Source organism: Melanostigma gelatinosum, assembly GCF_949748355.1.
Source record: "Melanostigma gelatinosum genome assembly, chromosome: 2".
NCBI lineage: Eukaryota > Metazoa > Chordata > Actinopteri > Perciformes > Zoarcidae > Melanostigma > Melanostigma gelatinosum.
In genome coordinates this window covers 17514904-17659082 of record NC_136635.1, presented here as the reverse complement: position 1 = coordinate 17659082, position 144179 = coordinate 17514904, and the positions used below count along the sequence as shown (strand labels likewise).

At 40.8% G+C, this 144179-nt stretch overlaps 5 protein-coding genes across 7 annotated transcripts; 1 reads left to right on the top strand and 4 right to left on the bottom strand.

Moving 5' to 3' along the window:
* Positions 1–19469: 19469 nt before the first annotated feature.
* On the top strand, positions 19470–45163 carry lmo7b (LIM domain 7b; the record flags this gene model as incomplete). 2 transcript variants are annotated; one of them, XM_079284801.1, is made up of 28 exons in its annotated part: positions 19470–19538; positions 22428–22498; positions 23063–23132; positions 24537–24643; positions 25103–25133; positions 28073–28186; positions 28269–28419; positions 29129–29282; positions 32046–32105; positions 32774–32942; positions 33434–33579; positions 33807–34173; positions 34285–34554; positions 35456–35764; positions 36678–36792; positions 37552–37713; positions 37812–37984; positions 38099–38162; positions 39571–39596; positions 39711–39818; positions 39927–40016; positions 41025–41203; positions 41468–41524; positions 41838–41890; positions 41976–42147; positions 42282–42467; positions 44362–44458; positions 44679–45163. In XM_079284801.1, the coding sequence occupies 28 exons, from the start codon at positions 19470–19472 to the stop codon at positions 44718–44720; spliced, it is 3612 nt and encodes a 1203-aa protein (XP_079140927.1). In that variant the 3' UTR covers positions 44721–45163. The 2 variants fall into 2 exon arrangements, with proteins under 2 accessions (XP_079140927.1, XP_079140926.1); XM_079284800.1 differs by lacking the exons at positions 19470–19538; positions 22428–22498; positions 23063–23132; ... (2 more) ...; positions 28073–28186; positions 28269–28419 and adding an exon at positions 30274–30609 and having other exon boundaries at positions 29018–29282.
* Positions 45164–68170: 23007 nt separating this feature from the next.
* On the bottom strand, positions 68171–69822 carry kctd12.2 (potassium channel tetramerisation domain containing 12.2). The gene has a single exon (XM_079293931.1). The coding sequence runs from the start codon at positions 69739–69741 to the stop codon at positions 68938–68940; it is 804 nt and encodes a 267-aa protein (XP_079150057.1). The 5' UTR covers positions 69742–69822; the 3' UTR covers positions 68171–68937.
* Positions 69823–82180: 12358 nt separating this feature from the next.
* slc5a7a (solute carrier family 5 member 7a) lies at positions 82181–86386 on the bottom strand (the record flags this gene model as incomplete). The annotated part of the gene is made up of 8 exons (XM_079290409.1): positions 82181–82852; positions 82956–83173; positions 83883–84036; positions 84413–84556; positions 84884–85032; positions 85146–85301; positions 85664–85777; positions 86203–86386. The coding sequence occupies 8 exons, from the start codon at positions 86384–86386 to the stop codon at positions 82181–82183; spliced, it is 1791 nt and encodes a 596-aa protein (XP_079146535.1).
* A 2805-nt stretch (positions 86387–89191) lies between these two features.
* arl6 (ARF like GTPase 6) lies at positions 89192–94109 on the bottom strand. Of its 2 annotated transcripts, XM_079294507.1 has the most exons (8): positions 93985–94109; positions 93034–93169; positions 92643–92704; positions 92396–92464; positions 92210–92304; positions 91861–91990; positions 91712–91767; positions 89192–90844 (listed from the first exon to the last, which is right to left on the bottom strand). In XM_079294507.1, exons 2-8 carry the CDS (start codon positions 93151–93153, stop codon positions 90819–90821), a joined length of 558 nt encoding a protein of 185 aa, XP_079150633.1. In that variant the 5' UTR covers positions 93154–93169; positions 93985–94109; the 3' UTR covers positions 89192–90818. The 2 variants fall into 2 exon arrangements, with proteins under 2 accessions (XP_079150633.1, XP_079150632.1); XM_079294506.1 differs by lacking the exon at positions 89192–90844 and having other exon boundaries at positions 91502–91767.
* A 1324-nt stretch (positions 94110–95433) lies between these two features.
* epha6 (eph receptor A6) lies at positions 95434–143902 on the bottom strand (the record flags this gene model as incomplete). The annotated part of the gene is made up of 20 exons (XM_079289575.1): positions 95434–95548; positions 95895–96044; positions 96497–96690; positions 96790–96939; positions 97025–97234; positions 97511–97572; positions 97702–97887; positions 98576–98701; positions 100635–100705; positions 104395–104500; positions 105340–105502; positions 106268–106392; positions 115214–115564; positions 116523–116678; positions 125472–125700; positions 125807–125968; positions 126074–126223; positions 126881–127009; positions 137554–137618; positions 143824–143902. The coding sequence occupies 20 exons, from the start codon at positions 143900–143902 to the stop codon at positions 95434–95436; spliced, it is 2979 nt and encodes a 992-aa protein (XP_079145701.1).
* Between the last annotated feature and the right edge of the window lie 277 nt (positions 143903–144179).

The following is a 144179-nucleotide window of genomic DNA, read 5'->3' as shown; positions in this document are numbered from 1 at the left end:
GATCTCCAGCATTAGGGTTACTCAGTGGCATTTTGAGTCAGAACTTCTCAGAGCAGTTGCCCGACCCTCAGCTGGGGGTGGGGGTGGTAGTTCAAGTCCACTCCCTCAACCGGAGCCGATGCATATTGGCCGGTCTCGTCTCTGTTGCACAGAACGTCTTAGAGCAGGGGAGAGCCTGTACTGTGACCAGACAGATCACTTCCTTGCCTCCTGTTCTCTACGGCCAAAGGATTGGGCTCACCAGTAAGAGTGGGGGTACTGGTAAGTCAGACCACTTCTCCACCCTTTCGTGTATCCAACTTGTGTAACTCTTAAGAGCAAACCTCACAGAAAAAAAGTTAACTAGATTTAGGATGATGTTCTTGGTTTGGCCACATTGCTTATTCTGGTATATTTCTTGTTAATTTGTTTGCCAACAAAATGAATAGTGAGACCACTGTATCACCTATTGCTTAAGGATTGATCTGTAATTAATCATAGTGATTTTTTAATTACACTGATGTGTAATTACAAAGGGTAACTGTAAGATTATTTCTCTCTCTCTTTACATACAAGGGCAAAGAGAAGTAAGAAAAATTCGGTGTCAATAATTGATGCACCACCAGGCTTTTAGGAGTTCTGACCTCAATAGAGTCCTGCCAGAGAGGCTGATAGGAACCATAAAGCACTGCAGCACCCAATATATGGATCCGTCCGTCTGTGTGTCTGTCCACGTCTGTCAAGCCTACCAGCTCTCCATCCAAATGTCCCTCCGTATCTCTGGTCTCATTATTGATGGTGAAGCCACCTGAATGTGCACACCGTATTAAGGCTGAAGCTACAACTTCAGAGTGTACATCTTTCACAGCAATATAAAAACGCCAAATCCAACCAAAACAGTCATTTTAGTATTAGTCAACAACAACATACCTGCAGGGCAACACATTTTTCACACAGAAATCAGATGAACCGGAATATTCTTTAACCTCAAGAGTCCTCATTAACATAGGCTTTAAACTCTAGCAAGCAAAGAAGAGTTGGGCTTACAACATCTATATGATGTTCCTAAACCTCATGCTCAACTAATTATTAGGACAACTGAAGAATAACAGTTATCTAATACCATAATCAATTTCAAATTCAACCTCTTATCAAGTGTCATCGTTGTCTGTGTGAATATGCAGACCATGAACCGTAAAGATAGACGAAAGACAGCTCCCAAAAAGTGAGGCCAAAACATGTAAATCATCTGCTGGTGGCTGGCTGCAGTACAGGCCATAATCCCTGCCCCCTCCATGCCAGCACATGGGACATGGGCCAAACTAAATAAATCTTGGTAGACATCTATTCCCATAGATGGATTCTGTCATTGTCGGTCGTTCTTATCATGCTGAGGTGTGTTCAAGTGTTAATTATAATGATACGTTTGCTTTCAGATAGTTGATACTTTAAAAATACTGCGGCTGCACCCCCCGACCGCTGCTGCGCAGACTTTCAAACGACGGCAAAAGCACAACATGGTAGCTCGCGTATCCAGGATACCTTTGCTTCACTTCACTTCTATAGTCAAGCTTAATGGGAAGCTAATTCTCGCCTAAGAACCTATACCATACAATTTAACCCCTGGAATTCTTCTGCAGTCTGTATGCATGCAATATACATCTCTTGCAACTTGACTTTATATGCTTTAAAATAGAAATGTGGCACACCTTGAAGAGAACTCATGTCATAATGATGCAAATACAACTGAATTAATGATACAATAACAGTCAATAAAGACAGTAAAGCAGAAGAAATACAAGCTTGTTTCACCTGCATTAATCCAAAACATCAGACTGGAAAATTGTATGGATGACAGAACGAGAGAGAGAAAGAGACAAAGTGTCAGACGATGTGAGAATGTTTTCATTCCTCAGGGAAAACTTGAGGCAATTTGTCTCATTAGACAGGTCTGGATTTAAACGAGTTGAAAGAAAGTTGCAGTGGCTGTCTCACAGAGATTACTTATATGGGGACGTGTTGACTGAAGGCTTGTTTAGTTTTTTTCCACTGTTTGGTACCATAAATGTTTCAACATAAGCCTCTTTTTCCTTGTGAGAGGGGTTTTTTTGTGCTTGAGAGCCATGTGCTGTCCTTGATGAGTTGTGATACTGTGCCCATTTAAACAGATCGTATTACATCATAATAAGATATTTTCTTATTTAAAATACTGCATTTTAATGTACGCGTTATTCATGCAATTAATATGAGGTTGTCATCACTGTCTACATTGTAAATATTGGACAATTAAATGGCAGTTTCCTCTTTATGCAACAGGGGTGCAGCTTCACCATCCTTTTGTAGAGTCGCTATATATGCTATAAAATCTTCACAAACGCAACAAGCTTGCTGTCTTTGCTTTAGGCAACCAGAGTCTGGAAGGAGCGTTGCCACCGTTTAGCAGTCCACTGTAATTGGTTATTGGTCTTTCGAAAGCGCAGTTGGTGGCAATGAAGGCTCTGCTGATGGTTTTGCTACCTACCTATTGCAATGGAGTTGAACAAAGACTCAGAGACGACGTGGAACAGCTCAAAGGTAGACCACTTCTCTTTATCTTGTTCTTTATAGAAAGCACCATTTAACTCACTGCATATGTATACAGCTAATAGTGTTTACTACTTCAGCAATGAACCAACATGGACATTCATCTCCATCAATTTCCTCCAAGCATGATTTGGGGAGTGGAAGTGTATTTCTATGAGAAACACTGGGACCCAATCAAAATCAAACAGGTTTTCACAAGCGTTGTCCCTTCTCACCAATCCTGTTTGTGATTTTCATGGACGGGATGTTCAAGCGCAGCTTGGGGAAGGAAGGTTTTTACTTGGATATGTTTTTCTGTTTGATTTCATCAGCTAAACTAAACTTCGTAATGTGGCAGAGTTCTGCCTCTAAAGCACCTTCTGCACAGCCTGTTCAAAGCAGGACACTGTTGTTCTGCCTCGCTGTGTTGTATAAAAAGGTACAGACACAGATTGAGTGTCATTGTTGCTCTGCCGATAAGCCGCCAGCAGAGGTAGTCACAAATCTCAATTAACAACTTTGTTAAAGGGACAGCCAGCCTGGCGGGACTAAACGCACACACTAGATGCTGTCGTGTTACACTTCACATCTACCTAGCTATAGCTAGGTAGATGTGAAGTATAGGGTTGGTCATCTTAAGATTGCGCTAGATTGAGAAAATGATCCCACCGAAGACCCAACCCAGTGTTGCCAACTCTTTTCCCATTAACTCCAACTAGCAAGCAGCACAACCTACAAAAATTGTTAAATTTAGCGAGAAAGTCCACAAGTCTGCAACTCTGACAGCCCAGGTTGCTTCTAAGACTGGATGACCATTCGCTTGCCAGTGCTACGATCATCAGCAGGCTAAACCTCAGCCTCTGTTTGCAGTATTTCCTCAGCAGTGTATACATAAATCTATTTTATCTCTGACAAGCTGCAAATACAGTACAGTAGCAGACTGAGCTGTACAGTACAGTACATGTCCCCTGGCAAGGAGAGGGAAACAAAACTAACTCAACGGATGGTGGCAGAAAAAGAGGTTGCTGTAGCTACGTACAGCTGGCTTTTATATTCTTCCTTTGAATTTCCTGCTCAATAGAATATATGTCTAAGTTGTATTACTATTTGAAATGCCATCATCTAAGTTCTCACATGTCTTGCTACAATCATTTCTTTCTTCTTTGATCTCAAGGCAGGATTCAAAATTATTTCATGGTTTGCAAATGCTGAAATATATGAAAAAATAAATCATTCCCACTAGGATGTCAGAGCTTCACGATAACTTAAAAGATAAACCAATTGTTATGCTCTCAGGCTAGTTATTATCACATGTCACACAGCCACAGTTGGATAATTCCACATACATTGTTTACGGTATATGTAATGGAGTGTAGAGAAATTAACAATTAAACATGGAAGTAGTTGTTACTGATATTTACTCCCCTTCCACTAAAAAACAAGGTGCAGCAGGGGGAGGAGAGTTTCCAGTTTGGGAACCTCAGAACTTGACCTTTCACCACACATCGGGGCGGTTTGCAGCAGAGTGTGAAGCGGTCGGGATGAGAATCAATACCTCCAAGTCTGAGTCCACGGTTCTCTGTTGGAAAACAACGGATGCACCCTCCGTGTTGGGAGTGAGTCACTGCTGAGGCTAAGGAGTTGAAGTATTGTTCACGAGTGAGGGTAAAATGGAGTGTGAGATGGACAGGCGGTTTGGTGAGCCAGCAAACAGCCAGCGGTGTTGTACCGCACCGTTCTGGTGAAGAGGGAGATGAGCCTGAAGGCAAAGCTCTAAATGTACCAGCCCATCTATATTCCGACCTTCACCTCGTAGGATATCTGAGTTCAGCCTTACAGATAGAGTGAAAAGCTCAGACATCCGGAGGAAACCCAGAGTAAAGCCGCTGCTCCTTCTTGTCGAAACAGGTCAGCTGAGATAGTTAAGGCATCTGATCACTTTGGTACTTTTCCAGGCATGTCAAACTGGTAAGAGGCCCTGGGGTAGACCCAGGACATGCTGAAGGAATTATATCTATCTTTTGGCCTGGGAATGCCTCGGGGTTCCCCAGGAAGAGCTGGAGAGCATTGCTGGGGAAAGGGACATCTAGAATACCCTCCTAGCCTGCTGGCCCCAGATAAGCGGGGCCAGCAGTTTTTTGTCTTTTTAACAAAGTGATACACACAGGACAGTCTGGGTGGTCCAATCCTACATACTAAATCCATCTGCCACAGGCCAATCATGCTCACAGACAAGGCTTTACACAGTATAATTCCCTGTATCAATCAAATAGAGAGCCATCATTTCACCCTTCAAACAATAACGCTGACAACAACTCACAGTAAGGAACTCAACACAACGGAGAAGGGTGGTAGATGCAGTTCCATGCTGCAGTCATGGTGTGCTTCACTTTGCAACCAGAGGTGTGGTGTCATCCACAAAGTACTGTGTGTGTGTGTGTGTGTGTGTGTGTGTGTGGTTGCAACTGCACCAAAAACTGTTTGAAATCTGATTTGCATGGCCAGAGCGTCCAGACTGAGACACATCTGTACAAATCCCATGGGTATCGCATTTTTAAACCACCTCTAAATGTGGTTTGGATCTGATTTGCAAAAACTGCTTTCATGTGTTTTTTTGGTGTCCATACTTTCTAAAATGAATCTGGATACAATCTGTTTATGCCAAAAACAGATTTGGGTCAAACATGTCAAATGTTGTACAATTTAAAGTTATATGCATCACTCGGATGCACTTTGAGAGCAAAATTAAGATCTAAGAATGCAGTGCTCTTGTAAACAAGTACAGTACTAGTTTACTTGAGTATTTCTATTTTATGTAACGTCCAGTTCATTACATCTCAGAGCAACAATATTACTTACTAGTTAGGCTACTTTGCAGATTCAGATTTCTTTGTACAAAATATGTAACTAATGAACTATGATATATTATTAAGTATTAAACAGCATAATTATTAGGTATATAAAGCAGTTAATGCAGTTAGGTTCACACATTGCAAAACGTTTGTAAATGTAGGTTCAACAGTTTGTATATAAATGCAACATCAAAATGTGTTTTTGATGAAAATGTTTCTTTTAAATAAATATATTTGTGGATTTCTACTACATTTATTTAAAACCAGAAATGTCTGTCTGTCCATCAGAAATATATGTGTGAATCTTTTTTTACATCTGTCTGCATTTTTAGACAATACTATTTTGTGTCCATTTAAAAATATTATTGTGGAGAGAGTCATTTATATGAATCACAAAATACATTTGTGAATCCTCTTGTGTGCATTCATTCATATTGAGACAGAACTGACCCGATAGCTCTCTCCTTGTAAACATGTATTATTGGATAGACCATCAATTCTCCCGAATCGATCACACCGTCCTTTTGGTAACTGATCTGCTGATAAGACATAACAGGATACTGAGCTTACATCTTGAATCTAAACTGTGACAAAGGATTCAAGTCTCAACCAGCAAATTCCAGCAAGCCCAGATAGCTCAGACAGATTCCAAATCTGGATTTTTTCTCGAACAAGTCAAGCACTTTGGGGGCACGTGAAAACTAATGAGTTCTGGGAGTACCTCTTCACCTTTGGTCACCATTTTATTTTCAATTATTACTTGAGTCAGACTGAATACTATATGCTTCAGACTAGCTTTCAACATACAATGTAAATGTTCTTCCCGTTTACTTTAGATTCAAAACTTGTAACACATTTTTGGTACTTTCATCTGTGCTCCTACTTTGGATTGCCCTTTGTGCTGCAGCATCAATATTCTTGCTAATTAAGATTTAGGTCTGTGTTGTCCCCAGTTGAGTCTTTTGTCACCACAGTGTAAGTGATCTGCATTGATTTTATTTTCTCATTTCTTTTTAATTGCATGGATTGTGTCCCAGTGTAACTGAACCTCTTCACAACCACCCGGTTCAGAGAATTTCTCCTCACACTCACAGATGGGTTTTAAACATCAAACAGCTCATTTAGGCTTAGCTTTTCTCTTACTTAATGACAGCTCACATATACACAAATGTAAAGCAGTCTATCTATACCCAGCACTTACAGATGTGTGTAATGTGAACCATCCTGCGATCAATGCCATCGATTCAACAGTACATTACCAGAGACTGAATGCGCTCAGTGCTGGTCTTGCTCATTTTTGTCAAATTATAAATAATTGTTGCCCCTGATCCCAATTCTACAGATCAGCATTGTCCTTTAAAACTGCAGTTTTCATAAAGCCGATTAAAATAATTGAGGATAAAGAATATTATATAATTTTCCAGTGGGATGTATGGTGTTGCAAAGTTATGATATTTTATAACTTAATAGCTTTAGCTACCTTTACTGAAGATTGATGCTTTCTTTCATTTCATTTATTCAAAAGATTACACAGTGGTCTCGTTGAAATGAATGACGGCTGCCTTTTTGAAACACAATGCTGAAGTTTGAATGTGACCTCAGTCCTTAGACCTTAGTCTGATTGCAACAGCAGATCCAACACCTCAAAATAAAGCCTCCAAACAGAACACTTCTTATTGTTGTGCTATTTAAATGTCCATTTTAAGCAAAAAAAACATCTACTTTGGGTGCTATTAGTGGAGCACACAAAGTGGCCTGTAAAAAGTCTTGTTTCATTCAGATGTTGTTTGACTTCCAAAAAGAACTCTCTTAAATATTTAAGGCATGTTTCAGCACCAAAGCACTGCATTTTTCCTATTTATCCAATTCTAGATCAATAAGGTTGTCAAAGTCAGGGTCTATGCTGAATTTGCTGCAAAACTCAAATAATAAAATAAATCTTAGTTCAGGAGGTCACGGTTGATATGTCACCTTTTCGGATCATTTTCCGACAGGAAAACCCCCGTAGTGAGCACCATGTCTGGCTACATTAGACAAAAGTAAAACTAAGGATGGGTGAAAGATTGAAATGTAAAAGAGGGAAATACACTTTTATGGTTTCTGTAGGCTTTGTAACAGCTGGCAGTAGGATGAGGGGGGAGACAACCCCACATCTTCTCCAGATGTAATCCCCACCAACAGAGCTGGGGATACATTTTGGAACAGGTTTGAGACAAGTCGGGACGGGGAACATGGATGTTCATGACTTTATTACCAGGACAGATGCAGGCCCCTGCTAGGAGGGACACATGTCTGTTAAGTGCATTTTACTTTTTCTAAGATGCAAATAGTGTATAGTTACTTTGTAAAACAACTTTTAAAAAGTCACTGTTAGGTTTGTAGATTACTGAAGAGTTAAGTTCTGAGGGAGACAAGAAGTACAAGAAAACTGCATTACAGAAATCCTCGAGTTTTTTGAGGATGACAAGAACGTTTGGCCACTGGTGTTCAAGGATCAACTGGTCAACTTCCCAAAACGCATTTCCTGAATAAAGTGTTGGAATGGTTATGTGTTTTAGTCTTTTTTTTTGCCAAAGAGAGAAAAAAGTGTGACCTTCCTAAAAGAACAGAAAAAAGTTGCACAAAATAGGTTGGAGTAAGGCAGGCAAGGCAAGTTTATTTGTATAGCACATTTCAACAACAAGGTAATTCAAAGTGCTTCACATAAAACCATTAAAAGCATCAAAACATAAGGCAAAAGAAAAGGAGATTTAAAAACAATTAAGAACATTCATTAAAACATTCAAAAACAGTGCAAGAAATAAAATGCAGTTGTAAAATGCAGAAATGCAGGAAATTAATTAATATATGAATTGAATGTGGTTCAATTAAAGGCAGCAGCAAACAGAAAAGTCTTTAATCTTGATTTAAATGAGCTGAGGGTCTCAGCAGACCTGCAGCTTTCTGGGACTTTGTTCCAGATATGTGGAGCAGAAAAACTGAAGTAGATGGCTGACTGTATAAATAATTTAACCTGAAATACTAGGATTCACGTGCCGACTGCTCAACAGTCAACATTGGTTTCTTTTCTAAATCCCAATAAAGTATATGAAGTTTCCTAAAGACGGACATATTTTAACCACCATGGGGGTCATTTTAAAAACCACTGACAACACATTTTATGGTTTGTAGGACGACTTGCTGTCGTAGAAGATAATGCATATTTTCCTTTCTGCGTCAGATCATAAAATGAAGCCTGTCAGAGCTTAGGTAATCCTTTGTTTTCCACCTGTCTCAACGGAAGTAGTGAATGTAGCACTCCTCCGAGAGTGATCTCTTCTCTGAGCCCTGTTCATTACCCTGCTACACTGCAGGGAGCTGTCTGGTAAATCACTTTATAATGGCTCTTTGCTTCCATTGTGATCTCCCTGCCCATTTTTCTGAATTCTGATGCTCCTTGGTGCAAAGAACCGTGTGACTCAAAACTACTATTAGTCTGCCAATAACACACAAACTTTTATTCTAACATCAAAATCTTTTGCTCGATTTAAATGCAACTATATTCAGTGCAGTGAATATTCACACTCATTTGTTGCACTGGTATTAGAAGCCGATTGTCACAGCTGGTTTTTATTCTGCAAAAGTAACCAAACAGAGAGCGGGCTTGCATGAAGCAACTCAATTTTAACAGGATATACTGATCATTTTGTCCTTGCCTCATTTCATTTTACACACACATGGGCGTACTATTCCGACTGCAGCAGCATCATTCTCTCTGTCTACCGCCAACCCTCCACCGTCTCCTCATCCGCCCACACAGGTGAGTCACTGACCATCACCTTATTTCATGTCAAGGATCTACACTCAGCCAGCTGATTATTGCTGGCTATTCCTGAAGCTTTTTTTATAAGCGTGTTGCATAGGAAATATGCGACACACTTAGTTGTCATGAAGAGTTCAAAATGATGCATCTTGAGCATTTGAATTGCTCACATAAAATAAAACAGGCAATTCAGTATTTCTGGGTTTAAACAGGCACGCTGCTCTATGATAATACAACTCTAAGAACATAGCTTTGAGTATATCTATAATATATTTTGTCCTGATTGCCATTTTAGGACTTCAACATTTCCTTTGCACTCTCTTGTATTCCAACCCAGAACTACACAGGTTAGTGTCGCAGGTCACAAAAAACTATCCATTGTTGTCTCCTACAACTAGTGCGATGCACATTTGCACCTAAAAGAGATGTGAGCCTTTAAACTCAATTAAATATACATTTTTGCTCATTAAAGTAAGAGTTTCATGGGTTTCATTATTCACAGTGATCCTTATGAAGGTGCACTGGATTTAAGACCAGCAATAGCTTCAAACTTCCAAACCAAAGTAAGCTGTTTTTTTAAGCTTTGAAGACTTTGAAGTAAGCGATGGCGCCTTCCTTTGTCCAGCTCTGTCAAAAACATAGCAAAGTTGTTCCTATGACTTGCCAATCACCTTCCCTGCAATACGACTAAAGAACATTATGAACAATCTTAAGTGTGAGCTTTTTTTGCTCTTTGCACTCAAGTTGTCATACCATGCTGTGATGTTGAATGCTCCAATGATTTCAACCAGGCTTCTGTATCATAAGTGTTGGCTAATGCAAAGCAGCTTCCTGATTAAAGTTACTCTCTGAAGTATCATTGAAAGTTGGGGTCTGATTAATGACTGTGCCAAAGTACTCCAAGATAGTTTACTTTTCCTACAGGCTTGTTATTTATGTGACAGGTAAATGGTAATGTTAAATGGACTGTACTTGTACAGCACTTTTCTAGTCTTTCCGACCACTCAAAGCACTTTCACACTACTTGTCACCATTGACCCAATCACACACTGATGACAGGGGCTAGGTGCCACCTGCCTATCAGGCTATTCACATTCATACACCGTATAGGCACAGCTACGGGAGTGTCTTGGTTAAATGTCTTGCTCAAGGACACACGACATGCGACTAGCGAACCGCCGACCCTCTGATTGAAGGACGACCCTGCTCTCCACTTAGCCACAGTCGCCCGAGGTAGGATGTACTGGTTTGTATTATACGGTCTTTTGTTTTGGCCACATTCATTTCCAGTTCACTTGCCTGACACCAGTCCTGAAGAACAGGGAGCCTGGTAAAGTAAACCTCTTCATGTTGTCTCTCAGGTGATGACCAACAAGTGTTTTTGAACCATCTCAAAATTAAATCATGTACTGTAGCTGGAACAGAAAACTCAAGATCCACCTTAACTAAACTCTGCTTCCCCCTCCATCTGCAGGACAGACACAAAGGTGCTGACGCATCTCAATGCCTCCTCTGCTCTTCTTTTCAGGTCAGTCATTATCATATCGAATTTGAATCAACTCCTCGCTGTCCCGGAGCAGGAGCAGCACCTTTCTTACCATTCCACGCATGTTCTCTCACCAGCAAATCCTTGCATTAATCTCTGCCCACTAACTCAGATGTGTCGCCACTCTCTGCCTTTGTAGGTGGAAGTCACGTCATTCCCGAGTTGTATTGTCCATATCAGACAGAATTCTTTCTTGGTAAGATCTATAAACATTAATAAAACATAATAGTTACAGTAAATTGTGTATGTGTGTGTTGATCCAATATGGTCCACATATATTTTGATTCAGTGTGATGTGTGGTTCCCGAGTATATCATTATTTCAGAGAATAAACGTCCATAAATCCACTAGAAATGAAATAGACAATGCTCCTTTTAAACTCCAGAATGTGCATGAGAAGCATTATGTTTTAAAGTTTTCTTCACAATCAGGAACAGTTGTGTGTACATCCATGGGTACATTGCAAACAGGAACTGCTAACACAGGGCTTCCATTTTAAGGATTACCCCTGCCATTCATATTTACTGCTACTCGTTTTCTTACAATTTAGAAAGCTGCTGACATATATGTAAATGTATGCATATATGTCATTTTATGATTGTTGTTATTATCATTATTACTAATATTATAACAACCCCGAATAAACACATGATATCAACCGTAGTTGGAGAAATGTGTCCAACTGTAGTCAAAATCCAACAACGATACGATTTAATAACAAGAGAAAGAGTCTACAGTCATAAGAGCTCTGTGATATTCCTGATTTACATAACTTATTCTACTGACGCTTTTGAGGTTTTCATACCCTTGTACATTATACACTCACTTTATGATTTTCTTCATAGTTTGTCCCTGCTTGTCTCACTGCCGTCTAGATTAACACACATTTCTACAGAAGAACGTTTCAAAAATATCTACAGCTAAAGCCATTAACATTATCAACCATACTGCTTTAGTTTCAACTTTCCTTTTACTGTAATGAAGTCGGATCATGGTGTTTTATATCCCAAAGCCATAAGAGAGCCCATTTCCAAGGCCTTGATTTATTCTACTGCTGTTTTCGGTCTTTCCCAGACAATCAATAGACGCTATCAGGTAAACAGATATTACTGGCATGTGTCGAAACTAAATTATAAGGGTATTGCAGCTCATTGATTTCAGACAAATGGCATTTTGAATAATGTTGAGGAAATCACAACAATTCTTTTACCCTCCTCAACCAATAGTGTATTGTAAAATGTTTGGTTACGGAACATAACATTCTATTTCACTTTGGTATGAATTAGCCTTTTACCGCCTCACTATATCAAGTAATGCACAACTTGATCACTTGGCTTGAGGAGTTTGTCGCATTTATTCACCAACAAAGCATAAACTGTACACAGCTACGTTTACAGCTATACAGTTATTGCCAACTTTACACCCACCGTGACACGTGCTCTCTCCATCTCCCTCTCTCTCCTCAACCGCACACACGTTGCTGTTATGGGCCGCCAGGCTGGCGGAAACACTTCTGAAAAAGACACAGAATTTAAACAAACACAAAGTGTGCCATGCACCTCTTCCCCCCCTTCCATTTCTGCTGAAATTTGATCTCCTTTATATGGATGCCCTCGGCTCCGCAGGAAACTGCGAGTGGCAATTGCGACGCACGAGTGTCTCTTTGGTCCGTTTATAAATCAACATAATATTAAATTATTCACTCGTTGTCATATGCAATACAAGCTGGATTCAGTGCTTTGACACCGTCTGCGCAGGTTACTGGTGCGTTCATTTTGAATTTGCCAGAATGACAAATGCCAGTTCAGAGGCTTTGCATAAAACCAAACCTGTGTAAACTCGTGAGTCAGACCGGACTGGCAAAACCGTAAATCGACCCAACTCTAAACTACAGTGGTATTGCTTTATGTAACCCTTGTATATGTGTCACATTTCTGGGCACATGCAAAATACAACCCATTCTTAACTGAATGATGTATTGGCTGTGAAGCATCATGAAATTGGCAAGTTATTGATGCACTACTTTTACTTTTCAGTAAACATTCTATATTCTGGTGGCACTGTACAATTGTCGTTACTTGGTGTGCTGCATGGCTTTACCTCCGCCTCATTTTTGGATTTGATGTGCAAGCTCATAGGCATCATTGGCTTTAATGAAGTATAGGCCTGAGTTCTTCTTGTATGCAGTGGAAGATCTTTTCCAATTTATAACGATTCCACACTGATGCATATTTCCTCATAATATAGTCAGACAAAAAAGTACAGAGAGAGAGAAGTGACAGCAAAAGATAACATAGCTGCGGCTTTATTTGAGGGTGAATGCACGCAAACACTGTTTACCCGCCTCTCAAAACTTTGAATGCACGCATCATCACACCCAAAGCATTTATGCATATTTTACTGGGGTTAGTATGCTCTCTTGCACCCTGTCTTGTATTAACTCTCAGATTGCTTGCTTTTATTTTTATATTTGTATCTTTTCCACTGGATCATGGTATTCTCAGCGAGCACGGAGCAGCCGCCCACATGCTGTGGAGAAAAAACAAACACTCCTCTGCACTTAAGCCAGCATCAGGCCACGTAAGACATTTAATTGTCAGCTAGAAATTAGATTTTTTTGTTTCATTTAGACAGCTTATTTCAGATGCTTTATTGTAACAATACATATTATGAATGTTAATTTGAATAAATATTTTGCTTGCTTATTTTGCAAACAACAATTAATCTAAACGTCTACATTTGTCATTTTTGATAAGCAGTTAGGAGCTGGTACAGGAGCTTCGTGGTAATTATCAGTAATTAAATCCCCTCGAGTCTCTCGACCAATAACACATTTTCACCAGTATTACCTGTACCATGACATTCTGTCTATGATCAGTAAATGATCCTCCCACACACAGAATAATCCTCAACTATGCCAAAAAAGACACAATGTCTCAGTGTCAATGCAAGCATGTAGAATAGATTCCCATAATAAGGCTTTGAATGACCAACACTGAAAATAAATACAACAACTATAAATGACTGTGTGGTGGTCAGTTTAATGATTTGACAAAGACACAATTATGACTCATTATTTTCAAGAAACAAAGTGTAGAGATTATGGTATATGCTCTTCAACCCGGTAAGTGATGAGTAAACCAAAAACTTTGGTAAGCAATGTTCACAGGAGTCTTGATGAATAGTTTAATTTAAAGTTGAATACAAGAGACACAGACAGGATTTTCTGTCAAGGTATCCCAGCAGCAATCATTTTATCTTTCAACATAGAGGGGTAAGTTAACAGTGTACGGCATTTACTTTACAAATCACCCTGAATGCATTGTGGCAAAAGTGGAGCCTTAAGGAAGTAAGCAAGAAAAGAAGGAAGGATGGATGGATAGATGGATAATGTATACCAGTAAGTGCAGAACAGTATTAGCTACAGACAAATATGACAAATCAGAGATATATACGACATTAAAAATAGTTAAAAGCACATTAAAGCTGTAGTTGTGGTTGTTTCCTTGAAGTATTTTTTTGCATTTCTGAAAGGCTCAAAAGCTTGTTTTTTTCCAAAGGTCTCTCAAGGTAAACGCCTCCCAAAAGACACTTGAATTGCTCCTGCGGTCAAATACCTGATTCCAATGTGTCATGCATCAGAGGGGATGCTGTTCTCGAGATAGGGGTACCATTTCTCCTTCTGAACAGACATTGCCATAAAAAGTTTAATTTGCAATAAAACCATAAACAAACGATGTGGGCATCCACAAAAGAAGTCATACAATCAGTTCAGCTTCAGAGAGAGCAGTTTTGGGGCTAATATTGCACTATCATGTGGCCACTTGACAACTTGGAATGTCTAATTTAATCTTTTACTTTGTATTTTCTTAATTGTTTGCATGGAAGCTGCCTGAAAAGTGAAACGTAAAATTTGAACGTAATGAATAGTAATCAGTAAATCGAACTGCCAAGTGCTATGTACATGTATCGTGTATTCATGCATTAGCAGAGAGTGCTATTCCTTACATTTGAACAAACAATACAACAAAACCACTTTGAAAGCAATCAGCAGGCAAACCACGATCAATTCAGCTTTTTTCTCCACAAGTCTGATGCCCATGTTGCCACCCGCTCAGACTCAGAAGTTACATTAAAATTCAATAATTGAAGAATCTCCCAGGTGACTGGCACTGCAGTGGAAGCACTCTCAGTGTTCTCCCAGCCCACATCCTGTTGTGATAATGTTTCAGACCTTGGCAGGGACAACACACACCAGCCACTGGGGAGGGGACGGGAGGGCAGTTGAGGTGAAGAAGCTGAACTACAAACCTGAGCTTTAAGGCTGGGACAATTAAGGCAATTGTATCATCTTTTCTGTTTTTTCATTTTATGATCTGACTGTCTGTAACACACTGCATCCTTTGCTTCAATTTGTAAACTCATTGATGGTAATGTACTGGTGGCATGCTGGCCCAAAGTCCCTGAAAGATGAGTAGCCAATTTAAACCTGTTGTGTTGATTTGATATACTATCCGTATAAGGACAACAGCAGGAAAGCAGTTCTTAACAGCCGGAGAGCCTCAGTTGTTGCTACAGTGTATGGTTTCAATTTAAAATGAAATATTTTGTCCACGTCAAGCATACAATTCATTCATAAATATGGTCCTAATCCCTAATGACAAGATGATAACATTTTAGCTGTTTGGATCAGATCGCTTCTCCATTCTCTCTAATACAAAGAAAGTATTGGACTCACTCGCTTCAATGGCACATTATACGAGTATAACATTATGATTCTTATCTTTCTCTGCTTTTTCAGGCAACAGGTAAGTAAGAGTGCACATACCTGTAGGCTACACAAATAAATAAATACATTGGTGAAATTGTATGAAAATGTCTGTTTTTATCATGCATGATTATCTGGATAAAATATGCAAAACAATGACAATAGCTACTTTTAGAGCAGCTATGGTCTCTCAGAGGAGCACTGTAGGCAAGCCCTTCAGCTAATGATCTTAGATTTGAGAAGCGTGACCCTAATGATTCACTAATGCAGTCTCTGCACCAAGTATTGCATTACTACAGAGCTCTCACTCATTGTGTAAAATAGCTAATATAATACTGTACAGAGAGTACTTTGGCTATGCAGACAGACATATCAGGTTGATGCCACAGTGAAGGGGGTTGCAGTGAGACTGAAGCTAATGGTCCATTACTCTGTATGGTACCATGTTGTAGTGTTCTGTCCAAAATGCAGGAACATACATGTAATGAATTAACAGATGCTTAGAAATTAAAACTGGCTGAACATTAAGTTAATGTGATGATATGTACTTATATTTCAAAGTCTTGTTCGCATTTTCTACGTATCGGTGTTCTTTGGGGTCAATTTGACATCAGGCTGAACATTTACACACATTTGTGACGGCAGTTTTGGCTGATATTGAGGCCACTGTCACGTGCAATTTTATAATATTAAGTGCCCTAAATTACAATTATTTTCTGGAGGTTTAAATTACTTGGTTCAAATTGACCTCCAGAATGGGAAATATTATTAACTTTGAGGGTTATAAGTGTTTAGAATTTTTTAACAGCAGAATTCATACATAGGTTAGATATACAATAAACAAGTACAAATAATAAGAGATAACTTGATGTCATAATTATGCTTGAATACCTTTATATTGACCATTTTCTAATGCAAAGACTGTGTGAAAATATTCTAAATGTATCTTGCATATAGTGTTATTAGAGTTTAAGTCTAAAGCTCTTTGTTTTCAATTCAAATTCCCTCTGGAAATTAATGGAAAGGAGATTAGCCGCTGATGTTGCCGCTGTTGATGACAGTAATGATACTGAGTGTAATTGAAAACTGTGTATTCCAAGCAACATCACATCACTCTTCTCACACTGGACTAGACCCAGGGGAACAGGCAAATGGGAAATATGGGAAACAACTGCTTCATGTGAAGGCAAATCTGATTGTCGTCATTGTCCATTTCACTCAGTCTACCAACCCCAGTCTCCCAAACCAATACCAAGCCATCAACCCCCCCCCCCCCCCCCTCCAAATGATGCATGAACATGCAGAGTTACAGCAACACCTACTGGTAGTCATGAATAAATGTAACAGATAATCTCCTTAGCTCTGATGAAATGATGAATTCATAGGAAAACTCACCAAAAATGAAACCAAATGCATTTCATCTCTGTCCTGTTGTGTTTCCTGTTCCATCCCTCCTTTTAATGCTGTTCATGCTCATTGATAGACTTGTTCCCTCTCTGAGATAAAGATAAAGCAATCTTTGATGGCTTCTTGGAAATATATCACACAAGCCAATGAGCAAAGTCAATGTAATGCAAAAAGCAAGGCTCTATAAAAACAATCTGTCTGTCTGTCTATCTATACACATATATACATATATATATATATATATATATATATATATATATATATACATATATATACATATATATACATATATATATATATGCATATACGTCTATCTATACATCAATCTATCTTCTTGAAAATACATAATAAACCCATCAGATCATATTATGTACAGAATTAAAATGAATCTTCATGGTGCCAGTGATAGTGTTTGCATCATTGTAGTGTATGAGCTTGATACTGACTAATCTCACTCCTCATCTAATCAGCGGCAGATCAGTATGTGCAACAAACCCTCGTCCTTGTAATAAAGATGATGAGCATCAATCTGTTTTCTCAAGTGTGCCACTCTTCAGTTTCAAGATCAATTAGCATCACATGTGCAGGGACGGTGGAGTGTTATTTCCTGCAGTTTGGAAAGAGCACATCGCTGTCACAGGAGACTGAGCTGCGGTCACGCTCCCACATGAGGATATGGATGTGAATATACCAGGGGATCTAACAAGCCAAGGTAATTCAAGCAAATACCAAGCACTAGGGTGAACAGAGCCTTTTGCAACTTTGATAACACAGTTAACTCAGGAGTGCAGAAACAGAGCAAGGCTGATTTTGTGAAAAATGTTTCAAATCGCAGCCTGCTGCGTCTAAGTGTCCACCTGTTGTTTTCATAACTTAATGGAAAAAGGTTAAAGAGTGTCCTTGGATGCTTCTTATTTATTTTTTTTTAAGATGTTTTGTACAGCTTGGCGAACCGCTTTAATACAATTTCAGAACATTGAGGACACTCTCACTCTAAATACTTAGAAAAGTGAGAGGGTTCAGGATTAAAGACAAAAAAGTTAATCCCTCCTATTCTGTCGGAGTAATAACACTACCAGATGGTGCGGAAAATGTATTTTTAATTTCCCCACTTAAGATCATAAATTCAAAGTCTGTGAAGATTATTGATTCACACAATGTTCTCTGCGCGCTTAATAGGCATGTCATTAAATTTTCCACAGTGTCCGACACCTCTGCACCTTATTTTACTTTTAAATATTGTGATTCCATCATCGACCTTGTTCCCCATATCGCGCACCTCTTTGGGCATTTGGCAGGAAATTGGATTGGAGTGAGCATGTGCTGTAATACAAGATGAGGCCTACGTACCAGATTCTTATTATGCCCTGACTTCAATTGTGTAAAAATAATACAAAAGAACAACGGCTTTCTATTCATAGACATATGCAGTGACCTATGTGAAAATTAAATTATCAGAGGCCATCCTTCATCACTTCAACACATAAGAAGAGAGTGAAGAGACCTACCCTTGAAACACACTGTCATATTCTGCATACGTTATCGGGCTGCTGCTATCTCTGCAGCGAAGGACAGAGGATGTGGGCATGAAAGAAAGAAAGAAGAGACAGAAGCAGATTGTTTCTGTATATCTGTATGTGAACATTTTTCATTCACACATTTGCCATTTGAATGCTCGCCATCCTCTCCGAAGGTCATGGGTGATTGTACATGAGGCTTCTTACGTTTCACCTGCCGCAATGGTAGCTGTGAGGTCGGACGTCTGAATCAACCAGAAGAGAGGAAAGTAGAAGCTCGGCAGGGGCCACTGCATGTTCACCAAACAACAACGGGATGCAGGCTGTTTGTATTCATTATCTAAGATGCAGAAGGCACAATAGAAGCAGGCTGTTTGGTTTTATTGGTGATGTGCGGACAGGGCTATCTACTGAGGACCCTCTCTCCTCTGTTATTCTTCCAGTTACATTTTGCAATAATCATTATATCATCAAGTATTTTATGGGATAATTCCATCTTTAATTTATTCAAAGTTGACTTTAAGGCCAAGACAGCAAGAGTAACGAAAGTACCTAACTAATTAAGTTTCTCTCTTTCACCAGCGAGCACCGTGACACACACCGGCAGGCCACCAGAGGGGTCGACGAGACTCTGCAGGTCTTCCTCTGGGGTTTCTCTTCAGATCCAAAACGTTGCTTGTAGTTTTGAAGTGGGCGGAGACCTTCCTCTTCACTTCAACCAATAAGCCAAAAGTTGCCAGTGATGAGAAAAGTCGGTGGCAGAAGTGCGGCGCGATAAACTGGGTGTCAATCAGCGGAGAGCGTTCACCGGTGAGCAGCTACGCACGGCGACTGAACAAGCAGCGTTATTTTCTCCATGTTTTTCAAAACAATTTGCATGATTTCTCCTCATGTTTGATGACATTAATTGGAACTTATTTGATACGCTCTGTTGCGGTTCAACGTGGCTCCTTAATTAATTGGTGTTTAACTAAGTCTGGCCTCTATTGCCTTTTCATCAGAGTTGTGCCGTTTTGCTTGTTCCGGAGATACAACGATGGAGTGGCGCCAGCAGACCAGTGTCAGCTGTGAAGACGCGTTCAACGAGGCGCAACGCTGGATTGAGGTACACTGTTCACTTTCGCCTTCCGTTTCATTCGTGTGTTTGTGCTCCTCTTCACTTATCAACGCGCAAAACAGCCATGAAGATCAAGTGGTAACCCCTCGTGGAGAGGGGAATTGTTTTTTGTGCGTCAGTTGCAGACATTTCAGCCATTTAAACGAAAGAACAAACAAAACACGTGTATCGTGATAATTTAAACTAAACGTTCTAAACGGCTCTGACTCATTACTCACAAACTTACATTTACAGACTTGTCTTGAGTTCAAATTCGAAATATACCTCGATCAGACTCAGGTAGGAGTTTGCCTCCTGACACAGTGAGCCCTTTGTGAGACTCTTCTGTGGTTTCACAGATAAGTGATTTGACTGCAGCACTCACAGAGCCTCAGGCAAATGCACATTGAATTGAAGCAAGGCCGATAATAAAGTAATGTGAGGTTTGTTCTTTACTGTCACGGCCTCAATCTCCTAGTGTCATAAAAGCTCTTCCAGGGACAGGTGTTGCAAATTAGCATCCGCTAAAAACACTGATACTTTCATCTGAAAGCTGTTTTCGGCTTGTCAATTTATATTGTATCTCACCCGAACTGATAAACCATGAATATAAAAATAAATAGATGGTGTTAGTTAGTCTGAGATGTGGTGCAGGCAGGTTACTCCATGCACACATTGTGGGGACTGTGGGTTTTATGGCAATGCATTTTCTGGGTTGTTACAGGCTGCTGCTGCCAAAACATTGCTGAAGTTGTAATTCTCAAATCATAACTACCGGTAATGAATACAACTTGTAGACTGTGGGCACTGAATGTTGACCAACTCTAAATGGGACCATTAATGTCAATTGTGTCTGAGTGGATCATTATGAGAATCCTGTCCAGCGCGCTGTTGGCAGAAAGCCCATGCTAATTTTACCCCTATTCTCCTGCACCGACGGATGAGGTGTGTGAGTGAAGCAAAGCATGCTGCTTTCAAGGAAATGGCAAATGGTTTCATGAACTCTCCCTCGTGCAAAACAACATCAGGAACGTGTTGGCACCAATGTTCAGTGTAACAGATTGGAGGACAATAAGCTTCCATGCATTCAAGTGTCCAGAAATGGTTTTGGTTAATCATTGGCGCAGTACCAGCGGCAATTGCACGTAAATGTTTGCTCAATCCCTACTGGACCTGAGGATGGATTGAGGATGGATTGTCCTCTTCCACATTCTGTAAACGGATAATTTAGTCTCTCCTGGAACATGATTAGCACAGTGCCTACACTACCGAACCAGAGGAATTCATCCCTAAATGTAGTGCAGTTTACCTTTTTTAATACCTATAGGACTACAACTTACAATTCTTTACATTATTGATTTATTTGCTCAATTAATTGTTTTGTCAGGAATCCAAAGATATACACTTTAATTTCCCGTGTGACATATAGTCACATTTGAGAAGCTGGAACGAACAAATGTTTGTGATGTTCAAAAATAATTATTCAGTTATCAAAATAGTTGCAGATTTATCGACTGCAGCTCCAAATGTTACATTGCTCTGTAGGCATCATGTCTTGGAACTGGAGTGCATGGATTTAGTAACGATACCTGTATTTACATCCCAGTGGAGAGAATTGCTTTCTTTGATCCTTGTGAAATTTGGGAAATGCCCTTTTTAGCAAAAAACAAAGTTTGCAAGTCACACATATGGTTGAAATTCATTGAATAAAATGACCAATTAAAGTTGTGGTGCCATAGAACAGACAGTATCTTGACCAAGTGATTGTGTTAACCTGGCACTGCTTTGTTTGTCTGATTCCACTGAGAAGCCTCCGCCCGGTGCCCAGTTCTACCCAAAATGGATTGTGATTGTGGATTCCCGGGGGGACTAATTAGTGAGAAGAATAGCCTTTTGGGGGCCTCTGTTAGTTATGGAGCTGAACCTTAATAGCCTCATTTTTATGTCCTCATTACAAAGCCCACTTTGCAGTATGCTTGCTTCTGCCATGTAAAATCATTTCCTTTACATTTTTTTTCTTTGTTTTGATGGAAAACATATTTGCTGCTTTTTGTTTTAATGTTTGTTGAGCCCACTGTTTTGTTCTGTATATATTTTGTGACTATGTATAGAGCCTTGCTTTTGTGCAGTAGTTGGAAGGTTTTTCAGCTGAATCTTAACTCTATCCAGCTCACTTAATTTACTTTATTTTACTGTTGAACTACAAAACAGGGGGTGTGTTTTCACTGTGGGCTGAAGAATGACTTTAACTTCCACCAGGACCTTGTTTTCCTAATTTTTGCCATAGTTATGTTTTTTTCCCCACTAACAGCCAATGAACAGCTTTGTGCATAAAGGACCAAGTCATTCTTCAACAGTGAACCAAGCCCTTTAATTAAAATACTTTTAACACACGTAGAAACCTCACTGCACATTGTTTTTCTACAGTTCAATACTGCTATGTAACTTCATACCTGCAAACTTGTCGCTTTTTGGTGAAATTCGCCGGTTTGAATCAAAATATATCATCCACGTGAATCGTGTAGATCCGTAGAGATTTACTTTTTTTGGGGGGGGTCAACTGGCCAGCCAGCGTTTCTCAGATTGGAGTGAGACGAGGAGAAAAGGTGATCTTGTGATCTTCACAATAGAACATCTTTGATGTGTCGAGTCTTGGTCAATCAGCGTTAAGATGTTAAGATGATTTCTGCAACCATATCTGTCATTTTTGTGATTACGTTTCTTGATGCCTATCAACGTATGTGCCAATACCAGTATGCTTTTAGATATTTGCCAATAATAAAGGTGAATGTAGAGTATGAAATCCTATTGATCCACTTGAATGTGTCATTACAGCATTGACTATGGTCAAACATAAATGCAACAATCAATGGATGAATTGATCATTTCCTTTTTTAGGAAGTGACTGGAAAATCGTTTGGCTGCAACGACTTCCGTGCTGCCCTGGAGAATGGAGTCCTGCTTTGCGAGTGAGTAAACCTTTTTAGGATGTCACGTGTTACTTTCAGTAAATGTGACATGACTGAGGGAACCTCTGGTTAGAGAGCGTAGTTGCGCTCTGCTGTAGCCTCCGTGTCGGTAAACCTAACAAGACATATCCAAAGAATGAAATTACATGTTGTATAAACCATCCGATACGATTTTTTTCCACACCAACTTTCTATTTTTGTACCATCTTCTGTGGAGTGTAAGAATGAGCCCTTCTCTTCTAAGTAGCCATTGCACTTCATGACATCAGCCTGTAGCTGCAAAAAAAACAATGAGTCCAACGAATGCAGGTTAGCCCAGATGTCTAGTTAGCTTAAAGCTCATGGATATTTGTCTAACATACAATCAAACTGGTTTATGAACTAGTTTTTGTTGCATTTCCCTTTTTAATGAAATGTTATTGTTGGAATCTAATGTCTCTATTAACTAGCCCTGCTCTATTTAGCTTATTTTGTGAAATGGGACCCTGATGGTTCCACTATATATTGTTTCTAAATATGTGCAGCATCAAACTGGAATGTTCAAAAACTGTCTGCTTCTTATAGCTTGATCAACCGGTTGAAACCTGGCATCATTAAGAAAGTAAACCGGCTTTCTACTCCCATCGCTGGCCTGGTGAGTGTTTGGTTTTACAGTTATAGTGTGTGTCTGTGTGAGTAATGGGTAGCTTGGTGGAGTGGCGCAGGCAGCCTTGAGTGTCAAGCAAGTACATAAGAAAATAAAAAGGCACCTGCTAGCCAGGAAGTTTTGTGCATTTTGTGGTTTCCTGTTCAAGGCGCTGAGACAGTGTTGCCACAGTCTGAACTGATCCTGAAACTGCACTTCAGTGCGACAGCCCAACTGCTGATGTTTTTTTAATGTATTTGGCATAAATACAGATTTTTTTTTTTATTTGGGCTTCAGGCTGGGTTTTTGATGGCAAGTTTAATTGCCAGAACTGCCCAAAGCAAAGGGAGAAAGGCATGAAAGATGCATTTCCACCTCCCATCAGGGGCCAACAAACAGAATGAGCACAACAGTGGATGCTGGACTGAAGGTAGTGGGTGTGAGGTGCCGATGCAGCAGAGAGTCTGCAGTTACTTTGAAATCCTAAAGCACCCCACTTGTAGTTTTGCATGTTTTACCCAGCAACTAGAAAGTAAATACAGGCTACTTTACATTACCGCTGACATACCATAACATTGGCTACTATATATATTTTTTTGTGATTCATGTTATCAAAAAGGTTATTAGAACTAAGAGTATTATATTATATTATATTATATTATATTATATATATATATGTGTGTGTTTGTGTGTGTGTGTGTGTATATATATGTATGTTACATGTTGGACTCAGTTTTTCTATTTGCCACTAGAGGCTGCCTAAGCTTTATCTAACTAACTATCTAAGTGATGGAAGGGCTTACATTTATGGTGTAGAATAAGTAGAAACTGCCATTGTTAAGATAAATCATGCTTTTCTCACCTCAATTTTTAATGACTGAAAGTATTAATTGATTTCTTTGCTGAGATTGTGGCTGCTGCTTCCTAGTGTTGTCATGTAACTGAGGAAGCCTGTCTTTAAGTGAGCATAATGTTACAGGCAGCCCCAAACAGCGCAAATAAAACCTGCTTGTATTTTTTTATTTCAGCCAAGGGTCACTCACCACCTACAAATTAGAAGATTTATCTTTTTTTGGTTGCATTAAATACAGTAAAAACGAGAATCTGGTTACATAGTTAGTTTAACAAATGTTAATGAAAATGAACGTTCAATGAAAGTAAACCTGTAGGTCATCATGACATTCATTGAAAGCTTTAACATTACATTTAAAATCAGCGGTGGCTTTGACTTAACCTGCCATTCACCAATGTCTGATTTCAATGTGCAAAAGTATCTACAAGTAATTTAATTATTGCAGGCTAATTCATAATAATAATCAATGAATGAATTCAAACCGCATTGACGCGCTGTTCTGATTCTCTACCAGTTTTCTACCTGCACACATTTTTGCTGTCTGTCATTTTAATCTCCAGGATAATGTGAATGTATTCCTGAAAGCCTGCGGGAAAGTAGGACTGAATGTGTCTCAGCTGTTTCATCCAGGAGACCTGCAGGACCTGTCCACTCGTGCAACACTCAGGTACAGATGACTCACAGAAGCAGTGTCTCGTCAGGTTAAGTGAATGTGTACAACTGCCTCAAGCTGCAGGAGCTCATGCAGCACAGAGATGCACACCTCTTACTCTGAAGGTCAACCCACTTGACTAGTATGACTGCTTGATTCCATTGTTTGGCTGCGTGGAGCACATTGAACACTGAGGTGGTTTTAACTGCAATGCCTGTGCTGGAAAAAGTTTATAGTCCGAGTCTCACAGCTGCTTTGCATTTTTTAAAGGTATGAGTTGTGGTTGACGACAAGCTGCTGCTTTGTAGGAGTTGATAGCCTGTCTGCCTCTCTGTACATGCTGATAAGTAGCTTAGTTGCAAATGAGATGTCACTGTACATTCCCCCCCCCCCCCCCCCCCCTTAACAGCAGTATGCTTTAAATGGCGTTAGGAGCATCACTCTTCTGTATGAATATCTTTCTTTTTTTTTTAGGCGAGATGAAAGCGACCGGCGACTCAAAAATGTAAGTTTGACCAGAATGACTGCTCCAACATAAGTATAAAAAATGTTTTTCTATCATTCATATATTTTCCTGATTCCCTCTCTTGCCTATTGAGTTTTAAAACCTGAAAGGCAGCTCAGTCTTACGCTACTTTATGGAGTTAGTTGTCGACATGGTATTTTTACCAATAATCTGGCATTAAACCTCAGTCTGTGCCAAAATGTAGTTTTATGTTTCACCGCTATGGGTTAAACTGTGTGTTTGTGTGAGAGAGACTCATGCGAGTACTGCATGTGTCCACGCTTGTGTGCACGGCTGGTATTTTACATGTTTCGCAGTTTATGAGGTTGTTTGGTTATCTGGGAAGCCTCATTTGAATCACACAATAGCTGACAACACAGTAATGAGGCTGTTTGTCAGAGCACTCTTTCTTTGAAATGGGTGTCGCATTTTTCTTTGAATTAACCAATTAGGGTCAATTTGCATCCATTGAAATCCCCAGTTTTTGAAGTTGCAATACAGAGCTGAGCTTCACTGTTTTTACATATAGCAGTGATGCATTGTGGATTAATGTAGATGTGTACTGTTGCGCCCTAAACATTTACAATAAGTAAGGATAGTTTTCTGTACTTGGAGAAGCCTGTTTGATATTGCAAATATTGATTTTCGTCATTCTTACAGTTGCGTCATGTTCTATAGCACATGTGTCAAACTCAAGGCCCCCGGGCCGCCACATAATTTTATGTGGCCCACGAATCCGGCAGCAAAAAAAAGACTACTTTAAACGTCGCTTTAAAACTGAAATACTTCTTGCAGTTTCTCATGGGATTGGACTGAGCAAACGCGCCCTTAAAGGGATTTTCAGCAAGAAGCGGCTCTGGTGTAGAAAGAACCTTCGTTGAACAGCAACTGGAAAAATTGAGGCAGAGGGAAGAAAATGTAATGAAAGATGGGAAAGCGAATACATGTTTGTGCTTCAAAGAGAAAAAACGGTCTGTTCTGTGATTAGGCAGTGTCTATGATTAAGGAATACAATTCACGTCAGCACTTGTCTTCTTCATTAGCTGTTGATGAAAGCACAGACAAAACAGATACAGCGCATCTATCAATGTTTATAAGAGGCTGAAGGCAGACTTTACTGTCAGTGAGGAGCTCTTGGATGTAGCTGCCATGCACGGGATGACGGGGATTTCCTTTAAAAGTTTGATCTTTGATGGAGTAATGTGGGTTTCTTAACTCTAAATTAAAAGGATTCATGTTGTAACAGAAATGTGCTTAAATATATTTTTACATTTATATAACTGCAAGTACAATATTTTTACACTTTAATAAACAATCTAATGCAGAGTTATTTAACAATATGTTAGGGAGTAGTTACATTTATACGGTCTTACAGTTACAACCGGCCCTTTGAGGGCGACCGTGATGCTGATGTGGCCCAGAGTGAAGATGAGTTTGACACCCCTGCACTAGATGCTGTCGTGTAACACTTCACATCTACCTAGCTATAATGTCTTGCTACAATCATTTCTTTCTTCTTTGATCTCAAGGCAGGATTAAAAATTATTTCATGGTTTGCAAATGCTGAAATATATGAAAAAATAAATCATTCCCACTAGGATGTCAGAGCGTCACGATAACTTAAAAGATAAACCAATTGTTATGCTCTCAGGCTAGTTATTATCACATGTCACACAGCCACAGTGGGATAATTCCACATACATTGTTTACGGTATATGTACTCTATAGTGTCTGCTAATTGCCGTACACTGATTTGAATTAGGGCCAACGTTAACGGGGCCCGATGACAGATTTAAGGGTGCCTAAATAACTAACTGTCAATAAAATCACATGTGGCAAATAACACCATTAAATAGGATTAACCTTCTTGTTGTGTCCAGTGTAATGATTTGCTTTGCATGAGGTTGGTGGCAGGCCGTTAACGAATAATGAACACAACCTGTAGCTGTGCTTCAGACTTGCATGAGCCCATAATGCTTGTTTACGCTGAGGTATACAAATGAGGGAAAACTAAACAATTGTAGCTTCAATGATTTAAACGGGAGTATATGACCAACAGATGCTATTGCTTATTACAGTGACTCTCATTTGTGCTGAAAAACATGAAAGTAACCTTTCATTAGGTTGTATTGGTACACTACTGCGATGGCTAGAGCTGAGATAATGTCTGTGTTCATGCCTTCAATGGACCGGTAAGGTAGCAGCTACAGACACTAATCAAGCATAATGGGAAATCCATAGAGGTATTTATTACCACTCATAATCCTCGTCTTTTTCATCGAGCACTGTGCTATAAAATATTCATTCAATGATTCAAATCTCTCAAGGCCCTATGTGGATATTTTCAATCTGCTGACTGCTCTATGATGACTTTGTTAAGATACAAACAGAAAAATTCTGCCATGTAGTGTTGTGGATGATCCCTTTGCAACACGGACTGCTGCTCTGCCCTGAAGAAAGGCCGTCCGTCAAATAATGCCCTTCGCCTCAAGGCAAATGGGATACAAACCGTGTCCAAAGCGTTTTGCTAGCTCAAATAATACAGATATTCATGGTTCCCAGAGAAGAATCTACAGTTTATACATTTACCACATCTGTGTTTTCGTATCGTCATTGTAACTTTCCATTGATTTGTCGGGTCATATCTCTTGACTACACCAGTTGGAAATAGTTTTTGTCTACGTTGGCCTGGATCCTAAACTGCCAAACTGTAAATATACAAGTACGTTATTCTCAGCGGTGTGAGCTTTTCAGCTGGAGATGAGTTAGATCAGGGTGGGTGTTTCATTTTGTGCCATGGCCATATATGGGGTATAATAAGTGAGTAAAATAGACAGGCTGCTAAAAACCCTACACTTTCCTTTTTAGCAGGGAAGGGGAAAGAAGTTGTGTGTGTGTGTGTGTGTGTGGTCGGTGACGTTGTCCATTTACTCTCACAGGTTCTCGTCACAATCTACTGGTTGGGTCGCAAGGCTCACCTTGACGCATTCTACAGTGGTCCTGAGCTGAACTTCAAGGCCTTCGAAGGGCTCTTAGGGTTGGCCTTGTCCAAGGTGAACTGCTCTTCTAGGCTTTTAACGTAGTTGTAGTCCTTTATTTATTATTATTGACTTTAACTCTGCCTTCTAAATCCAGGCACTTGATGAGGGCAGCAATGTGTTTGTGAAAGAGTGCTGGTACCCAGAGAGGGAGGAATGTCGTCTCATGAGACCGAGCTACAAGACCCAGAGCTCTGTGGACAACATCGACTCTCTGGATTACAGAGCCCTCCACCGTAACAGTGAAGGTGTGTTTATCATTCTAGTCAGTGACCTGTGCACTCCACACCACCGGAATGAAGTGTGACTCCCTTTTTTGTTTGACTGTAAAGTGTATATAATTTGCTGAAATCACTTTGTAATCAAACACTGTGGCCAATAGTGACACGTTCTTTCCCTTTTGCTTTGAACTTTATTTTGGTGCAGTGAGTTTGACGGGGCTCTTTATTTTTTATTTTTTTGCAATCTGTCCTCTCTAAACAAACTGCTGATGCAACTTTTGCTAGAGGCGAAGACATCACATCCAATCCACAAACATTTTTTTCCTATGAGAACACCTACCTGCTACTGTCAGTCTGCGAAAGAAGAAATGCATTCATCATAACTCGTGAATTACAATAAGTTGATTGTTTCACATGCAACCAAGTTTTCGTTGGATGAACATTCTGATCGTCTTACTCAATGTGTCGTTTGTCTTCTCACGAATGTGCTTGGTCTCTGTGCACGTCAGCGATAGATTGTGGCAAGTTCCACACTGTGGTGATGAAAGTTTGTGTGATGAGACAGGGCAAAGTACTTAGCCGTGTGAAGACTCAGGCACTCACTAGAACGTTCTTCTAAGGGACACTCTTTATGCATTCTTGCCCTAGTCGGTTTTCTTTTTATTTTAGCTTGCGTTTCCCCTCGCTGTTCTCCAGACTTATATCCTTTTTTGTTTCTCATTTGTGCGGTCTCAAGGTTGTGGAAGTGACGCTGAAGCTGAGGAGGTGTTCAAGATGGAGACCACACAGCCCTCAACCCAGCAAAACAAAGGTTTCATCCCACCGCTGCCCCTCCGGAGAAAACAAGGACGGGAGGATATTGGAAGGGGCTGCGCTAGTCCACTCTCCAGGTACTGCAAATGTTTCGGCTACTGAGAGTTCACTGACTGCCACTAACTCACTTATCCATAGCTGCTTAAGAACTGTTTACACTTAAGAACTGTTTACACTTGATATGTATGTATGTATGTATGTACCCCTAGACAAGATAATTTTATTCCAACCGAATAAAACCGAAACGTACAGTATTTGGGAAACGGCTGTCATTCTAATATTGTATCTGGCAAAAAATGGTGTGAGGAGAGAATTGTGTTTAATAATATCTATCAATAGTACAATGACATGGATTGTTTTTGGTCAAAAACTCTGTATCAAATTTCAAGATTTTCAAATTAGTTGAGCACTGATCTGCTTTTTTCTATCGACTTATTTTTCTTCGCACAAAGCCCAAATCAGTGATGTGGAGAGACGTGCGTTCATGAACACAGCCGTCACAAGTAGACTCGGTCACTTTTACCCGGTGGGGGTTCTTTCCATATGATATCTATACCTTGTATTTCATCTTTCATGCGAGAATTACATCAGAACTACTTTGTCAATCTAGACTGAGTGATGTGCTTTTGTTTTTACCACTAGTTTGCAGCAGCCGGTCCATGATCTAGTTATCAACATGACAAGTGGACTTTTTTTTTAAAGTGCTTTTTTAGGTGGGTGAATTTTTGGCTCGGAATTTATTATGTGATTTTATATTATGGCTCTAGTTTAAAAACAGATATTCATTAAAGTGTTGCTCAACAATATAAGCGATGATCATGTACAATATTTGATTTGGCAGGCCAGTGTGTTGTCGGTGCTCTGCTTCGCTGTATTTCTCAACCACGCTACCTACCACTCCACTGCTTGGACCGTAACCGTCTCCTCAAAAAGCAGTGAATTTGCCTCCATGCATTAATCATCAGCCACACTTCCACCTTTTAACATTTTGGAGCAGCTCAGCGATCATTTCTGTGATACTCTGTGTAACTATTTTATCAAAAGTGATGTCTGTGTGATACGACATAGACGTGGGTATACCGCTCTTTGCCGCAGCATTGAAGATGCCCGTCTCTCCCCTCAACCCCGCCACACCGCGAGTCCTTCAGAGTGTGCCATTGATGAAGAGCTTTTCCTGAGAGCTCAGAGTGAGGACGACTCTGAGGATGATTATACTGACGCAGACCCGGTCCTTGATGACTTGTATTTCCGGCGAGTGCAGCAGACCCTTCATCAGACATCCAACAACCCAAACTACGACCGCTTCTTACCCCGTTATTGGACACCCGAAGAAGACACTCGTGTGCGCACGATCTACCTCGGCTCTCGGAGAAGACCCTGGTATCGTAAAATGCAAGGCTTAAGGTCTGTTGGCTGATTTTACTGCTCTTTTAAGCAAAGCTGCGTTGATGCGTTAGGATTTACAAATGCTTTATTTACTAATACAAGGCAAAGCTGAAGCTGCAGTTTTGTACTGTTTGTTTTAATTTGCACATTACACAGAAAACATTACATGGCTAGAGTGACGTTGACTGTACCTCGTTCAATGAAATCTAACATGAAACATTTTGTGTGTGTGGTGCTAAAATAACCTGCTGTGTGACATGGTTGCATGTGGTCCGATGTTTTCTGTCAACTATTGTTTTCGGCTATAGCGTTAGAAAAGTTACTAAATCCAGCTTAACTACAGCAGCAACCTAAATCCTAGTTTGCTAGGCACATGGGAATAGCTAGCACGACTTTGCAAGCAAGATGACGTAAGTTAACCGCCAAACCCAACATCTTTCAAATTTGTATCGAATTTCTTCTTTCGAAGACTTTCTGTGTTATTTTACAAGTTGTTAATGATGTACTCATTTCATGTATCTTCTATTCCTTTTCTTTGACAGTAGCCGTAAAGCTTTGGGCTCCTCCGTGGAAGTATTTGACTTCATTTGCCGGCTTTCGACATCTGCTACTGTGCAAAACATCTCTGCTACATCTGGAGAGCGTCAAACCATCTCTAAGAAGCTTTCTCCCGAACCTGAACATTCACTACTGTCCTAATGATCCACAGCTAATGACACAAGCTCTAAAACACTAACCTACTTGTTCTCTTCTCGTCATGTTGCAAAGTGCATTTGCAAATCTCTAATCCATCAGCAAACTATTTATTTGTGATATGCAAATTTTGCCCCGTTTATCACATAGATGTTTCATGAAGTTATCAGGAAAATTAAACATGCTTTGAATTCGTACTGCTACTGATTGTTTTCCTAGCTACTGCACTGTGTAATATCTGGCATTTATTCTGGCACCTTTTTTTTTATAGTGCTGATGTGAGGACTTTAACAGCATCATGCAAAGTGACTCATTAGTTCATAATGGTTAAACAGATGACTCGTGTGCCTTGTCGTACTTTGATAGCCATAACAGAGTCATGTAATTTATCACACCTTTTCTGCCAGCGTTGTGTTCCAGGTCACTCTCTGTGTGAGTCTGGCGTGTGGATAAATTGAGTGGATAAATAAACTAAAATATTGTGCATTCTTTGCACATTATTTCTGCCAAGATCTTTGTGTTACGTTTTATATTACAGCTGTGGGACTGAGGGCATATGTGTTGTATCTGTCAAATAATGTTGCCTGCTCGTAATCTATACGATGCCTCTTCTCTATGTAATGTGTTTTTACTTCACTTTAGCCCCTTGTCATTCCTGGCTTTTATTGTGTGTTACTATGCTGTTTTATCAAACCAGGTGCCTTATATTTAGATAATGGCGTTCATCACACTCTGCGTGTCTGTTTTCTTTGGTTATGTAGAGCATATCAAATCCAGGTCAGACCTGAGAGACCAGTTCAGGTCAACCCTGGCTGGATTTGGTGAGTCCCTCCGTTTTAAGCAAAGGTGTCTTGAGACCGCTCGCGCCATAACTGCTTTGTTGCTGCGTCATCAGTGTGCTTTTGTTTGTATTCAGCTTACCCACCTACCTAAATTGTGCTGTAAACATAATTTGCCTTTTCATAAGGATGAAGCACTCTGTATACCTCCCACTATCAATTTTCCTGACCGTAGAACTTATGACAAACTACAGGATTGTTTGTAATCAGTCTTCGTTCCGCCCATTTAAATCATGTCAGTTTTGATATACCACCTGCTTGCTAAATGCGGCTGTAAGTTATTTGAATGTCATCTGACACCCTCTGTTGCCCACAGCAGTGCTATTACGTGTTGCAAGTCATGGCTGTTGTGTTATCCAGACAGCAACATCTGCTGCGTTACTTGAATTGCATGCGACTCTCCTGCTTGCACTTTGCTATTCGGGTGCAGAATGTGTTGTGCCGCAGCTGTGAATACTGTGGCGCTCTGGCCTGCGATGTTCGGTGTGCTCTGTGTGTGATTGAGCTGACATGGAGCATGTACAGAAAGCAGCTGTTTGTGTGCGTTGCAATGCTACTATTCGTCATCGTTGTTCTGCTACACGGTGTTTGTTTGCTCTGTAGCTCTGTTATTCATTCCCATGTCCTGCCTCTTTGTCCGTCTGAACCAGGAGCAAATCACTCAGTGACATTCCGATGGTGTACCCTGTGCGTAAAGTTCCTGGTGGGAACACCATCTATGATTTGGACCACGACACGGACGTGGCAAGGGAGTGCAACCAAGAAAACAAACTGAAGTGTAGCGTTGCTGCCAAGGACAGTGAAGCTCAATGGCATGATGTAAGTCTAGAAAAGCCTTGCACCAAAATAATCTATGAGGTCCATTTAGCAGGAGTTGGTGAGATGTGCTCAAAAGCTCCCCATTTTCTTCAGCAGATGAAGGATGAAGTTTGCTCACTTGTCATCGAATTTTATATATATATGTTGGAATTTCTGTTTTTCTAAACACTTTTCTTCCATGTTGATTTAAAAATTGGGATTGATAGTTTAATCTTAATGTAGCAATTTGATCTGCTGAGGAAGATGTGTGATCGGAATGAGCGGAGCAAGACTTAGCATTACTATATCTGAGTGTGATCATGCCAGTAAATCTTGTTAAACTTGAGATTGTTTTGTCAACCAACCTAATGAGTCAAAAAGGAACTTTCAATCTCAACAAAATGTTTTTCCAAAATATGATCAGATGAAAGAGTTTTGAGCCTTCAAATAATTGTAACATTGCATTGAAGGTCTATGCAACAGGGTTTATCGGGTTGTGCATTTTGTTTCAGGACTTGACAAAGTGGAAGAATCGTCGCAGGAGCACCAAGTTTGACCCCCGCAGCAAATCACAAGATGGAGAGCATGTCGTTGACCAGATGGCCAATGGGGCCGTGATTCAATTTGAGAAGAAAGAAGCACAAGGCAGACTGCTAAGGTACGCTCCTGCAACAAATCTTAAGTTCAAGCTTCCAAACACTGTTGCTCCCAACAATTTATTTAAAGTGTATCTAAAGCTGCCGACCTTGCCTGATATCGGTTGAGTGAGTTCACTGTGGCGTACTCATGTAATATGACACATCCTCCCCCCCCCCCCCCCCCCGGCCATCTTTTTTGCTTCCTTTATTACATCTGCTTCTCCTTCCCCGTGTGACAAATCCCCAGAGACCAGCAGTCACCACGCAGGCACTACGCTGCCCCTCGTCCTTACTCCACCTCCTCTCCATCAAAATCATGGAGCTCTAATCTCCGGCCACATACTCGGGCTCTGCAGGCCCGCAGCTACTCCACAGAGGTATCATCAGATGGAGCCATGCTGGCCTCTGATGGGAACACCCTGGGAGAGGAGACCCACTCAGCCTCCTTGGCTTCAGATGGCGCAGTTACCACCCCTTCTCGAGACTATCCTTTCAGCTCCCAGACGCAAGTCAAAGCGCAGTGCAGCCCAGCTCCTCCCCAGCCCACAACTGAATTGGCACAACCAGAAAATGTTTTCACAAAGCAAATCTCCACTCTGAACACATCTTTACAGGTAAATTTGACGATTAAGTCGACCAACACCAGGGATCCTACTGAATCCATGTCGAGTCACCAGGAACCTCCATTCTGCGTTCCCACTTTGTGCCCCGCTGCTGTTTATCAGGCAGGAGTTGGTGCTCTGGAGGACTTGAACCACAAGTCCCAGGAGGAGGGCCAGAAGACATCTTGGGAAGCAGCCGTGGCGCAACGCAGAGGCCAGCGGGTTGCAGGCACCTACAACTACTTGTCCAGCACAGGATCGTGGTCCGGCTCAGCCAGCCTTCCTCGTGGCTACCGGAGGTCCGAGGGCTCAACTCGTCTCTCTTCTGCAATCACAGCCAGACCCTTTGGAACCAAGCAGTCTAGGCTGTCCTCGCTGCCGAGACTGTGCAACGTGAGTTCATTGGTTCTCACTGTTGCTCTTTGAATGTATTGGAGGTTAGTCAAATAGTCTCCGCACAGTAAGTCACCATTATGTGCTTGTTTCCTGTATTGGTTTAAAGAATACGTCTGGTTTTATTCTACTTTTTTCTTTTTGTCAAAAAAGCCATTTGACAACCAAAACTATCTTTTAATAAATTATTTTATGAATTTAAAATAAACAGCTGGGCACTGTACTTTTAATCAAACATTACTCAAATGGGGGTTTTGGTGCATTTGTCTGGGACTAGTTTCAGCCGGCACGTTTGTGCCCTAACACGGATTTAAGTCAACAGGACAGGAAGTGGGATAAACTCAAAATAACCTACAACTCCCATGGTCATCATAAACGAGGAAGATGTCACCTGGTGCAGCAGTGGGGCTTGATGTGTTTTTAATAGTGTAGCTTTCTATGTTGGGATAAACCATAGATAGTGTTTGTCTTGCTCTGTGAAAATGAATGTGTCAAAGATTTTAAACTAGAAGAACTTGCCACCTGCTGATTTTATGTTAGTCTGGATGGTTATAATCCAGTCTTGATGGAAGGTTAGTGCTCAGGAGGGACTTGTTTAGTAAGCCAAGAAGGCTCAAGCTAGTTAATGTAATGAGAGCATTTCTTGTGTGTGTTGGGGGGGCGTGTGTGTGTGTGTGTGTGTGTGTGTACTATATGTAAGTGAGCTTGTGTTACCGGTACCTTTGTTTTCTTGGATCGCCCTCATTAATATTAGAAATGCTGGTGCACCATTGTGAACGGTGTCGACTCAGTACAATAGTCCACATTTCTATTTTCACATTCAGTACCAGCTGGCTTAACGTCAGTACAGTCTCATGTCAAATGCTGCAGAGTACATCTTGTTGTTGTTGTTAATCTCCAGGTAGACAAAAACGAAGGTCGGCTTTTGAAAAGTGAAAAAGAAGAGTCTTTTTCTCCAACCACCAAATCGTCACTCAAAAGGCAGAATGCGACCGCCCATCTGAAAGGTCAGCACCAGGCCTCAGTCAGACAGAAGGAAGCTAACCAGGTGAAGCAGAGTGGCACAGAGCAGAGGGAGGCGGTGAAAGGTGTCACATTCTCCAGCCAGACCAAAGGCTACAACTATCAGCCCTGCTCCCAAACCAAGATGGTACCGCGGCCGTATTCAAACCCGCAGACCCGCCATAACAAAAGCTCGACCCTCCCAAAGGTATGCTGGATTCAGCATGCAGCATTTGTACTGTGTATATATCGATGCAACTTGGTGAAACATGTAATGTTTTATTCTCTGATTTTTTTTTATTTATCAAACCGTACTTCGATAATCAGGGTTTATCAATTTCAATTATCGGTCAGTGATGGGGCCCGTTGATCAATAGGAAAAACTAAATGAGCCAAGTTTGGATTAGAAGATCCGAGCAAATTGATGGAAAAATAATCACTTTTCCAAGTAGTCTTCAGCAATTTTTACTATGAGGCAGCAATCTGTTGATTAAGGCAAATAAATAAACAGGCCTCATTGTTGTCACTGCCTGAGATGTCATGATCAGAGGCATGCAGAGCAGAAGGTGCAATCAAGAATTTCCATGTTGTAAATATTTAAACATGTCTTACTCTTTATGTAATGAGCAGCTTTTAGTGTAGACCAAAACATTCATATTTTTGGAAAAGCAAGTCAAACTTGGAAAACTGAGGTAAATAGACACGGTGCAAACATTTATATTCTTCGTGTCTTCCTTCACCCACACAGGTGAATCAGCCTCTAATCAGCAAAGTGAAAACACCTGTGTGGGTGTGCAGGGCCGTCAACGATATTAGCCCTAAAATGCCCAAAGCTAATAATGACCTTAATGTTTGAGGTGGTTTTTAATATTCTGCCTTCCTTATTTGAGTAAATGAGGGTTGAAAAAACGATTTTTGATATAATACTGAACCAAAACCTGAACGTTATAAACTTCCCAAAGACGGCATTTGTTGCAGGGCTGCCGTGATTGCGCTGCATTACACATAATAAACTGGTCTCTCGGTGTGTATTTCTTACTATATGGATCTAGTTTCCACCAGGAAGCACCGGACATTGGATCACAGGGTGTCACCTTTACGTGTGTGTGTGTGTGTTTCAGGTGGATCACAGTGACATGAGAGTGAGCCTGACTCTTAAACCCAACAGTAGACCAGACTTCGGTCTCCAGACTCATTGGGACTCCACAGGCGTGAGAGTTAAATTCATTCAACCTGGTAAGAATCTTGCTATATTTATCTGTGGATTGCTGAAATGTTGGCTCACTGACATCCCATTTATAGTTAGTCTGACAAAGTGATGACTCTTTAAACCTCTTATTGTAGAACAAGACAGACCTCTTTGTTTCGGTGGTGGCAGTGCCACATTGTGCTCTCAAGTTGTTGTTGTTTTTTGCTTCCTCAAGAGAACGTTTGTTCTAACATCCTGCACCTACAAAAAGAACAGTAGTTCAAGACCGTAACAGATTTCAGAATAGACTGCGCTTAGACAATTGTCACTATTGAAACAAATTGTGTCTGGGGCAGTTTGTTGAGAGCGAAGATGAGCAGCTTCTCATGTGCCTGGAAAAGGAGCAAAAATACTATTTTTTTTTATTTTTTTTTAATGCCAAAAAAGAAAAGTCTTTATATAATTTGGTTAATGGCATGTTTATGTTTAATTTGTGTGCATTTACTTTACATGCATAAAGCTACAAATTGTAGCAAGTGATTTAAAAGTCAACTATGAATATTTCATTAGAAGTGAGAGGTGTCACTTCCTCACTGCGGCTTACTGGCCTACTTTTCAACTTGGAACAGCAACCTTGTCCTCAATACTGCGTCTCAGTTTGTGCTAAACAAATCATTTCTGAAGTCTCTCTCTCTATCTATCGCTCTATCGCTCTATCTATAGATATCTACTACGACGGCATGCTTATATATATATTTATTTAATGTTTCGCTGTCTTCATATGCCCGCCCGTCCCCCCTCCTCAGGCAGTCCAGCAGAGCTTTGTCAGCTGTGTGTGGACGATGAGATTGTTGCTGTTAATGGAATTGCAGTGGCACACATGAACCACAACCAGTGGAAGGATAAAATGACATCGTCCATGCAAGCCGGCAATCTGACGATGGCCATTCGGCGCTATGGCAACAAGGGTAAGATAATGAGCCAAAGAAGATAGTCTTGATTATTACCACCTTGGTTATGGTCAAACGGTGTGGCCTTGGTGTTGATGGCTGGTTGTTCCCGTTAGATTGGCGCACCAGTGAAGGGAGTCATCACAAGCCAGGCCAGAGCAGGATGACCCTCAATCTGACTGCCGCAGCGCCTGTTCTGATGGGTTCCCCCGATCTCCATGCAAACAGTGGTGCCTCGACAGACACCGCAGTCAGGAAAGTGTCCAAATTGAATGGGCAGGCCGACAATGTGAGCAATGTTTTAGCCAGTTATCAGTTCAAAAAGGATACACAGAACTTCTGTTAGTGCAGCTTAATAAGTGGTGCTCATCGGATGAATCTTGGTGTTCTTTCACCTGCCCAGGTTTTACAAGGTAAAGTCATGCATGGCGAGCTCGCTGACAACCACAGGACAGTCAGAAGTAAAGGTAATAAGAATAAAGTCTGCACAATATCACATGACTAACTTATTTTGCCAATAACTCCTTGTAAACGGTATGAATTGATGTAGTTTCTCACCTAATCAATCCTTCCTCTTCATATAGATTATAATAATATTAGCAGGACAAATCAGAAAAGGAGGGCAGAATTTTTCAAACTGAAAGGTAAAATTCCAGTTTGAACTTGCACTCCTTGTGTAGCAGCTTTGGTGGCTGGTGCTTTGCTGAGTTAATTGTTGGGTATTCATTTAACGCTAATTTTTAGAAGGGAGCCGCTGATTTCAAAACGAATCGTAAGATGCACAGTGATTAGATGAGTTTTTGCTTTAGTACCATCATAATTAAATTAGTACTTTTAACAGGGTTTTAATCAAAGCACACTAAGTACTAGCTAAGTATTCAAGATGTAGCATTTCTATAAATAATTGCTTTTGCAAACTGGGGCCGTCTTTGCTCAACTTTGCCTAGCAACCACAGAGCTGACGGCACGGACCATGTCTCTAACGTACCATTTATGGTGCGCAACAGATGCTTCATTTACTGCTCGGCCTTCTGCTCAATGAGTGATTTGTGATGCTGTCTGTGGTTGTTAATGAATCTGATGTGTGTCCTGTAACAATGGCGTCTCTCTTTTGGCTCGGCAGGATTCAGCTCATGGGTTTACTTGTGTGGTAAATGTTTGCACTGCGTGTCGTGAACATCAACATATGAACAAAAGCAGATTTGTGTTGCCATGCAGTGTGTGAATACTCGTTCTTTGAATTTACGACGGCATGCTTAAATCTTCTGCTCGGCTGGTTCTTTTTCAGTAGCTCTGTGCAGTGTCTTTAGGCTGGGGATGCGTGAGCAGATAGGTGAGCTGATCCTTGGTCAAGTATGTGAGGAGATGACTGTAGTTGAGATCGAATCCACAGCTGTCGTTTGATGTTTAATGACCAAATATTTTAGCCAGTCCTGCAGGTCAAGCTCTACACAAGAGGATAAACAATAACTGTTAATTTTGTCGACATGTTTGTGTTTTGGTCGACAGTGAACATTGTTTTGCAGTCACTTAGGCATCTAGCACGGCTGCACACGTAACTCTTGTTTACTATGAAGTGGCCTGCTAACCCTCCAGCTCTGGAGTCAATGCAATCTGTACGGTTCATGTTGATACTGTTTCTGGCTACGGCTACGGCCAAAGGTTTTGTGCCACATAGGAGGATGCTGCAAAAATGGATAATCCATCGGGTCATCCACTGCATTTTCAAAATGCTTTGGATTCTCAGTCTTCTAATGTGTCCCCAGCCTTTGTGTGGCGTGTGATTGTAGTCTTCATGTCATTACACACAACTTGATCATCTGTAGGAGCTGCTGTATTGCGTTCTCTCTGCTGACTTGTTGTTTTCCCACACAGGAGGTTCAGAATCTGCAATATCTGATGTAAGTTCCCACGCCGCTTGATCAAAGGATGTTTGCATGCATGTTCAAACATAAGTTATGCATGTGTGTTGAAAGAGTTTGTGCTGCAGTGTGATCGTGTTTGTGCATCACCAGCTCCAGGTGCCATCCCTCAGCCGCTCCTGCTCCAGCTGGTCGTGGGACCCTGAGGAGGATCGAAGGCGTCAGGAGAAGTGGCAGGAAGAGCAGGAGCGCCTCCTACAGGTGAAGACTTTTATTTTTTTCCAGACAGAACTACAGCACACTCCTTGATAACCTTAATCATCTTAAATTGAAATCAACATGCAAATATGTTGGTGCTTGTTTTTTCAGGAGCAATATCAGCGGGATCAGGAGAGGCTTGAATCACAGTGGCAGAGGGCACAACAAGATGCAAAGGGGGAGTTATGCAGGAAGTCAGGGGTAATGTCCAGTGGTCCTCTGAGCCTTTTCCAACCTGCACAACATTTTTAGTTATAACTGGGTGATCATGAAATATATTATATCAGCTTTTCGCAATAGAAAAAGTTTACCCCACAAATGTATAACGATAACTGTAGACTGTATTGCAGTCAGAAACCCGTATTGTCAATATGCTGAGGAATACCTGTGTCTCTAGTTTGTGGTTGTAAAGTTTCATGAGGCGGTGATTATCCCAAAGGTCATTTTATACGGACGCGTCACGTTTCAAAAAGTAGTCTCAGTATGTGAAATGGCTTCTATGGGGGACTAAGGTCACCACACATGAATCCAACTGGCTCATTGAATCCGAAAGTCTCGGCTTTCCAGTCAAACCCAATTGATGTAATTCCAAGACTGTTTAGGGAGCCCAATATGCAGACATTTGAATATTGTATTCTGATATCTTGAGGTGAGAGGCCAAGGGACCCCTTTGAAAAATTGCCATGCCCATTTTCCCTGACCAACATTTGGCCTAACTTTGGAGCGTTGTTCATCCTTTCCAGACAAGCTAGCAGCCAACAGTATCTTCACTCTGGCTGTCAGACTATGCCCACTGCAGCCTGCTAAAGATGGTAATTGTCTCGCAGGGTTAGGAGAAAGCTACATGCATAACTAGAATAATTGCTTATGCATTTTTCCCGTGCCGTCCAGAAGGTGTTATCTCTCCGCCATGATGCCCGATTCCATGTGAATGCAGCATAATCTGTTTCCTTCAACATTGTTAGGTTCAAGTAAGAGTTGGTTTTAATCAGCAGCTCTGACACTCGTGCTGACAGTAACAAGTACAACCTGCTAAACTTCACCTTTACTGCTTATTACACGTTTTCTGGTTTCCTTCAAATTCCTTTTTCCGGAATATCACAGGATTCGTGTTAGAGCCCCCTGACTCACATCAAATATCAGTGCTTTACATTGTTGCTATAGCGCCTCATTTCTTTTCTCGGCTTTCTTTGAATGCATTTGAAGCAGAACACCTTTGAGATGACTGATGGTGGTGAGAGCCCTGCCAGCACCCAGCTCTATGTGAATGGATTGACAAACAAAACCAGAGAAGAAGAGCAGAGCCGAGATGAGCTGAAAGAAGCGGGATCGAAACCTCAAAGTAATGCACAAGTAGAGCAGCATGACAAGAATTCTGAACACCCCTGGTAAATCTATTTTTTTTCTCCCCAACATTGTCGGCTCTTTTCCATCCTTGCTGAGTGTAACAGTGTTATGTGTGTGTGTGTGTGTGTGTGTGTGTAATCACTGTGCTGACTATTGAATGAAAGATTGAGAATTTTTATTTAGAAATTCTTTAACATGACCTGTTGTTTTTCCCTCCCTGACTTGTCGTGATCTCTTCTACATTGCTGCGGTTGCTGAACCTGCTGGGCTTTCTTCTGCTTTCGCTGGGCCTTAATGCTTCTCAGGCTGTCCCTCGGGGCTAAAGACTCCTGTGGTTTTGCTCAGCTGTCTCTTGCACACAGGTCAGGACTAGTTATCATCAAATAGTTTTTTATGTTTAGCTTTGGGCATAAATGTCCCTGTGTAGTATATCGGTCTGGTTGTCTGCAAGCCGAGCACAGTATCGTTTGCTCAAAGACAATTAATATGACACAAGGTGATTAGTCATTTTTGTGAAGTGGGTATTATTTACAACTATCTTTACCTCTTGTGAAAAGAAACCACCTGGAAGCTAACGTCAGCATGCAACCAGCGTGATGCTGAAAGCCCAATTATTAAAAACCAAGAAATGAAAATCATATTCAAGTCATTTTCTTTCTTTGTTTCCTTCCACAGGGCAAAGTCCATGTCTACCCCAGCATTAGCCGGCCCCCACAAACTGGCCACAGGTTAGTCTACCCTCTCTGTCATGATATTCCCCCGTCTGAGGTGATGTAACATTACTGGGCTAACCCGCCAAGCTTTGTGGTTCAGGTGATGAGAGGAAAAGAAGAGGACAGTCTGTGTCTAACGCTGAGAAAGACAGGCAGCAGATATTGGAGGAGATGAAGAAAAGGACTCAGCTTCTGACTGACAACAGCTGGATACGTCAGCGCAGCACCGGCTTTTACAAGGAGCCAGTCTATGTTGGGGTTCCTATGAAGAGGTGGGTGTATTGGGACTCCACCGCACCTTTTTTAGGCAGCTGTTTCAAATCTTTCGGTTATGACATTTCTTCACTGTTTTTTTCCCCCTTAAGCCTCTTTACTAACGTTTGCTGAACTGACGTCTGCTCTGCAGGTATGAGTCTCTGGACGACCTGGATACTTTGCGTCGGTACCCTCTCTCAACCGCTACATTCAGTTACCCTCGTCCACAATCTGCTGCTGCAGGTTACTGTGCTCCGAGTAGGAACTCCTCCTCCCGCTACAGCACTGGAGCAATATTATCCCAGAGAAATGCATTTGACTCCTCTCATCATGGCAGGTACGCAGTTCATTTGAACGTAGAGCCTTTCTCTGTTTTCTTTATGCTGTCATTCATTTTGGCCTCACATGTGCTGCCCCAGGATGTCCAGTGGCAGGAGGACTTGCTGTGTGTGTGAGCGTGTCCTGGGTATTGGGGCAGTGATGGTCATAGAGAGCCTTAGTCTCTGCTTCCACCTCGCCTGTTTCCAGGTGAGAAGTCATGACCAGGTTAAGGTGCAGTCACAGTAGCTCCAATCCTTGCAAATAATTACTCCATCCCTCATTTATCAAGTGTTTTTGTTACGAGCTCAGTCAATCTCGCAGGTCTTTGTTCACCGTTGTTCTGTAAGTTCACACAGTGTAGTCTGACGTCACCTTAACACAGTATTACACTGAGACTAAAAACACAGCGTCTCCTTTCACCCGTTATGCACATTCTGACTTTGTGGATAAAAATAGTGGGTGGAAGCACCAGAAAAAAAAAGTCCAGATATCGCAGAAAGGTTTATCACATTTTGTTTTTATCGATATGCCAACTTTTTCACGTCAGTAAAGTGCAATGAAACAACAAATATATCATGACGTACTGTGTACAAATCATGTGACCTCAAACAAATAGTCAGGTCAAGCTCAGTCAAATGTATTTATAAAGCTCATTTAAAAGTGCATTTCCTCAATTGGCCACTTAAGGCTGGCTCCAAAATTCATGACAACTGTACGGGGATGAATAAATATATAACTGACCCGTTTAAATTATATTAAGGCTTAAAGTTGGGAAAGTTGAGTGACGGGTAGGTGCTGTCTCAAGTTGCTGGCGGCTAACTGTCTCCTCTGCTGCGTCACCTTGGCCCGCCTCGGCTCCACCAACAATCCACGTCTTTGCCTGTTTTTGGATTAGCCTGGAAGTTAGGCTGTGTCCTCATTGCCAAGATGGCGACAGCAGAAGACACTCGTTTAACGGAGACTCAACCATGTTTTATTGAGTCTATGGTGGAGACCAAAGTGCTTTACACAGATATTTTAAATACAATTGATGCGTTAGAATAAATAAATAGACAAAATATGCTCTTACTAAATAATGGCTAAATGCATGAAGCGTATGGCCATATGAATGAAGTTTTCCACATTCTTTTTATTGGCTCCACCAGCTGTGGATGCACCCAACTCCTAATATTCACATAACGGTGGTGAATGGTAACACGCGTTCATTTGCATTTTCTCTTGCTGATTATTTTGAAATTCATTAAAAAATGATTGTTGCTACACTTGGATGGAAACTTGACGAGAGAATGCTTTACACCCACGATCATGCTACCCAATATGTATTGCGTACGGCAGAACCGTGACGGTCTTTCTTATTGTGGGGTAAAATTCATTCGACTGAAGACTAATGTGACTGCACCTTAACGGGGTCATTAGGAGTCTCGTATCTGTAGTTGGAATCAAATCCACCTAATGGGCATCTGCTAGCAGGAGCATTTCAGACAGCTTTCTATACTTTCATCTTTCCTAAACGTGCGTTTCCTGATCGGTGTACGACATCTGGCCTGGTGGTTATGTCTGGTGTCGTAGTCCTGTGTGCTTTTTCTTTGTTGCTCTCTAGTTTTCTGCATTTGGCTGGTTTAGCGGGAGAAGCCAGCCTGCTGTCCTGCTTACTGTGAAAATCTCTGGCAGAGGACCCCCGCATTTAGTCACCTACGTTCATTAGCATGTAGATGTGAAAATCACTTCTACATCGCTCTGCTCCACATGAGCTACAGACGCACATAACACCCATAGAATATTTATATACTATGTGCAAACTGAGCTTAGTTCTTTGTTTGGGTGGCGGACAATGTGGTGAAATTATTTAGACGTGAAAAGCCCACATTACAGGTCAGCTGGAATTCTCTTTTTCTCCCGCTTCCCCTCAGTGTGTGGGCTGCCACCGACATCTCGGAGGAACTGAGACTGGAGTCCAGGTTCGAAACCGGAAGCCCCACTGTGATCCCTGCTATTTCCAACTCAAGTGTGAGTGTTGGTCTCACTTTGTTTTGTTTTTTCTGAATCAATATAATTGTTCTTTTATGGCCGATTTCCTTGCCGTGAAAAATAGGAATGACTCCTAATCATGTACTTTGAACCAAATGTACTTGGACGGCGCTGAACAGCTGTCAAGGAAACTTGAATTTAATTAGCTTGTCAAGTAAAAATCAAACTGTATTCTTAATAAAGCTTATTACCATTTTAGCCGCTGCTGTCCCCTCCGTGTGACCAACATGCTGTACTCTAGATCATAGAGGGAGCAGCCGGATCACTGGGAACTTCTGTTGGATAAAACTACGAAAACAGTGGAAACATCGTCCACACAGCCAAGCTATGCCTTTTGTCTACAACAATAACTGCTGGTAAAACCATAAACGCTCTGATGTGACATAAAATGTTAACAATCTGTGGATCCACATGCAAAGTAGAGATTTAATTGCAGTTTTTAAATCAAGTTTGGTAAATGTGGTACTTAGTTTTTGTTCTTTTCTGCTAATGTTTCCAATAAAATGTAGGTTTAATGTCTAAAATAAAGTAATTATGGGAATTATTGTTTGATGAATGCTTTTAGTTTAATGTTTTTGTTAGTTGTCATTTCCTTGTCATAATTGATATTTGTCAAATAGTACATTAAAGATATTTCATGTTTATGTTTTAACTTGTACTGAAGCACTTTCTGTTCTATTGTAATCTCACCAAGTGCCCTTTGGGGTGAATCAGGGGTATCTATAATGCATGTATTTCTCATGTAAAAGTAAGAATCTAACTGAAACACTTGTCAATAAAGTGCACTGAACATAATCTGAGGGTTTTTATTTATTTCTTTGTGTACCACATGGGGGCATCATTGGTCTCACGGTAAAACATAAATGTTTGTCTCATACCGTTTGTAGAAATGTAATTTGCATATGCCAAAATGATAAAGTACCAGTTAGGTCTGTAGTGTACAATATGACTATTTTAATGTTCCGAAATATTACATGACTGTACAGTTACTGGCCAGCGTGTAAGTTTCTGATGCTACTTCCTTTCATACATGAAATAGTTTACTGAGTTTACTGTATGTTTGCTTGGTGTTTTTTTTGTTTGCTTTAATATGACCCTAGCTGACGACAATGAGCCGACAGTAATAAGTATCTAAGAATTAACATCAATGACTGTGTATTGTTGATAAAATTAGCATATATATACAGTTTTAATCAGCAATTAGCTCATATACAGCTTAATCAGCAGCTAGTTTATATGCAGCTTTAAGTAGCAACTAGCTTATATACAGTTTATTCAACAGCTAGCTTATATACAGCTTAATCAGTAACTAGCTTATATATACAGTTTAATTAATCACTAGTATATTTGTAGTTTTAATAACCATTATCTTATGCAGCACTATTAACCACTTATACAGTGCTCACAACACAGCAAGGCCAGAGAGAAGCAGGTGAGAGGTTACTTATTTAACTGCGTCACATAAGAACAGGCAGCCATCTTTAGAGAAGATAAGGAAGACACAATAGACAGTGAGATTCAAGCGAGGGCCAACGCCCAGCTGAGCCCGGCTTTCTCCACACACTCTTTCCCAGGTCCTCTCGCCTCAAACTCTCACTCACACTGACGGAAACCAACGCCTATTGGGAGGGGCCAAAGGTGAATGGACATTCACGGCCTCCACCCAGGTGTCATAACGTACAAACGTGCCACGCCTGCATCTTTGACTTTGGCCAATGTGTAGCAAGGGGCGGACCCCATATATTAAGGATGATGCTGATGTGTTTAAGCGTGTCTTATGGTGGACCTCTGAGAGGGAAATCATTAGAGCCCATGCATGTTTAATTGTGTTGGCTGAATAACTTTGTTCGATAAATAAACCTATTGCTTTTGATTTAAACTATACGCCTCTGAGAGCTTCTGTTTCATTCTTAAACCTGCTCTAAGTGTGAAAAACAGCTACAGCACATTTTTTCACAACAAAGTGGTGACCCCGACGTGATCTGATACGATACAGAGCTTCAGGTTAGAATGTTAACAGGCCTCTCCTTTTGATTCCAGATAACGGCGCATCACTCCCTTCGAGGCTGGGAACCCGATAATTGCCATCGGAGCGAAATTGCAGTCGGGGAGTCTGAGACAGCACCGGTGCACATCTCAAGGTGAGGCAGAGACCTATTTAACTGAATTCTGCAACATTGTATTCATAGAAATATTCTAAATTGTGCTCAGACTGTCCGAACTGTAAGTATTTGCTTAGTATAGAATATGGTAAAGATTAAACACACAGCAACAGAGTTGTTATACAGCCATTTGGGGGTTTGTGAATATGTATGAATGTGCCCATCAGAAAACGTCAAATAACGGCGAGAAATGACGCATTTGTGATAGCGTAGAGGTGAGGTGTTGTAAGCCGTGTAACGCATTTGCTCGCAGACACGCGCTTCACGCTGAGCACTCGAATTCATGTCACAAAAGGCGTAATCTCTAACGTACTTATGGGATGTTTTGGGCTACGAAGAAATTGCATAACATGACGGGGATATATGTATATGTCATTGATGTCATTGATAAACTGTAAATTGTATTGAGAGAATTGACCGTGAAATATTCGTATCAAGTCATCGAGTGTGTTACGTGTGGTGTAAAAACCAAGTTTACTCTGCTTAGAGTAACTCTTATAAAGTTTCTGCATGGGAGCACAAGTTTTAAGTTAGCCGATGTATCATTGATAGCGGACCAAGAGAAAATTACCTTATTGAGATCATCAAATCTCCGGATCTAGATTTGTGTGCGGCGTTTAGTGGAAAACCATGATATCTCTGCTTAGAGAATCCTCGACGGAGTTTCTGGGCGAGAGCACAAAATCTACGTTAATTGATGTGTCGTTAATAATGGACGTTGTGTAATAAAGTAACTAAGAGAAAAGGACCCGCAGAGTCCTATGTTACTTAAGGTGTTTAAATTGTGTTGTTTGATGTATTGCGTTGGTGGTGTGGTTGGTAGCACCGCGGACTTCCACGCGGAAGGGCCGTGATCACGGCCCAGCCAAAGCAGATATTGTGATGCATAAAAATAGCGCTGTTTTCTTTGATATGTGTACGATAGGGACAGAATTGATTATAATTTGACTGATTGTTTGCTGAAAAAGCATTTGTTTTTCATTTGTATCGTGGTCGAGAGATCAGCGGTACACAGTCGGTTTGCTGAGATTGAGGAAAAAGACAAATTGCGGTTAAAATGCATTGCTGATGAAAGTGTGTCCAAAAGGAAAAAGAATCAGCTCATCCGCAGGCCGTGCTTCTGACTGATTTATATTTAAAGAGACAGCCGTGTATGTTCTAATGTGTGTTCATTGTTTCACTGCATTTGTAAAGGTATTAATTACATGCTAGACCGTATTTGTGAATTGTGCGCTTTTCAAATTTGGTTTTAATTGGTGTTTACTGTGTTTGTTTGCTGAGAAGCAGTTGTCATTTGTGCAGGCGTCCAAGAGGTGTCTGTTTGTTTAGTTTGATAAAGTGGATTAACTGTCAAGGAATAGGAAAAATCCTTTATAATCTGACTGTTTTTTGGTTGCTAAAAAGCTGTTTGTCATTTGTGTTGTGATCGAACGATCAGTAGCGCGCTGGTCTGTTTGATGAGGTTGAGAAAAAAAAAAAAAAGAGCTTGCTGATGGAATGTGATGAGTGTGTAAAAAGAGCTGTACATCTCTTCTACAACTCCGTGGTTGTGACTGATTTATGCTTAAAGACACGGCAGCGTGTGTTTTGATTATCTAGTATGAATGCGGTTGACTCCGTGCTTGTGACTGATTTATGCTTAAAGACACGGCAGCATGTGTTGTGATTATCTAGTATGAATGCGGTTGACTATTTGCTGAGCTGTACGTTTTAACTTTTGTTTATTTGTTTGTCTGTATTACTAAAGATATTCCTTTGCCGTGTAGGTGATCTCTGTGCATTTAAAAAAAAAAAAAAGGCAGTGTGTTGCAATTTTGTTTGAATGAAAGTGCATGTTTGAAGCGTACATAACCACGGCTGTGTATGGATTCGATTTCGTTTAAATGAGTGCGATTATTAGGAGCATATATGTAAGCGCTGAGACCTGGTTCAGAGTTTATGCTGTTTCTGAGTTTCTTTGTGCGTTAGAGACAGCCAGCTGAGGCCGTGCTTGGTGTTTGAAAATGTTGGTGTGTTGTTTCAAAGGTTGGTGTCCAGAGTAGGAAAAACACACATTATACACGACTGTTACATTCACACACACACATAAATCACTAGAATATGCTGAGAGACAGCTGAGGGCTAATATAAGTGTCAGTTTTACTGGCATAGTTAAATTTATTGGAAAATTGTGTTCCTTAGGGATCGTTAGCAAAGTGTAATGCGGAAACACAGCAGTCCAGGAATGCTACCAGGAAGAAGAAAAAAAAAAAAAAAAAAAAGTTTTAAAGCTAATACACAGCTTCTATTGTTCCAGCCAGACAGTCGCTAAAAGTATGAATATACAAGGTTAACAGCTGCTACAAATCTTCTATTCATTTAGTCAAGACTGGCGGTGGGAATATTAGGGAGGATTTGACTACTCCTGATAAAAAAATACAGACGCGGCCTTGATTTGTGTCTACTTACAAAGACAAAGACAGTTACAAAGACAGTTAGCGGAAGATATTTAAAAAGGTGGGGGCAAGGTTAACACTCTCTCTCTGCCTTATAAAATATTTAGTTACAAGTGTTGTGAAAAAATGTGCTGTAGCTGTTTTTCACACTTAGAGCAGGTTTAAGAATGAAACAGAAGCTCTCAGAGGCGTATAGTTTAAATCAAAAGCAATAGGTTTATTTATCGAACAAAGTTATTCAGCCAACACAATTAAACATGCATGGGCTCTAATGATTTCCCTCTCAGAGGTCCACCATAAGACACGCTTAAACACATCAGCATCATCCTTAATATATGGGGTCCGCCCCTTGCTACACATTGGCCAAAGTCAAAGATGCAGGCGTGGCACGTTTGTACGTTATGACACCTGGGTGGAGGCCGTGAATGTCCATTCACCTTTGGCCCCTCCCAATAGGCGTTGGTTTCCGTCAGTGTGAGTGAGAGTTTGAGGCGAGAGGACCTGGGAAAGAGTGTGTGGAGAAAGCCGGGCTCAGCTGGGCGTTGGCCCTCGCTTGAATCTCACTGTCTATTGTGTCTTCCTTATCTTCTCTAAAGATGGCTGCCTGTTCTTATGTGACGCAGTTAAATAAGTAACCTCTCACCTGCTTCTCTCTGGCCTTGCTGTGTTGTGAGCACTGTATAAGTGGTTAATAGTGCTGCATAAGATAATGGTTATTAAAACTACAAATATACTAGTGATTAATTAAACTGTATATATAAGCTAGTTACTGATTAAGCTGTATATAAGCTAGCTGTTGAATAAACTGTATATAAGCTAGTTGCTACTTAAAGCTGCATATAAACTAGCTGCTGATTAAGCTGTATATGAGCTAATTGCTGATTAAAACTGTATATATATGCTAATTTTATCAACACAAGCCATTGCTTGAGTAATTAAAACATAGCATTTCACACCTAGCAGGGATATATAGGCAGATTTGTAAATAATATATATTCATACACTGTTAAATAATATGCGTTATACTTGTAATGCTTATATGCGGAGTTGTGAGGTCACTGTATGAAGGTTTAAAACGCCGAGAGAAGCACTCCGTCATTCTCTCGTACAACAGAATAAAGATCAGTGACCTCTGCACGGTAATGCTTGCTAAAACCATAAGATTATGGCTGAAAATTGCCACATTAGTATAATGGACGAGCTTTTGTGTCCGTTCACACAGAGACTTCGAAATAACTCTATAACTGTACTGTTTTCGTCCTCTTCACCATAAAGTGTTAATAATAAAATAGATCATCATTTCACACACACACATATTACAGAGAAAAGCAGGTTTTAAGACATGCAGCAGTGTGAATGACATTGATTTGAGTTTAACCAGACACCAGGAAACTTGGGAGGAGCGTTGGCTCCCTCTGCTGGTGCTTTTGAAAAAAAAAAAAAAAAAAAAACATTTGTCCTGCATGTTGGCTTTTCTGTGGCCTATTCAAGAACTGCAACAGGAACAATGGACAGGAGTTTTGGCTCCATCGTGTGGACATTTGGGAATACTGATTTCAGACTCTCATTGCATGTTACAGAAACACCCATCATGGCGGAGAAATTCTCCTCTTATCTGAGCATCTTGGAGAATGCAGTCCAGGAACAGAGCAGGATTAATGGACGAAGCAAACTTTGGCCAGTGGAACAACACGCCTACCAACGATTGATAAAAAGATGGAAAGATAAAGCCATTTGGGATGGAGAACGGCTGAATTGTTCCCCTTCAGAAGAGATGGTACAACAGATGAACAGGGAAGTGATGAGACATTGTGAAGAGAAGAAGAACGAATGGCAGGACAGAAATCCAAGATATCTAAACATGGGAAAAAGAACAGCAAGAAACAACGCAGCTGCAGAAAAAGGCGTCTGGCCTTATCTTAAAAGATGCTTCGATTTTGATAACAACAGGATGGGCAGCAAGCTGATTCTCACTGGAATCGAGAAGAGATGGATGGAGCGGGCTGGCAAAGAGCCATGGAACGCAATGGAGCTGGATGCTGAAGCAGCACGTTCACCACTAGAGGCCGCCAAACACAGCGGAGGCATGTTCCCGGCCCTAACACCCTCATCCACTGCCCCTCCCTCATATGCCGACAACCCATTCACCCCTATCGACAATGACAAGCCCAAGCATGAACAAAGCAACCTGTATCCTGACCTGCCACCGCAACACAAAGACATGCATGAACATGAACAAAGCCAACTGCACCCTGATCTCCCACCTCCCCCTCCTGATTATGTGCCCACAAACCCTTTCATTCAGGCTCCAGTAAGACCAGTATCAAAGGGGTTCCTGAAAGGCATCTTCGCAGTAGATGAAGGAGAGCTGCAGATACCTGTCTCAGTAGAGGAAAAAGAGAGAAGAAAAAGAGCGAAGCAAGTTGAGAAGACTGTGGGATACCTGATGACTCAACTGAGCGCCCTAGGGCTGCGAAACACACCCGGACCTGAAACTACACCTACACTAATTGTCGACGCACACAATGAGCCACGCTTCGATGCTTTCGAATCGACTGCCCCACTCGAAACTCGGCACAGAGTGAGCAACTCAATCAGAGACCGTTACCAACACAGACAAGAAGACGAAACACAAGAGGATATTCAAATCCTGGAACAACAACTGGAGGAGCTCGAACAGCTGGAAAAAGCCCATGCAGCAACAGGCTATACGCCTTACATGGAGGCTAGTGGATATGCTATACCACAAGCGGACCTGTGGGTTCCTGGTACAGAGGAAGAGAAGGAGCTGATCGAACTAGCTGCACAGCCAGCCAACGAACACAAATGGCCACAAACACATGAAGTACAGAGGCTAACGCTAAATGGAAATTTCACAGGATATGCCACAGCCCCATCAACAACGCGCAGTGGACAACAATATGGGCCTAACTCATGTCAGATGCCACTCAGACCAGCTCCAACAGCTGCAGCCCCTCACCAGATGGCATTTATTCCCTTCTCCTTCATGGACATGTCAACACTGCTGGCTGCACTTCCTTCACTGTCTTCAGGAGCAGAGCCATGGCTAGAAGAGCTAGATAAATATACAAAGTCCCACAAACTGGCACTTGGTGACTACAGAGGCCTGCTGGCCAGAGCATCTGACCCACACACACTGAAAAAGCTTGAAGCCGTAGCAGGAACCACAAACGCGCCTGACCCCACGCCCATAGGCGGTGTCAGGCTGGTACTACATCAGGCCTTAAGGAGAGAGTACCCCACCCCAACAGACCACAGCCAAATGTCAACCTTCATGGCCAAGCCTGGGGAGCCTGCTGCAGATCTCCTAGCTCGCGCTGAGCAAGTATGGAGAACAACATTTAGAGAATCCCCAGATGCATCTCAGACATCAATGGCACTCTGGAGAAGCATGGTGACCAAAGGATTGCCTGCAAAGGTAAGAGAGGCGATTGAAAACACTGTGGCCATCGCCTCCTTCACTCAATCGTCATGGAGAGAACATGTACTGCATCACTATGATAAACACAGAACAGCTGCAGAAGCATCAGATGTGGAGCTCAAGGCACTGCAAGTGGCACTGATGAAGAGACAGCTGTCTGACCTGGACTCGGCCCAAAAGATTGCAAAGGACAAAAAGAAGCAGATGGCTCAACTGGAACCACTAGCAGAACAAGTGGTCCCTGTAATGGTGCAGCAACCATGGCAACAAAACCAGGGAGGAGGACAAAGAGGAGGTGCCCAAGGGGGTGATCAAGGAGGCACTTTCTACTGCTACAACTGTGGAAAACCTGGTCACTATTCACGTGACTGCCGCTCACGTAGTCAGCCGCAACAACAAGGCCCAACACGTGGAAGAGGAAGAGGACACAGAGGAAGAGGAAATTATCAGAGAGGAAGAGGAGGCTTTCAGGATCCACGAAACCAGAATCAAGCTGGACAGCCATACCAGGCGCCACTAGGAGGCACTGAGCAATGGCCGCAAAATGATCCTAGCTCCGGAGAAAATGTCAACCAGGCACTACAAGCTCAGTGGGCGAATAACTATTATCCCTACTAGGACACCCCACAACCACCTGGCACCGGCATCATGAAATTTGGACTAGCAAGTGAGCCAACTCTCACTTGCACAATAAACGGACAGGCACACACATTTTTGGTGGACACAGGGGCAACATATTCCAGCCTCACGTCTCCACAGGTCCTGTCATCTAAATATGTGTCAGTGGTTGGGGTCTCAGGCGCGCCAGAACGCCAGTGGTGCACTACACCTTTAAATGTCCAAATTGGAAGTCAACAATGGTCACACAGCTTCCTATCAGCGCCAAACTGCCCAGTAAACCTACTGGGCCGCGATCTGATGACTAAATTCGGTCTAACAATATGGCTAAACAACGAAGGGGTCCAAGTCTCACTGGACCCTCCCCCTGCAAGCACACTATCAATGCCTGTGCGAATACTATCTATGCCACAAACGTCCATTAATGTGGAATCATTGGATGAAGAAGTGTACTGGCTGAGATGTCTAGCCACAGGACCAAGCACACCAACAATTCAATTCTGGTTCAACATACACAGAGAACAGATCCAAAGACTGCATCCATATAAAACTCCTCTACCATATGTGCACTGCACTATGAATGTCACGGACGATCCGGACTGCCCATATGCTGAAGATTGGGACATCAATATGGCACACCTAACTCCACAAATAATATGTCATGATGTGTATTGTGGAAAAGAAGGCGTGGCAGCAGCAGTGATATTGGATGATTATCAGACCAAGTGGTATGGTCTCAGCAAAGAATCTGCTCCACACGTCACCCTAGCGGTTGGATTTGGACAAGAGGCCAGAGGACTCGGCCCCATGATAAAAAGAGCACATACTCTGTCATGGACACACACAGATACAGCAGGACTGCTGAAGGCAACAGAAGAAGATATGTGGCGATGGATCATCTCTACCAAAGAACACACACTACCTGAACATTTACCACTGCCACGCCATCATGGTAAACCATGCACTGACCATCCTGCAACTCAAGCTCTATTGGACGGCGTGCCTGCGACACTATGGACGACTGGCCCTTATGATGTGGGAAAATTGGCAACGGTCAAACCTGTGAAGGTGACGCTGTTGGATCCATTTGCACCTCCTATCTGGCATCCACAGTACAAACTAAAGCCAGAACAAATCGCAGGCATCGCTCCGACCATTGCAGGTCTGCTACAAGCTGGAGTGTTGGTGAAAACTCGATCACCATACAATACAGCGATATTGCCAGTGCAGAAGGCCGGAAACAACACAGGCTGGCGGATGGTACAAGATTTTCGACCAATCAATGATGCCACACAACCGGCGTCATATCCAGTTCCAGATCCACATATTGCCTTAACAAATCTCAGCCCACAGCACTCATATTTCACAGTAATTGACCTTGCTAACGCCTTCTTCAGCATCCCTCTGGACAAAGACTCACAGACACTGTTTGCTTTCACATTCAACGACCAGCAATACACCTACTCTCGCCTGCCACAAGGCTTTCGTTGTTCTCCAGGTTTGTTCAACCATCATCTCAGACTACACTTGTCTGATATAGAGGTGCCGGATGGTGTCGTCCTCATACAATATGTGGATGACCTCCTGATTGCTGCCCCATCTTCTGCCACCTGCCTGGAGGCCACTGAGACTCTGCTGCTGCTGTTAGCCTCAAAAGGCTACAAAGTTAAGAAGACCAAGGTCCAAACATGTAGGAGACAAGTCACATTCCTGGGTCGCACTCTCTCATCTAGCGGCCTGGCTGTAAGCACAGCCCACAGAGACAGCATTCTCCATCATGACAGACCTATCACCGTGGGACATATGCTGTCATTCCTGGGTCTAACAGGCTACTCTCGTAGTCACATTCCAGACTACACTGACCTCACCACCTGTCTCAGAAGCCTGCTCAAGGAACCAGGAACTAGAAACACCTCTGCCCCACTGGTGTGGACACAAGACGCTGAAGACGCGTTCACCAAACTCAAACAGACTTTGTCACATGCCTCGGCTCTTCAAGCTCCAGACTATTTACTCCCTTTTCACCTAGATGTTTCTGAACAAAAAGGAGGGATGGTAAATGCAGTTTTGTATCAGAAAAAAGGGGGAGAAAGAGTGGTACTCATGTATCACTCATCAAAACTGGACCCAGTTGAAGTTGGCCAATCCACCTGTACAAGACACATGGCGGCAATTGCAAAGGCGATCGAGAAAACATCCCACATTGTCATGTGCCACCCTCTGAAAATCCACACACATCATGGTGTGGCTGCATTCCTCCTCAGCAAAGAATTCACGTTCGGAGCTGCAAGAAAATCGAAAATTCAAAGAGAATGCACAAGACCACATATTGTCTATGAAACAGGAGGAATCAATATGGCGTCATCACTACAACAAGGACAAGAAGATCAACCACACAGCTGCGAAGCAAGAGCAATCATTGAAAACAAACTAAGGCCAGACCTGGGAAATACACCAATCCCAGGAGCAGAAATGTGGTTATACACGGATGGATGTTGCTACAAAGGAGAGGACGGAAACACAGCATCCTATGCTGTGGTGAGACAATTCGAAGACATGGAACACTCAATAGTAGCATCAGGTATCCTACCTCAACCAGCATCTGCGCAGCTAGCGGAAGTCGAAGCGCTCATACAAGCCTTGAAAATAGCAGAAGGACAATCTGTAAACATCTTCACAGATTCTGCTTACGCACATGGAGCAGCTCACGTTGATGGGCCCATGTGGCGAAGAAGAGGATACACAACATCAATGGACGCACCCATCAAACACAAGAAGGAAATCATGGCACTGGTGGAAGCTATGAAGCTACCAAAAAGAGTGGCAATCATGAAATGCAAAGGACATGATGGCAAGGCAAAGACCAGAATAAGTGTGGGAAACGACAAGGCAGATGAAGCTGCTAAAGAAGTAGGAGGATACAGACCAAAACAGATGGTTCTGAAAATAGCCATACAAGAACCCGAAATCACTGAAGAAACACTGATTGAGATACAGAAGAAGGCTGGACCATACGAATGGTCTGAATGGCAAAGGAAAGGAGCAACAAAAGGAGAAAATGGACTTTGGAGAGCCCATGATGGCAGAGTGGTGGCACCAGCAGAATTGTGTGTCTCACTGATACCAGAGGCACATGGACCAACGCACGAAGGAAAGAAAGGAACATTACAAAGGGTGGGAGCACTGTGGTGGCACCCACGCATGGAAAGCATGGTGTCCCTCTTCTGCGACGAATGCACCACCTGTGGGGATCACAATGTGAAGAAACCGTACAAGACACCTATGGGCTCTTATCCTGTACCATCAGCCTGCTTCCAAGACATCAGCATAGACTTTACTGACATGGGACATGATAACAGAGTACAAGGAAAAAGATACATTTTGGTAATGGTTGACAGATTCTCAAAGTGGGTAGAGGCAATCCCAACTAAAAAAGAAGACGCACAGACAGTAATAAAGTGGCTGCAAACAGAACTAATACCTCGCTATGGTGTTCCTAGATGCATAAGGTCCGATAATGGTTCACATTTCAGTAATAAGCATTTGCAGGAAGTGGAAGCCAGACTAGGAATCAGACATAGATATGGATCAGTGTATCATCCACAGTCACAAGGACTGGTAGAGAGGGCAAATCAGACGCTAAAATCAAAAATAGCAAAGACATGTGCGGCATCAAAGCTGACATGGGTTGAAGCCTTACCATTAGCTCTAATGGCAATGAGGAGCGCACAAGGAAATGAGACGCATCTTTCACCACATGAGTTAATGACAGGGAGGCAAATGCCTGGTCCTCCAAGAGACAGTAGTCATATACCAGCTTTAGATGTGCAGCAAGTTGAAATGAAGGCATATATGACTGCGTTAATCACTCTCACGGAGGCTCTCTCCAAACAGGTCCTGCGGACCAGTGCAGCTGACCAGGAGGAAGTAAAAAATCTCATCCGAGTGGGTGACTGGGTCAGGGTCAAAGTTCACAAGAGAAAGTGGACTGACCCCAGGTGGACAGGGCCGTACGAAGTGAAGGAGGTTACTTCACACTCGGTCCAGGTCATAGGTAAATCAGGAGCACCTTGGCACCACCTGTCACATTGTGCCCCAGCATCTGAGCGTTCCAGACCCTTAGCAGAGGTCCGAGGTGATCTGGCGCAAAATGGAGTGTGAGTGTAATCTGTTGGGGGAAACAGACATCCAGCCACAGGGGATTCATCCCACTCCAGGTACCTGGAAAGACATGGGGATAGGTAAAAGAACTGGGTGGGTCCTATTGGGTTTGGGTGTGGCATTTGTGATATTCTTGACTTTGGGATTGAAAATGGGGGACAAAACAGTGAACAAACCAACTAGCGGAAACTATGACTGTCTGCCAGAGGCAATGCCAAATCTGACAGGGTTTGAGAGTCATCCAAGCTGCAATCTGACAACAAGTGGCAAGGATGTGAAAATGCCAAATCTGACAAGGTTTGAGAGTCATCCAAGCTTCAATCTGACAACAAGCGGCGAGGATGTGAACAAAACTCAAAACGACCTCGAGAGAGGGAAGGTTAGGCAAAAAAGAGATGCCTCAGAACCGGCATACAAGCCACCACCAAAAGCGTGTCGTGCATATCTGACCTTAAACTACACCCAGGGGAGCAAAACCGTTTTTACTTTTGATTTGTGTGATGTGATTAACTGTGGAAGAAGACCAAGAGCATGGAGAGGTCGTGCTGTGTATTTGTGTGCTGACAATGCCATAGTCAACAGATGTGAGAATTACGTGAACGTCCCGTCCATAGCGTTTTGTCATTCCTGGGGGGCGGTAACTAAGTACACAGGGCGGTGGAAGCCAACAATGCGAGGGGAAAGTCCGAGAAGGACCTTATGGGACAAAATAGACTTCCAACGAGACTTTTCAGCAACAGCCAATCCCTTATCTCTGTCCCTAAACAACGTCACCAAAAGCAGCACAGGAAAAAACATAATATGGTTCGCCCTATTAGTGGACGTCCCAGGCAAAGACCCGAGAGTAGGAATTCAAATAAACATAATTCCGCACAGACAACCGCTACCACCAGACCCACCTACTGTCTTATCAGAAGACTTTTCTAAATGGACTCCCCAACAGGTGATCCAATTAGCTACAGGACAAGGAAGCGACAATGTATGGTTAAATTGGATTGTTGATAATGCTATAAAAAACAAAATGAGTGGCTGTGTAGCTTGTGCTGCAGCTAGACCAGCTATGTTCACCGAACCAGCACCACTATATCCTGAATCTGACCCAACAGGATACGCGTGCATGACAAAAATGACTAAAATGGCTACTCCACCACATTGCACTACTCTGGCATCCATATTCCCACCGATTGACAACCAAACTGCAGTAGGTTATTTCAAAGCTTACAAAGGACTAGGATCCAGATATGTCTGTTACCATTTCACCAACGATAGAGCTCAAATCCACCTAGGTAGTGTGCCAGAAGACTGGTGCAACATGACACGACCAGGCTCAGAGATAGGTTCTTGGGCTAGGGGAGGGCTATTCTACTACTGTGGGGGTCTGCGCTTATTCACTAACATACCACCATCTACAATAGGAGTCTGTGCTATGGTGAGGCTGGCAATGCCACTTACCTTAGTGGGAGACAAAATAATACAGGACCAAAACAAAGTACAAAGCCTGACCCAACGCAGACGCAGACATATCTTAGCTAAAAGAGCAGCTGAAGCTGAGTTCAGCCTGGACAGAGGTCCAACTTACATAGATGCTATCGGAGTGCCCAGAGGAGTGCCTAATGAATACAAATTGGTAGACCAAATTGCAGCAGGTTTTGAGAGTGTCGCAAGTATTATTCCATGGATAACTGTGAATAAAAATGTTGATCGTATCAATTATGTGCATTACAATGTTCTTCGTTTGGCTAATCATACTAGGGATGCAATAGAGGGTCTGGCTGAGCAGCTGGCCCCTACTTCTTTGATTACTGTACAAAACAGAATGGCTTTGGACATGTTGCTTGCTGAAAAAGGAGGTGTTTGCTCAATGTTTGGAGACCTGTGTTGCACTGTCATCCCCAACAATACTGCGCCGGACGGTTCAGTCACAAAAGCACTGAATAGTCTGAGGGCACTGTCAAACGAAATGCAGGAAGCATCAGGTGTGAACAATCCATTTGGAGATTGGATGGAAAACATGTTTGGAAAATGGAAGCACCTGATCTTGTCAATAGCAGTGTCAGTGGGTGTGTTCATTGCAATATTGGTCTCATGTGGATGTTGTATAATACCCTGTATTCGTTCTTTGGTTGGCCGTCTCATCACCACTGCCCTCTCCAAGGAACCATTACCACCCCCTCCTTATGGCGCTTACCCAGTATGGGAAGAGCAGAACAGCCTGGTAGGGTCAGGAGAGGCAGAGGAAGACACCAGCGTGTGAACAGGGTAGGAAAGTAAAGAAAGTGACGTCCTTCAGACGTCAAGAGAGGGATTTGTTGATAAAATTAGCATATATATACAGTTTTAATCAGCAATTAGCTCATATACAGCTTAATCAGCAGCTAGTTTATATGCAGCTTTAAGTAGCAACTAGCTTATATACAGTTTATTCAACAGCTAGCTTATATACAGCTTAATCAGTAACTAGCTTATATATACAGTTTAATTAATCACTAGTATATTTGTAGTTTTAATAACCATTATCTTATGCAGCACTATTAACCACTTATACAGTGCTCACAACACAGCAAGGCCAGAGAGAAGCAGGTGAGAGGTTACTTATTTAACTGCGTCACATAAGAACAGGCAGCCATCTTTAGAGAAGATAAGGAAGACACAATAGACAGTGAGATTCAAGCGAGGGCCAACGCCCAGCTGAGCCCGGCTTTCTCCACACACTCTTTCCCAGGTCCTCTCGCCTCAAACTCTCACTCACACTGACGGAAACCAACGCCTATTGGGAGGGGCCAAAGGTGAATGGACATTCACGGCCTCCACCCAGGTGTCATAACGTACAAACGTGCCACGCCTGCATCTTTGACTTTGGCCAATGTGTAGCAAGGGGCGGACCCCATATATTAAGGATGATGCTGATGTGTTTAAGCGTGTCTTATGGTGGACCTCTGAGAGGGAAATCATTAGAGCCCATGCATGTTTAATTGTGTTGGCTGAATAACTTTGTTCGATAAATAAACCTATTGCTTTTGATTTAAACTATACGCCTCTGAGAGCTTCTGTTTCATTCTTAAACCTGCTCTAAGTGTGAAAAACAGCTACAGCACATTTTTTCACAACAGTATCCATAGACATGAATAACAGGTGGCGTTGTTGCTGGTAGCAGATTTATTAAATATCAATTTATGAAACTGTTGGTAATTCAATTATGGTTCATTAACTCATAAATTGGAATAAAATAATGATGGTACTTAGCTTATGCCATAAACTACTATTTAACAAGATTCAATTCTGGCTGTCACCCAATTTTGGAAAATGTTAATCAATGAAATCTTAATCTCAGGGTTGCTAAGGAGTTCTCAATGTCTATTTTATATATATATACATATATGTACACCAACTTATCATGTATATGCATATCCAATTGTTAGAAAACTTCAAGAAACTTTTCCATGATCTTAGTAATAGCTGTATTTTATATATACAGTATATATATGTATATATTTGTATGTACATATACATGCATTTTATATTTATGTGTATATATATGTATACATACAAATATATACATACATATACTGTGTGTGTATATGTATATATATGTATATGTATATGTATATATATATATATATATATAAATACAGGGAGTTAGGACTAGCATATCACGGAAAAGTTTCTTTTAGTTTATCAACAATTGGATGCATCGCTACAAAGATGGGGTCATAAAATATGGTAGACTCTGCGTTTAACAATTTGAGTGTTGAGTTGTATCTGCTCCGAGAATGTCCAGACACATGGTAAATGAAGTGTTCAACCATTAAGTGACATAGGTTGGGAGAGCAGGTCCTGAAAGAAGTTTATTAGTTGAGTTTCCTTTTTATAGTCTCTTGCTGGATGTCGTCTACGTGTATGAGGGTGGACATGCTCAAACTGGATACTCTGGAAACGATCATGAACAGTTTATGCATGCCCATGTAAACACTCAAAGATGAGCGCATCATACATGAGGCGTTTGATGCTGTCAAAAGAAACTGGACAGAAAGAATAAACAGATCTTCTGCCAAACCTTTAGTTAATCTGCCAATCTGTTGTGTAATGCATCAACATCTCAAATGTACTAAATCCTGTTTGTTTTTGTTGCTCTTATGCAGTAAGGTTTAAGAGTGAGGAACTGCAAGTGAACCTGTGAATTTAAAAAGTACTTTTCCAATTGAAATATTCATCATTTGTTGTGTGTGTGTGTATTTATACACTGCTTCTCCATTTTAGCAACAATGGGTAAAAGTATCTGTTTAACAAATAGCTGAAGCAGTGCACTGCTTAACAATGAAGGAACTACCTGTGCTTTTCAAAATGTCTAAAAGGTTTTTAAACACTTAATTTAGTTCTCCATTTTTAGATATACCAATTCCCATGAAAAGGGGGAAACAACTCTCCCAAACCTCCATTGTGTGGGGTGAGTAAGAAAGTGCTTTGTGTTATTTTGGTAAACTGACCTTTTACGGAAAGTTGATGAAGCAAGTTTATGTGACAAGGGGAAGAGAAGGTTGTCTGTCCTCTGGCCTTTCAATAGGGAAGTGCTATGATTTAAACAGTGGATTGAGACTCTGAAGTACAGAATTAAAGAAGAGTTTGTGGTTTTGTGCCCACTGTGGTAAAAAAAAAATAAGTTGGTTCTGAGTTCTAGTCTGTTCTGAGATGTATCACAACGAAGGTCACACTGCAGGAAGTAAACTACTGGAACAGCACAAAGCAGTATTTCATCCATATAAGGAAGTTGTGTGGCAATGCAAATTACACATTTGCAACAGCTCACGCACATCTGACAGTTCTGTCTTTATGCCCCCTATTAACTCCGACGAGTGAGAAGAGGAAGCTGCAAGGATATTACAAAGACGTTAATGTGGCAGTGACCACATTGGAAGAAATAATTGACTGTATAATACATTTAGAATAATACATTTGTCGATTGCTTCTTGGAACACTGAGCTCTCTTTGGACCAGAGACATCAGCCTGATGGATGGAAATGTATTTGCGGTTTACTGTGATGTGGTCTTTTGGAAGGTTGAGTTCAGTTCCCTTGAGGCTCAAGTAGAGATATTTTTCTAAGTTTCTCACATGCTCCATCTGTTTCGGATGACTCTTATGTGACTGCAGCCTGAGCCATTTAAATATCACAAGTTAAGTGAGCCAGAAACAGCAGAGGGTCAAACTGAACGGGCAGGCTAAACACGGAGTGATATTAGTTACTGTACATCTTGAGATTTGAAAGATTAGCCAGATTGATTGAATGCTTTTATTCTTTTTTTGTGCTAAATGTTTGCACCTCCAATCAAAACCAGTACGTTTCTTAATGTGTAACTGACGAGTGTAAATGGGAATACATTACCATGACGCACATAATGGGAGAGAGAGATCGGCCTTGAGCATCACTGGGACAGTTTTTAAAGGCTTCTTGTGCGTTTATTCTGGGTTTTGATTGCAGAGCAGCCAAGTGGAAAATCATAACCTTGGTCTTTGTCTGTCTGCTGCCTTAGGGTACAGGAATGGTACTTTTTTTTTTTTTACTTTTGCTTTAAAGGAAACCGTTTTTCATGCAAAATTCTTCCCACAAAGTTTCCATGGGAGGTTTTCTGTTAAGTGGGCCACATGTTTTATCAATGTTTCAAAGTTCCCTGATTAATGGTTCTGTCCCGGTCTTTCTCTTGGTGGTTTGCTCAAATGAACACAAGTATATTTGTGCAACTGTAATGATGTAACAGTATTTTATGTGCTGTTGACACCGGGAGGGGGGGGGGGGGGGGGGGGGGGGTTTGACAACTCTGGGCTGTACAGAAAACCCGCAACGCAGGTGTGGGCAATCCACTGGGGACTACAAGGGAGTAGTGTGTGTTTGCCCCGAACCACACTGCCCACAGCAAACCCACACTTACCCACAGTGACCTCTCAGGGCTATTGGCATTTGTGTTCGACCAATACTGCAAACAGAGGGAGCGTCTGTAACACAGTTTGACTTTAAAACGCTGGCAAACTGACACAGGAAGCAGTGAAGAGGAAGAGGGCATGTCTGTGCCTCGCTGATATCTGTGTCCTCCCAGTGCAACAACAGTGCTGTAACGTTGTCCAGATCCCTAACAGACAGAGACAGACAGGCGGTATGACCTGGAATCTGCTTTCACAATCCTCACTTGAACTGTTATGAAAGATAAAATGTTATGTTTTGGGCCATAATTCATGAACAAAGCTAAACAAGGTCAACACTTAAGAAGACGTACTTCATCACGCTCACAAACATTGCTTTATACAGGGGGGGGGGGGGGGTCTGCTAACATGCTCACAGTCATAAAGCCCTGCTGATGTATAATGTTTACCGTGTTCACCATCTTAGTTTTGTGTGTTGCACATTTGCTAATTTGCACTTAACAAAAAGTCATTATTTTTGGTCATAAACAAAAAGCCATAAAGTATTGGACATCATTTTGAAATAATGATCGGACAAGATGAAAACTCAGGATCATCAATTATTACAATTCATCCTCAGGGGGATATGAATGTTGTGTGTAAATACATCCAGTAGATCTTGAGGTATGTCACTCAAAAACTACAAGCGTCAACCTGCTGGTGGCGTTACAGGAAAGGTCATTCGGATTCATCCTCTGGGGACCACAAATCCTTTTGCCGTCCTCCCTAAAAAATGGCCAATTAGGCTAATTGGATCCAAGTTGCGGGTGCGGAAATGTTTTTGAATATTACGTTAAGGGGAACAGTCTTTAAAACCAAGACTAGCTGCAAAGGCAAAGAAAGGTGTAAATTAAAAAGGTGTAAAAGCGACTTCCTCCAGAATAATGCGGCATCTTATTATTCATGAAATGGCATTGCAGCTCAAATTAAAATGACCTTAGTAACAGTGTCACAGACAGACTTTTCTCCACATCTTGCCCTTTCAGACAGCCCTGAGAGGAGGGAGGGGGGTTGCACTTCTTGTGAAAGGAAGCCTGCTGCAGCCACAGCAGGGGAGGAGGATGCTCCCGCTCTTCCTCTCCGTTCCCTGCAGCTGATTGATGCTGGCAGCCTTTTACCTTTTAGTTTACCGGCACAGTGCTAGGCTCAGCTTTGTCACTGGGAGCTGCACCAATCTCCGGTCTGCTGCTGGGCGCTGAGAGCAGCTCAGCGGAGACTGCCGACATTTACACCCTCCCTCTACCCAACAAAACTACACAGAGCAGACAGGGAGACAGAACTTTATGGTCAGAGGCACAGAGGCTGAGTCCTTGAAGGAGACAGATAACATGGCCACTGAGGATCACAGATTTGAGTCTGTCTGCAGCTGTTTTATCCCCCCCGTCTGATAGCGTGACATGCAACTATATAATGTTTAAAAAGCATGAAAGTTGAATGCAAAAGCAATTTGATTTCTAGAGAATTGTAAGTATTTTAAGTACCACAATCTACTGAAGTGCTCAATGTAATTCCATGCATTCTTATGTGTGAATTGAAAGTGCCTTGTTTACGAAGAAATGCTTTGCTTGTTTTGACTGAAACCCATAAGAACTCAAATCAAAAGCGTGACATTAAAAAATGTGTTTATAATTACCATCTTGCACAAAGCTGGTTGTGTTCTGTACTATAAATAATACTGTAAATAAAAGTAATTTGCGGTTGCAAAAGTGCAGGACTACAGCTTGATTGTATCAAGGTTTTGCGTAATGCTGTCGTTGTGACCAGATTTGTGGTTTTTATTAATTTCTTATTTTGTGTTGCATTGCTGAGCTATCAGATACAAGAGACAGGATGGCAGAAGAACAATAGTTGTGTGCAGGTTTGAATGTCTTATTGCTAGCATTTCACTTTATAAGATGAAACAGTCTTATGTCAGACTGGCCTTAATGGAGTCCTATAGAAGTTCTGATGAGTTTATTATTGCTTTCCTTTCCCGATTCTTACCTTTTTTTCCGGTGCAGCCAGGGTTTGACTTCATGCTGTACTTGAACACAAACCTGCACACACAAAATAATTAAACATTAACCATGGAATGCACTGACCTGACAATGTGTCACTTCCTTTAACTGAAGAGAAAATGAGGCAATCTAAAGCTGCAATCCCTTAAAACAATAACAAAACAGTCCGATTATAACTTGAACTATTCTACAGAATGAAAGATATCTGCATCAAATTGCTATGGATTAGAGTGTCAAAATTCAAGAGCATAGCCTGGCTTTCAAATGATGGATTGTGGCTTTAAACAGCGTTTTAGTGGCTCTGCCAGACTTCCGCTGCAGCAGAGGATTTGTGAAAGGGGAAGTTTGTCTTCTTGTGAAATGGTGACTTATAATTGCACGCAACATGTTTTAAGTTAAACACAATTTTGAGAACTGTTAATGATTCAAGGAATGTTTGAACACTTAATGGTTTCACTGCTTTTTAACACTTCACTGGGCTAACTGTATATGTTCAGGTTGATAACACACACTAACAGTCTGAGTCGGCAGTAATGTAAGCCTGTGATCCGTTACAATATGTGTACTTTTCATGAGCTGTCAATGGCTGCAGATTTCCTCAGAGTTTATTGAAACAGCAAAGTGTTTGCTTTAATAAGGAGCCATGAAAAAGCTCCAGAACAAGCGAGTAGGTGGACCTTGAGCTGAGGTTGTTTTGTCAATTTACCTTTCTCTAAGCCCTGTTAATCTATTGATCTATACTCGCAAAGTCTTACAGTACACAGTGTTTATGAATGCAAATGTAATGCAACAGCCACTGCTGTGAAGGAGCATTACAGTAAATGGGACATTTCAGAAAACAAGGGAAAAAAGGGAGGATGTTGTTATGTTTAGCTATGCATGCCATCTCTTTTTGTTTTCTACTCTCACACCTTAACAAAGAGAAATACATCTTGTTAAATAATTATGCATGTGTTGTTCTCTGTGAACAGTGTGATGTGTCTATGTCAAAGAGTTGGAAAACAAACACGCACAAACACGCACACATTATTAAAGAAATGCAGGTCGCAGTGAGCTAGAGGCAGAACATGTGAGCAAATGTGAAAGATTTAGCACATAGGCTGATATGAAGAAAAGCTGTTATCTCCAACTCTGCAAATTAGCTAATTTGGCTCTCTTTATCTGTTTCCCTCCCGCGCTCAGCATGTTCAATTATGTGTGTGAGTGTGTGTAGGTGTGTGTGTATATGTGTGTGTGTGTGTGTGTGTACATGTTTTCATCGTTTGGCTCAGTTTTCTTACAGAAAAAAAAGCATAACCGAGTGAAATGTGTTTTGGAGGTGTTTCTATCAAGGAGACAGAACACTGTATTAGAAATAGCCCCTTATCAGAGGAATTCATTCTCATCTCAGAGGGAAATGTATGCATCTTTTGACGAACATTTGGTCTCAGTCTAATACAGAAGATATAATATTGGAGTTCATCCGTGCCTCTTAGAGCAGCTTGAGGCATTCCCCCATTATTATAACAATACGAGAAATGAGAGACACACAATGAGGACAAATGTGTCCGATTTCGCCGTTGCTGTGTTTTGGCTGACGACAGCGGAGCACGACGTCCTGTTTCTGGAGATTGCACGAGTGGAAGAGTCTCGGTCTATCCTTCCCTTTTCCTGTCCAGATGGCAGCATCAGCTGACAGCAGATACCAGGTCTCTTTTGCAGAAATGTGTATCTTTGAAGCTCTTAAGAAGCTCATTGGTGGCAGAAGCGTGTGTGTGCGTGGGTGGTTGGGTTGTTGGGTTGTTGGAAGGGTGTTGCATGTCTGTGCATCTTTCTTTGTGCGTATCGTCTTATGATTTTCTTTGCATAAATCTATCACAATGTATTGTACAGCTTCAGTGCTTCTGGACATCTGACAAATAAATTAATCAGGGTTTTTTGTTGAAATTTGTTCAACTCAGACACAGCCCACACAAAGCCTTTATTTGATTAGACTCCTGGGATAGTTTGGATTTCTGACCCAGTAACCCACAAGGGAACAGACATTTGATTACTGTACTTTTCAGCCAAGAGAAATCCCTCCTCCTCCTCCTCCTTCCCATCCTTCCCACGGGAGATAACAAAGCTCTTCTGTGCTGCAGAAAAGGACACTCCTCTATGCTCTGCTAGACCGGCTACCAAGTTCTGCTTTTGGCTATAATTTGTTGGCATAATTTGTTGAAGCAAAAGGAGAGGTACTTCCGTTGAAACTATTGGGAACATGTGTGAAATTCAGAGTGATTTACATGGATATGATAAACCTCTACGAGGAGAAATGATAATGAAAAGCGTTACTCTTCCGAAATTTGATTTAAATTGTTTAATATGCAGAATTCAGCAAATTTGCACAGTTTTGAATTAAGACAACCATTTGTGTTTTTTAGTGCTATGACTGATGCTAGCCTTTAATAAAGACACACATGACTTGACATCAGCACAATTGTGTCTGATAAATATGTAATTGTTGAGTATAGGTTCATGCTGCACTTCAACTCAAACTAAATGTATACAACACCATGTCTCTCCTCTTGATTCCGTGACCTTTGAATGTGATAAATGTCACATTTAATGCTTCAACAAACAAGATGTGACTTAATTCAGGTCAACTTCTGGTCAAACCCTATTTGGTGACAGTCTATTGAGGTCATCTCTCATTCACTAGGGGGGGTGGATATTGATCTCTGATACTCTGATCCATAAGTGAGGTCATACATAAACTTTTCTATGAAAGAGCCCATAAGATGGTTTTGTGAACTTCTAAAATGCCTCCAGAGGAAACACCAAGAACACTCGGCGACCTGAGAAGAAATCAAATGTTTGTGCTTACTTGCAAGAAACGAAGCATCAGCGTATTATCACATACAACTTAAATACGTTTTCACAGTGAACTCACAGGGACGACGGGGTGTATAGTGTTGCAATGTCTCACTTTATTTGCTGTGGCTTCATATCTAAAGAGCAAACAATGACATCAGCTCATGAATGGCACATGACAATGAAGCATTGTGACGTCCCAATGTGTAATCTTGCAAGCAGTGATACTGTAGTTGATATAATCAAATTAAGCAACAAAAAAAGTTCATTCAAAAATATAAAATGATCATACCGCAGAAGCAACTTAATGTCTTATCAAGCAATCCCCAAAATGAAAGACTTAAGAGGCTATTTGAACAGTATTTACAGTGTCTAGTTGATGTGTTCGGATCATACCCTCTCCACAATAACGTGATGCAAGCACAGCTCGGTAAGGATCAAAAGAAAACCAGAGTCTAACATTTCTGAGAGTATCCACTCATTTAATCAAGAGCAAAGCAGTCTCTGTAAAAGCTATAAAGAATCACAAGGCCACACACATAACACAGAGCTAAGGACCCAGTGACATACAAATAAGCCATGTGTCTTCAAACCTTACGAACCAATGACATTCATGTTTGGGTGAGGAGGAAGTCTTCTGCTTTGCAGAACTGAGGAGAAAATGGCAGAAAAATGTCAACTCTGGCTGCTGCCACTGCACAGAGCGCGAGAGTGCGGACAAACACAAGACACTGAAACTAGACACGTTTAGAGAGTTCATCAAATGTAAGCACTAATGGAGCAGAGGCGCGCTCCAAGTGTTGGTTAATACGTCGTATGCATGAATGCACTCTTGCACACAGAGAGCAGTTTCCAGTTCGTTCATCGGGAGAAAACATACTCGGTGTAACTGGTCCACAGTTTGTCCTCACCCGGGTCATTGCTACCGTATGAGCAGGTCCCGGTGGAGTTGCAGGCCACCATGTGGAAACCAGCCTCGGCCAGCCGGTCAAACGCCTGCTCCAGAAAGTTATACTTAAGGTAATACCGGGCGGTGTATTTGTCGGGCGGGCGGTCTGGGTCGCGGCTCTCGTTCAAGGTTTCCCCGAAGACCTCTTTGGCCAGAGAGATCTTGCTGCACACGGTGATTCTGGCGACCCTGCGGAATTTGGCGTCCGCCTGGATGTCCCTCCCGATGGTGTAGCTGCCTCTGTACCCGATGGTGATGTAGCCGGCGTTGGCCCCGGGAGAGCGCGGGGTCCTGTCCGAGCAGGAGGAGGAGGAGGTGACCGGGCTGGTGAGCTCGGCGTCCTCCGGCTCCCCGCTGTCCTCCGTGTACGAGCCGTCTTTGCTGACCGTCGCCAGGCGCCTCGACAGCTCCGGCAGTCGGAAGAAGTCGGCTTCTTTCTGCAGTCTCCTCCTCTCTTTGAAATACTCGGGCAGGAAGAGCTCGGAGTCCCGCAAATAATCCAAAATGTAGCGGAACAGAAAGCCGTCCCGGTCGAAGAAGAAACGGCCCTTTCCGTCTTTCGGCAGGTCGCCCGGGGAGCTCTGGGTGAACTTGGTCCACAGGAGCGAGTTGGGTGCCGCCGTGAGAGTTTCGAGTCGGGTCACATACACCTGCCCACCCACGTTTAGCTCCACAATCTCGGGGAAAGTTGAACTTTGGCTGTCGGTTTGTGCCATCTCTCTCTCTCTCTCTCTCTCTGTTTTTCTCAGTTGCTTTTGTCCCGGTAGTGTCCCTGTAGGTGCCCTAACACAGGACGGATAGTTTGAGAGTGTCCGTGCTGTAGATACAGCAATGTTTGTATTGGTTTGGCTGTGTGGGAGGAGAAGGAAGAGGACGGCCAACAGAGACATTAACTGTTCACTGGAACGCTCTGACAAAACACAATGATGCATTCAAGGGCGAGACGTAAGCCTCAACATCCCACTTGTAAACACACATGCAGAGAAAGTGACAAATAGGCCACATATACTGTAGGACTACTAAACACAATGCATTTAGATGAGAAGATTGATGGGAAGCGTCGAGTCTGGCTCTGTCGAAAGGTAATAAAACCTGCCGCGCCTCTAAAGATCACTAATTCATCATTATGTGTCATCTTTACGCACCAGTTTTTGTACGGGTTAAACAAACGAGATGAAGTACATTTGTGTAGGTACTTGAGCTTTGAGTTTCCTTTGCTTGATGATACCTACTTCCTTCTTCTGCTACTTCATCCTGCACTACGTTTAGTGGGAAATATTGTGCTGTGTGTTTGAAAGATGGAGTGGTTTTTTGAATGAAAATCACTTATGTGATGCAGAGTGCATTATAAGACTCACGATAAGCCTTCATAATACACATATTAGACTGGGTCACGTAAAACAATTGCTTTACTTTTTTACTTATTTTTCACGACATGTGGTAAAGATATGGGAAGCTATTTGTTACCATAATGGATGCTGAATGTCTGTATTGCTTGCCCTAATGCATTCATGACAGGTCACGTCAGGATCTTTATATCTGTAACAGGATGTTTGTGTCTTTCTGCAGCACAGTACAACAGTAAAAAAGGTCACGACCATGTAGCATGTTCCTTTAGGCTGCAGAAACAGATACAGTGCAGTGTGGTCCGACTCTGTTCACATGCTGTTATTAATAACCCACGAGAAGCAGACACGCTGTTGTTATGAAGAATAAGTTATTGTGGCAACCTAAACAACTCTCTCCTCGTCATGTTCACATAAAGCTCCATGATGTTCCAGGAAAAGCTTTGGTACAACCACTAAATACACCTTGAGGTGAATTAGATTAAGTGTGTCTTGGGTCTTTATATGTACGTCTGCAGTAACAGGCAAAGGTCAGTCCACAAAATGTACCAAAACCTGAAACAACTTTGCCTGAAATCCACATAAGTCTGAACCCAATATTGGTTTCAGCTTTCCACCATGGAGCTCTGTGATAGTCTCGAAGTGCAGTGTTAGCCGTTTCATATTTCAGTCCACACATCAGCATTTCTGCCACTGATATCTCTCATGTGACTGCTTCGTGAACTCAGATGTTGAATTTAGTTTGATGCATAAAAAGCTTCAGCTATTTGTTGGAGAAACAGTTTTGTGTTGTACAGCTGCAGCCTGAAGACACGATACGGAACGAAGATAAACAATCAGAATGGTGTTGCAATACCGTTCCTGTTGATGCAGTTGTACAATGGGATTACAGAACACATCTTGCCGATATTTATCCAATCTGATAGGAAAGTAAAGCAAGCTTTCATTCAAAGATGACAGAAATATTATGCAACAGCAGAAATGTGGATATAGATTTTGATGAAGCATAAAGCATTAAAAACGTGTGTAGATATTCGGTTCATATCCGGGATTAATGGTGGTTTACATAAACCCTCTAAATACAAACAAACATCATGTCCAGCTTTTGCAGCTGAAAGCTCGTAAACTTGCTTTCCTGACACTAAATATTGTTTTGGAGCACACATTAATGTGACAGCATTTCCTACTGGAGACATTTCATTCTTTGGATTAGAGCGACATCTAGTGGACATTAAACAGAGAAGCAGGTTGATGTTCTTGTGTTTAATAGAGATACTAGGAGTTACTGCTAAGACACATTGTGTACAACTTTTGAATGACCCAGTGTTTTCTGTCCACTGTATAAAATAGAGGCAATATGTTTGTTTGTTGGAGATGTGTGACACTGAAAAACAAGTGTATCACAAACACTTGATCATAAAATAAATGAAGTCTCTCTCCCTGCACTCCACAAGGGCCAACACATCGAGACATCCAGCCTCGACCTCATGTCTGTGTTATCGCCGTTAAAGGTTACCAATTTTCTCAAAGTCTGGCAGAAGATAATTTGATAAAGGGACTTGTTCAGTTTATCTCTCCAGCCATTTCCTATAACATAAAGGTCAAGAGATATGGCAGCTCGATCACTCAACAGATGGTTCCCCTCAGAGGCAGTGTATGTATGTATCTGTAGTTTTTGGTTCATATTTCTAAAGCCATGCATCACGTTGTGTTGAGCGTTGCTGACCCTGACAGAAGAAATTGCAAGCTTCAGGTTGATGTAACATTTCGGGGTTGGCCTTTGAATGTTTCGGTCGTTTAGAGGGAGAAAGAAGAAAGAGAGGTATGGTGGAATGTGGTGAGTATTGAGGTGTAAGAATGGGCAACAACTACTTTTCACAGACGCAAAGCCAGAAAGTTGCGTAATTTCACATACAGTTGAGCATGTGATCATTTGACTGAGCATCCTGCTGTTCTCCTCAATGTGCTGTTTTACTTCTGTTTCCAGTTCGTATGTGTGTATGTGTGCATGATTAGTCGACTAGTCGATCAAAAGTTGCTACCCTTACTGGTCGGCACCAGAAATACTGGTCGGTTCAAGGTATTAGAATTGTATTAATGTACACATTGAAATTGCATATTGACGAATGCTGTCTCCGCTGTTGCTGTGCAGAGCTGCTCCTCCTGCAGCAGCAGCGGTGTCTCTCTGCTCTGATCTGAATTCAGCAGCCACTCATGACTCACTTCCACTCCGCTGAGTTCTACCGAACCCCCGTCTGCCCTCGCCTCCTCAATGAGCGGCAGTTAGTCTGGTTCTCTCCTGATTGGCCAGCAGATAAAGCAGTGGCACATGTCTTCATATTCAAAGCTTCCATTGAGGTTTGATAATGAAGCTTTGAATGTCTGTCATCGTTTTGCATTGTGTTATAAGCCTAAAAGAAATGGGGAAAAACACAATTTTGTGTTAACGTGGGTAGGCTAAATGTAGTATATGTAATGATAGACCGCCCAATTAATACAGGTGCTTTCGGGAGAGTAAACTGTTTTTATACCGCTGTGAAAAAGTCGTTTTTGAAAGGTTAAACGCCAACAAATATGGATTGAAGATAAAAACCTGTTGTGAATTTTGGAAATTATTACATTTATCTTTGTTCAATCAATTTTGACTTTTGGACTGAGACAATTACCATTAGAGGGACGAGGGCTGGGGGCCACGCCACCAACTGTGTGTGTGTGTGTGTGTGTGTGTGTGTGTGTGTGTGTGTGTGTTTGTGTGTTTGAGAGAGTGGAAGAGAAAGTGGAAGGCAATAAAACTTAAATCCAAATGAATATAAAAGCGATGACAAACAATGACTTTACTGAGACCACTGGCGTTTCATCAAAATGTAACACCACACACCAGTTAACCGGAGGCTACACTGGGTCCAGCTTTATTTAAAATGTGGTTGTTAAAAAAATGTGATCAATGATTTTAAATGGCTCTTATACACAATGTTTAACCTGATAGATTACATTGTGCTAAATGTTGACTGTTTTCTGATTGTTTTCTTACTTGGCTGCTCGGCGAGTGTAAGTTTAAACTATAAGCTTTTACGTGCAGGGGGAATTCATTTGGAACATCCCTAATGCGCTGAAACTGATGACAGGTTACTTGGCAACATACAGACAACCAGCCCCACGTAGCATCACAACTGTGCCATCTGCTCCCATTGACAAAGGCTGTGGGCATTTACTTCACATTAACAGTGTGGGGCCACATAGCGGCCTCCCGAGTGCATTTAAAACACATTTTAAAACTATTATATTAGACACTGATCTTAAACTGTAGAATGATGGTTAAATAACAGCAGTTCTTGGAAGTAGTTTGTCGAGGTTTATGGGGGAGTGACATCATTTTGTTCACCTAAAAGCATTGTATGTGTCCCCTGCATGTGGTTCCCACATTCCAGTTGGTTTAGTACCACCACTGCGCAGAAAAATTAAAAACTACAGTACCTTAAGTGCAAGTAGGCTACCTCAAAATCTTATATAAGTACAGTGTTTGAGTAATTTAGATATCATTTTCTCTGTACAAGGAACTATACCGTCTATGGAAGGAACCCTGTTCTCAGTCCACCTGGCTCCACCTAGTGGTCAGAAGATAGACAACGTATTTCCATTTCGAAACATCTTACAGCGTATCCACAGAAAATCAATGGAGTCAAGATATAACAGCATCACATATTCACACTCTGCTTTTGTTTGTTTGTAATACTGAGAACCTTGATTGGAAAGAGTTGTATTTCAGAACAGCTGTAAATGTGTCTAAACTGAGCAACCCTCTGAATACAAGGCAAAGTTGAAAATATTTCATTGTATTTTCAAGTGCTGTGACTTTGCTTTTCAGTACTTATCCAGGTGTATTTGCACATGTTTTTAGTGATGTGTGTGTGTGTGTGTGTGTGTGCAGCGCCGGGTTACGACTCTGAACAGTCATGTCTCCTGCATTTGACATAAGGCAGCCTCTTGATGCGACAGCCAGCCAAGCACTGTCACTCTGCAGTGTGCCGGAGTGTGACCTCCTCACCCCTGTCTCTGTGCTCTCTCTCTACAGCACCCCGGTGTGGTGTCTCCCCTCTCTCGCCCTCACTCAGCTCCTCCCCAGTGATCCTCTCCATGCTCCTGTCTGGCACAACGGCAGAGACCTTCTCTTCTTCTCTGTCAACAGAGACACACTTCTTATTTCTTGACCCCCGGTAAACACACACATTGAGACATCACCGTATCTCATAAACATCTTGTCTGCTTCTTTGTTCTGTACTTTATTGTCTTCCCTTCCTCTGAATAAGGTTGTTTGATCGTACCATACCATAACTGAAGCGTACAGTTTACACGACATATTTATATAACCTTTAACGAACATAAACACATGATAAAAGAAACGTTGCACTTCTCGTTCATCTGCGTGCTAATGCAGGAGGAGCCTGGGGAGATGAAGGGACTTAAATATTTGAAGCAGATCTCAGTGTTATTGTTAACTGACTGAGCACCAAACCTTCATATGTGATTGGAGGATATGGAACACGTGACTGCATGAATTACAGCAAGGCTTCATACGTTTATATGTGTGCTATGTTGCACAGACAGCCCAGCTTTGCAGGGCTGTCTGTAGTGTTAAGTTTAAGTTCTTTTTCTTTTTTTTTAAGAAAATAATTCTCATAAACCTCATAATTGTCCACAAATACCTCATTGAAGATCGTACAGCACATTTCATTTTATAGAACAATTCAAGTAAAGACAAGCAACCTTTTTCACTGAAGACATTTTAACATGTCACAGTAGGAAAAGCACAGGTGCAAATATTGGGACACTTAAATATAACAGAGACACCGTTGATGTCATTAGCAACACCTGGGCTTCACTTACCATAACAAGTCAAAATGTGAATTTGCTGTGATCATTTGGAGTGTGTTTGGAGTCCAAAAGATCCATTTCATTATTTCTCTCATACAAAACCTCTCGTTAAAGAATGACAATTTATATGTGCACGTGTAATATAAGAGGTCAATAATAAATGGTAATAAATCAATCTTTTAGACTCCAAATTGATATTTTACACAGCATTTCGTGCATCTTTGTGCATGTTTAAATGCATTCACATGGTGCGTATAGTCTTCATTGTAGCCATCTTCTGCTCACGTGTGAGTCTTCATAGGCCTGTGATATACAGTAGTTGCTCGTAGCTCTAGTTTTACTCATGTTCTGTGACTGGACTGTGTGTGTGTTCTCGTCACCTTCTCTCAGGGTTACGTCTGCACCCTTGTGCTCCTCAATCAGCTCTAATGGATCCTCTGGCTCAGACTCAGCCGGGGTACTGATTGTGATACTAAAGACGCTCACACACACAGACACACACACCCACACAGGACAGGGCGGGGCTGGATGTGCGTCGTGATGAGCTAAGAGATACGACGACCCTCCTAACATTTCCTCCCCGTCTATGTCTTTTCTTTCCTCTCCTGTTCTTCGCCATTTTTGTCCCTTAATGCTGCACCTCCCGTAGTCAATCCAATGTAAGGCAAGGCAAGGCAAGTTTATTTGTATAGCACATTTCAACAACAAGGTAATTCAAAGTGCTTCACATGAAACCATTAAAAGCATAAAGGCAAAAGTATAGGAGATTTAAAACATACATTGAAACAATAATCGATGTCTCCCTGAGACATTACGCTGCACGCAATCAACCATACACTGCCGCAATTCTGCAATTACTCGCACAGGCTGAAGGGGAATGTAGCACTGTTGTAACCAATATAATTGAATTAGGGCTAATTTAACAAAATCTGTAATGTGTTGTGGCCTTAAAATAAGAAAAATAAACAAAATCCTAAAAATCTCTCGTCTAAAATCTTAAGGCTATATTTATTGACTCATACAAACTCAAATGTCACATCTTTCCTTCTGTGTCTTTGTGTCACCCCCCCCCCCCCCCCCCCACCACCAACCGTCACCACCACCGGTGCCCTTGTGTGTTCATGCCAATAGTTCACATGGGCCCCATCCACCCTCCCTCCCTCAGCGTCTTCATTCGGAGAGTGACCAGGTCCCCCGGGGCCATTGTGAGCTTTTGTATCTATGTGTGTGTGTGTGTGTGTGTGACCACTACATTATTCTCCCCACTGACTCTCTATGGGATGAAAAAAAAGAACGTACATCCAGTGTGTCCCTTCCTCTTTAGAAAAGAGACGGGCTGAAGGGGAACATGTTGTATAGCAGGGCAGCCCTCACATGAGAATATAGATGGATACTACTCTTGCATTTCACAACTTCCCTAAATCTGTCCTTAAAAATCTCACATAGCAGACAAACTGAAAACATCTGTATCAAATTGGTTAATACATCAGCCAGTACATTTAAAAACAAAACATTCACAGAATTTTTGTTACGAAATTGTCATTGATTAATGCCTAATTCACAAAGAAAGCTGATCTTGCAAGAGTTCTTTCAGAGATCATTATACAAATGAGAAAAAATGCAAATAATGCATGCAGAAGTCAGGATTTAAAATAATGCAGAGTAAGAACGACTTTCATTCTGTACATTGAATATGATGTATTACTGAAGATATCAGTCTGGTTTGCACCACAATGAATCCTACATTCATTAAGCAAAGATGAGGATTGTGATTAGTTTGACTGTTTCAGTTTATTTTTCTCTTACACGTTTTTTCATCTGAAACGCAGTAAGCTACAGTGCAGTACTATTGTAAGGCTACTATTGTAATGTGACAATAAACAATTCACACACTTGTTGTACTCACTACACATTCACAGCAATAGACTCTGCAACATTTTGACAGGAATCAAAAGGCAAGAAATTGCATTTATTATAATTTTCCACTTCTCACATCTGAAATGTGGGTAATAAAACGAGTCCTTTTTTATTATGTTTGCAACCCTCGCCAGGGTAACGTGTGATTTAGCACAGCATTTTGTATTTAAAGGTGAGAATTTTTGCTTTTTTGCTCAAAGAAGTTTGCATATTCAAACTCTTTTTATGTTGCTAATGCACTTAGATTTTCTCTTTTTTGTTTTTCTTTCACATTCTCTGCACTACTGACTTCCCCATACATGCAGGTCCAACGGCACGATTAGATTCCTATTGATCGACTGGAGCTGACGGCTCTCCACCACTTGTAAAAACTCTCGTCTCGGAAGATCTGAGTAACTGTTTGACTCACAGCTCTAATTCCGCATCAGTGAAGCTGATTCATGGCTCTGACTCATTAAGAATCAGAATTTGCTGATTGCGGAGCAGTCATCCCACTGCTATGTTGAGCACCAGGCGGTTCTACCTGCAGTCGGCCCGAGTGGAACAAAGCTGGTTCTATAATTAGGTTCTCCTGGCTGATTCGATTAGAGCAGCCGCTTCATTCATTTCGCTAAAGATGCTCCTCAGCTGCTTGGAGGGACTAATGGCGGAGATGGAGAGATATATGGGAAACAATTAGACATGATTTTATGTTTGTGCATGCGTCTGTACGTTTGTATTAACAAAAGCTTCATGTTTGTGCCAGTAAGTTGAAAACTGTTTTCCCTCCACATTTACGTTGATGCACAACACACAATATTTACTTTGTTCTCAAACATACATCACTTCTTTTTCTCCTCCATCCCTCACCCTCTTCCAATGTTTCAATTAGCTGCCTTGCAATGAGATTACAGGAGACATTACTTAAGAGGGACATGAATCGTGTCCTGCCTCAGCCACAGATGAGATATGAGCTGCCCGGTGCCACGCTATCTGGACAAGAGACAGTCTGATCCAGAAACCATGTCTTACGCTCTACATCATGTTCAAATGACACAATTATTATAATAAACTCAACATGTGTTTCCATAATATTACCTCACTTTGGATGTTTGACCTTCTCTGTGCAGAATGGCTGTATGGAGCTGCAGTTAAACCCTTGAAATGAATAACACATTTTGGTGGAAAAACTGAAAAAAACATACTTTATTCAAAGATAAAACATAATATATGTATTATGTCAAGTGTTGTTGGCAATAAGAAATATGAACCCTGCTTTCCAGCCTGCGTTTCAGTGTTTTTCACACTGCAACAGTTCTGACAGGATGGTGGTTGCGAGCAGAGGCTGTTTAGAGCTTCTGTCAGATAAAAGCTTTCTGAGGTTGGAGGCACTGCCCCGACTCAAGTGCAGGTTTGTTTTGCACAAAGTTGGGCAACCTGTGAGAGACGGATTCAAAAAAGAAAATCGAAGCAGCAGAAGTTGATAAATCTTTTTATTTGCCGGTATGAGCCAAGCACCAAAACATTCCTATGCATCTCAGTAATCTTTCATTGGACCATCCCTGTCAGACACATACCTAACTTTCCCCTCAGCCCCCAGTTATACTAGTTAAACTATTAAACTGTTCTCATGAGGAGTAAACTGATCTTCATGTCTAAACTTGGCCCCTTTAAACTAAAAAATGCAACATGACTTCCTCACTTGCTCTGCCGTGATCTGTGTGTCTTCTTGTACTGTGTAGTGCTTATTAAATTAATCCAAATGTTACGTTAATACATGAAGTTGCTGACTCTTGTTACACTGTTGATGCTATTGCGTCCACCTCATTTATGTAAGGTGGTAGCTAGTTATGCTTGTTAAATGAAATTGACCAAACAATATCAGTGGCTATTAAGCACAAATCTGGGTCTAATTCCAGGTGTTTCAAAGTTGAACAAATAACATTTCCAGCCAGCAGTGCGATACCTGGACAGTCTCCTTGCTTTGAGTCTTCTCTCTAAAGTTATGCCTGACTCCAGAGAGCAGATGTCTATCTGAATGCACCGTCTGCTCCCTGTAATCTCATCTCCTCGTGTCCACGTTGAGGGAAAGTGCTCTCTAGTCGGACCTCGATTCCCAGTGTTTATCTCTCGAGGTTCGTCTGGGAAAATGAGCCAAACAGCTGCAGCAGATAAAATGAAGGAAGTTAGTAAAAAACGGTTCAACTTCACATTCTCAAATATGTTGTGCGTCAATCGGCCGGAGCCTAAAGTAGCTTCCTCCAGACCGAGACGGAAGGTAATGCAGCTGAACGGCACAAGAGGGTTGTTTGTGTGACCAGTGGATTAAGTCCCCCTTAAGTTTTTAATAAATGGAACAGCAACAACAACATTATTCAGAGCTCTTACTGTGTGGGCAAAATTCAGTCAAATAGAGCTTTCATTGGAAGAGAAGAGAAGAAAAACAAATACCTATTGGACATTATGTCAAAAGCAGGACAAAAATATGCCCAGTATAACATCAATGACTCCTGGAAAGACATCATAGGAGGTTCTAAAGATATCCAGCAGTCATAAATAAATCTGTTTTGGTGCACATCCAAATGGACTCTAGAAGAAAGCAAAAACCATCCCCCAACACTCCTACTCGCCCGCAAAGCCTTAAATAAATGGATTGACTTTTGGACAAGCATCAGTTTTCCTTCATAATTGTTAATTATCATGAGTGCTTTCTGAGGCACTTTCTATGAATGGAGATGGGACACACTCTCTCTCTCTCTCTCCCCTCCACCCTCTGTTCTATTTTATGTGATTGGCCTTGGTTCTCAAGGACATCAAAAAGGACGATGGAGGGAGGAAGTGCGGTGGATGGGTGGGGCACCTGCGTCATTCCTGCGCATCAGAGTTGGTGGATTTTATGGCAACGGGCGCCAGTAAGCTACGCCTCCCTCTAACCCCCACCGGAGTCCATCTTCCCTAACTGACCACCAGCAGCCACACCCACCCCCGGGTGGCTCCTCCCCGAGTCCCAGATGAGAGAGAGTACAGCACTTAAGGTAATGTAAATAACCAGACAGCGAGAGCTATTTTAAGATGCTGTCTTTCACTGTGGCCATGAAGGGGGACAAAGATGCTAGCCAAGCGATTGTAATTTCAGTCACGTTTTGGGACATGCTCTCTTTCTCCGTCTACCATCCAGCTAGCTGAGGGGCCCGACAGACAAGAAAGAGCCCGGACCGGCTGCAAATTCAACCTGAGCCTTTATCTGAGGGAGGATGTTCTTTAAATTATATTTTAAAGTAACAGACGGAAGCTGTGAAGTCTGAGATACCACAATTAAGCACCATGAACACAAATAGATGAATAAAACAGGACAGCTGAAAAAGATATATTTCTGCGACACAAACATTGTTACTTCCATGACTTTTCTGATCCTCAATTTCTAGTAAATCTGACCTCTTCGGGCCTCTAAAGTTATTGACGTACAACAATCTGACAGTGGAGACTCACTCTTTGGTTGAACCCAAGTCAACATAGCTTTGTTTTAAGAAATCATATGTCCCTGAACTTCGTGGATCATGATATTCTCCACATTTCAGCATCATCTCCAATAAAGAAAAAAAACAAGAAAAAAAATCGAATTGCAATATTCTCAAAGTGTATCTCTAGTAGTCAAGAAAGAAAAAAAATGAGAAATACCAATTTTATCTTGTTCCAAAAGTAGAGTTTATATATTTTCCTGAAATTATTTCTTCTTTTTTTTTATGTTTCATCTCTTATGACATCAAAAATAAATAAACATTTCGACAGCATACTTTCTTTCTTGTGTGAATCATTTGAACCAGCATGATTTGTTTTCTTATATATCGGTTTTTTTCTCCATATTTTATAATTATATTCATATTCATACAAACATACACATCACAGAGAAAATAATCTGCCGTTAACCACAAATAAATAGAACAGATTTGTGAAGCAGAACCTGCCGCCACATTGTTCTGCAACAGTTACTGTTTGACTTTGCAAAATCACAAACTAAAACAACACAAACACCAGTAGAAGTACACTACTTGATTACATTCACATTCAAGTCTTTGTTCGCTGCAGTCTGACCAGAGTCCAGTCACAACTGTGGAAATAAAACAGTTTCATGATCTTCATTAAGGCGGTTGAATACAAGATCATTTTAAACACAAATTTACACCGATTCCTATGATTAAAACTGCTTCTACACCTGACATTAAAGAGAATATTAGCTAATGCTTTAAGTCAACTACGGTCACTACTGCTTGTATATCTTCTACTCAGCACAGTACATGGATTGTTTCTTTCTTGATTCACAGTCATGATATGTTTACAGTAATAATGAAGAGACATGATTGCCTCTCAAAACTGTGTCAAACTAAATCAGTTTTGGGTGTTGGTTAATATGTCGGATGTATGACATTACAGTCTGTTTAACATGAATTGATTGGCTTGTTATGGCACATTAAAATTATATAATATCCTGTTTTCCAAAATGTGTTGATCTATTTTCACTTCAACTCTCTCTCACAATCAGCTTTTATAATAGTTGCTGTACAGGTCAACTACCTGCCATCTGTTCGTCAAATATTTCACCACTTCTCCCCGGTAGAAACTCTGTGCAGCATCTCTTATCTCCACTCAGCTGTAGTTTGATCTGCTTTTTGTTTAGTGATAAAAAAAACAAAATCAATCAAATGAAGTCCGTTTTCTTTAACTATATCTCCAAAGCAGTTCAGAAGAGGATGAGTATGCATTACACCCAACTATATATATAAGAGCAATATGAGTGAATGGTTGATGTACTTCACAGAAAAGAGAACGTCATGTGCGGATAATCAGCAAGCTGCTACACTATATATCCTGTCATGTGGCCGTTATCCAATCACCACATGCTGGATGTGGTTCTTTTGTAGTCCCATCGGAGGACGTTTGCTTCTTGTCTCGTACTTCTTCATGGAGAATTTGACAGAGTAACCAGTTCTCTGACAGTTCCCTCGCATGTTCAGCGTATTTTTTTAAACACATCCTGAGTTTGTCATTCTTCGTCATGGTGGGAGGATTCAGAGCTGGACTCCTCCTCCTCCACCACCGTTTCCTTCGGCAGCGTGTCACGGCGTGTGAAGGCGGCCGCCAAGGTCACGCTCAGCCTCGGTTTGACGGGCGTCATCTCCGACAGCCCGATGTTGTTGCCACGAGTCACGAGCGTCGTCCTATCCATGATCTCTCCGCTGTGCTTGGACACCACTGCGTTGAGGAAGTCGTATTTGTGTGAAATCCTGCCGCTCTCAAACAGGTACTTTGCCAGGTAGGAGAAAGCGACGTTACCCAGGAAGGAGGCGAGCATGGACATGGTCTTGAAGGGGAACTTCTGGATGACAACTTCCTCCATTTCCCCAGTTATGTGGTGTATCCTCTGCTCGGTGGTCCAGCCAGGGTAATAAATGAAAGGAGGCAGCTGCAGGTAGGGTTCTCCTCCGCCTATACGCAGCACCACGCCGAACAGGTAGGCGGCCACGGAGCCGTACGTGTTGGTGCCTTTGACAAAGAGCACGCTGATCAGCTGGGGGAAGATGATGACGTAAACCAGGTCTGAGCTCAGGTACCAGAGGCCGTAAACTGTCCCAGTCACCAGCGCCATCAACGTGGCAAGGCCGCCGAATACAAAGATGGTAATACGCATCACCCACACGATCTCACGGTCAGACGCCTGGGGAGACAGAGACGAGCGGGGGACAGGATTGTGACGTTTGCCAAGCAGCCACAAACAAGCCGGAAACAAAATATGGATGTTGTATAAACTTTGTACTCACCGACTGTCTAAAGGCGAGCTGGTAGATGTTCCTCGCAAACATGGAGCTGGCTGACAGGATGGAGGAGTCTGCAGACGACATGACAGCTGCAGACACTGCACCCAGGCCGAAGAAAGAGACGAACGGCGGGCAAAGGTGTTGGAGCACGATGGGTAGAATCATGTCCGCTTGGTCCTTGGCTTTAGGAGGAATAGCACCATAACTTGTCTGGTTCCAGTCTGAGTAAGGGAGAGAATGAATGACACAACCAATATGGCCAGTATACTTGAACTGTATCACAAAGAAATGTATTAATAACCACATGGCCTCCAGAGAAACGCAACTTTTCCAAATTCCTCAGAAGGTAATTTGCAATTAAACATTCATAATACTGGAACGGTATGCCATAGCTTAGTCACTATACAGTATGACAATTTCAAAGCTGGAACAAAACATGCATGATCACAACAAAATGAAATATGATAGCATTGCAACACTTGTTTTCCACAATTGTAGGCTCATTAAACCAGAGACTGAAACTACTGATAATGGGAATAAGCTTAACAAATCAAATATTACTGTCTGCAGGAGTTTTAAAACCATCTTCTCATTTAACATTTGCAGTGGCAGCTCATGTTTGTTATTTCCATGTTAAAACAAAACAAAACAAAGTTGTGCGTTCAGATGTTCACCAAGGAATCTGACGCCTAAAAATCTGGAGATCAAACCTCTAATTTGGTCCCTTGCCTCCCTCTAATGTAATATTTACACAGCCAGCATTGGTTATTAACTGGATTGCTGCTTCATTATGGATGAGGTGAACCAGCTGCTATTTACCAGGCTCTCTCAGATCTAAGGGCAACATGGACCCATCCAGAGCCTTTCCCCCGAAAACAAACACACACACACAGACTGTGCATTTGCAGGCTCACGTGTGAGCTCTCTAACCTGTGGACGCCCCGATGGCCCCGATGAGAACGGAGGGCACAGCCATGACGAGGCACCCGAAAGCAGCCAGGAAGGAGAGGACCTGGGCGTAGTTGGCCGAGGAGGCAGACAGGACTCTCTGGAAATACACTTGCCAGGGTATTCCTCCAAGCATCTGCAGCACATTTAGAGACCAGTGAATAACATTCGCAGAACTAAAGCCTGACACAGTTATGACAATTGCATTCACTTTGCCTCAAAAGGCTTTATAATCTGTACAGCATAAGACATCCTCTATCCTTAGTGCCTCGATTTGAAGAAGGACCATAAGGAGAGTTCTGCATAAAGGTGTAACGAGAGTGCATGAAAGTCCTTCACTAAATGATTTGATAACACGCTGTAGTATTTTCACTTCATAAAGTCATCAAATAGTCCTGGCATGCTGATATTATTTCATCAATGAAATCAGTTGTAGACCTTTAGACCCAGTGCTGGTCACAGTGGACTAAATTCTGATGAGGTGAGGGACGGATAAGGCGTGGGGACTGTACCAGGAGGCAGAAGTTGTCGATCCAGACCCAGGTGTCGCCCTTCTGGATGCTGCCTCTCCAAGGCGACTGGTACACCTGCTTCACTGCAGTAACGGTAATGTCCGACACCGCAGGGTTGGTCAAAGCAAACGGGACACTGATCCACTGTAGACGTCCAGAAACAAGTTTAAACAGTTACAAAAAAACAAATAGGTTTAATGGTTATCATAACTTTATCAATGTATTATCCCACCGTAGCTTATCTTATCATTTTTAGACAATGTGTCACAAATACATCTTTGCAGTATCATTTCATGTCAGTGTGTTCCTTTGGAGCAGCATCTGTGACTATTCATGTGCGTAATTTGTCACATTTTAAGTTGAGGTCAAAGTATGTTTGGTGCGACAAACACAGTAAATCTACTGAAGAGGGTTATTTAATTACACTAGTTGCTATCATCTATCTTTAACTTGTGCTCAACATCAACCTACCAGGCCAATAAAGATACAGAAGAGCTGCACGACATCAGTGTAGGCCACAGAGTAAAGTCCTCCAACCAGGGTGTAAAAGATTGCAATGAGCGCTGAGATAACCACTGACATCTTAATGTTGATGTCCACGATGACACTCAGAGTAGCACCTAAGGTCACGAGCAAATGTTATGGCATACAGATATATATGGAGAAGACCTCACTTTGATCTTATTGGCCACCAGAATAATTTGTTTCATTGTAGATGGGAACATGAACTCACCAAGGGCGGATAAGATGGCCGCGGACCAGAAGATCTCTCCCATGAGTGCAGGTATGAAGAGGAGGCCACCCATGCGTTTCCCATATATCTGCTGGAACGGGTCCAACATGGTGACGTAACCGCGTGAGCGCATGGGTTTGGCAAAAAAAAGACCCCCTGGGACAAAGAGTAGGCACATTGAATTGAGGCACCTTCAAGTGTACCTCTATATAAACAGGCATGGTTTAAATATGCAGTTTAAAATGTTTTTTATTTGTTCAAATAGACTGATACTTGAACCAACAGGTTTAAGACTTAACGAGGAATTAAAATTTAGAAGGATGAACACGGGACCACTGGAGATGGTTTGATTAGCACCCAAAACCATCCATTTCAAGGTATGTGGTCAAAAAGCCAATATATTAATGTGTGGGCTGCATTTCACTGTTAATAGGTAGAAAGAAGGACACAGAATCCCTACGTTATGCTCCTGATCACACATAATATCAAACTGTATTGTATTGTTTTAATCCACTCACCCACAACAAGACTGAGGGCATATCCAAAGGGAGCTTGAGCCCAAGCCAAGCCATAATCAGGCAGATACACATACTCAGCTGTGCCATTTATATATCCTCCTCCAACCCATGTCGCTAAAAAAATCACACACACACACACACACACACACACACACACACACACATACATACATACATACATACATACATACACACACATACATACATACATACATACATACATACATACATACACACACATACATACATACAACATGTTATCACCAGAGGGGGGAAACCACATTAAACAATTACATCTGGCATTTGTGTTAATAGACAATCTAGAGAAGGTTTTTAAAATATTGGCAGTAAAAAATAAAAAAGGACACATTTTACACATTAGAAAAAAAAACTGGAATTATCTAACTTCAACATGTTAAAAAAAGAAAAGATTAAACTTGCCAAAACAGACCTAAGTGATCATTTAGATATGTTTTATTGTGATAATAGCTACTAAAAGCCAAGTAGGCCTATTACTGAATAATATAGACAAAATTCACCTGTCATGGTAAATCCACCGACAAATAATCCAATGTCTCTCCCTCCGACCATTATGGTTTCGCTGCGGTCGGTGCCCTCCGCCTCCCCGGAGTGTTTGTTCTTCCATGCCGCCCAGATGCCCACGAACAGGATCAGTAGATAGAAGATCGCGATAGCCACAAGCCCCTCTACATGGATGGTCATTGTCTTCCGCTAGGAACGGGAGGGCATGGAGACCTGCTTGGCGCACGGAGGAGCGACGATCAGATATTAAGTACGATGAGTATATAAAGAACAATAATTTGGCATTTAGTTTTCTGCAACATTTTACCTTTTTGGTTCGTGTGAAATCCATAGAAGGTTTACATTTTTGCAGGTTTTAGTCGGATTAGAGGGTCAACTGAACAAACACGTATTGACTTGTTGAAACAGAATAAAGACAGCTTTCAGGGCTCGTGGCCCTGAAAGCTGTCTTTTCCAGGAATTTGACTTGCAACGCAGTGTAGGTCATTTGTGGTGCTCGTCAATCTACATCAACACAATGAGTAAAGTAAAAATGTATCGTAAAGACTCGATTTTACTCGTTTTCGATTCCTTCAGGCAAAGACTCAAAGACAGTTCAGCTACATTAGATACATCCTATATCTAGGATATATATTCCCAACATCAATATAAATGGATCAAACACATATGTGAGAATTGTTGTACAAATAATCACAATGTGTCTTCTATTTCGTGTCTGCGCTTTTGGATCAAACATGTTTTCTCTTCTCCATCTCCTTCTACCCGGAAACATGCGCGTAAAATTTAAATTACGCACAGCATTCGCTACAGAAATATAACCAAGCCAAGTTCGAGACAGCCGTATTCAAATGATATTGTAGAGAATGATCTGTCATCTAAAGATCCCCACTTTGGCCGTGCTTAAATTAATAAGAAATCGTCATTTTTAAATACTATTTGATAAACAAGCCTAAACAGTTTACAAAAGCTTGAAAAACGCATGCAAAACGTACCTCAAGTATTTATAGAGTCATGTGATGGGGCACCTGAGGCAGAAAACAGCGAGCAGAAGTAGAAATCGGAACAGTCTCGGAACAGTTAAATGAATCGTTGGTGGAGGACTCCCGGGTGACTTACTGAGGCTTATAAGGGGGCATGTTCCGTCGGAGGACTGATACACACGTCAGAGAAACCAAACGTCCCTCTTAATGAGCACCTTGCAATAGAACCACGTCACAGTGTACTGGCCGATCTGACTGGACGAGGAGAGATTCCTTTGCTCAATAACAGGGGATTGCTTATTTTTTAAACCACTGAATCACTGAATGGCAAGACATGAATTTTAATGCTGCATTTTTACACATTAAATCATCAATATTTTGTGGATGAGCAGATGGAATGTGCTTCATACTTAATGTGGCTCCTTGAAACTCTGTGCGTAACAGCCGCTTAATTGCGCAGCCATACTTCATGTGGCCTTTTATCCGCTGTCACTCGCTCCTCAGCCGGTATTTTACCTTACAACCGCAATTAACTTTGCTCCACAGGAACAGTTTTTTTTTTTTTTTGACGTGACAGGAGGATGAGAAACCGCACTGAAGCCCCCTTTGCTTTGCACAGAAGAAAACGGTGGAGCGGTACATTTATCTAAAAAATAATTACTTAAATCATATTCGTCAAGTGGATTTTGCAGCAATTCGACCGAATTCAAGCTCGTTCAGTCCAGTATTTCTCCTGATTTTGGGCCCAGTGTGGCAGAATTCGTATAAATGCTCTCCACCTTTTATCAATTAGAAATCAATTAAGTATGCTATTCCTGTCACTTTCCCTTCATCAATGAACTGTATAGCTACTTAATGGCCGTCTCTGCCTTGAGTCGTTTAATGGGCTGCTCTTGTCAAATCTGACAGACATCCAATTAGGATGGATCCTGAAGAGCAGTAGGAGAGATTTAATGACCCAGCGAGTCTCACTTAAAAAAACTGTGGCGCACGCACGCACGCGCACACACATGCGCGCTCACACACACACACACACACAGACAAAGTACGACGAGAGACACGTGCTGACTGAGGTGTTTGCTCATAAAGACAAATACTTCACAAGTATATTTTAACTACTAGACGTACACAGCGGCGACCCCCGTTTCAGCACCATGGACAGAGGCCAAAAAATATGCCTCAGGTGTACATTGCTAGAAAACGTTTGAATTGATGAGACTGCATCAACTGTATGTCCTTATTTCTTTCTATATTCATATCATTATGATTTCTCTTCATCTGCCAGTTATTTCATTAGGTGATGCAATGTTTCATTCTGATGTCTTGTCTTGCAGATTGAATCACTCTGTGAACCAAATCTGCTCGACTAAATAAAGGTTTTTATTCTTTTGTTGCTCGGCCTGGCAGGTGTTTTCCTTTCCGTTCTAATATTGTATCTTGTTAATTTAGGGAACAATAATGAAAACGTTATTTGATTCAGCTTAAAAGGCTCAAAAGCATTGTTTATTATTTTGTGGGGCATTCAAACAAAAAAATAACATAACAAATAAAAGCAATTTGTTTTTTAATGTTGATTTGAATGTGATTTTGCTTGACGTCTGACAAGTGATTCTGTGCGATACCGGTGCCAAAATCCAAAACTTCCGGAAGACAGCATGGTTTCTAACTGCATGTTTGACAGATGGCTGCCACATGACCGGGACACTCTGGCGTCTGTAGCTCAATAATGCTAAATACATACACGTGTCAACATAAAGATATAACATGACACACAATTTACAACTGTTAACAACCTGCTGCAAAGAAGCACAACAGAAATCCTCTTGTACAACTTGTAAAAATGAATGCTTATGTTTTAACCAAATAACTTCTGCAGGGCTCAAGGGCTCGAGGTTTAATGAGCAGCTGTTGCTGGCAGCGCTCAAGATGTTAGTAAGAGAGCACAAGAGACACACAGAGAAAGGTGCCACCAAAGTGACATTACTTCTAAAATCATGAAACAATATTCATTCTCCACAGCATTTATTCTTTAAAAGATAAACACATACAATGTAATAAAAAAAATACACACAGCTCATTTGATAATAATCTACAACGTCTCTGATGCTAAAGTGAACTCGTGCTCAATGGGTCTAAATGTTTTAAAATCTTCACTTGTATATTTTGAAATGTACAATGGATTTCAAAATCGATGTGTCCTGAAAGCCACCATGAGTAGAATATTCTGGACCTTGGTGTCCCCCTGTGGTAGTCTAAACAGGGATACTGATATGTGTGGGTGGGCGGTCTGGGGCGTTTGTAGTTTCTGCAATTTGTGATTAAAATAAGGTTTACAGATGAGACAGTTATGGACACGATACCACAGAGTATATCAAATAAAATATTATTATTTTAGATCATACATTTTTGTCAGTTGTTGCTTTTTGTATTGAAATTACCCCAAAACAGGGAAACACCTCTCACTTGCTATACACACTCTGATCTGTACAGATTTTTTTTGAATGCAAGCTTTCAGTCAGAGACTAAAGAAGAAGATCAAAGGCTTGCCTTAAAAACTGTGTGCAGAGTGAGCAGATGATTTTTCTTTCTGCCTTTGAATCATTGAAGGACAGAGTCAATTGTAGGATGCAGTTTGTTGGATTACCGGTACATTTGTTTTGGTTTGAGCACTGAAATAAGGCAAAGATAAAACCACTGGTCATGAAATAGCTTTGTAAAGACTAGTTTTGAGTTTTAAGCAAACTAATTTACTTCATGACAAAAAAGCTTAGCCACAAGTTACAATAGGCCCAACAAAATCTACAACATTGAATCCTAATCATTAAGCATACATGAGCAGAGAAGCATGAACTATTAGCTGCAGCAAAAATATAGCAAATCTTGATTTGAATGCGACAGTGAGATGGCCCAATATGCAAGTTTGAAAAAGGCGATGTGCACTGGAATGCATGAACATGTTGGTATCGTCGAACTGTTGTGAAACTTCAAACAAAACACAAATTATAATGTATCTACTGAGGTCCTGAGAGACCGAAGGAAAAAAGAAAAGAAATGGAGCATTTGGCATAAACCTTAACATTAACCTTATTCAGGTTGTTTTATATGTAGTAGTCCATTACAAACAGACTGACGTATACCGTAACTCATTGCGAAAGCATTTTTAGAATGATATCTGATGCATGGAGGCTGTCACCTGCTCTCAAGCAGTGGCCATAAAATTGCAGATTAGAGCATTTATCCTCCGCTGTAAGTGTGCAGTGGAAACGGATATGATCACAACACACAAGGCTGAACATATCTAACAGTGAGCAAAATACCTCACGGGTATAATGTGGTGCTAGTCTGAATCAATCAGCTGTGAAACATGGTTTCTCTTCAGCGAAGCTGGCATATACCATTTGTCGGACACAGGACAGTTGAGGGGCTAAAACACACAAAATAAAAACACCCAACAACACACGTCTTTTCTAAAAGACATCCTGAGTATTTCGAATTAAACCACACTCCACCAGGAACTATCTAAACACCAGAGTAAAAACTATCCCATGGTCCCTCTGAAAACAGGGTCCACCCGTCTTACATAAAAGACTTCCATGGATGCTTCTTCTTCTGACGCGTCCATCCTCATGCCCTCACGTTCGCATTGTTTTGATTTGATCTGGAAAAATGTGAGAAATGCTTTTAATCCGCTAAATATAGAGCACAATATGTAAAAAAAATAAAAAAAAAGCTATATGAAGTTATTATTTAATTTCAAGTTTTCTATAGATATTGCGATAATATGAACGTGGATTCTTTTGGCCATAATAATAATCATGTAGTGTACTGTTCAGAATAGCCTTGTGGTTCACCCAGCTACTTCAGGACTAAAGTCCTAATAACAAAGTACACACGGTAAGGAAATACATTCTAAATACATTATTTTACAGCTATACAAGGACACAAGAAATAACACAACACTTATAAAACACACAGTACTCACTGCATAATTTGATCTATGGAAGGGTTTGAATGAGGGCGTTAAACATAATAAAAAGAAAAGAAAATGATGTTGAGGTCGTGGAACAGACTACACTTTGCTTCTGATCTTTCAGGCAGATATACATTAAAACAAACTTTACCGTAATGTGGAGTAAAAACAAAGACATATTCAAATGGTACACATTAGTAGGATTAACTGGTTTGTTACTGCTTGAAATGAGGATGAAAAATAATCAAATTTTTAAAAGGAAACAAAGTAAAAGTTATACAGAACACAATAAAATGAAATTAACATTTTTTGTTTGTCTAAAAATGATGCATATATTGTGTACCTTGCCATCATTATATCCAAGTAAAATGCAGATGCTAGCTCAAGAGCTTTGCTCAAGTTATTCTGTTCCTATACACAAAACTCAACATTTCTTATATGGAACTGTTTTTTAATACAAACGGTATATAATGTAGGTAAAAGGTGAGTTGATATACATGTACTCTACAGTTACACGGGCACTCCCACTTTCATTCATATGAACTCTCATCATACCTTGTAACCAATCCACTCCCTCCTGTAAACCTTCTCCTTTCAGAGCATCGGTGGCACTGAAACATATCAACACATCATATTAAAACATGCAAAACACCGTGACATCCTGGCATGCTAGAATGGAAATAAGTGTGCATGAATGTTCATACCAGATGTGCCAGGGTTTGTCTTTCATGTTCTCCAAACAGAGCAGCTGCGATACCTTGACAGAAGACAGAGCATCCCTGACATCCATCTTGTTAGCAAAGAACAGGATGGGGATCCTCCTGTGCTTAATATCTGCAGTGAGCGTGAGAGGGTGATGTAGGAAAGTAGTAAGGTCATTAAGTTCTACTAATGAGGAACAATATTGTGCAACCCAAAAAACCTTTTCAAAAAGTGTATTTGGCAAAAACGAAATGTTTGCGCATTTAAAAAAAAAAAAAAGACACAACAGTGAAACACTATTTAGAATACAAACGCAAGTTCAAAAATCATCCTAAATGTACATGAACATACCAGAGTGGTTTAGTAATGTGTCCAGTTCTTCTTTGGCTACGACCATCCTCAGTTTGTCTGCACTATCAATGACAAATATGATAGCCTGGCCTTCCCTGAGAAGTACAGAGAGATCACAGATATGAATATGCAGAGCATATCAAACGGCAAATAGGACTGGTGCTTTTGTAGCACTGGCACACTCACTTGTAGTAGTGCTCCCAAAGGTTTCTGTATCTGCCTTGACCAGACATGTCAAATACTGTGAAGGAAAGACTACAAAAACAGAAGAGAGAAAACTTTTTATAGTGTTTTTAAAAAAACGTCATATCTCCGAATAGCGCCAAGATTATATGAATTTACTTTAGACAGAAGTATCTAACTTTTAGAAGATGACTTCACATTTCTTGAGCTACATATTGCGTTAACTTAAGTTGTTGATTTCAACAGCTACCTGGATGTCTTGAACTTCTCTATGCTGAAGCCAATGGTTGGGACGATGTCTTGCGCCTGAGCCTGGAGGACGAATGCAGCATGTTGTAAATACAAACCGTATTAGGCAACATTACTTAAATTCCTTGCTAGTTAACCATACAAATACTAGTTAACCATACCAAGTGATATGTAGATGGTTATGGGACAATAATGCAGATAATTACAGGAAAACAGAGACACAGTAACACGGAATACAGATGTGCACAACTCCTGTAATCACTGATTTGGCAGATACACGAATATCACATGAGTGACAGTGAATAACATTTTTTGTCAGAAACTCACTTCTACCGTAGTCCTAAATTTGTAACATCACTATAAAGACGTTGTAAAACATTGGGTAGACTTACATGAGAGGGCTTTAGTTGGTTGATGATTGTGGTTTTTCCACTGTTGTCCAAACCAAGACACAGCACGTTCACCTCCTTCTTCAACCCCAGCCATCCGGCCAACCTGTCAAACAGCCCCATCGGCGGCCTGTCTGATCTACAAGAAAGAGGCCATAAACACTCTAAAAGCTAGATGGTAACAGAAACCTTTGCACACACTGCAGTTCAGTTGTTATCATCGGCAGTTACCAGACGCTGCCCTTCCACACTGATTTTAAGTCTGACTTCTTGCTCTCGGTAAAAGATGCGTCTGCGCTGACTTCAACCTGGTGTGCAGTTATCAGTGAATTTACTCATTTTGATTTTGAAACGAATTGCCTTTTCTATTGCGTTACGTTTAACTTTTGTAATGGTAACTCGCGTTTTCCCTGAGACCATTTAGCTAGCATAGTTAATTAGCATAACATCGACCCTTCCCTAGCAAAACATTTAACGTAAACTAACGTTAAATGTTTACGTGAAGAGAAGTTCGTGTTTTTTAGCTACAGAGCAACGGCTCATCAACACATAACGTTAGCTAACCGTTAGCTTAAGCTAACGTGTTTAGAGGTCTCTAACGTAATTAACATTCGCCAACAGCTATTTAACTAGTTAATCTCTTGTTACTGTTGCTAGCAGCCGTAGCTAACGTTTAGCCACTGGGATAACGTTAATTACTTCAGCTTGCTAGGTTTATATGGGGAGTAACTTTAACTATCTAACGTTAGCTAACACTGGACAATTCCTTTGCAGTATGTTGTATCTCCAATTTTACAAGACAGTCCCAACATGAGAAAGCATAAAGTAAGCTAACGCGTAACATGTTTGAAACCTGACTTAGCTAGCTTGACGTTACAGCGTTCGCTACAGTTGAAGCTAACATGATAGCTTGCATTATCCTTTTCCAAACTGTTTTGTAGTGCAAGATTGTACCTGTTATTTGGCGTTGAGATCTTGCTTTCACGATTAACTTCACGCTCCCTTAAGCTAGCTCATTAAATGACCTGGGTGAAACCAGTATTTCATTCATTTCTCTCATGCTCTCAAGCCAACAAAAGCTACACTGAGTTATTTACACTGTGTTGCTGGGAAACGAGTGCGCTGACTCAAGCCTGCCCCCTACAGGCCAAACAAGAGTGCCTCCTAACTTGTAACATTACTGTTAAAAAAGAGTTTATGAAATGAAAATAGACTGCAATCCCTGCAATTTCATTTGTAGTTTATTTATGTGAGTTGCTATAGATAATTATTGTAAAAAAGGGACAATAGCATGTGAAATCTAAACAATACACATTTTGCCACTTTCTTTAGCCCTGTATGGTCTGTATGTCTTTCATTTATAACCTACCATAATCACCCATTTGACAAACTCACCTGACAATTCTTCATGTCCAGAAAACATGTCAGTTTCTTGAGTGACATTTAAGAGGACACTGTTGCATGCATGTGTTTGAGACAGGGTGCATCCATGGATACAGGTGCGCGCGTGTGTGTGTGTGTGTGTGTGTGTGTGTGTGTGTGTGTGTGTGTGTGTGTGTGTGTGTGTGTGTGTGTGTGTGTGTGTGTGTGTGTGTGTGTGTGTGTGTGTGTGTTAATCTGCTCAAGCAATTAACAGGTAGATGTTGAAGCTTGGTTAAAGCTGGTTAAAGTTTTAAAATAGGGTTGTTTATTTAGGAACAAACATACTGAATAAAACATACAATTTTCACAAGACTTTTTGTACAAGACATACTGCATTATCATGAGGATAGAACGTATATATATTTCTACAAAATCTTTGACATTCAGCGGTCTTCAGGTCAAAAAACATGATTGTATTTACCATTCTGTCAATCTTTATTCCTGGTGAATTGTTTCATTATCCATCTGGAAAGGTTGTTGTTGAAATCGCATACTGTACCATTCATTACCATATACCCTCTATTCTATCCACTTCTTCTCTGGTCATGAGGTAACTGACTTGAGACCATTCAAAGTCAATAGAAACCATTGGATTGTCACTTGGAAAGAGAAGAGGTATTGGTGAACACTTGAATAGACACTAAAGAATAGAGAATAGAATAGAATAAAGAATAGAGTAAAGAATCCCATAATTCAAGTGAATGCTAGCAGTTGCTGAAATAATTAAGAGACGGCATTTGGCCAACACTGAGAGAGGTTGGTTGTTGTGGAGGCTGTAGTGACGATGATCCACAAGATGATGAGTGTGTATTACCTAGACCACATGTGTGTCTAGCAGCGGCCCGCTCTCACATGAGCAGCGTGTGGTACCTGTTACGCCTAACAGTCTGGTGTTTGTCCGATTAATTGAATGACGATGCCAAGGATGTCTGGTCTGCTTCCGGCTCAGTGAGAACACACATTCTGTCTTTGTGTGACGTCTCATACTTGAAAGCCACTCTGTTGGATGTGGTGAAGCTGCAGGCGAAGTGACTGTATGCTGCTTATGATTCTCCTCTGGTGGCCAATCAAACAGATCCCGATACGCCTGATGTCACTGAAGGGGAGAAGATTGAATACATAGTTACACAAGAACAGCCAACAGAACAGCTATTTGTACATCATGACAAACATGCAATCAAGTTAATAATCTGCACATTGGGAAAACTTGATAATATGAGCAATAACCATATTTAGAATAGAATGACAAAATACTGTAATACTGGTATTAGCAGTAATAATATAGTTTTACATACATACGCATACTGTACAGATCAGTTCTTGCTTGATGATGGACTCACAAGTACAATTCCACATTTTTTTCTGTTCCTTTGATGCTTTGTTTCCTTTTAGAGCACTCCTTTCTACTATAGCTGCACTCTGTTTAATTTGGCTTCACTCACTCTATACTCATTGTTGAAATGGAATCCAGCGTTGTGTATCCTGCTGCAAGGAAGTTGTTCTTATACTGGCTCATTTTGATGGAGTCCAGCCAGTCGCCGATCGAGATGAAAAGAGGGTAGTCTGGCATGTCCTCTGGCGAGTCAGGGAAACTGACACGACAAACAGAAAGTTAAGGAATACAAAGAGACAAGTTAACATCTAGTTGAGCTGAATAATAAATATTCTTTAAATTACCATGTCAGTGGTTTAGACCTACAAACTCTGTGGACCCTATATTATCACTTATCATTTCCCAATACATACCTTAACCTGCCTTACATGTAAATAATCAGTCACAGTCATTATTACAACTTTATTGATTTTGACCCTGAATTATTATTGTCCGGTGATATCGCTGTACCACATTTACAAAATCCTTTTCAAAATGTCCCCGCTTGCTTGATGTTTGTCCCCTGGATTTGATATTCTTACAGATAACACATGAATATGATGCTTTGGGAGCTCTAACATTACATTTTGAAGCGTCTCACAAGCACCTGAATGCACCTACAATTGTTTTTCATGGTCCTTTCACCAAGTGTCTGTATGTATTGATAGTTACCTCTGCACATCATTCACCAGAGTGAGCAGACCACTGGGATTAACTATGAGTTTGTCCAGGAAAGAGAGCACATTGTTGAAGCGTGGGCGCTGGTTAGACTCCTTCTGCCAGCAGTGCAACATCAGCTGGTGCAGTGTCACAGGGCAGCCCATTGGTGCTGGTAGACGGTAGCCTTCGTCAATTGATAAAATGACCTGAGATGAACATCAATAAGTTAATGACAAGTGCTTTTTTTGTGTGTGTTGATTACGCTTTAGTGGTTATGGAGTTTTTTAATATGATCGGTAGCTTACATCTTGATTGGACATCTCCCAGTAGGGCCTCTCACCATATGACATCACTTCCCACATGACAATGCCGTAGCTCCACACATCGCTGACTGTGGAAAATTTTCCATAAGCGATAGCCTCTGGTGCCGTCCAGCGTATTGGTATCTTTCCTCCCTGACACAAACAATAACACAGAACAAGCCACTGTAATATATATCAGATTGTAATATCCTGCAGTAACTGTTCGATCCACACTCACTTTCGCAGTGTAGGCTGCTTCAGTGTCATCTTCAAGGACTCTGGACATGCCAAAATCAGACACCTTACACACCAAGTTTTCATCCACCAAGATGTTGCGAGCAGCTAGGTCTCTGTGAACGTAACCCATATCTGAGAGATAGGTCATGCCCACGACGATGCCGCGCAGCATGCCGACTAGCTGGAGCACTGTAAACTGCCCATCACGTGTCTGGAGTGGTTGTGAGAGAGAAAGAAAGAAAGAAAGAAAGAAAGAAAGAAAGAAAGAAAGAAAGAAAGAAAGAAAGAAAGAAAGAAAGAAAGAAAGAAAGAAAGAAAGAAAGAAAGAAAGAAAGAAAGAAAGAAAGAAAGAAAGAAAGAAAGAAAGAAAGAAAGAAAGAAAGAAAGAAAGAAAGAAAGAAAGAAAGAGAGAGGACAACTGTGACGTACGGGGGACAACAATTACTCAGGAAACGTGCGCACATCTGTCACCATGTATTCCTCTCACCCGGAGGAAAGAATCAAGCGCTCCATTTTCCATGTACTCAACGACTATCATTACTGGTCTGCCTGAGGAAAAGGTAAACGACAGGATTTTAGTGACAAAAAGTGAAGACTAAAGTAAAACTGATGCTGAAGAGGAGAGCATTTAAAGAAAGAAAAAACACACAGCCAGAGAGATACGCATAGAAAGCTTACTCCTAGTGACCACTCCTTCCAGCCTGATGATGTTGGGGTTGTCAAACTGTCCCATGATTGAAGCCTCACGTAAGAAGTCTCGCCTCTGTTGTTCCTTATAGCCGCCTTTAAGTGTCTTTATTGCTGCAGCGATGTCCATCCTTCCAGGTATGCGCAACCGACCACAACAGACTTCTCCAAATTCACCTGTCAGAACAACCCAATACATAAAAGGGTGCACTGTCATATATCATAAGACTTTACTGGAACTCAATGAAAGAATGAAAACAATACATATATTCAGTAACTGCGTCCCACATCATTTATTATTATTTTGTGTTCTTTGTAAAGTATACACGTATGTTTTTGCTTTCATCGAATCAGGTGAAATAAATATTGTGGTTAACTGATTAAAACTTAAAGAGAAATGTGGAAACACTAGCAATCAGCAGTTGCTTTGCCATTTACACATCTGTACACACTGCCTCCACCAGATGGAGCCCATGTTACAGAAACTAGACAGATGGAAGGCACCTTCATAATTACTCATGGGCTAAATAGCAGACACAATCTGTTCGATTTAATGAACCATCGAACATTCACAGTCAGCAGCGCTGGCTTTGCTCCCCTAAAGTACAATACTATAAACTACTTTAACATCAGCTTGCTAAGAGTGGCTGTAAAAGTTTTAAATTCAAACTTTATGAGCTTTAACATTTCTTATCAAATAAAAATATTACTCAACATTAAATGTGACCATTTCTCGATTGCAGGTGCTAGTCAACGGTCGTTGGGATTTTTTTTTTACAATATTAATGTAACCCTGAATATGAATCTAAAAAATAACCAGAGGCGCCGTGTGCAAGAGGTTAAGAATGACTTTTTTCTCTTTTACCTGCACCAATCACCCTCTCGATGCATATGTATGAGGGGTCGATCTCTTTGGCAAATTCCTCCACAGCCTGAGTGGGGTCTTCATACGTGTCTGGATCCACATAGGTCTTTATCCCAGAGAATGGGACTGGAAGAGGAAAATAAATTACAATTTCAATATTTTTCATATTATATTGGAACATGGAACATGGAACTTTGACACACACACACACAAACGCACACACATCTCAAATACACTGATAATCTGCAGACAATTCCATGGTGAACACTCACGTTTATAGATGCTTGTTGGCACTATTCGCTCTTCTTACAGTTTAATAGTAATGGAAACATGGTACACATGCAGATCAGACTTGTTGCTTTGTGCATCCCTTAGTATATACAAAAGATCAACATCATAACATGAGCACCTGTGCAACCTGATCGTATGTAGTAAAACCACAAACTCTCAATCATTTTCCATCACAGGTTCCCTCACCAGATATTGAAATACTTTTCTGAAACACGCAGCACCCTTACCCATTATCTTACCCATTCAGTGTTTGTGTATTTTGTGAACCACTTTATCGTCATTTTCTTAATTTATTTCAAATGTAGAATAAATCTTTCATTTGAACATTTAGCCTGCATAAATACCTTTTCTTTGGACTGCAGTATATTCGGATATATTGGAGCATATCATGTAATTTGTGTTGAGGCTGTGGGAGAGATGTTGACTCTTGCTTCAGCTGTATGAGACCGACATTAATGGTGTATTTGCTTCCATTACACTGTAAAGTTTTTCTGCTATTTCGTCAAGGGATGGAGAAAAACAACCAAAAAAAAAAAGCTGAAAAAATGCCCCAGAGCAGCATATAAAGACATTGCAGGCAGCCAGGCTTCAGTATCCTCCTCACTGAGGCTGGGGATATTGCTGCAGTGAGCGCTGTGCACGATGACTGGCACAAATGATAACTTGAAACAGCCCCTGGTACACCTCGAGCAGATGAGCTGGGGACTAAATGTACTTTATAGCTCTGTCAGCTCATATTGTAGATTGTTGAAGGCTTCGTCAGAGAAAGATTCCAGTTTGGCGTCTACACTCTCCTCTGTCTCCAGGGTGTCTAAGCTCAGCTCCGTGGTAGAACAAGCCTTTTCCTACAGTTTGTTGAGGCTGCTGGCTTCCCCTGCCTAGGTGATGCCTCCGCAGCAAAGAACAGAACAACAAAACAAGTCTGTGAGAGGCAAGGATTATAACTATTCAAATTATTATCATAATATTTATGTATTGGCAAGGCTGTTATCATTCTTTATCATGTTCTGCAAGTAAAGCTAGACGACTGATGATATGCAAAATTAAAATAGCAAAAAAGTATGACTCGATAATTCTGCAGCAAAAGTCTGTCCAACTTTCTGCACAATGGAGGAAAAGGAGAAAGCCCGAAGAGACACACACAATGTAGTGCACACATAGACAGGCCTTGAGTGGAATTGTGTGTGTGGGGGGGGGGGGGTGTATTTGTCATCATGTTACAGTGTTTTCATTCACAGTCCTTCATGTTTTTCTTGGATCGATTACAAATCACCAAATCAGGAGCACAGATGATAGACCGATTGGATTTTTCTAAGGAGCCACATTTGTGTCCCAGCAGGCCTCAGATCGAATCCTACAAGAGCTCTCACTGGACTCTCTCAGTAAATCACAGGACACCATTCTGTTCCCCAACAACGATATGCCTCTCCCGTGGTGCCAATCAATAACCATGTTTTTATCTGCAATTGACGAACCACACTGGGGTCAATCCTGCAATTCCTAAAACGGAGCAGCGGTTACCCAGTTTTGTCACAATCCAATAATGGGTGTATGAGATACTGTGAGAGGTGGATCATGATGAAGACTGCAATAAAAGAAATTGCAACTCCGAGGCAAACTGTGATCGCTCTTTGTCTAACTTGTGTCTAAACAAAAGCCCTGGGAGTTGAAGCATATACACTCTGTTGAGGAATACATGCTCACCGATGTCAAAACCCAGACAAGCAATTTTGAACACACACACAATAAGAAACATTATATACAGTACCATGTCCACCGTGGTAGCGAGTCCTCCTCTTCTCCTCTGACTTCATCCTGGCTTTAATGTACCCCTGACACCTGTACAGGTGAACCAGTCGGCCACAGAGTAAGAATCACCCCGTAAAACATCCCTGTACAACCCTCCTTTCTCTTTTTGCTAGCAAACCCTCTCCGTGTTTTCTATACAACACAGTTCATTATTTGACATTACAGCAGAAGGCACAGGTAACGTTGGTTGGTGTATCATTTGGTCACTTAGTTGTTCTTTCAGAAATGGGTATTTAAAAACAAACCGTCCTGAGGGTGTTATAAGCAGAGCAAAGTTTGAAGTCATTCATATTTCTTCATGGAGCTGTGTGCCCTCTTCTCCAACATGCCTGTTGATGTGCAGAATAATGAATTGAAACGACAGGTTTGATGTGCACATAAGCACGGAGATTCTGTTGTCAAAAGTCTGATGCTGGATACCATCCTCATCGGCGCTCTTTCCTTCTGACCACATCCGGTCTCAGAATATGAAAAAAACAGGCCTTTTTAATTTCTGTTTGGTGATTTTATCTTTTGTTCTACAAAATAGAAAATCTAACTTTCAATTTTGCTCATCCCTTTTTTTTTTGCTAAATTTTGCTCATCCCAAGACAAACGCCTTGTATTTTTATTTTTGTATTTTGAAATTAAAATCAAATAACTACACATTTTTTAATACCCGTTCCTGAAACGGAAATCAAATGACCAAAATATTCACGGACCGATGTCGAACAGATTCACTGCCCTCGTGACAAAAGGTGGAAAATTAACCTTTGTTCAGACAGCAGAATCTGTCAGCAGTCTTTTGGTTTGCCAAGATGTTTCTGGTGGAAAAACAAGAGTAATTTTCCACTTTTCAATAACTCATTCTTTTTGGGCAATTTTCTGTTCTAGGCCTTTATGCAGTTATTTTGATTTTCTTCCATTTCCTAGCTTTTATCCTATTCACAGTCCCACACATTCAAGGCTTTCAAGGCTCAGTCTCCACAGAGACAGAGTGTCAGGAAAAAAGTAGCAATCAAGCCATAGTATTCAACAAAAAGAACAATTTGCATCCTCCATGCACGAACCGTAAAATGATCATACCATTTTAATTTTACTGATACTTTGCATCGTCTTACTTTAGAGGAGATTATTTATATGAAAATAGTTGATAAGCCAGATGTAGAAAACAACCTTTAGTGATAGTTGAACCTGCAGGCCAAAGAGAAATGAAGAGATAAAGCAGGTATTGTCAAGTGTCATTCACATGCTGTAGTCTTTGTGGCTCTGTATTGTGGCCCATTCTTGGCACCTGAGAATGTTGAAACAATACACGAAAATCATCCAAATCTCTGTAGTACACTTAATTAAGGTTAAGGTCTTTAATGACATACAATTAAACACGGTAGAACTTCAGTTTTAGTACTACTGGATCTCAGTGCTGCATTTGACATGATCAACCACAACATGTAAATAGACCAACTGGAAATCTGGGTGGGAATTTATGACACAGTACTAAACTGGTTTAAATTATACTTAAAGGACAGGGACTACTTTGTGTGTAATTACACATCTGAGCGGACAAATGTGACATGCAGAGTTCCCCAAGGCTCCATTTTGGGGCCTCCTCTGTTTAACATCTATATGCTTCCTCTGGCTCAGATTTTCGACACACACTCTAAATTACACAACTATATCACCAGGGGACTATGGTTAGTGCATTGGACAAATCAATGATTGGATGTGCCAGAATTGTCTTCCATGAAACAAACACAAGACGACAATGTTAAAAACCACAAACCAAGCCAGAGATCTTCATGTAGTCATGAACTCAGAACTGAATTTCAACAGCCACATTAAGACAATTACAAAGTCAAGGACTAAATGACTTATGTCTCAGCAGGATTTGGAAAGAACTTGTCCATGCATTCATCTTCATTAGGTCTCCCTAAAAAAATCGATTAGACGGTTGCATCTGATTCAGAACGCTACTAAAAAGTGGATCACATCACTCCAGTTCTGAGGTCTTAACATTGGCTTTCTGTCTGTCAAAGAATTGATTTCAAAATGCTAGCATCCAGACCGCTCAGGTTGTTTGGGACGGGTCTGCTTTCTGTCCCCAGAGTTAACACTGAACATGGTGAAGCAGCATTCAGTTTCTATGCTCCACATATCTGACACAAACTCACAGAAAAGTACAGTCCAGCTGCAACACTCACTTCTTTTAAAACAGGGCTGAAGACTCCTGTTTGCCACTGCCTTTTATTATATAATGAATTATTAATTTCCTCTTACTCTGAACTGTAACTTTCATTCTTATTCTCATAGCTTGTTTTAATTTTCTATTCTATTGACTCTTCAATGACTTCTTTCATTTTATTTGAATGTCCTTTTGTGGTGTATTTATTTTGCACTTTGTCTTGACGCTTTTGATGTTTTAAGTAAGCACTTTGAATTGCCTTGTTGCTGAAATTTGCTATATAAATAAATGTGCCTTGCCATAAAGGCTTCTGACAGATATCTGGTCAGCTTTGATGTGGGCAAACATATAATATTGGCTTGTATTTGTATCCAATGCTGTACAAATATATTTCAGGGCTGTTAAAATTTAGAGGTATGCTACGGGCAAACAAAAGGGCCAGAACCCAGAAGTAGCAGGAGTGGATATCTGAGATGTTCTAAGAAACACAGCCCTTTCCCAAAATGCATTCATTGAACACATTCAACATGTGTTAAAATATGGGCTGCACTTCAGGACACGTCTGTGGAAACTTATCTTATTAGATGTCATGCAAGACCCAGTCGTAGGAATCGATTTGTTCTTAAGAGGCACATACTGTAGTGACATACGATAATTTGTCTCATTCAACAATTTCCCTCTACTTCAATTTTTTTGTTTTATGTTGTACAAGTAATGTACAGATAGTGTTCCTTTCCCAACAGAGGAAAAACACTTGTATTGCTTGAGAATAATTGAAATGCCTTAATCTGAGGCAGACTTTAAATAAGATTGGGAAACATTTCTGTTAATGAACCTCTTTCCTCAAACTTTTATGGCAACTTAGTGGCATTGATTATGCTAATGATCAAATCCCACAAACAGGCACCTGGTCATCAATGGAAGGCTTCCATCAAGTTGAAACAAGCTGTTTACGACAAGTTTGTGCAGTTGAGAGTTTTATGAATCTGACTTGGAACACTTGTACGAGCAAGCTTTAGGTTTAGGATAAGAATACAAAAAATGTTCTTGCGTTTGGCCAATTGTCTATCATTTATCGTCTGGGAAGTGAGACACATTGTGCAGATATTTTCAGCGTTTTAAGTTTTCCAATTGTGTGATCTGAGATTATCACTTCAGCTTGCTTCATAATTAGGTAAAAATCCAGACAAATTACCTACAGATCCTGGGCCATTTTTCATTGTTTATTACGGTAATAAGTGCCTCTAATGGTAAAACCCTGTGAACCAGAGGTGAAGTGAAGACAATGGTCTGAGTGAACCTGTGGAAGTTAATGGAATGGAGCAAACTGCTGGTACTTGCATTACATGCTGAGTAATTAGGCAGAAAATTGGTTCAGCCATTTGGAAAATAAGAGTGTCTGCTTGGTGGCAAAAAGAGAGTCCATTACCAGACTTCGGGTATAGCGTCACACTGGAGATCATGAAAAGGGAAGAGCAGAGGCGTCTGCGAGGGTGTGTATGTCTGTGTGTGGTGTTAACAGTAAGCCAGCACCAGAGCGAAACAGGGGGTGTCTTACCGTCCAGTGATGAGGAGGAAGAGGGTGAGGATGACCAGCAGGGAGAAGCCTCCTACAGACGCTGTGACGACCACCAGAACCTGACCTTGATCAGCAATATCAGGATCTGAGGAAAGTGAGAACAAAACAAAGCCAGGCCAGTCAGTACATGTTGAGCGGCAGCGTGAGACAGAGGCCGGAAATATTTCCTGATGTTTCCCTAAATGGACTGACATCTCAGTGATACTTGTTGAAATCAACACATTCATTTAGTAATCTAAAGTGCTATTTATTTTACATTTAACTGAGTTTAACTTTTTGATATTGTTGGACTTCTCCAACAGTTAATATGAAATTATGGTAAGTAGGAAAACAGTCAAGAAACAAAAAAATCACTGCACTCTGTGACATAATGCTACGTGAGAGCAAGCATTGTATGGGTTGAATAAGGTGAGAGAGAATACGGCATATTTGTAGAAGCACAATCCGAGTATATAAATGCACTGGCATATGGAAGTATGAGAATATGAATTTGGACATCTACATATTCATCACCTAAAAGTGTGTATTTTGTAGGAGGATGTGAATTCCTGCATATTTCAGGATTAGAATCAGAGCGTAATGTGTGCATCAGGAATTTACAGAGCTTATACACATTTAAATAAATGGCTCATGCCTGAATAAGCACTGATGAGTTTCACTGATCCATAGCAGAGAATGACCATAAAACGTATCCCAAGATTTTATAAGGTTGTTGATCAACACCGATGACTTCACATCTCTGGCTTTAAACCTCCTTTCTTCTCCAGTGCATTGCATTAAAACAAGACCTCTATCCATTGGAATTTCAACACAAATCGAACTGACCGGATGACTGAATATCAGTGCCGTTCCTTCCTAGAACACAGCCAGTGCAAACACAAACAAAGGTGCAATTCCTACACGCTCTCTCCCCCACAGGCGTACCCTCAGCTGCAGTGGCAAACTCAAAGTTGGGGCTGTACGCTGTGTAGCCAGCAGCAGTGCGGACACGAACATGAAAGACATAGACAGTTGAGGGTCTGAGGCCCGTCACAACCACGCTGGGGGATTTGGTCCGCGTTGATGAGTAGCTCAGCTGCTCTTGCTCCTAAAAAGAACAAAAAACAGAAACAGATTGCCAGAGATGATAAACAAAAGCAAGTTTTGGCAGGACATATAAACATGTGTTTGCATAAAGCCATTATCATATCAACATTTCAACCAAACACATTTTCATCCTATTAACTATCAGAGCAGATGGTAAAAAAAAGCAGAGATAGCATTGCATTAAAGATGCTCTGCACTTACACTTTCCGCACGCTAAAAATGCTAATTGTTCTGTGAGCAGAGATTGTTTGTGTGTTGCGTGATGTGCACTATATGCAATCACAATTAGGGTTCATTTGAGTCCAAACCACTGTTAACACAAAGCAATTAACACATATGTTACATAAACATGGCCTAAAACAAAAATAATCAAACTATTTTAGATCAGATTAGAAGACTTTATTAATCCCCAGTGGGGAAACGCATTTGCCACCAAAAACGAATGCAAACAACAATAGACTCATACAGACAACAATAGACACAGTCCACAGTGCAAAACAGACAAAAACACATTACAAAGAATAAATAACACCAGAAAAAATGCCATATGAAACATGATTGACATCAGAAAGATGCTAAATCTAAAAAGCACATCTAAAGGTGTTCATTAAAGAAATCGAACTGCTGCTGGAATGAAAGACCTTCTGAGTCATTCAGTAGAACACTGAGGCATCCTGAGTCTCTCACTAAATGAGTTTCTGAGTCCATTAAAAACAATGGATGGCCTTCAAAAGAAACAATTATTTAATACCATCAAAGAGTTTACCTTCTCAAAGTATTTAACTTCATAGTCCACTGTGTCTGATGGCAGCTGTTCCACTTCTGACCAGGAGAGGGCAATGCTGTTTTGGGACGACCAGTCTTTCCTGACTACACCCACCAGAGCAGGACCTGAGGATGCAGTCAGAGTGCAAGGATTTCAGCTGTGATTACAAAAGAATGAACTTATTGGACTTAGTGACTGACGTATGTACTAAGGATCATGTGCCAAAGAGTAATTGGCATAAGGATTGGGAAAAAACACAAGCAAGAAAAATGGCACGTTTGCAGCAGGACTGAGCCACTCAGAGTCACCTGTCCAAGAAGCCCAAGGGAATAAAGAAATGAGTGATCTCAGCTGTTGCTCGAGCCACTGTAGTGAACTCTAAAGTGAATCCACCGAGCTCAGAGACTCGACTGTAAAACGCATTTTAAAAGTATCTTCAGCAATCACGAAAGAACTATATCAATACTGAACAAAAAAAGTTTCAAAACTCCACACTGGAAAGGAAATCTGAAACACTGCCTGAGAAAAACACATGCTGCATGTTACTTCTCCAGTTTACAGAAGAAAATCTCATGAAAAAACACTTTTGAGAAATGAAAAAACCTCATTGCAGTTTGCAAGAGAATTGTTTGTGTATTACAGGAATACCCAAAAGGAAAGGAGGGCCAAGGAGCAACTATTGACTGTCCAGCTTCATGTGCGGCCTGAGAGAATCATTTGTGTTAACCAAACCACTAGACGCACAACAACTGTTTGTCATGTTTGTCATTATTGTTGAATTTGGGGTCATATTTTGCTAAAGGCAGCTGAGGAGACACAAAATAACCCAGCAGAGATTCAAATATTTACCACCAATTATTCATAAAGACTTTGCTTGAACAGAATATGATCTGGCAAACTAATAGATCCAGTCACGCTGTTGTGGAGCGTGCTGTTTTAGAGATCATTGTCGGAATACAAATTCAAACCCAAACTGATGTCTTAAACTATCTTAATGCTCAGAGGAGCAGATGACCGACTAAACACAGAAGGCCAAAGGCTGGATGGGGCACTTCAGAAAGGTCTCAGAAGACTTGAGTTTCAGATGCGACTTCCACATCTTGTCACGAGGCCAAGAGTTTCAGCATCAGCAGCTCTGTCCAGATACGATGCTTCACAGTCCAGCAGCTCAATGACAACTGTGTCACATTAATCAAAAGAGTACACTTCTGCATCACACATGTACCACACATGGATAGGATCCCAATCACTGGACTGTGCTGTCTTTTAAACAGTTTGTAGAGTCACATCACATGTCTGCCATGTCAGCCATGCTATTCCAGATAACACGGGTCCTCTCTATCCTGGTGGCAGGTGGTGCCTGAGCTGCACAGCGACGCCTGGAGATGTTGTGGGAATATCTCAGGCCTCTGAGCGTGGCCGCCCGCTGCAGTTATTAATAGCAAACAGCAGACGCACCAACACAAATAAACACTGTGTATTGACAGCACACTCGGTGCAAAAGTGCACGGGCAAGGACAAACTCCAGTGAGTTGTGATTGTCATCCATACCATACCTGAATGTTTTTAGCTCAATACTGATCAGTTTCGAGTCATTATTACAAAGCGCATTATAATAAACACGAGCTCCTTCAAACAAATCTCTCAGCAAGTTGTCAAAGGTGAAATATTTCATTTTACTTATATTTATATTTCAATCGGCAGAGACTTGTTTCATAAGTTAACAATGATTTATTATACAAGCGTCAAATATGAAAAGTGCAAAGTCTTTGGCGATTGGACTCCATCCTGAAGTAATATCACCGAGGGTAGGGATACTGAGGTCCCACAGGCCTAATCCCCCCTGGAGTCCAGACACTGGTGGTGGTGGTGAAAGGAGTTGTTGCCATCTGATGATGAATCAGGAGCCTGACTGTGATGCTGACTGGAGGCGACTGGGGTGGAGGCGGGTCGCATCTGCTTAACGCTGAACTGACAGCAGCAGAGAGGAGAACACTATTTAAAGATTGACAGCAACGAGCTGATTGGCTTAAGGAAACTGTGTGCCGAATCTGGTTGGTTGCTTAACCGTGCACGCCCCCAATCAGCTGACAGAGTAATTACAAGGAGAGGAAAGACAGAGATTACTAGTGAGTGTCTTCCTGACTGAACTTGCACTTGAGCTACATTTATATTTTAACATTTTATGTCGTCATATCTTATGCATATTAATTTGATGTTCTCTGTCATTTTGTAAAATTGTAATATTGTGTAGGTGGAGGCTTCAAATAAGCCCAGTTGGCTTTTTGCCTCTTCCTGCACTGTGATATAAATTTATCTCTGTTATGTTTGTTTATTTTTACTTTATTGTTTGAATTGTGCAAATTAAATAAACTAAACTAAACTAAATATGACAGGTGGAAGTATTTCAGATTTAGCAGTGGATATTTTACTGTTTCTGTCTGATTGTGAACGCATGGCCAATACAATGTGAACACTGTAATCCTTAACAAAACTAATTACATTTGCACATCAAATAATTATTTTCAATGATTCATCTGCTGATTATTTTCTTTGTTAATCGATTAATGTATGGTTTAGAAAATGTCAGATACTGGTAAAAAAAATGATTTGTGTTCTCTATTTATTAACAGCAGAAAGCAGAAACATATTCAACTGACTATCTCACACAGCAAAGACAGGGAGCAACTCTTTCTCTGTAATATTTAGCTTATTTTACTTAAAGAATTACCAATGATGAGCAATTGATTTTCAAAATAGAAGGATTAATTGTCCGTCGACCGTTTGAACTATAATTTCAGCTTTAGCACACAGTACTGACAGACATATCTGTTGTTATCCATGTAAAAATGGAAGTGTATGCAAGCAAAGGCACGCACAAAACCTGAGGCAAACTTATCTGAAGAGGAACAGCTACACAATACATATCGCTGTACGACCAGCAGAGATGTCTAAATCTGTCCAAAGTCACGTTTTGTCACTCTTCAGTTTGTAATAATAAAAAAAAAAGTTCCACATCGATCACAAGTATGTTTGTTATGACTTATTGCTAGTTTTACAAGCATTTAAACCCAGGAAGGGATTCCTTGCATAACATCCTCAAAATCATGCATTAACTGCATTAAATGCATCATGCATTTAAATAAATGAATGAAAGTGTAACTATGTGGGCTTGTGATATTAATTAATCAGTCAAAACATATTAAAGCAAGAATGGTGTCCATGAATTTCATGTTTTAATTGGAAATGATGATGTTTTTCAGTTGGCAGCAGTGAAACCAGATAAATATGCATAACCCACTTATGGGATAAAAATGTCCATGAAAATCACACTACTCGAGGGGATTTAGTTTTGCAGCATTATGGTATAATGTTATGTATCTATCACCATGCGTGTGTGTGTGTGTGTGTGTGTGTGTGTGTGTGTGTGCTTGGATGAAGAAAGGGGGGAGGGGTAAAAGACAGAAAGAGTTAACAGGGAGAGCAGTAAAGAAATCCCACGAGGTTGCATCTCCTCAGCATCTGAGTATATAAATAGACGTCAGCCGTATTCCCACAGCAAAGGAGATGAAAACGGAAAGGGAATCCACTGGGGGAAAGGGGAAGAGAACAAAGTAAAACAGAGAAAATCTCCTGAATCAGGACACCGCAAAACATTGGGAAATGTTCAGACATGGATTCAGCATGTGTGACCTTTACTTGACTCTTGTTATTGTTTCATAAAGGAAAAAATGTTGATGAAGGGGGACGAAGATACCAAAATAAAATAGATTAAACATTCAGATGTGAGATAGACTTGAGTATAAACCTCTCCTCAGGACCCTTTTACCCAAATGTTTTAACTTAATTTAAAAAAATTATTATTATATATATTTTTTATTCAAACGTATTCGGTTCGTCATGCGTACCGAACCGTGAGCCTCGTACCGAACGGTTCAATACGAATACGCGTACCGTTACACCCCTAATAAGAAGACAGGTGAGGGTAACCCATTAGGAAAACAGCCCTAATTGATTGACAGTGCCAACAGTGCCAGACAGCGCAAAAACAAACATGTATGCCGTGGAGAGGCATAGATGTTAAAAATAAAGTGCCAACAGCATGCTCTAAGGTGCTCTACTGTTTGACAATCCTAAAATGATGTCATGGTGATGAAGTCACTGTTCATGTGAAGCTGTAATCAAATACGTACCACAGGCTAGAAATGTCATATGTCAATGACATAAACGTGAAGTGACAACTCACTGATCGTTCAAACCTTTGCTATTGTCAAATATTACCAACAATGAGTCAGCTGACAATAAAAAAACACCATTGAAACTTATTACTAATAACTTGATCTGATTTTAAAGACTATGATCTGTAGTAGCAGTAGCAGAGCAGTAGAGCCTCGAATTAACGGAAAGACGATGAGCACAACTCTGTAGATTTCACCATTTAAACCGGCAGCTATTTGATTTAGATTATCTCAGAATCAATGCATCATTAAATCATTTTGCGAATGATTTGATTCGATGTAATTCAATTAATTTAGATTCTTCCAGGCTTCACAAATATAAAACATGTGCCACAACCAAAACACATGAAAACTCCACAAGTGTAATCTTTTTTTTCCAAACTTTCAAAGGCTCAACAGTGGAATTTTCAGCCTCTACTAGTCTAGGACCCAATCTTTTATCGTACATGAGCATTACCTTGAACACAGAGTGAGTCTATCTTTGTGGTCGTCTCTCTGCTCCCGTCACAGGAGCACATTGTTCCTCTGTGCAGCAAACACCTCAGGCAAATTTGCACTGATTTCTCTCTGCCTCGTCACAGAATGCTGCAGTGAACTTTGTGGGAGGAATCGTCGGTGACAAACGCTCCGCTGAGCAATAACTACAGTGTTTTTGAGTGGAGTGCAGTTCGCTGTTCGTAAACACAGAGATCATCCTGCTCACACTGCTCTGCGTTGCTGCCTTGAGAGGCGTTCGGACAACAGCTGCTGACCTTCATCAGCTTCAACAAGCCTCCTGCTTCACAAAGTGAAATTAAGTGTGGAGGAGAGTGCTCACAAAGAGGCATCCCGGATGATTAAATGTGCCTTCTGAGAATCTGTGACGAAATAAATATTGCTCAGCTCTCACTGCTACAAAACTGAATGATAACTCCAGTGTATCATATCGTCAACAAAGGCAATAAACACTCCACTCTGTTCAAAGACAGAGCGATCATACATATGGCTAAACTGGGCATTATAACGTATCAAGGTTAGACAAGCACACAGGCATTAGGGAAGAGAAGGTTTAGAATAATTAAAAGAATAATGAGACATTAATATTGAATTTACAAACAGATAGCATGCAAACAGAAAATAAATGGTGCCCCCTCCTTCACACACACAAAAAAAATCAGTTAATTGCTATTTCTACTTTTGATTGGTTATCATTCCATCATTGACATAATATCACAATCAATTACGTGAATCATCTTTCAGCAACTGCGTTAATTGGCAATGAGTCTGTCCATCCAAAGTCCATCCAAACAAACGTTTAGACAGATTTACAACAAGCCTCTGTCCCAGCTCAACGAGCATCTACCTCATCTCAACTTATAGTACGTTTTTGGGTGCTTGACGAATGCTTTGCATTTAACAACCATCTAATATTGGTCTGTTATTACATGGCCTTATCAAGAGGCTTCTTGAAAGATTTTCCTCTATGTACAGCTAAAATACATATATACATTTTAAATACCACATGCATGCTACCTGTTCAATTACATGTGTGGGAGATAAGCACGTGTGATGCTGTGAATTACAGGTGGACTTATGTAAACATTTCAGTCCAATGAACTACAAAAAATGATCCCTGTGTGTGGGAGAAAGAAAAACGAGAGTGCGCACAGGGAAGAGCTGGGAATGACTAACAGACCATGTGCAAGGCTGTAGGTGGTACACAGTGAAGCAAATGTGTGTGCGAATGTAATACGTGTATGGATTTGTTTGCCTGCTTGTGTGCATGCTTGCCTGGCTGTGTGTGCATACAGTGTGTTTACCTGGGAGAGGCAGTTTGACGAGTTAATCCATTCTAAACGTCCTAATGAAAACATCCCCACAGGCTTCTTCTCATCCGCGACAGAGATTAATTTGCATTACAACTTCCTCTCGTCAGTCGAGCTGCTTTTGCCAGAGAGATGCGTGTGAAGTGACACAAACACACCTGACATCTTGGTTTCCATGGTATGATGACAGCCTATCAGCAAAACATTTCTAAAAATCAAACTTTGAATATTGATTAGTTTTCACTGTATACTATACAGCCACAATAAATGACTGTTGAAGTAAATTGACTGAATTGTTTGAATTAACTTCTCTTGAATGACGGCGATATAATCATGAAGACCTTAGCAACCATACACTCCATATCACCTGAGAAACTGAGAGAAGCAGAAACCCAAATATACTAAATCCTGCAAAGAAGAGGCAATAAACACAAAAGGGTTGATAACTTGATAGAAAGAAAATAGTTATATTTTTTAATTTAACGAAGTCTGGTGCTGGTCCACCACTTTGGTCCAGACTGAAATATAACTACTCAATTAACTGACATGAAATTTGGTCTGTCCATTCACGTCACCCCTCAGGATGAATCTTACCCACTTTGGTGATCCCCTGACTTTTCCTCTAGCGCCACCATCAGGTCAAAACTTTATTTTGGCCAATAATTCTATTTATTTCTAAAGAACTGCAAACTAAAAACTGCAAAACATTCAACCGTAGCTATATTTTATGTATTGCGCTAATTAGCAAAAGTTAGCATGCTAACACGCTAAACTAAGATAGTGAACATGGTTCAAATGAAACTTGCTACACACCAGAATGCATCGACAGAACTCCAAGTCTTGTTTAAATAGCACACAGCACCATTCTGATCAAGGTACCACAAAACTGAGAATTCAGACCAGATAAGAGACTTTGTTCCTGCCATCTATTGTACACATAATTGGACAAACAGCTGTAAGACTACAGATTGGCTGTAATTGACTAAACTTTCAGCTTGTAGTCTCAAAAACACAAATAGTGGAAAATAAGATAAACTGTTGTATATATGTTTTTTGGACTTCCTTTCAGTCTGCGGAATACAAAGGACAAACTGCAACAATATGGCTATCATGGCAGCCTATTATCACACACAAAGACGATTTGGCACGGATAATTCCTGATTTTTATATCTGAGCCACTGATGTCTGTCTGTCTTGTTGTCATCAGAAATTCATGGCTTGCTAGAAAATGTGCACATACATCCCAGTATAATTTATTCATCCACTCCCTTTCCTTCTTTCATTTCAACCTTCTCCATCAATCGTGCCATCAATATTCTTGCCCTTCAAATATCAGGTTCAGGATCCAGTAGTCACTAGAACACTCAGGTCTCTTATTTTCCCCAATTCAAGCCAAGGAACGTGCTTCCTTGAGGACATCTATAAGTAGCTGATCTCAGGTCAGCCGGATATCGCTAATTAGGACTTCAGGTTCAGGTCATAATGGCTCCGTCAGCTATTCAAGGGTCAGAGTTGTGCTTCACTTTTTGACACATTAAGCTGGACGGAAAGACAAAGACTGTGGAAAAAGACACAGGGTTTTCAGGAGGGGGAAAGGCAAATCCTGCTGCAGAATAAATAAACGTTCCTGCTACTACAGCATAAATACCTCAATCTGCTCCCATGCAAACACAATATTTATGAGCTAAAAATCTGATATTATGTAACTACAGCATCTGCATATATGTCAAGCATAAGCATGCATATTTAACCTATATTAATATGCTAGAGCCAAATATGGCTTGTTGAATGTTAACTCTCAACAATCTGTCCACCAGAAGGTCAACAAATGGAATACATAAACTGCAGATGTCTTGTAAACAAAACATTTCTTTTTTTTAGGAACAATTAAGTCAATAGCGTTCTACAGCTACTATGCACCAAAGTTGCTGAATTCAACTCAAAGCCTTGAGATACAGTTTAATTGATCAAACACAGAGGACAGTCATATCACCAGTAATCACAAGTAATACACTAAGCATTCAACCTAAACTAGTCCCTCACATCCAGTCCACATTCAATCCGACAAATGCCCTAAAAGGTAAATTGTGGACTATTTTTCCACATCCTGTTATAAATCAATTTAGTATTTTAGGGCAACACCTTGTTAACGCTCATGTGAGTTAGGTAGTTAGGCGTACCAGGTATTTTTGTATTGCAGCAAGATAAACCTGTGAAGAAGTAACCTGCTCGTTTGTAAACTATTGTTTATCGGTTTTGCTTGGCTCTCTGCCATCCCACCGGCTGAATGGTCCACTGGGAAAATTCCCACCTTTCCAGATGGCCATTTTGCCCGTGCCAGCAGGATTAACATGATGCATGTGTCGCAACATTTTGTAGCCCACCATGTACTATTTCAGCCCTGCAAACTGTTTTTAAATTGATTTCAATTATTAAAGAATTCATGGCCACAACTAACAACTGTTTTCATTATTAGCCTTTTAAATATGTTTTAAAGTTATACTTGAATCAGAAAATAATGTTAAATTAAGACTGTGGAACCCATTGTGAGGTCTCTGATTTGCTATTTTGCGCTACCACCGGTCCAGAACCCAAGGTATTTCAATCACAGTGATGAGAAACAGAAATGCTTGGCATTTTTGCTGAGTAAATGACTGTCTAAAATGTTTGCAATTAATCGTCTGTTGATGGATTAATCAATTAATTAGCTCGCTGTATAATCTGTTTACTCATGAAATTAGTAATAAATTGTAAATCCAAGTCAAGAATATCAACATAATTCACCCGGATAATTCTGTGGGAGGTACATTTGCTTGTCATCATTGCCACAGCTGGATTTGAAGACAGTGCATCAAACAGAACTGTAAAGTAGCACTGAAGTGAACAAAAGCTCTGCAACTCACCAGCTTGGTGTGTATTGACGGTAACATTCGCCAGCGAGCGTGCAGACACCCCCAGCCCAGAAACGCCGTTTGCTGCCTCTACATGGAAGGTGTAGTTGGCGTGCGTCGCAAAATCCAGTATTGCCACAGAGGTACCAGTCAGACTAAGCGGCCGTGGGATGAACCGCAGGTCTGGCTCACATGGCTCACACTGTGTCACACCACTGTCGCCGTCTCTTCCATCACAGCGCTGGCACAGGATGTTGTATGTGATGTCCTTCCTGCCTCCTGTGTCACTGGGAGGCATCCACTGCAAGAAGAGAGCCGTGTCATTGATCAATGAGACCAGGTTCCTGGGAGCCGAAGGAGGCCCTGGAGGGAAAGAAAAGGCAATCAGAGAGAGAGTACTCATTGATAACGCACTGATCACTTTATCAGGTATTGTGCAAATATAGCATAACACATGTAGAGGGGTTTGGTTATTGCCTGATTGAAAAGAGTCAACCAAAACATATGATCTATAATCAATGGTGCCATTTCAGATTATTTAGACCTCTTGGGAGATCCATTAAGTGTGTCTACGGTTTACCAAAAAATTATGAAAAAAGCAGCAATAACACCGTACTTGTGGAATACTACTGTGCAAAAATGCAGTTTTGTATGCAAGAGTCAGTATTAAGTATAACAGCAAATACACCACTCATCTGACCTAAAGTGAATGAAGCTTAATTGGGCACATGATCACCACAATCTGTCAATTGAAGGACCTTAAGCAGCATGGAGTGTGAATCTGTCATGTGATGTGTGTGCGATGTAAGTGTGTGTGTGGGTAGATGGTTGGTTTTCAACCTATTTTGCAGTATTTTATTCTAACAGCCTGTGTATCAATTTCTTGGATAGTACACAGATCTGATGTTTTTCCAATTTTCAAAACTCTGCAATGTCTGGTTTGGCAAAGTGACCAGAACTGAAGTTCGTGTGAGTGAGTGAGTGAGTGTGTCTTTAAAAATGTGTCAGTTAGTGTGGGTGCAAAGCTTTCAGAGTGCCCCAAGTGTTTAATTCCAGCATGCTACTTGTCAATTACATGGATGCTACTCTCAGAATGTTTTACGTCGATAAATGAGGGACATCATAATTGATTTTTTCAAAATTTAAATACGGAGGCTTATAGTTATGGGGGCATAGATCTAAATTCAGGTCAATCATCTTGCTACAATAAAAAAGTGCAAATGGATTGGGGAGGGATGGGATGACGAAAATAAATTACAGACAAACAGGAACTAAGAATGACCCAGCTGAAAAAGAGAGTTTTAGTAACTGCTTTACTGACTTGTACAAGCCATGGTGGAGGAGTCTTTGGTAGCTCTGTAGAAGCCTTTGTCGCAGTGACAGATGGTGGCGGCCTGGTCATGGCTGGAGCTATGTGGAGGACACTTGGAGCATTCAGTGTTCCCAGCATATGCTTTGAAGAAGCCAGGCTTACAAGCTGGAGAAAAAGAGAGGGGCAGGAAGAAGCCCGTTACACAAGTTCAATGTTCATCTTGCAATTGCATTTACATCAACACGCACACATTTAATTACATGTCCAGCTGCTTCTCTCCTCACCTGTGGTCTGACATACTATTGGAGATGCACCGATACTGATATCGGTCCATTACTGACTCAAATAGCTGGATTGGTATCGGTGACAATTGGCCGATCTGGTATCGGATACCATTGTTTTGATAAATAACAATTCAGTTAATTTAGATCTATATGTTGTGACATTTTGTTTCACAAAGTTAGGAAAGCATTGTTTAAGTCAAGCCTGATGCCTGTTGCTGTAGACATAAAAGAATGATCCCAGTGACTTCCACACAGTGGAATTATTAATTAAACACTGGTATCGGATCGGTACACTGTATCGGCCAATAGCCAAAGCCCGGGTATCGTTATCGGGACTGGAACGTTTAGATCAGTGGATCTAGGTACAATGGATCACTGGTATCTTATCCGCCCCATGCTTAAGGTGCTGTTCATTGTCCAGTCTAACAAACGGCAAACCCCTGTAAGGCCCCATTTCTCCCACAGCACCACATCTTCTTCTTCTTTTTTCATTGTGGTCTTGGCATTTCCGTTAACGTTAGGTGTTTTAGTTGTTGTTTAAAAATAGGCTGAACAGGAAAAGGTTGTTCATGTCGGGCTCCCTGTTACGATCCAAATGTCATCATGAATGTCAGAAACATAACCTAAAAAAAGTGTCCAGTGAAAGGCAATGGACTGGAGCCGGTGACAATACTACGAAAGGCCCGTCCTCGCCTCAGCCTCCAGATACTGTGTTCACCAAGTTGTGGAAAATACTCACAAAGGAAAGTTGGTATTGTTTGTCTGGCATGTTTAAAAAAAGCTATTAACATACAAATAATGTATTATGAAAATGCAATTGTAGTCTGCTTTCAGACTAAAACCTCCATCCACTTAACTGGTCCATTCTACTGACCTAAGCAGTTTTCCGCCCTTACCCCGGTTTACTTTCCGACCTCATTACTTCCTCCGGTTCTCTCCTGTTTGACCTTTCCATTTCTTTTTTTCCCATCTATTCAACCAACTCTCCTTTCCTTATCTCTCCAATTTTCTTTAACTGTTTTGCTCTGCCACACATCTCACCCTTTCTTGATTTTTTTATTTCCATTTTTCTTCCAATATTTTTCCTTTTCCCATCCATCCTCCTGCTGTCCTCTGCTTCGCTCTTTCCCTCAAGGCTTATCAGAAGATGACAAAACCATTGCAGATTGCCTCCTTCTCCCCAGACATATCTCAGCAGACACAAATAAAACACTGACAGTGTGATAATATAATATTCTGGGAATCTGGGGAACATTTTTGCAGTGTGATTTGTATGAGAATATATGTGTGGGTAGGGTAACAATTTCAAAATGATCAAATAAATATGACAGATATAAGACGCTGTAATGAAATTCAATCAAGACTTCATGACAGACAGCCAGGGGGATTTTATAATTTCAGCATTCTAATAATTTCCCCACAATACCTACAAGTAGGGAGCCACATTTGTTTACTTTCTTCCTCACATCATCAGAGACAAAGACCATATAACATAAGTCTGTTGTTGGATGATGCATTATCACCACTATAATCCTTCTGTTGATACAAGCGCTTTCTATTATACAGAGATTCATTTCATACTATATGTCGCATGAGTGATGTCCAGCCGCTACCCAGTATCTGGGTACTCCTTGTAAGAAATTATTGTTAGTGCATTGACTATCCTGGTAAATTGAAAGTCAATTACATTAAATTGCTCCTTCTACTTATATTCATGTAGTAATGGAGATTAAAATTCAGTAGTTTTAGGTACACTAAATCCCTCAGATTATAAAGCGGACCAACTGATGCAGTATCTCTAGCATCTACATGTTTGTCAGCTTGGGAGACCTGTGGGAGAGGACAGGTTGAATGAGGATAAGACTTCCTACCTCAGGCTAGATTGTTGTTACGTGAGTCTACCTGAGGCTAGAAACTTGTTAGAGTGCCATCACCAGCTCAGTTGTTCATTCAGTAGATAATACAATTCACTCTCTACCTCAATTCACTGTGTAGAGACCACCTATAGAAGAGCAGCCTGTCACACCAGCCTACTATGTTGAGAAAAGACAAGTCTTGAATACGTCTCCCCTTCTTCCCGTCCATCAGATGTAGATCTTGTTGAGCTTTGACCAACAAAATGAGTGGAATGAATCTCATCTCTTGTTCCCAGCAATCTAACACTATATCATGTTATCGCTGTCAATATAACTGTAACCCCTAGACTGTCCATGGAAAATACTCTATTTTGATTGGCTGTCAGGTGTTCATGAATTGTATATAGACACCAGAAGCTAAACAAATGTGTAAAAATTGCCATCCTCTTTTCTTTTTGTTTGACGGAAAGATTTATGAATGCTTCTTTATGAATGCTTCTTTTCACCGCAGTGCACCAGTAAGTTTAACCACCAATTCTGCTTCACCTCACCACCAGATTTAGAGCTACAACTAAAAATGATCTGTTGTAGATGAATCTGTTGATAATTATTTGTATTCATTTGGTGTATGAAATGTTAAGTTCTGAATGCCTGAGCTGCTGACATCTTAAAATTGCCCATTTGGTCCAACAAACAGTATAAAACCAAAGAAAATATTCAACTTAAATCAAGCAAATCCACACAACAACATTTCAACAATGGATTATCAAAGTAATTTCCAATTGATTTTCTATTACATAACTAATCAATTGATCAACTAATTGTTGATCCATTTAAATTTCCTTTATTTAGAGCTAATTTGTCATCTGTCTATTTTACATATATATCTTAAAACCTGGCATATATATCTTAAAACCAGCAAAGTTCAGTGGTTTTGACTGAGAGGACGAATGAGAGATGACATGCAAGGCAGAGTGAAAATGAAATATGCAAGAAGGAAAGAGATACAAGGAAAAAACAATCTGCATAAACAGGTGGACATAATTGAGTATAAAGATATGTAAAATGGATGAGATGAAATACTGACAAACACTCAGATATCCTGGCCAAAATCGCATTGCTGCTTAGCTCCTAATGGGAAGAGTAATGTGTCACCCAGCTTCCAATTTTTGAGGCACCTCAGTCACTTGGATATTACTTTCCTCCTATGTTGAGCTCCTGCCAAAGGCAACAAACACACAGATTCATTTGAATTTCCAGCTGCTCCATGCTCTACAGTGTTCGCTGGCGAGATCACCACCAAAAAGCAATTACAATACTCATAGCACTATTTCTATCCAAAAGTTTGAAAACATCCCATTTTTTCACCAGTTAATAGCGTCAGGGCCGAAACCAATGATTCTTTTTTTATTTTCAATCATTCCGCAAATTATTTTGTTGATTAATCAATTAATCATTTGGAGTATTACATGTCAGAAAATAGTAAAGCATGTACATTTAAATTTTTACACTGCCTGAGGAGATGTCGTTTTTTATTTATTAATTCATTCAACAGTCCAATAATTCCAAAGATGTTAAATTTACTTTCGTATAAAGACAAAGAAAATCAGCAAATCCTCTTTGAAAAGCAGGGAAAAGTGAATGTTTCGCACTTTTGCTTGAAACATTACTAAAATGATTAATGGGATTAATAAAGACATGTTTTTCGTTTTAAATTAATCAACTAATTGACAAGTTGTTGCTGCTTTAAATAACTTCATAGTCTTTTGGCGACGAGATTGATGTTACCAGTCTTGATGATACATGATAACTTTTTTTACATTAAGATATGATATGACAATCCACATGCACGCATACAACACAGATCCAAAAATACACTCATGCATAAACATGCTGAAATACACATGCCGTCAATAGTTACTTTAACCTGCAATTATTTTTTGGAGGCAGTGCAACACTGAGTAAGTTATATTATCAACTCTACACACAGCTCTGTATTGGTCTCCACCAACTCGACTACTATGCGGAGTATGTGTGGCTCTTTAGCTGCTAAATCCTCCAGTACTTTTACCAGTAGTCGCTAACTTTGCCTGAGTGGTGATGGTAGTGTATAGTGGGTTTCTAGAGTGTTTTCGCTTAAAACAGCTGTCTGCCTGCTAATAAGAGCAGTGAGTGAATCAGAACAGTACAGTTGCAGACTGGAAAACAAAAACAATGACCTACAAGATGCTGTGAAGCTTTGTCGAGCTAAGGGGGAACTGCAGAGTAATTCTCTCTGGGTTCATCACGACAGGTGATCCCTTTTAAATTGCACAGTATTTTGATCTTCAAAAATTTTGTTCAGAGCAGCTTAAAAAATACACTCTTCTAAACACCTTGCAGTGATTAAACTTTGGCATATAGGTCAACAGTAGCACTTAAGAATGTGGGAAATTTGAGTTTAAATAGATATCCTACAGGGGGCAAAGGAAGTTCATCAACTACACATTTGCAGGAATTAAAGACATGCCAACCAAGAAATTTTGAGTTGTTTGGGTGTGTAGAGTTGGAAGTTTTCTCTTGGCTTTACGTTGTCAGAAACAGATGGAGCCAGAGACTATGTTCACCCTGGACTCTCAGCTTTGATATGCAGATGGCAAGTTCACAGAGAATGAGTGATGCTCTAGTCTGGCTGAGCTGCGTCAGAGACCAGAGTAAACACAGTCCTTAATGGACAGAGGAGGGGAGCAGTGGCTCAGATACAGCTAAGAGAATGTATTGATTTCATCATTTCCTATTCCACTCTACCTGAATTCAAGGCCACTAGGTTGTACTTTCCCTGCCTGGTCAATGCTGTGTCTTGAGACAGCAGAGGTCATCAGTGAGCAAGCTAAGTTTTGGTGATTTCTGGACAACTCTGACACGGATGGGTCAAAAGGACAAAGAGAAAAGGGAAAACACTAATGGACTTTATAGTGTGTGATTCTGAAAATCATTCATCTTTACAGTAAGAAGAGAAACTGATATGTGTTTGTATCGACGTCATAAGAAGTACAGGAGGTTTTAGCTGCCAAACTGATCAACTAAAAAGGTTTTGCTCAAACCAACATATTTGAATATAGAAGATTTTTTAGTGATTGCATAATCAGTGGTGGGTTTTTTGTTTTGTCTACATATTCATTCTGATTCAAATGAAATTCAAAAAGACGTCTCTATTAGCTTCCCCCACAATTCACTGCCTCCTTTTGAATATAATTGTGTGACGAAAGGACATGGAACAAATAGCGTGAGCACAATGATGTTGTCTTATCTAGGTCATGATATAACCAGCCTATCTCTGAGTAATCCTCTTGTGGCTGAGACTGAATGAAAGGAATAGAATAATAAAACACTCGATTGAGATGTCAAAACAGTCTGGCAGAATGCTATTGGGGTGGAAAGCAGGGTTTGATAAGCGCTGATGCCTTTGTTTAGGCAGCTGGGAGGGAAAGATGGACGTGTTCACGCAGAGCTCTGCTTATATTTGAGAGCGCTGGGGTTTTCCCTATTCTCTCTGACAGTCTCTCGCTCTCTCTCTCTCTCTCCCTCTTTTGCTCTTTCCCCATGCTGCCTCTCAGACAGCTTTGATCACAGTACCCTTTGAAGCAGTGTTCCAAAATGAAAACGAGGAGAAAGCAGAAGTCACCGCAAGTTCATGCCTGAACTTCCTGAACTACTTGCAAAGTGCACATCTTCATTACAGCACAAGCTCTGCAAGAACGATGCAAAATATTCATTCAAGCCATAAATCATTAATTGCAAGGCCATAATATTTTTGCTGCTATCGATCACCTCTTCTAAGCTAATGTTAATGAGTTCAAAGATGCAGTTTGAGAATGGCACAGCAGATCAAACTCGATAGAACCCGACTGTAACCAACAGAGCAGTATCTCTGGCTTCCTTTATCCAAGATGCTACAACAGTATTTCAGAGAAGGGTGAATCTAAAAAGGAACAACCATTTTGGGAAATATGCTTGTTTTCTTTTCAGACATAGTGAGACAATAAGTTCATGTCCAGTGCAGAGATAACTTTGGGAAATGTTTAGCAGACACAAAGACTGGGCCGCAGAGGAAACTGCTGGTCTAGCTTCGTCACAACTGAATACCGTTGGCCTCATAACAGTTTTTATGTGTTACTATATACTTGTTGTATTTTGCTGAAATGCTGTACATGCAGTAAGTATATGTGTAGGTGAGTATGCATTACCATAACAGAGACTGTAATGCAGTGACTGGCTACATGCTACAGCAATCACATAGGTGTACAACTCACTAATTAATCAACACCAGTATGGCCGTTGCATGTGATGACGTGCCCTCTGAATTAAATCATGATTGTGGTGGACTACATCTCTCTGTAGTTGTTTGTAGTTTGAAATGACTCAGGTCAGCTCATGGTGTCTGCTGAAACTGATTTCTGAACCACACATTATATATCTGTATAACTCAACTCATTAAAATCATTTTCATGTAAGTAAACTTGAGGCCAGGGATTGCCTGCCTTGACTGAATAAATATACAGTAGATGGATGCGGAAACACAGACGTCATGGACGATACCTGATCAATAAAGTCATTATCACCGTTGATACTGATCCGGCATATTGGATCGAGCATCCCTGTACTGTATGTTTATTCACATACAGTATTATTGTGTAGCATTACATTCTTGGGATTATATTACAATTATTTTACTGCTGACAAAACAAATCGTGTGACTGATGACTGTGATAGGAACTGTGTAGGATACTGTTGGTCATTATAAATTATCCAGCTAGCTTTACGAGGTTAGAATCAAGACTAGAGTGGCAATACTACTTGCCGTCTTGGAGATACCGAACACCAAGAGTATTTCTGAAAAATATTTGTGTTGGGACAATCATCCTCAAATCTCCTTGAAATCAGTTCCAGTCGGGCAACAGGATGATATATGCTGTGAGACGATAAAGATCTGTCGGACTTTTTGCTGTAGCGTTATTACTTTGATAGCTGTCCTTTATATCTCTGGTTGTGTTCGACCATTGTGGACTGTGTTGCAAATCAACAGCAGAACTGGTTTATTGGCAATATTAGATGTGTACATGATTTTTACATAAATGTGATACAATAACTTTTTCAGCTGCTTATTTTCCTGGATTATTTGAAAACAAACGTTCCTATCTGGTTGTTTAATCCATGAGCAGTTTCTAAATAGGTTTTAATTAATATATATCAATATTGCAACATTAAATCTCCAGAGGTGTCTGACAACTTAGCTTTGTCAGTTCAAAGAACGTGCAGTACATATGAGTGAATAAATAGACAAGCATACATTGTTTTCCAAGTGTCCAGTGGGTTCCTGCTACATGAGTTACCGACCCGTTCATTGTAGCAGCTGTCAAGATCCCCCTAGACACTGTTGCAGCTACAGTACAATCGAGAGCAGCTACTGTCAAAGGGGAGGAACAGGGAGAATATAGATGCAGGACATATACGAGGGACACCATAGTGCTGCTCCTAAGTCTCATCAGTAATCTCTCCTGACAGACTTCAGTGTTGTTTAACTACATCTCTGAGATGTACGGAAAAGAAAAAATGACCCCCGCAGAGCAAATAAAGGAAATACAACAGCCTGCCCTACATATCAACTGCGCTAATGACTGTTGGAGTTCTCACTGTAATAACCTGAGTAACCATATCACCACAGGGGTACATGAATTTCACCCCGACCAGCTGAGACTTCTGTAAGTTGGCAAAATGTAACAAGTAACAGGAGGTGCACTTAAATTGTAATCATGGAGTGTGGCTCCATTTACCTGCCTTAATTACAACAGCAAGTCTGAGCTTCGTAAATTAAAGAGGGAGTTTAAAAAAGACAAGGTGCAAGCTAAATTAGCTGTGAAACTAACAAATGAAGGCAATTAGCCAGCTAGCCCCCAGTCTGTCTGCACAGTCTAATTGGGAAACCAAGGCCAAAGACTATCGGGAACAACTCAACAGTTACTTTAACATTTTCTTAATCTGTTTTGCTGACGAAAGGCCATATTTTGATAATGCTGATACAACTAATTAGAGAAGAGGCATCCTAAAAAAAGCTTTTCACATAAACTTTGTGGTATTTATCAAAGTTGTTCGATTTTTAGAGCGTTTATGTAAATGCTATGTGGGTGAATGTTTGCATTTATCTACCACAGCATGACATGTATCAAGACAACAACTGACATATAAACAGCAGAAAGCCAAAACAGCTTTCGATTAAAAAAAGAAAAAGACTTTCCCATTTGTACCAAATAATTGAAATAGTCCAGAAGGTTCCTCATGAGAGCCATTTTGAAATGTCAAATGAAAAAAATACTCAGTGACATACACTAATCTCTTCTTATCCACATTGTTTAGGGTCTCATAGCAGAAAAGGATGGTGATGAGACACAGCAGCAAGAGTGAGAATTAAAATGGAGAAATGAAAACAGAGCAAATAAAGAGACACAGAGGGAGAAAGGAGGGCATGTAAGTGAAGCAAAACAGAGTGGACAAGAGAGGAGAGAAAATGATGAGAGGCAGGGGGTGGAGCTGTGAAGGCATGAAGAACGATTGAGAGGATCAGACAAGGATGCAGGATCTTAGAATGAGAGGAGGGAATAGCACTTCTGTAAACTCAAACTGCTGCAGATGACTGGGGAGGCCCTGGAGATCTGTTTTTGCATTGCCTTCTCATCTCGTCTCCCCATTTTCTCTCTCACCATTTGATTCCTGCTCTGTATTTCCAGCTTTAGTTCACTGTTGTGCTCTAAAATGAGTAGAAACCCAAACACACTCCTTACCCCGGCAGTGGCCATCCACCTCCTCGTGGCCAATACGACAGACACAGCGACCCAGGGGTACCAGCCAGTCTCCATCAGCACCACAGTACAATTTGGGTGTGTCCCTCTCTTCTGCATTCTCCACACATGCTCCCCTTACTTCCACCAGAGAGGATGAGTCCATATGTGGCACCGTGTCAGGAAATGCTGCCAGGTTCCTTAAAGTCGACGGGCAGCGTTTGTAGAACACCTTATAAGAAAGGGGAAAAACAGGAAGTTGAAGTACTGCCAGTCTTGTGAAAGAAATAGAACTGTATTTCATGCACACATAAGTTGCACCGCCTCTGTTCACTGACCTTGACAGAGACGAGGGCAATACAAGCTCCCACATCCTGGAAGGCCAAGTAGAAGCCCCTCTGTGTCACCGGCCCCACCTCCCTGACCTCGGTATTGAGGCGGAGAACCCGATCTCCAAGATCTGTCTGTGTAAAACTCTCATCTGCCGCTATGGTGTCCACCTTGAAGCCAACAACAAACACCTTATGAGCAAAGTTCATTGTTACTGAATCATACCAGTAGCACAACAGGGAACCTTTTTTCATGATGCGGCTCCCATGACCAACCTTGGCATAGTCAGTAGGCCTGAACCGTGTCCCTGCAGAGAGCGGTTCTTCTGTCTGCAGGTAAAAGAGGTTGAAGGTTTCCTTACAGGTACCTGACACCCAAGGAATGGAGTTGCAGTCTCTCAGTGTGAAACGCAGCTCCACATATACCTGAGTTAAAATATAGATTAATTAATAAATCATCCCAAGCTCATTTACCATCTCAAATATAGGCCGATTAAACATTTTGCAGTCAGCTCCACCTATTGCTTGACCAATGGTAGGCTTTTTGTTGACATGTTATACAAAAATCAGTTCGGTGCAAGCATCAGAACAATTAATGAATCAATAGAAAGTAATTAAAATAGTAAAAAAAAAGACAACACAAAACTACAAACAAGTAATAGTGAAAAGCGTAAAATACAACCCACGAAAAAATATATTAGTCGTTCAAAAATCTCACAAGACAACAGTAGCACAACCAGGCTACTGCTGTCTTGTCACTTGTCTTCTCACTAACAGTAGTTAGTGATACAGCTCAGTTTCAGACATAATGAGTGACAATCCAGTCGATGTGCAAAGAAGAAATACTCCACCATCTTTGATTTATCATGCACTGTTCTGTATTGACTTCAATGGAATCTTCTCTATCAGAGTGAAATCATGTGTTTTATTTATTTTTCGGTACATCTGTCTGCCAGTTTTCCCCTGACACTTTGCCAACCTGGAGACAATGTCACAATCAGGCCCTGAATCAAGACTACTTCATTGGATTCAAATTTCTTGCAAAGTAAAATGTGTCTTAGGGAAGTGATATGTGGTCCAGACCTTCTGTGCAGCCTGCCGCTGGATCCATCCAGACCGTAGCCAGTTGTTCTGGTTTGGCTCCATTACGTGGCAAACCTGGAAGGTGTGAATGGCTCTGTTCTGCTCATCCATCTCTGTGATAGCATCCCACTGTAACAATACAGGAAGCAAATATTAATACATTTCAAAAAAAGTATTTAGTGAGGAGCATTATTGCACACAATCTGAAAAATTGATAGATGCCATTATCATGTGTCATTTGGGTGAACTGATCCTAAGATAACTGTAATTTGTTGATTGGTGTGAGTGACTAGAATTGGCTGTTATTCTGTGTGTATTATATTAGTTTGTAAAGGGCTCAAGATTAGTAGAACATGTATTAGTATTGACCCTACTGTATGTTTGGAGCTTACAATTCATGCACCCATGAATGACCTGGTTTTATATCCGTTCCATAAGAAACCACCTTTTGCATGTAGTGAAACTTAAGTTCTATGAAAACATGACGTTTGAAAGACACCGAGTTGGTTCCACCAATGTTTTCAAGCTGTTGCATCAGCCAGACGCTCTCATTTGTCTGCTCCGCTTTAACGGTGTGATGATCGGAGCTTCAAAAGCAGCACAGTATTGACAGCACTTCTTTCTCACAACTCCTGTGGCAAGAACTGGGCAGCTGAGATTGTGTCAGTTACACAGCTGGACATAATTATATCTCAAGAGAATGAGATCCATGAGAGACCTTGTGGGCGCTTTCAATTTGTTAACATGCTGTAATTGTTCTCTGTTTCCCAGGAAACCAAGAGGAATTCATTTCCTAAGCTATGGTTGAACCGACCATTGCAACGTTTCAAATCAGTGCTCGTTTTGGTTATGCCTCTACAGTAATAATAATACAACACTCACTCTCGCTCACTCTTTGCATTGTAATCAGGTCAGCTGCAGTGACAAGTTTGAAACCATCACTATCATCACTTATCAGAGACTGGATTATCCAAAGGATGCAGCGCAGGGGGGGGGGGGGGGGTCCTTTTTCCTCTCCTCTTAGTTAACAAGGATCACTCAAACGCTCCATTGAACAAGTGATGGTGCTCAATGTATCATGGTATACTGAGGGCTGTAAGGCCACATGAGTGAGCAAAAGAAGGCTCTTGACCACATTTGGAGAAATCCTCACGATGGGGCATCATGTCAGCCTATCACAATGGTTTTGGTCTGGAAATGCTGCCTTTCCAGGATCCATCCCCTAAATTTGGACAGAGCTACTGAATAGATTTTACATTAAATTAAAGGGGTGTCACTATCCAGTAAAAGACTTCCGCATAGGATGTGACCTTTGCTTTTATAAAACCAATTCCTGCTAAATGTACTGAAATAACAAAAAAGTAAAAATTGAATTAGATTATAATGTTGACATCAAGACTCATTATTTTATTCTAGCGTATATTTAGTCATATTTTAGTGAGGGATCTGCTAGAGTTTCAAATGTCTATTTTTAATTAAAATCAACAATTTTTTTAGATTTACATATTACTTACTTGATTTGGAATATACTTTGTTTTTCCAAATGTTGCAAATTCTAAGCACTTTTGCACATTTCTTTTCACTGCCTATGCAGCCCTGATGTATCAAATAGAAACCTTCAAAATCAAAACCCTGATTTGTCTCTCTTTTTGGTTATCTTTCTGCGAGTCTAATACATTTTCCCTGCAACCCCAAAAGAGAAGACATGTTTGTTAAGGCACAGCTCAGCCCTTGTGAACCACAAAGTTACATTTTGTCACATTTTCTAACACACCCACAGCATCTGATGTCGGCATTCAGATTCTAGATCTCACCAACCAGTCTCACCAAGGCACAAAAGACCACATCACAGGAAAGGTTTAAAACTCAGTTTATTATCATATAAATACGCTGAAAATCCAAAGGTGAAATATCTGTGCTCGTAGCGGTTAAGGAGGGAGGGAAACAATCCGTGTTATAGAGGCTGGGACGAAGAGAGAGCAGTCCAAGGCCAAAGGTCAGCTGTGCTGCAGGTTGCTTGCTTACTCAGAGTCCATTGTCAACTTTACACCTCACTCGTTGGTCGTTCTCACTGAGCCACCACCATGGACAAGCCTGGCAACACTTCAGCCTTGTGGAAGCGCAACTCTGCCTTCACACTGTGCACCTTGAGGGGACCCTGGCCTGCACACAGAGAAACAGAAGAATATGAGCCACTTTTGATGTTCAAATATTCACTTAGACCTCACATACATACCATGCCAGCACACAGAGAAAAACTTTTTGCTGCATGTGGAATAAGTATACTCTGTCTATCAAGCAAATAGGCTGTGCACTTCGATGTCCCTTGGTCTCTAACCTATAGGTCACTCTCTATCCACTTGCTAACTTCAGCTTCAAATTACATTACAGACCCTAGTTTGTAGCCACATGCTATAGCTAGTTTCAAATTACACCAGAAGCAACTATTTTGAAGCTAACTACTTGCTAATGTTAGCTTCAAAAACAACTATTTTATTGACAGAATAGCTTCAAATTACACGAGAGGCAAATATTTTAAAGCCACTTGCTAATGTTAGCTTCAATCTAAACTAGAAGAAACTATATTATAACCATTTGCTCGTTAATTGTCAGCTTTAAATTACAATACGAAAACTGGAAAGACTACAATATTTAACCAACTACTTCATTTTATATTCTTACCTTGAAGTTCAGTCTGTACATTCCTCTTCGTTTGACATGCAGAGAGGGTTCAGAAAGTAACGGTCAAGGAAGCTCATGCTAGAGGCTCGTCTTAGTTTGTACATACTCCTCCCCAACAGAGTACATTTTTAAAAGTTCATTGTTTTGTTGGGTGGGTGCACGTTGCCTAAAAAGACGGGCTCGGATTGCATAAATACAAGAAATGTACAACGTATAAAGTGTTTTGAACAAATGCAGGTTAATTCAAAACTAAATATAGACTACACATATAAAGAGAGAAATTATATTTTCATTGTTAATATCACAGATTACATGATTCAACTTTTGTATTTACTCATATTTTTTTGTCCTATTCTTCTCCAAGATAAAGATGACCGAAGCCTTCTCCAAGATTTAAGACGGACTTTCACTTGCCACTACGTTGGTACCTCATTGTGAAATTCTGTATCCGTGATTTCTACAAAACGGGATGTTCAATAGGAGAAAATCATCCAAAGCTTCTGTGTTGAATGTGATATATGTACTTTTTCATTTTAGAACACACCAACCAACACACACACACCTACAGACACACTGCACAGTCCTCAATTATGTTATATCTTAAAGGTGTTGCACAAAAAGAGACCCAAGGAAGGCAGATGACAGACAGAGTTGTGTTGTAAAGGAAATTAAAACAATTGAGGTAGAGTGTTTTCAAATATAAATTATTTAATAACACCTTAACCTTGAGCGTGCAGTGCAAAAGCAATTCATATAATATTAATTAAGCTGTCTAAATTAGCTCTATAGACACCCAGTGGCTAATGATTCATCAATCAATCATAATCACTTCCTCTTTCATTTGGAACTCCAGCCAGACAATAATGCTGTGCCCGTGCCTTTATGATAAGTGGACTCTGAGGTATAATCATGCATATATCATTGCTTTTGGAACTGGAGGAGCAACTTCTTGGTATTTGATCATGACATATTTAATTATATAATCAACATTTAATTCAACTAATTTGTTTTATGGTCACAGCAAGCAGAAACTGTTCTAATGTTCATCTGGGCCAAAAATGTGAACGTATCTTTTTCAGCACTGTGGTGGTGCTTCGAACTAAATGCTCATATTAGCATGCTAACATGCTTACAATAATAATGCTAGCATGTAGATGTTAGTGTGCACTATCTTAGTTTAGCTTGTTAGCATGCTAACATTTTGTAATTAGCAAATTACAGCTGAGGCTGATGGGAATGTCTATAGTTTTTCAGGTATTTGGTCATTAACCAAAGTATTGGATCAGCTGAAACTTTGACCTGATGATGGACCTACATGAAAGGTCAGCGGTTCAATGTTTTTACATCATCTGAAATATTTCCAGCGGGACCAAAGTGGTTGACCGACTGACAGACCGACATTGCCATCACAGCCGCGAGCATGGCTGAAAATTCAAACGCTCATCTGTGTTCACCAAAGTGAGGATCAGTCCTGTGTTGTACCGTGAGGGATGTGCAGTGAATTGTCACATGCCAGTCAGCCTGTTATTTCTGAGGTTTTCTGCTAGTGTGTGAAAGAGGAAATGCTTTAGAAGTCACAGAAAGGAATTTAACTTTAAGCTTTAAGACTCACACACTCGAGAGGAGTTTCTTCAACATATGCACTCTATATTTAGTCATATCAGTGCCCTCCTTACAGTGCAGAAACAGAAACTTTGTATCTTTACAGAAAACAGGCTTTCTGGTTTGCATAAGATCAGCATTAAGTAATTGAAGTTCCATTATGCATACAAACAAGAGCAAATGGTAATTTGTCACTCTGTGTGCCTCTGTGTTCTAAAATGCCCCCTTGGGATGTGGCATGGTTCAGAGCAGAGAAAACAAATGCAAACCCAGAGTTTGAAAGATGAGCTGCAGCCCACGCTCTCTGAGGCAATCAGATATGCACCTACTAATCGCTCTGCCTATTATCCCCGAGCTTAGCAGACTGCAGCAGACAGATACCAGGTTTTGAGTACAAGGTGTGGAACTAATTAATGTATTAAACTAACACTAATATTGCAATAGGGGAGTGAAATACCAGGTTCTCTGAAACTGACCTGCTCACTGTTACTTTGTGTGGAGGCTTCCCCTGTGATGAAATACTGAAAAACTTGATTCATGCAAAAAACAATTTTGGGTCTAATTTGTTAGTTTGGCATCGTGACCCTTGAGTTTGTTAAAATGTCCCCACTTGATCCAAAAAGCAATTAAAACACCTCATATCAACACAACGACACTTACACTACAATTAGACCTGCCCCATATCAGTGTCCTCTTGACTTCTGCTTGTTTTGGACTCCACGTCCAAAGTGATTTTAACAAAGTTTGCAACACAGTGATCAATGACTACGTTGTCTGCATACAGACGATGATTTAAAAGAGAGAATCATGGACGATCATTATTCGATCTGTCTGTTGTCACCTGTCCGTCTGTCTTGCATTTGTCGACGACCCTCATCTACCTGCATGCATGTCTTTTATTGTTGTTTAGCTGTCTGACTGATTTATATAGTTCACATACTCTGCATGCTCATGTTTTGTGCAACTGACATGGATTTTTTTAGTGTCTAACATATATCTATTTTAACATAGTTATCCCCCATTTTATTTGCTTTGTGTGTGTTGACTTTGAGGGCCTCTGTATTGCATGTCTTGTTAGTACTTGACAATGTATACGAGTCTCCTGAATGATGATACTATGTATATTAATATTCTCACTTTTTTTCATTGTTTGTGCACATTGTAAAGCGTCAATGTTGTATAACCTTTCAAATATAATCTTATATTCTGTTTTTGGGTTTATTTTGTAACATCTGCCTCTTGGGACTACAGATGAAAAATAGCCTTTTGGCTAACTCTGGTGCATTTGCAGAAATGTTCTTATTAATGTGCACTGTCCCGTATCAAATAAACCAATAAAATAAAATTGCTTCATAGATGATCATTTACTTGAAGAGTTTCAGTCCATCTTCAGACTTGAAGTGGAAAGACACATAGCAGCTGCTCAGTTCCATACAGCAGCTGTGTTAATATAGTGGAGCGGTGCTGAGTGGATTAGCACTTGTGGCTGCAGTGATAGGTCTTATATGTTAACAGTGGAAGATGCTAATCATGTATGCATGTAGAAAAACACAGAGTTCTCTTGTGTAGCTGATTTTATTTTTTTACACTTTTTTATTTTTTTACACTGATTTGAACATGCATGGTGACAGAAGGTTCTATGAACCGATCAGCTTGTTTGATGCAGGACTGCACAACATATTGCGATTTGTGTTTCAGCTGCTCTTTGAGCCTCTGCAACATCATTTGCACGCGCTGTGCAAATTTAACACGAATAAAAAATGTAAATCCTTTTTGAATCCCTTTTGACATGTTACCACAGGAGACACACTGTACGGACATATTAAATGTGATGATCAGCCGACAGTGCCTCTAACTTAATTGACATGAATATCTCCTACAAATCGAAAAAGTGTTCAAGGATTATGATCTCACTTTATTTTGACTATCATTTTCCTTTTGAAAATTGGTCATGAAATGGAAATACCACGATAATGAATCTGTGTTTCTGTTACTTATTTTTAGATGATTTATTTGTGCCTGTGACAGCTTAAACACAATTGATCAAAAACCAGTAGAAAAAATGACGATGCTTTGACCTGGATGCTGTTCTCCTCTGCGTACAGTTTTTGTCCCCAGGACTCAATGCAGGACAGAACGGCTGAAACCTGTGCATGTAAGTCCCAATATGCCGTTTCCACCTCCTGTTGCGGCTTCAGGGAGGATTTCTACCTCTCAAGAAAAGTAGCATTCTGCATCCTGCTTTGAAAATTGATGATACCAGCTTGTATCAGCCCCCCCATTGACGTCACAGAGACACACACGAGCCGTCTTCATGCCGTTCAGAAGCAGTTGCCAAGCCCTATCATTGTGACATTCAGACATTAAAAACTTGTGGTGAGTTTCTAACTGTACGTGTTATGATGTGTTGTTTTGGACCATGGCTCCTGGCAGCTCCTGATAGAAAACTTTGACAGCCACTGAAGTTGGTCAATGTAAAGTTATCATGCAGGTTGTTCATCACTGAAAAGAGGCTTAGATGAAACATGTTCCTCACAGATAAATAGATCGTCTTCTAAATCAGTGATATAGAGACCAGGCTAACGAACAGAAGCCTCTCCCTTCATAGCGGTGAGGTGACGTCACGTGGATCAACCGACTTCAATCGACTTCATTAATAATGAAACAGAAAAAAATTGAATGTATGTGTCAGTTTATAAAGCCAACATTCAATTAGGTGGTTATGTTTTTCATTTAGCGTCATCGTGAACTATTTCTTGACAGTTTATTTCTCTGAGAACTTTGCTGGAAGTGTAGCGCTATAGAGAGTGTGACCAGAACTTTAGATTTATTTCTAAATTCAACACAAGTCTGCTGTAGTACGTTTTACTTTCGCCTGACACAACGACTGCTCTTCCCACCTTTAGTTGCCTTTGCTCGCCTACTCATGGCTTGTGTGTGTTATTGAACTACACTGTGAATGTTGGCAGTGGGAGAACTGTGAGAAAAGAGAGAGCAAGAGAAAGGGAGCAAAAGAGGTGCCATTTAAAGTGAAGATGTAATGCTAATTCAGTGCTTTAAATGCAGAACAAGACTTAGACCCTTCAGCGGAGCTTTTGCATTTGGCCTCAACCTATAAACTACAGTATGGGATCATTTTAATAATTCACATACTGACACTGGCCAATTAATTGTCTCAATATCACAGAATATGTGAGAAACAGGTTGTGAATACCAGCCAAAAATAAGACATACATCTGATAATTTATCATCATTATGTGTGGATTTGGATCATCAGTGTTTAAGCTCTAATCACAAAAGCAGTGGACCAAGTTTGTAAAGATGGAAACCCCTAATATTGCCTGTCTCATATCAAAAGGACACACTCATCCTTTTAGGCCATATGATTGAAGAAAAGCCCTTAAAGTTCTAATATTTTTAGTGAAGATGGGTTTATTGACCTTTAATATTTTAAAATTGTATTTGTACAGCCCAATATCATACATTTGCCTCAGCGGACTTTACAATCTGTGCAACATACGACATCCTCTTTCCTTGGACCCTCACATGGGTCATATACAAATTATAGAGCATGACTTTTCGTGGGTAGAGCTACAAACAGTGCATGAGAACAGCCCACACAGAGCTGTCTGGGCTGACACATTGACCATCACTGTCACATCAGCCAATTTTATCTTGCACAGAAAGCTAAATCTCTCAGTAAACTTTCACCTTGGAAGGAGTTCTCGTGGTTACCTGGTTAAACTATAAAAACTAGTGTTTCCTCAGCTTAGGATATGATTGACCAGTGAGTCACTTAAAGCCACTTTCAGATGAACTCACTACCAAAAATATTATGGTGTTAGTAACTCTGACGACTGTCATTATAATCCCAGTGAAAGAGTGTGTGTTAACCGGAGTTAACCAGTATCAACAAAGATCTGAGAGATTATTTATACAGCAGGGAATAAAATAAATCCCATTTTAGGTGAAATTCTACTGTGAGAATCATCGTTTCATAGGCGTTAAAAAAGACATCAGGACGTTACATACACACACCTGTACCTGCATTGCACACAGATACTGTCGTGTTACCAACAATGGTGGAGGCTGAGAGGTATGAGGTTTAGATTAAAATAAGACAATTTGTCATTGTCAGACTAAGGGGAAAAGAGACAGAGAGGTCTTATGAAAATATCATTAAATCTCTGTAGTCGTAATGAATTATTGATTTGATGTGAATCTGGGTGGTGGCGTCGTGTTTGTGTTCAACCAATTAATGACATTATTGCTCCCCACAGCAAAAACCTGTGTAGGCAATGTGCAAGGGAGGAGAAGCTGTTGCAATATTGGTATTTGGCCCTGAATCTATCTCAGTATTTTGTTGCTGGTTTTGGTTTTGCTCCAAAGGATTTATTACACTTTTAATAATAGCCTGAAAGCACAAAGTCTCGCCACCACCCCGTGTCCCAAATTAGACACAACATCATGGACAAATGATTGTTGTTGCTGATGGTTGCAGTCGCAGCTGAAATATTTGTAAGAATGAAATCTACAGCATTTTCCCTTCAGGCTTAGACATGTAAGACTGATATGCTACAATCAAATTAGTTTAATATCTAGACGTTCTGAAGGCTTGATCAACTCTGTATTCATTGCATATAAACATTGTTGTGTGTGTTTAATAAAAAACACCAGCGGAGAAGCCCAGAGACTATTAGATCAAGACGTTTGTGTTTTAGGAGATTTATTCTGCCTTTGCGTTTCAGAAATGGTCTCTAAAAGTCTAGTTTGTGTATTCTTATATATATTTTAATCATGCATTGTTTGTGAAAAGAGTTGATGTCAGGGGGAGCACAGGATAAAGAACTTGATGTTTAAATAGCAATATCCTACCAGTAACATTATGCCAGTATTGTTTAAATTGCTGAACCCATCTGCATTAATAATCCATAACAGTCATGTTAAAAGCTGTAATAAGGCAGGACCTGCTACGTGCTGTCTGAAGGGTTCATGATGTCAAGCTCAAACTGGTTGTCACTAAAAAACATCACAAGAAACTTGTGGAAATCCCGCCTTTTAGGTCTGGAGTGTTTACATGCACACAGTTGATATAAATCCATTTCGTCCTGAATCATATGCAGGATATGATGTTTGTATTGGACACAGAGTAACCCAGTTTTCCATGTCCCTGATCATTCCTGAGTAACTTTATACAAGTGTCTCATCACTCTCCGTCTACAGAGGATTTGGAAATACCACCTCCGGAAATGGCAGCTCCATTTGCTTTCGCTGTTACATTAAATTAAGTATCCGTCTACAAACTCGGACACAAATCTTGCAGTATATTAGTGCAGTAAAGTCTCATTTATCCGGTCGTTTGCTCACTTCTTTCTAAACACATACATCTACTCTAAAACCTTATTATTTAGAACGCTTCTGCATGAACGGCCTCTTGCGCAGGCGTGCTACTTGTACTCGGAAGTCCAAAGTGTTTTTAATAGTAAGGTTTTAGCAAAGTTGCATGTGTTTGGGAAGTGCTGAGCTAGCTTTGCTGTTGTTGAACCTGACCGCTGCTGTCCGTCTACTTCCATTCATCACGAATTTTCTCAGTTTTTTGATCTTTCGTTCACCATGGAGGCATGCGAGAAAAACAAGAATTCATGGTAACACAGGGTGAGTAATTGATATGCAAATGCTCATTTTGGGAGAGAAGCATTCCTTTAAACAGCTTTTCATTCAAATGAAGCAAAGCTTAAGTCTTTCAACTCTCTGCTGTGTAGTGCTTTGTGCTTCCTTGTGTCGGTGAGGTCAGGGCCTAGACATCAATGCTAATCTACGGTCACATAATAATCCATTCCACGTGACTCGGCTGATTGAGATGATGCACATGTTGAAGGAAAGCATTAAAAGACTGTTGAAACATTTAATGGTAACTCGGACATCTTCGAAATAGTTCACTTTTCAACCACATGGTTTTAACCCCATAGACATTTTTTACCAACAAATCACCAAATGGATGGCACATTGGTCTGATTACTGTCAGGAAGGTTGACATGTAAAATATGTAACCTGCTGGTTAAGTTTTTAATGAGACCCAAGGTCCTTTCTTCTGCTTGTATCTGACTTAAGCACAACATTTTAACAACGTTGACTACTCAGGCTGAAGTGCTCAGTTTTGGAAAGAAAGGGTTGTAGATCCGGTTAGGACAGTTTGGAAGTTCAGGTCTAAAATATTCTCTACTTATTAATGAGTACATTTGGTACATCAAACCTTTTCATTTCATTTGTGTGTCAATTATTCAATTTGCTAACTTGTTTGACTGGTTATATTCAAGGTTGTATAAATGTATATAAGGTGAGTTTGTTCAAAAGCCCCAAACTGCTTACGAAATGCTAACGTGACTCACCCCATTGACAGGATAGGTCTTCCAGTCCAGCTCACCTAGCACTGTCGTAGTGTCCAACAGAACCACTAGAGAGAGAGAGAGGGGGGGGGGGGGGGGGGGGGGGGCAAAATAAAGTCATGTAAAATGGTGATGAAAAGTTGGAAGAATGACAGTATAAGCACAAAGAGTGATAGGAGAGAGCAGAGAGGGGAAGAGAGAGAGAGAGAGAGAGAGCGAGAGGTTGGACAGTGAATTTTAAAAAGAAGAGAAATGGAGGTGACAAAATGGGAAGAGAGCAGATAATAGTTATCAAGCTGTCAATGAGGAGCTGACAGAGCAGTAAAGCCCTTATCAGATTCAATCACCTATGAACAACAGCTCTTAGGAAAGTCCAGGACAACACCAACACTAACACAGATCCGCCCTCCATCTGGAAGTCTGGATGATTAGTACTCTGCCTCTCAGGTCAGGAGTTTTCTGTCTTCATGACATCAAAGATAAGTCAGAGATGAATAAATGGAAAGATAAAGGACAAATACAGCCAACCTTTATGAACCGTATCATATTCTTCAGAGAACTGAAGTTCCCCCTTGAGCCAATGATATCATCCTGTCACGTAATATAACAGCCCGAGATTGTGTAACCTGTGTAGCTGGTTGAGATTAGACGTTAGGGTCAGGATGGCTCATTTTTCGGGGCACAGTACTTGAACAAATCGGGATTCCGGTACCTTGCACGAGCATAAAAGCCTGGCAATCATAGCATTTGAATGCTACGCAGGGTGTATCTTGCCAAGATAAGAAGGGGGTTTCATAATTATGCCCTAAAAAGTACGCCCATATTGGATGATTCCTCACAATTTAGGTCCAGTTCCAATTATCAGTGCCAATGCTGGAAGTAGTGTAGGCTATATACAGCGAGGCAATAAAGCACAGTGCGGAGGTGAATGGGCGTATGGCAAGTCTTTCATTCAGAAGACCAGAGGGGTTTTTTTCCGTCACAGACCTTCATTTAGCATTTGATGTTTTATTAATTGTAGTTATGATCGCGCCCCAAACTAAACCACATGGCAGAAGGTAAAACAAGACAAGACATATATTATAATAAGGCACGGTCACGGTCACGCTCACTTCAACCATACTTCCAACCAAAAGAACTAGTTTTGCAACTCAGCATCAGTGTTTGGTGGTGTTTTTGTTTGATCATGTTAAATCTAGAGCTGTCTGCACTCTGGTCACGGCTCAGGCATGAGGAGAGCCATTATCTGGCCCTTGCTAAGCCCCCTGAGCCAATTTCATATGATGAATGTGCAATTTCCTTTGTCTCCACACAGCCAGCTAATTACAATCTCTATCGATAAAGTGCGTCCCACTTCAGCGGTCGACACTACAGACCAAAGAGTCACATGTTATGGGAGTTACACGACCTGTCACTCCCGACGTTGCCAAATCTGGATTAATAATAAAAAGATACAATTTGACGAGACTAAATGAACCCTTTCAGTATTTACAGACTTCATTTAGCCTTGATCCCCTGCTGGTAATTAAGGGCAGAATTATAATAAGATGGCCTCGCTTCTGTTTAAAAGGAGGACGTGGAGAGAGGGAGGGAGACAGACTGCAAGACAGACAAAGAAAGAGAGATATTGATTTCTGACAAAATTACAAAAAACCATCTTTCATAATCATGAGCAATGTTCCATGGCATGTTTGACAGTGGCAAACTTTTCCCACCAACTCCCTTCACTGGCTGTCTGTCTGTCTGTCCGTCCCTCTCATACACACAAATACACACACACACCCAAACACACGGTAATGTAGTCATAACATAATTAAATTCCTGCAACTGTAGGAGCCAGGAAATAATAGATGATCCAAGACCATAGTGCTGAATTTGATACACAGATTTTCTCACTCAAAGCGCACACACACACACTCACACGTCACACACACACACACACACACACACACACACACACACACACACACACCACACACACACACACACATGCCGACGAGTATTTATCAGGAGGACAAATCATATTACTCTTGTCTGGGTATTGTGTCTGGAAGCATAATAATCCGCAACCTTTCTATAGGACCATAGGAAGAGTCACATTTTTGAATATAAGGTGGGCACAAATAATCTATACAGCAGTAAATCTCAACAGTTTCTCTTCTGATATCTCAGTACAAATATCAGAAGTACCTTGTTCAGTACAAATGAATCCTAAAGATGAGCTGAGTGTATTCAGTTGCTAAACGCTCACTGAAAACCACCACAATCACAACGTGGTAACTCTCCTGGTTGCTGAGCTATTAATCTTAATAACTTGCATAGGCCTAGTTTTGAACCAAACTGAACAAAAAAATGTGTACCAGAAACAGACTAAACATACGTAGTACCTGACACTGAACAGAAACAAAGTCACTGTTAACGTCATAAAGACTCCAGTGTCCCTACAGAAAACCACAACTTGACACTTTTAAGATTTATTTTTGTGTGCAGATTAAACAAACAAGACATGATATGATTATTAGTGAGCTTTGGAGGGGCTGGTGGCCAGATGTTGTAGCTACTGAGAGAACCAGCTGTTCACCCCTTCTTCCAGTTTTTATGCTAAGCTAAGATAACATCTCCTGGCTGCAGCTTCATATTTACCATATGACATCAATTTTCTCGGTTAACTCTCAGTATAACAAACAAATAAATGTAGTTCCTTAAGTGTCAAACTTTTCCTTGAAGTAAGGGTTTTATTCTTCTGTCAAACAGACATCATGATAAAGTTTGGTCTATTATTTTACCTTCACATTGTGGTAGATTTCTTTGACTTATGATTCCCACCACTCTTCGTAAATACAAACATTTTGTTGTGCAGTGGCACTACATGTGTGCTTTCTCTATAAAAACAAGCCCCACCTGTACATTCAGATATCTTCACTACACAGCCTTTATTGAGCAGTTGTTTTCTAAAAATTGCTGCGTGTGTCTGTGAGTGACATCTGACTAAAGTCGGGAAAAGTTCCATATCTTCCCTGCAAGTGGCTCATGAAGACTCAAGAATAGGCATTAAGTTAAAATCCTAAATTATTGAAGTATTTGGCTGAGGATATTCAAGCAGACAAGCACTTGGCTGAGGTCCCTCAGAGAGACAGACATTTCTATAAGGGCCCTCGTCTTTTTTTCAGTTTCCAGGATGTGGTTTCAGAAAGCCATTGGGAGAGCCAGAATCATTATTTTCTATATGAGACAGTAATAAAAGTCGACAGAAGCATCTAATTCAGATGCTGCTGCATGCATCCTTGTATTTAAAGAGGAAGACCTCAATGATGTGTCGGGATGAACTGTTACAGTGATGCCAGAAATACACTAAATAACAAAGAGATGTTTAAGTGTTTAGTCAATAAGTGATTAGCTGGTTCGCAAAAATGTTTGGGTAATGGCTTCATGTGTGAGCCATTTATCGAGAGAAAATAGCAAGTAGTTGCTGGTGACAGCCTCTCAGATGTGAGGATTTGCTTGTGAACTGAATACCTTTCAGAAAAACTCCTCCCCCAAACAGCAGGTGTCCAATTATAGCTCAGCAACTGTAACTAGGAGTTTACAGTCCAATCAACGGGATAGCATTTTGCCAGACACAGTGATTACTGTAATGTACCGTCATTACTGTAATATACTGCAATATGACCAATAAATACCTTGTTACATAAAAACATCTCATTTCTGTCACTTTCTCACAGTCTGAGGGGACATACAAGATTTTCTTTTTGTTATTAGAGTCATCATATACATATACACATACATGAAATTTAACTTTCAATTCAACCCATCCCGAGCTTATTGGGAGCAGTTGGCTACTGAGAGGTGCCCGGGGAGCAGTTAGGGGTTCAGTGTCTTGCTCAGGGACACTTCGGCACAGGACATGTAGCAGCCAGGGACGGAACTGCCGACTATGCGGTTGCCGGACAACCATCTCTACCCATTGAGCCACGGCCGCCCAAGCGGTTGACATTCATTAACAAACTCAGACAAGCACACGCACACACGCACACACGTGTTTGATTTCACTATATTTGAAACTCCTCACGTTTCCCCTGTGTGCATCCCCTCCCCTTCAAGCCTGTCACCACCACAGGCAGACAGGCATCCTGTTGGGAAAACTGAGCACACACACACACATGCACACGCACACTCACACCAAACACACACAGACACAAGACACAGAAAAATGAAGTGAAGGAGACTTTGACATTTGGCCAGTGAAAGGGCTCCTGTTGTCTTTGAAAATGTGCATCCTAAACATTAAACATTCAGGAAGGAATATTGAACTGACCTGTGCAAATGTGCAAAGTGGAAGATGTCAAGAACAGATTACATTATGAAGATGTATGATATGACGGCTGAGGAGAGATGAAATAATTATGTTCTGTTTCTCATATACATGCAACTGCACACACTGCCCATGTGAGAGAAATCTTTTTTTTGTTTGTGGGAAATCATATATTTCCGTACATTTAATGTCAACCACTTGCCCATAATAGGTGCATAACATAATAAAGTAGGTATCATACAAGTGTCTGTGAGGGCCAACATCTGTTATATTTTCATCCAAGAATGTATGGACCCATAGAAGACAGAGCGGCAGAAATAGGCAACTCATAAGCATCAGTATAGCTGCAGAGTATGCCAGAGGCCGACATTTACAGTCGGTGGTGCCTACAGCAATGTTTCTGTGCATTCAGACTTTGCAGGTGAAGTATAATGTCAGAGCCTCATCTATAATTTGGCTGATTTAGCGCAGAGTCTGTAACAGCTAACAGAACCTATAGGTATGATTTATTTTGCTTTTTGATGCTGCAAATGTGTTTCTCAGTGTGTGTTCATTAGAATTCAAAGCAATTGATTACATTTTTAAGATGAGTTTTGATTAGGTTGAAAACTTACTGAAACATGAGTTCCACTGACATGTTTAGACTTTTAATATGTGCTCTAAATTTCACAGTATCGGTAGGACTGCAGATATAGCCACTGAAAAAGGCCACGAAATGCACACACACGTGGGTTTTTTTGTATGAAATACAGCAAAGTTAATAGATTTTCAGATCGAATGGCTTGAAAAACTTGCAAGAGAACATCGCTATGTTCAGTGTTTTAAAGATTTGTGTCGTATGACATACGGTAGCAATGATTGGATTAGATTAGATTCGATCTAGAACCAAGACTACCATCTTGGTTAAGGCAACACATTTGGAGGCTGAAAAATGTATAAATGTGTTGTTGTTTTTTGACACATTCAAAATAAGATTGATATATTTTGAGAGAAAAGTAACTACCGCATGATAATCACTGGCAAAAATGTGTGTTGTAATCTATATATTATCAATGAGTCGGACTAGAGATCAACTGAGCTCTTGGTAAAAACAAGCAACTGAACTGACATATTTCAGTTCATGTTCATGTCGAGGCTGTACATCTTTGTGCAGTATTTGTAAAATCCAGAGTCAAATAAATCTATTTTGAGACAGAGTATCTGTACAGTATTAATACACAGTATCAGTGATCAGGACAACAGTTCAATTTACTGAAACCAAGACTGGCATCTTTTGGTTTAGCCAACATTAGGAAGCTCTGCATGAATACATGTGTTTTTGATACATTCAGAGCCAGACTGATATATTTTAAGAGACATTATCATTACTGTCATGTTCAGTCCTTCAAAGCGGTGTTGTGTAAGCTACCAGTGGTGAGGGCAGATGAGTAAACCAAGGCTGGCATATTGGTTCAGCTCAGAAAGGGAAATTTAGATTTTCTGTACAGTACATGTATGTTTCAATGTGTTTTCTGTTGTCTGACATCTAGAGATAAAACCAAGAGACTTACTCAATTTGGTTCAACCAACAAATTGACATTGCAGGGATATAGAAAAACACCTGAAGAAAAACACATTAGTCAGTCAGGTGTCATTTTATTAACGAATGTACAAAATAGAATCACCTGTGAAAGAGTACACCGCTACTCTGCATGGCACCAAAGACCAGTGAAGGTATATATGTTAAATACGCGTAGTGTGTTTAAAGTGTTTAACAAGTGAGACAAATGTTCTGGTTGCAGACAGTTTTAAGAAAGCACTGCAAAACATCAAGTTACTTTGGGTTTTGCGGGTGAACGTGCGTGCGTGAGCAGAGGATCAGTTCTGTTTCGGCAAAACAAATGCTTTCAAATGGTTCAAATATTTAAATTGGTGCATCCACGCTTGCTCCAAGTCTGTGGTTCGACGCTCTTTGTACTCACCTTGGTTTGTGGCTCCCGGGTCCGACAGGATACGTCTAAGCAAGAACAAAAACACAAAGTACTTCCCACCGGAGCACATCGTTGAGTCAGACACAAATGCGCTCTGAACTAAAACGCTGCACAGACTCCTAAATATATCCCCAAGATGAAGAGGTAAGGAGGTTTCATGTAAGAGGCAACTGAAATCTCCCCGCGGTATCCAGACTCGGAAGGTGACTCTCGGATCCACACGAGTTCTTATTTGATTATTTGTCAGCCATCCCGAACCCCTCCATGTGGACGCAAGCGACCAGACGACTGAGCTGTTGCAAGTTAATCAAATAAATAGAAGAGTATTTGTCTGGAAACACGGGCAG

Excerpts from the sequence above, each read along its gene's own strand:
- kctd12.2 (XM_079293931.1), bottom strand. The coding sequence starts at position 69,741 with ATGGCACAAACCGACAGCCAAAGTTCAACTTTCCCCGAGATTGTGGAG.
- arl6 (XM_079294506.1), bottom strand. The coding sequence starts at position 93,153 with ATGGGGCTGTTTGACAGGTTGGCCGGATGGCTGGGGTTGAAGAAGGAG. Across the intron at positions 92,465-92,642 it reads GAGAAGTTCAAGACATCCAG|TCTTTCCTTCACAGTATTTG; the intron begins GTAGCTGTTGAA and ends CTGTTTTTGTAG. Across the intron at positions 91,768-91,860 it reads GACAAACCCTGGCACATCTG|TGCCACCGATGCTCTGAAAG; the intron begins GTATGAACATTC and ends GATATGTTTCAG.